The sequence below is a fragment of the Hippoglossus stenolepis genome, chromosome 3, assembly GCF_022539355.2.
Source record: "Hippoglossus stenolepis isolate QCI-W04-F060 chromosome 3, HSTE1.2, whole genome shotgun sequence".
Classification (NCBI taxonomy): domain Eukaryota; kingdom Metazoa; phylum Chordata; class Actinopteri; order Pleuronectiformes; family Pleuronectidae; genus Hippoglossus; species Hippoglossus stenolepis.
In genome coordinates, this window is record NC_061485.1 from 12075065 (window position 1) to 12199815 (window position 124751).

A 124751-nucleotide genomic window follows, 5' to 3' on the forward strand; every position below is an offset into this window, starting at 1 on the left:
AGAGCTGCAGCGACTCGGTTTGTTGATTTCCCGCCGAAATCCGAGTGCTCTTCCCATGCACTCGCCTCAATGTTATGAAAATGTCCCTGTTGTTGTGAACGAGTCATTCACGCACAATTTCCTGCTGCGTCCTACATGAAAGACAAACTCTGAACGACCGACCACATTTTTCACATCTTGATTCTGTGGCCACCAAAACCACCAAAAATATTAGGAGGAGGAAGTTGCTCAGTGGATGAAAACCAATCATTTATAAAAAAAAAAGAAATACTGATGGTTTAAAATCCCTTTTTAAATCATCAGATCACGTCCACTGCCAGGCTCAAGGCTTGTGAGACAGTTTCTGTGATGCCGCAACAAACTGCTTCAACGATGACAAAGTGCACGTCCGCCACCGCCTTGTTAACTTGTTGAGACATTCTCACATCTGCTCGGCATTATCCAAATGTGTAATCACTTCCTCATGGGAATTATTTTATCACGATAGAGAGAGAGTCTTAGGAGGAGACTGGCTTATTTTGTGTTGTACCTTTAATTAAAGAAAGCTGATTTGAGTTACTCATCTCATTATGTGTGGCACAGGGAGAAGCTCTGAACAGGCATGTCGGGTCTGACAAGGTGATGTTTGGTTAATGGGGAGAGCAAAGGCCCAGGAATTCCTCACAGTCATTTGGAACAAGTTAGCCTAGGTGTGAACCTTGCCTGAACTCACACTGCTCCCTCTCCTCCGAGGTGGCTCGATACACTACATATATAGGAAACACAGAATTATGACGAGATAAAGTCGGACAAAGGCAAGGCTGGTAAGGTTTGGAAAAATTCAATGAATTCTCAAAAGGACAAGTCAATTTACATAACCATAAAGACTCTAGAGTGTGTAAAACCATTTCGGCTTCCAGGGTTGGAGACTCTTTCCAGAGGGCTTGTGTGTTAGAATGCAAATGTCCGAGTAAATTAATCCAGAAATATTCAGAGTGAGCCCATGTGAGAAAACTGCAGGAGAAGGTCCCGAAAATTAACTGTGAGCAAAAAAACGGACACAAAACCAAAGATTACCAATCTCTCAGAATGAAAAAGAGGTGCTGTGAACGCCGGAGACCCCAACAAAGTGACCACTTGGAAAGACAACGAAATTGGCAGCAGGAGGCAACGCTGGTGTCGATGAAACACTGGATTTCTACGTGTGAGTTATGTCCTGGCTCCTGCATACCCAGACACCACCCCTTGCATTATGTTCCAGAAATGTTTCTGTTGTTGTGAATGTGTCTGACATGAAAAATCTCCTGCTGCGTTCATCATATGTGAAAGGCAAACTACAGAAAATGTGCGGATCCCATTTTACTCCCATTTTCATGTGTGCAAACAGCTTCAGAGGAGCAACGGTCCTGAAACCATATGTACGGGGTTTGAGAGTTGAAAAAAACCTGGAACCAAAATCATTTTCTTGTTTCATCACAAGATTTCCGACAACAACGTTACTCTGTCCTGCATCATCTCTTTACAGACTCAATGTGTGGCAGAGGAGCGGGGAAAGCAACATATGTTATGTTGACAACTGAGTCTGGTGTGTTGAGTTATGAGTCATGGTGACATCTATAACTCAGCCAGTGATCAAACACAGCCACAGGCTACAGAGAGAGAGAGGAGCAGCGCTGTGGATTTTTCCAAAGAGATCAGAGATCAGTGTGAGGTCAAACTTGGACAAGCACACATGAAAAACAAAAGATGGTAAAACTGTGGGGTGTTAAATGAGGAGGCAAGTCGAGCGGCTTGGAGCAGGGAGATGTTGCCTCCTTGTTGCACCACCATCAGCAGGACCGATCGGTTCTGCAAAGATTGTTGGGAGGGTGCAGGTGACATCACACAAACAGGCAGACTCAGCTGCATGGGTGCAGGTGGGTGCAGGGGCAGGCGGGTGGGGGTTGATCTGTGGCAGAGCGGGTGACATCCTGTCACTGCTCATTATAGTGTGAATTCCGTGTAACACCTTCACTTGGCACGAGCAGCACAAAACTAGTGATGTGACACTGGAGAGAGAGGTCTGGGGAGGAAGGGAGGGAGAGAGCGCAAATCCAGTTTGATCCCTGAGGAACAGGTGGAAGATAATGGAGACGGAGGACAATGTGCTGCACAAACACGGACAATCTGAGGTCTGAAAATGAGAGCGATCTCACGCTTCGCAGCCGGGAAGCAACAGGGAACAAACAAGTAGAAAATACAAGGCACATGACAAAGCATTGCTGATGGCTGTTGTCCTCCTCAGCGTCTCGGGATGTTCAACAGTGCTCCTTTATCCCCCGTTAAACAACACAATAAGAAACCTGTTGTCCCTGTATCCCAAGGCTCTTATCACCGCACAGCAGAGCTCACCTGTCCTCCTCTGTTTAACGCAAAAGGGAAACCAATAAAGCACCTCTCTCTGTGTTACTGTCACATGAGATCACACTTCCACTCCGAGCGCATTTTGTTAAACGTTTGTTTTTGTTGGGACGGCGCTGGAGAGTTTAACGCGATTCCCGCTACTCTGACTTGTGCGTAAACAAGGTACCATGTCGTAGCCAGCCGCTGATCTTGTGTCTTTGATGATTTCGCCGCAGACTGGCACGACCGCATTGAGAAATAGCAACATTTTAAATGGTGTATAACCTGTCATGGCCGCCTACGATGTCCCCAAGATAAGGTTGCTCTTGGTTTAGTGTCAGTTTCCTAAAAAAAAATAAAAATAAAATGGGGCATCACAACAGTTAAATACGGAGACATTTTGAAGTTGCTACTGGGTGTTCAATAAACAGATTCCACCAACACCCAAATGTGAAAGATCACAGATGAGCAAATTTCCCTGAAGCGTGCACAAAAGCTTCTGAGACTAAATCAGTGAACCAGCAAATTAAGAAGAAAATCAAAGGTTAAACTAAAATAACCAGAAGCTTTTTTCTATTGATCAGAATTCTGTTTAGTGGGGAAACTGGTAAAACTTTATTTATGCTTTAACATTTGTCAAATTTAAACTTCTTTGTACTTGAAAATGGGAATAATAAAGCACGGCTGCCTTAGTATCACCTCATCTGCAGTCAGAGGACGAAACATGCAGATTATTTACAACACATTTGAAACTCCTTCTGTTGGCTGTAAGGACAACACTGGACACTGTGAGTGCACTGAACCCTTCAGCGGGTTTGGCTGTAAAGGAATACTGTGGGGTTGCTGCTATCATTTCATTACAGTGGCCAGTGTTGCAATCCATTTTACGCAACCAAGAATGCTCTGTGTGTGTGTTGTACTGTGTGTGAGTGTGAGTGTGTGTGGCATGTGATAGAACCAAAATGCCTGGGTATCACGCTCTGATGTGCATGCCAAATCCACTTGTCCTCTCACACAACCTACGAGTGTGGTTCCGCCGCTTCGGCTCCGCCAGCAGAGGTCTGTGGAGAGCAGCGGCACAGGAAGCAGGTCACGACCCCTTATAGCACAAATCACACTGTGATGTGCTGACTGAGTTTGACCAATTCTATATTAATCTCTGCCAGCTACACTCACTATGTCTGCTTCCACCGACCTTTATTGTATTTATATATCATTTTGGTAAGTTATTTTATCATCTGATATGTGTTTGATGTCAAATTCAGCCGTCTCTGTTCAATATTTAATATTTAAATTACTATTGCACTTACTATCTTTCTTTGTTCAGGAAGAAAAATGTGAAAGAGAAATGTTGTATTCTGATTATTCTGGGTGTGTGAAATTCTTTTTGCGTCTTTGCGTGAGTTGGAAAGTGGAAGAAGTATTCAGCTCTCTACAAGTATAAGTATTGTATTAAAAAGGAAACTGATGTAACGTAAGTTATATCAGCAAAATGTACTTCAATTAAAAGTTTTTATTATGTAGTGCAACCCTCCTTGTAAGGCTTTTATTATTACATATATTATATTATAATATTATATTAATGGATGATTATCAATGATACATGAACATATAAGTTGTAGCTGGTTGGGACAGAGTATTTATTTACTGTTGGATATAACAATTGTTCACATCTTATTTTTTGTATAAAGAGTCTAATTCATACAGTAAATGTACTTGTATAACTGGACCATGGCATTTCCCAAGTTGCACAAATAAGTTTTCTCTATTTCTGTCTTTGATTCAGATGTTGTTTTCTTCAACAGAATTCCGAATAAAATGTGATTTTCCATCTTACATAATCCTGAATATCATGATTTCACTGATGTCTGCAATATCTCCAATCATCTAGGTCTTCAAAAGGTAACCTTCAGAAATGACGAACCCATTGAAGTGTGTTTAAGACCCAAATAATACACCATACAGGGTGACCTAAGAGCTGAATGGTTAGAGCAGCGAGTCCCCAGTTCAACTCCCATCGAACAAACTACTGCATCTCATCACTCTCTCTCCTTCGTGTCACTCTTCACTCTTTTCAGATGTATGAAGAAGGAGTCACATAAACAATTTGTAATCAATAAATGTGGTAAAATGTGATATTTAAATAACAATATAAATGAAACTCAAAACTGAATGTTGGGACTTAAGCTCAATGACAACTGAGATAGTTGTGTATCAGCCACAACCTTTACTACTTTGTTGCCAGAGGCAAGCGACCACATGTCTTTCAATTCCTAAGAAGACAGAACATTTCTGCTTTAATCAGTGGCTGCAAAAGTAGACAAATCTTAGAAAAAAAAGTAAGAGAAAAAGAAGAAGTCTCTTTGTTAATGAAGATAAAAGTAATGCCTCCATTTTGCATGCTATCACAATTAGTCTCACCACAACCATCTGCAAGATCTTTCCGGAGAAGGGAGATCACTTGACCCCCCATCTGTGACCAAGCCCTGTCTTTCCATTAGGTGCTCTCCGCAACCATAACGTCTATCTCCGCTCGGGCTGGACACAGATGCTTAAAAAAGCAGTGGGCATCACAAAGACCTCACAGACTAGAAGTCACACGGTGCCTGTGACTGAAAAGGTCCATTATCCCGACTAACCGAACTGAAGAATATTATGCATATACTCTTTCTTTCAACAACAAAACAAACAGTTGAAACAACAACTGCCGTGCGGATGAAGTATGTACGAATGTAAAAAAAGAAACATTCTTAATGCAAATTCACATGCGAGCACAATTCACAATCCAACTGCACGTCAATACAGCAGCATAAATTAAGGTGGGTTTATATGAACACCTGCAATAAAGCATTAAATACAGATATCAGAGAATGATCTAATGAGCAATGCTCAGAGGAACTAAAGCATTTAGTTTCTTTTATGACTTGAGAAATTCTCACATCCCTTAATATAAATTAAACCGTTAAAAAACATTAACATTTTAATTCAAACACTCCTATGTTGTGTTTAATTAAAATATATAAACATGAATATTTTAAACAGCATTGTAGTGTAGTTGTAAACAGGTCTGTCTTGATATAGTTGTCAAGAGCATTAATCCCTGATGAATATGTATGTAAAGAAATCATACATGATTATATATAACATTATCATATATCACAGCTACCACAACGTTAGACCGAGGTTGAAGTAATGAAACGATCCATGAGAAGAGAGGTTGCTTGTCATTCAGTCTGAACGGGCACTTTGACTGGTTGTTTTCCCGATAATTGACCTTAGAAAATATATTATTTGGTGCAGAAATGGTGGTTAGAAGTAATTAGCATTAAATACTTTAAGCTGTTGAAGAGATTGGGGTGATACAGCGATTCAGTGGTTGACACGAAGATCCAGGATTGATCTCTGGTGATTTTCTGTGTGGTATTCTAATGTTTCCCTGACTAAAAACATGAAAAATTACATTTTTGTGTGTCTTTCACCTCTTGATCAGGACAGAGAATCTTTCTTGTTGTGATTTATTACATTATCTGGATGATTCCGTGCCTCATTCTGAGTGTAGTGCATGTTTTCACGCCTTCCCAGTGTTTCTTGTGGGTTTCTAATGTGCACTCAAATGGCTTCATCCCACATTTCAAGGGCCATCGACAGACCTGAAGATCCAACATTGTTCAAACTGTATTAATAAATGTAAATGGTAGATGGTCTGTATTTATACAGAGCTTTTATATTCTTGATGAACACTGAGAGTGCTTTACAATACAGTGCATCTATGTGCAGCACTTTCTCTATGAGAAGGGACAATTTTGTGGTTCAGTATCTTGCCCAAGGACACTTCGGCAAGCGGAATGGGGAAGACTGGGATCGTATATAGTAATTTTGTGTTCCTCTCCAAAATGCCTTGTTACCTTACATGTACGAGCTTCAACTGGCTCCATTTTGAAAATAAGCAGGTGGGAAAAGGAGAACAGATGCTTTTTACTGCTGCAAAGGAGGTTATGTTTTCACCCTTGTCTGTTTGTTGGTTAGTTTGTTTGTTTGTGAGCAAGATAACACAAAAACAACTGAATGGATTTCCACGGAACTTGGTGGTAGGATGCAGCATGGGTCAGGGAAGAAACCATTCAATTTCCGTGCAGATTTGGATCAGGGGGAGGATCTGGGATTTATTTGACCTTTCTTTAACGTTTTTCCACATTTTCACTGTTTTACAACGGAGTAATTAATGGATTTTGAAGGGAACTGTTGGGCCTTGGCAGAAGTATGAGTTCTAGTGAGAGCCATTGTAGTTTGAATATCAAATTTACATATTACATTTTCAAATTTCAAATTTGACAATAAACCCAAAGAAATACAGGGTTTAAAAATGATTACATGTTTATAATAGTTTCACCACCAATACAGATCATCTCTCAGTCTTGAAGAACCTACGATAGGCCTACATGTAAATATCTTTCTCGATTGTACGCGATCTATATAATCGATGATACAGATTGTTCTAAAAAACATTCTCCTGTAGAGAGTGGCTGACTTCCACGTGATTGCTTCATGCTTTCTAGCAACGCAAACTTCTGTTTTTAAAACCATTCACTTTAGATATGCTCCGAATTTCCTTAATAAGCCAAACTAAGGTCTCTATCCAATGTAAGATTGAAACAACAATTGACATGGCCTTTTGGGAAACATGCTTTTCTGTTTTGAGGAGTCAGATGAGAAGGCCGATACCATTGTGGCTGTTGGTTAGCTAAGCTTAACATAAAGACTGGAAACAGGAGTTTACAGGTCGTTTGGCTGCAGTGGTGATGCCAGAAAGTACCTTTACTAAAACTTTACTATACAACCTGTTCAGTCCCACGTCAGTTCTGCTTCTTTGCTATTATGTGAGCAAATATTTTTTTTAAATATCATTATGTTTCTGATGTGTTACATGTATCTGCTTGTAAAAGCATCAAAACAATATTTTTGACTCTAAAACAGGAGAAAGAAAGGAAGATCTATTCCATTTGTAATACATGCAGAGAAAAACAAGACAATCAAATACCAGAAATTTTAAACTTAACCCCATAAATCGACAATAAAAACTCTGAAAGAAAATACAAAGAAGCGAGGCACTAAAAAATAAACTTGTGAATTATCTGAAATCCTGTTTTAATTTAGCTTACAGAGATGGTGAGAGGTGTTTGTAAGTTCACAATGTAAGAGCAAGCTCAGTGTTTAGAAGATATTAGCGGCATCTTCCACATAATTAAATTAAATTCTTCGTTTAAAGCAGACTCCTCTTTCTCTTTTTTTTTTCCAAGTAAAATATCTGGTCATCTGAGCGTCTCTAACTGAACTGTCACAGACGATTAGAGGAGGAACAACTCGTCTTGGTATCCCAAAGAGCATGGGGTCCTCACGAGAGACTTATCCACAACTAGAATCAATGTCATCGTTCAGATAATCACGCATTGCTGATTCACCATGTAAGATGCATTTTGTTTGCTCCCTAACTGTGTAAAGCCTCTATTCATTTTCAGATTTTTACGCAGAAAAAACGTGGTCAGCTCAATAATGACGCTTTCCTATTAAAGATTTCAGCCCTGGCTCGCTGAGGAAAAAGTGTTTTGTGTTGCTTTATTTGTCTGGTCGCTGAGATTACTTCTGTGACAAACCATACTGTCAAAATTTTCAAATCTTTTTGAACTAATACGCTTATAATCTTGTTATTCTTTTCAATGACAGACGAGTTTGAGTGTTTGGATAGGGTGATGCATTTTGTCAATTGGATTGGTTTTACATACAGTATACCATTCAGTGCTCTTCATCCTGGTGATTTAAAGCAGTGTTTCATTTGTTTCCCATGTTTTCCCATAATTTGCCAAAACATCACGACTACAGTGCTGTACTGGTGGTTTAGAATTAGTTGGACTATGTGACAGATGAAGTTGTGAAGTATGAAGTAGTAGCCTTGATGTTTTCCTTTACTGAGAGTATTTGTTTTTTCAATTGATCGAATAATCAATGCGAGTAAACAGACGTATTTCGTAAATATTCTTAGGTAACGTGTCTTTTATCAGTTTTTTCATCAGTCACAGCCTTATGTATGAAGAGTCATGGAGGGACAGTGGGATATTTTCAGAATTTACAAACAAGGGCCCGTCTCTTTTGTGTGTCTCCAGTGACCTCTTCTCACAGAGAAACCATGTGTTTGTCACACACACATGCACACACACACACACACACTTAAGGGAGAGAGAGAGAAAGAGAAAAACAAGCTTTACACAACAGGAGTGTGAAATCACCATGTTCCAAGACTGTAGGAAAGGATGGGGGAGTGGAGATGGGGGGGTGTTAAGCAGTGACCCCTGAATTCATTCAGAAGAGCCAGTGCCTCATCTCCTCTGGGGTCACCGGTGGAAATGGATATTTGAAACTGTGCGTGTGCTGATGTAAGATACATGATACACGTCGAATAGAAAGTACACACACAACAATGTGAAGGATTGAACGACCACAGAGAGTCTCACACTGAGCAGTAGATCGTAACATTAATCTTAATTATAAATCAGTTTCTGTAGCATCTTCATTTCAGCCCCATTACTTTCATTAACAATAGAAAGCGTTGCTGTACAAACAGTAGGTAAATGTGAGCACATTTACACGTTCATGCATTTCAGGCATTTAGCCGCATTCGTAGCTAATGTACTTATCCACAGAGGCATTCACTGAGAGCAGTAGTAGAATAAATGCAGCCACTGCACATTAATAAGGCTCTAAAATTACAGTGGAACAAAATACAGCGTAAGTTCTCAACGATAGTTAAGTGAAATAGTTTTACATTATTTGAGTATTTCCAATGTATATACTTGATTCCTCTACTGCACTACTCCTGGGTAATATCATAGGTTATTGTATAGATGTTGTACATTTAACCTCACTAAATTGGATTTACAGATGTAGTGACTAGTTTAAGATTTGACTAACAGAATATACCGTGAGATCTTTATAATGTATGATCTCAGCATGATATAAATACAACTACAGCAAATGGTACATACAGTAACTAAGATTAGCCCCATTTCAACCAGTTAAAATATAAAATGCTGCACACATGTTAATGTACATTAGTAATACTAATACAGTAGTATAATATAGCAGCCGCAGTATAAGATATATATATATATATATATATATATATATAATGTATAAAGATCCTCTAATTCTCTGAGAAATCAACGAAAACACTTATAAAGGCGTAATTCTGTATGATGACATCTCTGTGCTTGCAGAGCATTTGCAGTATGTTATATTCCACCTGAATATGTAATTTAAAAGAAAATAGAAATATTTCTAATTTACCTTTTTTTTGGCTATTTTGTCTTTGTATATATATATTAATGGAAGTTGTATTTTTTGGTAAAATAACCAGGTTCTGTTATCCTGTGTGGGATGGGCCGGACGAGAATGTCCAGTTAATTCTCCCATTTATCTTCACAGGCAGGTATCGTTTTCCTTCGCCTGCGGAAGGGTCTGTGACCAAAACACAACAAATAAATACGTTTATGGGAGCATTAACTTGCATGTGGACATTTTCATCTTTAGATTTTTGTCAATTCTGTCCAGCAACCAGTGTTGTTGGACGTGTTAGCGTCAGCTAAATGAAATGTAACGTAATGTTATTTGTATACTTTCCAATAGTCCAAATGTTTGGCAAGTCACAGAAAATAGGGTTAGGGTTAGTTAGGATCTGAGTTCTACTGCCACCTCTGACCAAAAGTGATGATACATACTAAAGACCTACTTCAGAAACAAAATCAGAAACAGCATTAAAAATCTGAATTAGAATTAAAATTACAATCAGAATTAAAATTTTAAATCAGAATCAGAATTACAATCAGAATCAGATCAGAAATAAAATCACAATCAGAATTAAAATCAGGATTAAAATCAAAATCTGAATTTAAAATTAGAAGTAAAATCTGAATCAGAATTTAAATTTTAATCACAATCAGAATTAAAATCTGAATTAGAATCAGAATCTGGGTTTTTTTGCCAAGCAGGTATACACATACAAGGAATTTGCTGTGGCATGTTTATCTAAGCATAAATGTAAAAAATGTATAAACTATAAAAACAGAATATAATAAACACAAGACACTAGAAAAACTGGCCTCATAAGAACTTTAGTGTAATGTTGCTATCTTATTTAAAGGAACTTTTTTAAAGAACATTTTAGGACTGTTTACTAATTATTTCATATTGACTCAACAACGTGTTGTTTTTGGATTTGGACTCTTCCACGTTCACGTCGCAAGCAGCGGCGCAACACCGCCATCTAGCGACGCAGAGACGCCGAGGCAGCCCTGCACGTCACTTCCGCCTTCAAAACATGGCAGCCCCCTGACAAATGTCACACTACTGCTCGTGTGGAAAACAAATAGTGAAGAACATCTGTTCCCTGAACTGTTCAGAGCTCTAAGAAAGAAGCGACAGCCGCGGGAGGATTTGACTTCATGTCCTTCAACGTCCTCTGAGGTATTTGAGCGAATTTAACGTAGCGCACAAACAGATGCTACAGTTAGCCGCTAGCATCCCTCTGAGCTGCACTGTGAACGTTGAATGACATTGTTGTGAGGTTTACAGGCTCTGAACTCAGTACACGTGTGTTCTAATGTGTGACAGTGTATATAAAGTGCATATAAAGTTATATAGCTATAGACAAGCAGCTGTAAAAGTGTGTTTTGTGTGTTACAGGAGAACCCAGTGAACACGATGGTCCATTTATGTGAGTATTCATCGTGAACACGCACACCCTGACATCTTCCGTTATTCTGTCTGGTGTCAGCAGAGACTGGAGAGTGGTTCGACACAATAAAGAAGTCAATATTAGGCAACCCTATGTAATGAGAGGGAGAGCCCAGGCACACCCAACACTGCAGATCACATACCTTATCTTTACTGTCAGGTTCAAAGCAAGTGTTGGCATCTCTCATTAAACTTTTATTGTAACATGTAGAAGGTTGAGCAACAAATACAAAAAGAACTCCAGCTCGAGCTGGGAAAAAGAAACTGTGTGTATGGTTTGATGGTGAAAAAATTGTTTATTAATAAGAGATGTTCTGATACTATTTTTAACTTCCCAATTCTGATGCCAGGTACCGCTTCCATACCAGTGTATTTAAAACGAGAACGGCATGCCAGCATCCCTCCGCCCGACAGTCCCCTTATGAAACCACATTTAAATTCACTAGATATGTAATTTTTATTTGCATCTGAAATTGCACAGACTCATAAGTAATAGTCTGCTAATCATACCAGATTTTTTTTGTCATAAAGTTCCTCTGATTCTCTGAGAAATCAATGAAAATGTTCAAACACACCAACATTTAATGAAGTTAATCCGTCCAGTAGGTTTGTGTTATCCCTCTAACAAGCAGACAAACAACTACAGACGAAAACAACCTACTTGGCGAAGGTAGTAATACTAAGCTATATAGAGTATTTTAACAGCTGTATGCTACCTACCCTGTATGGAGGTGATGACTGCTATCATTATTGTACAGCCTGGCTCAGGTTAAACTCATTGAATTCTAAATACATACAGAGAATAAATGCCAGAGAACTTATTTTAGTGTCTAGCTTGAAACTGAAAAAGAACACAAGTAAATAAATCTACGAATACACAACAATTACTTCATTTAAATAGCTTCATTTGAATTGCATAAAGTACATGTCGCTGTTTTACTTGTGGGACATTCCAGCATGAATATTGCCAAATTACTGACATTTTAGCAAGCTCTTGCTCACGCCAGAGTACTGAAGATCACTTCTTCTTTGGCGCCTTCTAAAAACATTACTTGTCAGTGGCAGCACAACGCAACTGCTGATTTGGACTGGCAATGAAGAAGGGATTTCCGGGAAAAGAAAATTGCAGTTTTATCTTGGTGAAACTAAAAATGTGATATCAGATCGGTACATTGATTCTCGTACTCGCCGTTGCCTGACCCAGCATTTTCGGCAATGTCTCAGGACTTTGACTTTTGACTTTGATGCTGGTATCAGACCGTCTCTATTTATGACTTTGTGATTATGATCACACTAGTTACATTGTTCTTTTACAGAAGGCAATAAATTTGCATAAGGAAACACAAACTAATATGGAGGAGAGTGAAAAGGACACAGAACAGGATAAATTCGACCAGCTAATGTAATATCTATTGTGGACCAGAACACCGTACTTTGCAAATTATGCTGCAGACTGGTCCCCACAACAGACTCAAAACATCACTAACCTATTATATGACCAAAGCAAGAATCATGTCAAACAGTATGGACAGTCTACAAATGAGCTATGAAATAAAAATGATATAAACATAACTTTTATTTATATAGCACATTTGAAAATACAGTTAAATGTGCTTTACAAGTGAAAAATTAGGGATCGAGGACAAACAATAGACAATGATTGAATGCATTTTGATGATCACACAGCATTAGACAATATTACAGCAGAAATACAAGAATAAAAATGTTACAGATGAGAAAAGAGTAAAAACTAAATAAAACCAAACATTATAAAATGATTCAAACAGTTGGTAACACCAGTGCTAGATTAAAAGTAAATAGATTAATAAGAATAAAAAGTTAAAGGTGAATTCAGACTCAAGTCCTGAGAAAACAAACCTATTAAAAAATGTCTTTAAGAGAGATTTTAAAGGGGATGAAAAGTACACAACAACGACAAACTCAAATTTATCAAGAGGCTTTTGCCCACAGAACCCCACATGGCAAATAATCACGTAGATGTAATGCTGCTGTGGCACAGTCCTTATCATGATGCTCCGTCGTAATATTGAGTAATGTGTCTTTATCTAGATAGATATAAAATGACCATAGTCCAATATCTTGCTCTTTCCATTTTCTATTTCTTTTTATTGGGCACTCCTAAGTTGTCATGATCACTGAGAAGCAAATAGCCATATTAATCATTGATTTTAATCATAAATTCCATTGTTTACTCAGTAAGAACAAGGTATGAATGTTAAAACATATGTGGCTGTTCTCCCCTATCTACCCTTTACACAGTAAGACAAAATTTACATTTCCCCAAAATTCAGAGATATTTTAGTGGTGGCCAACAGTCCAAAACACAAAGATAAGAAAGTAAAATCAAACCTTAGTTTGTATATAAATACACCCAATTCACAATTTATAAGGTACACGACAATAAAATGAATGCAAAACTAGTTGCATATTGTTTGGTTATGATTTGTATAGCTTTAATACTAATAAAAGTGTTGTTATATTTTGTCCACCCCTCTTATATCAATGAGGGAAAAACTAAATGTCACAAAAGGACCACAAGCTACAGCCTCCGAAAGGATCATTAGATTTAATCCACACCTCACTGTGGCTTCTAAAAACTGAATATAATAAAAATGGGATTTTAGACTAGCTAGGTGTGTGAAAGACACTGAGCAAAAGCAAGTAATGAACATTTTACCACTGCGCCTCCTCGCACTCCTCTTCCCTTCAGCTCGTTCAAGAAAGTCAATTTTAATTATGCGGTGTGTATTCAGAGAAATGGAAAACTACAGCAGGCTTGAAAATGACTTGCACTCTGACTGTTGTACTGAGGTGTTTAAGGGTTACAAAATACTGCCCTTTCTCTCTTTGATAATGCTTACTGTGCTCATCTCTCTCTGCAGCATCACTCCTCCTGAAGAAGTACCACGGGGGTTATGTTGTCATCCGACTGGCTCTTGCAGGCCACAAACAAGCCAACAGACCCTTTTACCGCATCGTAGCTGCGTACAATAAAAGGGCGAGAGATGGCAAATACATTGAGCAGCTGGGTTCCTATGACCCCCTCCCTAACATCTACAACGAGAAACTTGTCAGCCTCAACTTCGACCGAATCAAGTACTGGATCGGCTGCGGTGCACACCCTACAAATCCTGTGTCCAAACTTCTAGGTGTGTATTTACAGTACAAGCATTCTTTTAAGTCGAACCAACATTGCACAATATTATTGTCAGCTTGTCAAGGGGAATTATGCGACTCATATTGATATGTTTATTGAAGGAGGTCCATCCATAACTATTATGAGCACATACACCTTTTAGTAGTCTGTATTATCTGCCACCATACATCATGAATCCCATCTATTGCTATTACTGTATTCACTGTGGCCTCAGATTACATTTGCCTACATGGTTGTAAAAGCATCTAATATATCACAGTTGTTTTTGCTAATTGACAAGTTGGTAAGATAACATGCTAATAATTAAATATAATATGGATGGATAAAGGGAAAAGGTCATCTCAAAGGGATAGTTCACCCAGAAGTGAAAATTCAGTCATCATCTACTCACCACTATGCTGATGGAGGGATGGATGAAGTGCTTGAGTCCACAAAACACTTCAGGAGTATCAGGGGTAAACTTCATTGCAGCAGAATCCAATACAATTGAAGTCAATGGTGAGCTGTTCTTCAAATGTAATAAAACAGAAAAGAACATAACATTCCTCCATACTGCTTGTTTGGTGTCACCCAAGTCTCCGCAAGCCCCGACATTCATATACGACTCGAAACGGCGTCATTAACATGGTGTTTTAAGGAAGTGGCTAAGCTAGCGGACGTTAGCATTTCCTGAATGCACCTCGTCGGAAGATATCAGTGGACATTTAGGTTTAAAACTTGTTGTAATGACGCCATTTCTGCCCTGACATTAGTATTTGACTCGAAACAAGGTAATTTACATCAATTTTAACATTTTTGGGTGAACTATCCCTTTAAAGTGATGATCCATCAGCTCCTTGAGTCCGTTCAACATTTTTGGCAACCCTGGGCTCTGCTAAAGTCTTCTTTTCTCCCTCCTCTCTTTCGGCAGGGTTGGCGGGATTCTTCCCTCTGCACCCCATGACGATCACGGAGGCAGAGCGTCTCAGAGCCCGAACAGAGCAGACTGTAACAGGAACAGAGGAGGGTCTGGAGGTGGGACAGCAGCAGGCTGAAGTGTGAGAACCAAAGCTGGGGACTGTGTGTGACTGCCGAGTCCAAAAGGATGTCACAGTTCTTTTGGAAGAGAACAGATGGATTTGTTTCCTGACCTGTTGGCTGTACAGCTCATTGCAACATCACATATAGCACGTTGTAGTCCTGATTGATTCAGTGGTCTCCATGTACAAACTTTTTCCATTACAACTGATGCTTCATTGAATTTATTTGTACTTACTATTTCATGTGACCTAATTAAAGTATTTGTTATCATTGAACTAGTTTGGAGTTAAGTTTCAGTTTTTTCATTATGCTGTGCAACCTTTAAGATCTATCACCACCAATATTTATTTTCTATTGAGAATGATGTGAACTTTGCATCCATCCCTCCCTCTTTTGTTGAATGTCAGCAACGTCAGACTCGAAGAAAGAAACATAAGTGGGTGGGTTGGTTGGTTGATTAGATTATCATCAATGGTTATAGCCCATAATGCATTTTTGGATCAATAGCAAAATCTCCACCCAGAAACTGTACTGTGTGCTATGGAAACCTTTTGTAAACTGGAAATGTATCACTCACTTAGATAGGTCACTTATGTCAGATGATATTGGGCAATGTGTTGTGAATCATCAGTTTTCTATTTTTAACACAAACATTTTATTCTACTTCAAGCTCTAACTGTGACCACAAAAATCCACAATAAATGACGTTTGCATCTGGAAAAAATGTAGTTTTATCATATTGATCTCAAAGAGATAATCGCATCACTATCGTCTTCATCAACGAGTCATATCGTTAAAAAAGGGCTCAGAGGCATCTCCACACCCCAGAGTCACGCAGAGAACATAAACACAGTCATTTTTTAACAGGTTCACTGACATCACCAGTAACACAGCAATCAAACTCTATAATAAATATTTAGGTAAATGTTTTACAGGTGTCTTGTCTTGCCTGTGAGCTGGTCATTAATAGGGTCATATTCCAAACCACAAGGTCAGTTTGCGTCATTCATCTAGTTATAAAAGGATTATTTTGAGCAAAGGCACACCTGACAACACCCATGGGTTCACATCAAAGTCCAGCTCTTGATATTTCTTCATTTCCTTGAAGATTGTGGAATCCCAAAGAACTGTAATTACCAAGCAGCAGGGTGTTGGTCAGCAGTTCAACTCATTGCTGTTTCCTATACCGGTGATCGTTTGTACAACATATCAGGAAAAATTGTAAAATAATCATTTCTAATATGAAATTATTGCAATCCATAATATATTGAGCAGGAAATACCCAGATTGTTGATGTGACTTTAGAAATTATTTAGCAATGAGCAAACAGAGGTGTGGAGGACCATACCACTTGTGCCCTCAAGATCGGGCGCAATATTTGTGCTTAATCTCGTCACAGCTCATTTATTGTTGGAGCCATTGAGACCACCTATTAACCTGGCTGGGATCGTGTTTAACAATCTATTTATAGCATGCCTATTCAATTCAGTGGATATCAATCAACATGTTGCTCAGTATATAAATATTTGACTGAAATAGTGTAACATGTGTCAACAATAGAACAAAGAAAATACTATTTGCCAGGGGGAATACAACTAATACAGTGTTTTTTGAATGTATCACTTGTGTTTTCCTTGGAACAGACCCACCCACCTCACACACTCATACCTTAGTCCTTGACCACTTCACTTTTACTGTGATCAGGACGATTATAAACACACACGCACTGGGTGTGCATGTACACTCAGGAAACTTTACAGTGCCGTATCACAATAAGAGGTTTGCTTAGGGAGGGTAGTCAGTCTCAACCTCAGTTACCAGTTGATCATTGATGACACACAGGAGAGACTTGATACCGATAGACAAATGTTTATACAACTGCCAGCAGGATCAAACTTAACTGCCAGTTCATTGACGATTATTAGGGGAGATCATTGGACATTTACTGCAAGACAGAGAATTACAGAAAAGTCTACATTTTTCTGCTTCAGTGGAATTGATAGGTATTCATGGAATGAAGAACATTGCAGCAGTTGAAATACTTCGTCTTTACATCGTTTGGATGATTACCTAAAAGACTTGGAAAATGAAGACGTGGATTTATTTGGGATCCAGTAACTGGAGGAGGATTTCCAACATTTTCATAACTCTTACTTTTGTGGTCATCATACTAATTTCAGTCAATGTGTTCTTTGTACAAAAAAGGGGTAAGTCTATGATTTCTATAATTCTTATTGCATAAACAAGTGATAGAGAATTAACTCATTTTAATTAAGAATGATAATTTGCATGCAATCTTAACATTGATATAATTTGGCAGTATATTTATAGCGATACAATTTTGATATAATTAATTTTAGTCCCAGTTTTAGTCGTCAATGATATACATACATACATACAAGTAGAATTACTGCTCTTCATTCTTAATATGCACATTACTCCTCACACAATATTTAATGGTTAATTGTACTCAACATACGCATATATATTTTAAGCAATGTTCAAAGAAATGTGACGATTATTGGTTGTTAATAATTTATTTTAACTTATGTCATCTGAGGTAGTATTATCTGCATTTAGGAAAGCATATTTGACAAACCTTTGTAATCATTACAAATCATCACTTTTATTACTCATAATCTACCTGATTCATATTATTAACATTTATAGTTGAATAACTTTCTTCATAACAATAAGTTATTGCAGCTTTAGGTTTTCAACAGATAGTCACCTCAGCACTCATCTGTATTTCATGATGGCATAAAGCTAAATTCCATTGAGGCAATAGAGTTCACATAACAGGGGAATTAGTGATACTGACTGTAAATGCTAAATGGTGTGCCACTGAACCATTACAGAAACTGGATGATAGATTTGTCATCTGGACATAAGTAGAATAGCCAGTTGCACAGAACTGAAGGAAGTGCATTTGAATTTAGTGACCTTAGTTAATATTGAACTGAGTCTGGAATTCGACCAATACTTGAGATATAACAATTTGGTGATACTTCCAATAAGGCAAATTGAAAACATTGACATGACAATGGAACGTTTTGTGATGTGTTATCTTCCATGTGAAACCGAAAATGTGATGCAAGTCGCTCTTAGATGCACAAACAAATTGATGCATCTTGCACAAATATTGTTTCTACAGGAAATCAAAATGCAAAACAAGATCAACCTGAGAACCAGTGGAAGAAAGCAGAGATACCACCCGACCCTGAGGGGAAATATCAATCAAAACTAAACGTGACAGGAAATGAACAGTCAAAGGTTTTGGAAATTGAACCTGTATTGGATGTGAAACAAAGTAATACTGAAAGTAGTACAACAACTCTGCAAAGTAATTCCCAATCTATGGCCGAATTTACTTCATCCATGCAGACTTCAGCTAAATCCACAACAAGTGAATCTATGACGCCCACAACATCTACCACAGCTACCAGTTCAATACCAGCATCAACCACCCAGACTACTGAAACCACAAAAACAACCCTGCAAAGTGCTTCACCATCAACAACCATATTTATTACATCCATGCAGACTTCGGCTGAGTCCACAACAAGTGCATCTATGACGCCAACAACTTCCTCAAAACATACCAGTTCTATACCAGCATCAACTACCCAGACTACTGAAACAACAAAAACAACCCTGAAAAGTGCTTCCCCATCAACAACCATTTTTACTTCATCCATGCAGACGTCAGCTGAATCCACAACAAGTGAATCTATGACGCCCACAACATCTACCACACCTACCAGTTCAATACCAGCATCGACCACCCAGACTACTGAAACTACAAAAACAACCCTGCAAAGTGCTTCCCCATCAACAACCATATTTACTACATCCATGCAGACTTCGGCTGAATCCACAACAAGTGAATCCATGCCGCCTACAACATCTTCCACACCTACCAGTTCAATACCAGCATCAACCACCCAGAATACTGAAACTACAAAAACAACTCTGCAAAGTGCTCCGGTATCCGTCACCATACTTACCTCATCAACGCAGACTTCGGCTGAATCCACAACAAGTGAATCTATGATGCCCACAACATCTACCACACCTACCAGTTCAATCCCAGCATCGACCACCCAGACTACTGAAACTACAAAAACAACCCTACAAAGTGCTTCCCCATCAACAACCATTTTTACTTCATCCATGCAGACTTCGGCTGAATCCACAACAAGTGAATCTATGACGCCCACAACTTCTACCACACCTAACAGTTCACTACCAGCATCAACTACCCAGACTATTGAAACCACAAAAACAACCCTGCAAAGTGCTTCCCCATCAACAACCATTTTTACTTCATCCATGCAGACTTCGGCTGAATCCACAACAAGTGAATCTATGACGCCTACAACATCTTCCACAGCTACCAGTTCAATACCAGCATCAACTACCCAGACTATTGAAACTACAAAAACAACCCTGCAAAGTGCTCCGGTATCCGTCCCCATACTTACCTCATCAACGCAGACTTCGGCTGAATCCACAACAAGTGAATCTATGACGCCCACAACATCTACCACACCTACCAGTTCAATACCAGCATCGACCACCCAGACTATTGAAACTACAAAAACAACCCTGCAAAGTGCTCCGGTATCCGTCCCCATACTTACCTCATCAACGCAGACGTCAGCTGAATCCACAACAAGTGAATCCATGATGCCCACAACATTTACCACACCTACGGTTCAATACCAGCATCAACCACCCAGACTACTGAAACTACAAAACAACCCTGCAAAGTGCTCCTCCGTCCCCATACTTACTTCATCCATGCAGACTTGGCTGAATCCACAACAAGTGAATCAATGACGCCTACAACATCTTCCACACCTACCAGTTCAATACCAGCATCAACCACCCAGACTACTGAAACTACAAAAACAACCCTGCAAAGTGCTTCCCCATCAACAACCATTTTTACTTCATCCATGCAGACGTCAGCTGAATCCACAACAAGTGAATCTATGACGCCTACAACATCTTCCACAGCTACCAGTTCAATACCAGCATCAACCACCCAGACTACTGAAACTACAAAAACAACCCTGCAAAGTGCTTCCCCATCAACAACCATTTTTACTTCATCCATGCAGACGTCAGCTGAATCCACAACAAGTGAATCTATGACGCCCATAACATCTACCACACCTACCAGTTCAATACCAGCATCAACTACCCAGACTATTGAAACTACAAAAACAACCCTGCAAAGTGCTTCCCCATCAACAACCATTTTTACTTACATCCATGCAGACTTCGGCTGAGTCCACAACAAGTGAATCTATGACACCAACAACTTCCTCCAAACCTACCAGTTCAATACCAGCATCAACCACCCAGACTACTGAAACTACAAAAACAACCCTGCAAAGTGCTTCCCCATCAACAACCATTTTTACTACATCCATGCAGACTTCGGCTGAGTCCACAACAAGTGAATCCATGACGCCTACAACTTCTACCACACCTACCAGTTCAATACCAGCATCAACTACCCAGACTATTGAAACTACAAAAACAACCCTGCAAAGTGCTCCGGTATCCGTCCCCATACTTACCTCATCAACGCAGACTTCGGCTGAATCCACAACAAGTGAATCCATGACGCCCACAACTTCTACCACACCTACCGGTTCAATACCAGCATCGACCACCCAGACTATTGAAACTACAAAAACAACCCTGCAAAGTGCTTCACCATCAACAACCATATTTACTACATCCATGCAGACTTCGGCTGAGTCCACAACAAGTGAATCTATGACGCCAACAACTTCCTCCAAACCTACCAGTTCAATACCAGCATCAACCACCCAGACTTGAAACCACAAAAACAACCCTGCAAAGTGCTACCATCAACAACCATATTTACTTCATCCATGCAGACTTCAGCTGAATCCACAACAAGTGAATCTATGAGCCACAACATCTTCCACAGCTACCAGTTCAATACCAGCATCAACTACCCAGACTATTGAAACTACAAAACAACTGCAAAGTGCTTCCCGTCAACATTACTTCATCCATGCAAACATCACTGAATCACAACAAGTGAATCTATGACGCCAACAACAACTTCACAGCTACCAGTTCAATACCAGCATCAACCACCCAGACTACTGAAACTACAAAACAACCCTGCAAACTGCCCCCATCAACAACCATTTTACTTCATCCATGCAGACTTCCGATCCACAACAAGTGAATCCATGCCTACAACATCTTCCACACCTACCAGTTCAATACCAGCATCAACCACCCAGACTTCTGAAACTACAAAAACAACCCTGCAAAGTGCTTCCCCATCAACAACCATATATACTACATCCATACAGACTTCGGCTGAGTCCACAACAAGTGAATCTATGACGCCAACAACTTCCTCCAAACATACCAGTTCAATACCAGCATCAACCACCCAGACTACTGAAACCACAAAAACAACCCTGCAAAGTGCTTCACCATCAACAACCATATTTACTACATCCATGCAGACTTCGGCTGAATCCACAACAAGTGAATCCATGACACCTACAACATCTTCCACACCTACCAGTTCAATACCAGCATCAACCACCCAGACTACTGAAACTACAAAAACAACCCTGCAAAGTGCTTCCCCATCAAAAACCATATTTACTACATCCATGCAGACTTCGGCTGAATCCACAACAAGTGAATCCATGACACCTACAACATCTTCCACACCTACCAGTTCAATACCAGCATCAACCACCCAGACTACTGAACCACAAAAACAACCCTGCAAAGTGCTACCCCATCAACAACCATATTTACTACATCCATGCAGACTTGGCTGAATCCACAACAAGTGAATCCATGACACCTACAACATCTTCCACACCTACCAGTTCAATACCAGCATCAACCACCCAGACTACTGAAACTACAAAAACAACCCTGCAAAGTGCTTCCCCATCAAACACCATATTACTACATCCATGCAGACTTGGCTGAGTCCACAACAAGTGAATCCATGACACCTACAACTTCCTCCACAGCTACCAGTTCAATACCAGCATCAACTACCCAGACTATTGAAACTACAAAAACAACTCTGCAAAGTGCTCCAGTATCCGTCCCCATACTTACCTCTTCAACGCAGACTTCGGCTGAAACCACAACAAGTGAATCTATGACGCCCACAACATCTACCACACCTACCAGTTCAATACCAGCATCGACCACCCAGACTACTGAAACTACAAAAACAACCCTGCAAAGTGCTTCCCCATCAACAACCATATTTACTACATCCATGCAGACTTCAGCTGAATCCACAACAAGTGAATCTATGACGCCTACAACATCTTCCACAGCTACCAGTTCAATACCAGCATCAACTACCCAGACTATTGAAACTACAAAAACAACCCTGCAAAGTGCTTCACCATCAACAACCATATTTAGTACATCCATGCAGACTTCGGCTGAATCCACAACAAGTGAATCCATGCCACCTACAACATCTTCCACACCTACCAGTTCAATACCAGCATCAACCACCCAGACTTCTGAAACTACAAAAACAACCCTGCAAAGTGCTTCCCCATCAACAACCATATATACTACATCCATACAGACTTCGGCTGAGTCCACAACAAGTGAATCTATGACACCAACAACTTCCTCCAAACCTACCAGTTCAATACCAGCATCAACCACCCAGACTTCTGAAACCACAAAAACAACCCTGCAAAGTGCTTCACCATCAACAACCATATTTACTACATCCATGCAGACGTCAGCTGAATCCACAACAAGTGAATCCATGACACCTACAACTTCCTCCACAGCTACCAGTTCAATACCAGCATCAACTACCCAGACAATTGAAAGTACAAAAACAACACTGCAAAGTGCTTCCCCAGCAACAACCATGATTACTTCATCCATGCAGACGTCAGCTGAATCCACAACAAGTGAATCTATGAGGCCTACAACATCTTCCACAGCTACCAGTTCAATACCAGCATCAACTACCCAGACTATTGAAACTACAAAAACAACCCTGCAAAGTGCCCCGGTATCCGTCCCCATACATACCTCATCAACGCAGACTTCAGCTGAATCCACAACAAGTGAATCAATGACGCCTACAACATCTTCCACAGCTACCAGTTCAATACCAGCATCGACCACCCAGACTACTGAAACTACAAAAACAACCCTGCAAAGTGCTTCCCATCAACAACCATTTTTACTTCATCCATGAAGACGTCAGCTGAATCCACAACAAGTGAATCTATGACGCCTACAACATCTACCACACCTACCAGTTCAATACCAGCATCAACTACCCAGACTATTGAAACTACAAAAACAACCCTGCAAAGTGCTTCCCCATCAACAACCATATTTACTACATCCATGCAGACTTCGGCTGAATCCACATCAAGTGAATCTAGGACGCCAACAACTTCCTCCACACCTACCAGTTCAATACCAGCATCAACTACCCAGACTACTGAAACCACAAAAACAACCCTGCAAAGTGCTTCACTATCAACAACCATATTTACTACATCCATGCAGACGTCAGCTGAATCCACAACAAGTGAATCCATGACACCTACAACTTCCTCCACAGCTACCAGTTCAATACCAGCATCAACTACCCAGACTATTGAAACTACAAAAACAACTCTGCAAAGTGCTCCAGTATCCGTCCCCATACTTACCTCATCAACGCAGACTTCAGCTGAAACCACAACAAGTGAATCTATGACGCCCACAACATCTACCACACCTACCAGTTCAATACCAGCAACCACCCAGACAATTGAAACTACAAAAACAACCCTGCAAAGTGCTTCCCCAGCAACAACCATAATTACTTCATCCATGCAGACTTCAGCTGAATCCACAACAGTGAATCCATGACGCCAACAACTTCCTCCAAACCTACCAGTTCAATACCAGCATCAACCACCCAGACTACTGAAACTACAAAAACAACCCTGCAAAGTGCTTCCCCATCAACAACCATATTTACTACATCCATGCAGACTTCAGCTGAATCCACAACAAGTGAATCTATGACGCCTACAACATCCTCCACAGCTACCAGTTCAATACCAGCATCAACTACCCAGACTATTGAAACTACAAAAACAACCCTGCAAAGTGCTTCACCATCAACAACCATATTTAGTACATCCATGCAGACTTCGGCTGAATCCACAACAAGTGAATCCATGACACCTACAACATCTTCCACACCTACCAGTTCAATACCAGCATCAACCACCCAGACTACTGAAACTACAAAACAACCCTGCAAAGTGCTTCCCATCAACAACCATTTTTATTACATCCATGCAGACTTCGGCTGAGTCCACAACAAGTGAATCCATGACGCCACAACTTCCTCCAAACCTACCAGTTCAATACCAGCATCAACCACCCAGACTTCTGAAACCACAAAAACAACCTTGCAAAGTGCTTCACCATCAACAACCATATTTACTACATCCATGCAGATGTCAGCTGAATCCACAACAAGTGAATCTATGACGCCAACAACTTCCTCCAAACCTACCAGTTCAATACCAGCATCAACCACCCAGACTCTGAAACTACAAAAACAACCCTGCAAAGTGCTTCACCATCAACAACCATATTTACTACATCCATGCAGACTTCGGCTGAGTCCACAACAAGTGAATCTATGACGCCAACAATTTCCTCCACACCTACCAGTTCAATACCAGCATCAACCACCCAGACAACTGAAACTACAAAAACAACACTGCAAAGTGCTTCCCATCAACAACCATAATTACTTCATCCATGCAGACTTCGGCTGAATCCACAACAAGTGAATCCATGCCACCTACAACATCTTCCACGGCTACCAGTTCAATACCAGCATCGACCACCCAGACTACTGAAACTACAAAAACAACCCTGCAAAGTGCTTCCCCATCAACAACCATATTTACTACATCCATGCAGACTTCAGCTGAATCCACAACAAGTGAATCTATGACGCCTACAACATCTTCCACAGCTACCAGTTCAATACCAGCATCAACTACCCAGACTATTGAAACTACAAAAACAACCCTGCAAAGTGCTTCACCATCAACAACCATATTTACTACATCCATACAGACTTCGGCTGAGTCCACAACAAGTGAATCTATGACGCCAACAACTTCCTCCAAACATACCAGTTCAATACCAGCATCAACCACCCAGACTACTGAAACCACAAAAACAACCCTGCAAAGTGCTTCACCATCAACAACCATATTTACTACATCCATGCAGACTTCGGCTGAATCCACAACAAGTGAATCCACGACACCTACAACATCTTTCACACCTACCAGTTCAATACCAGCATCAACCACCCAGACTATTGAAACTACAAAAACAACCCTGCAAAGTGCTTCACCATCAACAACCATATTTACTACATCCATGCAGACTTCGGCTGAGTCCACAACAAGTGAATCTATGACGCCAACAACTTCCTCCAAACCTACCAGTTCAATACCAGCATCAACCACCCAGACTACTGAAACCACAAAAACAACCCTGCAAAGTGCTTCACCATCAACAACCATATTTACTACATCCATGCAGACGTCAGCTGAATCCACAACAAGTGAATCCATGACACCTACAACTTCCTCCACAGCTACCAGTTCAATACCAGCATCAACTACCCAGACTATTGAAACTACAAAAACAACTCTGCAAAGTGCTCCAGTATCCGTCCCCATACTTACCTCATCAACGCAGACTTCGGCTGAAACCACAACAAGTGAATCTATGACGCCCACAACATCTACCAAACCTACCAGTTCAATACCAGCATCAACCACCCAGACTACTGAAACTACAAAAACAACCCTGCAAAGTGCTTCCCCATCAACAACCATTTTTACTTCATCCATGCAGACGTCAGCTGAATCCACCACAAGTGAATCTATGAGGCCTACAACATCTTCCACGGCTACCAGTTCAATACCAGCATCGACCACCCAGACTACTGAAACTACAAAAACAACCCTGCAAAGTGCTTCCCCATCAACAACCATATTTACTACATCCATGCAGACGTCAGCTGAATCCACAACAAGTGAATCTATGACGCCCACAACATCTACCACACCTACCAGTTCAATACCAGCATCAACTACCCAGACTATTGAAACTACAAAAACAACCCTGCAAAGTGCTTCCCCATCAACAACCATATTTAGTACATCCATGCAGACTTCGGCTGAATCCACAACAAGTGAATCCATGCCACCTACAACATCTTCCACAGCTACCAGTTCAATACCAGCATCAACCACCCAGACTACTGAAACTACAAAAACAACCCTGCAAAGTGCTTCCCCATCAACAACCATATTTACTACATCCATGCAGACTTCAGCTGAATCCACAACAAGTGAATCTATGACGCCTACAACATCTTCCACAGCTACCAGTTCAATACCAGCATCAACTACCCAGACTATTGAAACTACAAAAACAACCCTGCAAAGTGCTTCACCATCAACAACCATATTTAGTACATCCATGCAGACTTCGGCTGAATCCACAACAAGTGAATCTATGACGCCAACAACGTCCTCCACACCTACCAGTTCAATACCAGCATCAACCACCCAGACTTCTGAAACCACAAAAACAACCCTGCAAAGTGCTTCACCATCAACAACCATATTTACTACATCCATGCAGACGTCAGCTGAATCCACAACAAGTGAATCCATGACACCTACAACTTCCTCCACAGCTACCAGTTCAATACCAGCATCAACTACCCAGACTATTGAAACTACAAAACAACTCTGCAAAGTGCTCAGTATCACCCCATACTTACCTCATCAACGCAGACTTCGGCTGAAACCACAACAAGTGAATCTATGACGCCCACAACATCTACAAACCTACCAGTTCAATACCAGCATCAACCACAGACTACTGAAACTACAAAACAACCCTGCAAAGTGCTTCCCCATCAACAACCATTTTTACTTCATCCATGCAGACGTCAGCTGAATCCACAACAAGTGAATCTCTGACGCACACAACATCTACCACACCTACTAGTTCAATACCAGCATCAACTACCCAGACTATTGAAACTACAAAAACAACCCTGCAAAGTCCCCATCAACAACCATATTTACTACATCCATGCAGACTTCGGCTGAATCCACAACAAGTGAATCCATGCCACCTACAACATCTTCCACAGCTACCAGTTCAATACCAGCATCGACCACCCAGACTACTGAAACTACAAAACAACCCTGCAAAGTGCTTCCCATCAACAACCATATTTACTACATCCATGCAGACTTCAGCTGAATCCACAACAAGTGAATCCATGACACCTACAACATCTACCACACCTACCAGTTCAATACCAGCATCAACCACCCAGACTATTGAAACTACAAAAACAACCCTGCAAAGTGCTTCACCATCAACAACCATATTTACTTCATCCATGCAGACTTCGGCTGAGTCCACAACAAGTGAATCTATGACGCCAACAACTTCCTCCAAACCTACCAGTTCAATACCAGCATCAACCACCCAGACTTCTGAAACCACAAAAACAACCCTGCAAAGTGCTTCACCATCAACAACCATATTTACTACATCCATGCAGACGTCAGCTGAATCCACAACAAGTGAATCCATGACACCTACAACTTCCTCCACAGCTACCAGTTCAATACCAGCATCAATTACCCAGACTATTGAAACCACAAAAACAACCCTGCAAAGTGCTTCACCATCAACAACCATATTTACTACATCCATGCAGACTTCGGCTGAATCCACAACAAGTGAATCCATGACACCTACAACATCTACCACACCTACCAGTTCAATACCAGCATCGACCACCCAGACTATTGAAACTACAAAAACAACCCTGCAAAGTGCTTCACCATCAACAACCATATTTACTACATCCATGCAGACTTCGGCTGAGTCCACAACAAGTGAATCTATGACGCCAACAACTTCCTCCAAACCTACCAGTTCAATACCAGCATCAACCACCCAGACTTCTGAAACCACAAAAACAACCCTGCAAAGTGCTTCACCATCAACAACCATATTTACTACATCCATGCAGACGTCAGCTGAATCCACAACAAGTGAATCCATGACACCTACAACTTCCTCCACAGCTACCAGTTCAATACCAGCATCAATTACCCAGACTATTGAAACCACAAAAACAACCCTGCAAAGTGCTTCACCATCAACAACCATATTTACTACATCCATGCAGACGTCAGCTGAATCCACAACAAGTGAATCCATGACACCTACAACTTCCTCCACAGCTACCAGTTCAATACCAGCATCAACTACCCAGACTATTGAAACTACAAAAACAACTCTGCAAAGTGCTCCAGCATCCCTCCCCATACTTACCTCATCGCAGACTTCAGCTGAATCCACAACAAGTGAATCTATGACGCCCACAACATCTACCACACCTACCAGTTCAATACCAGCATCAACCACCCAGACTACTGAAACTACAAAAACAACCCTGCAAAGTGCTTCCCATCAACAACCATTTTTACTTCATCCATGCAGACGTCACTGAATCCACAACAAGTGAATCTATGAGGCTACAACATCTTCCACAGCTACCAGTTCAATACCAGCATCAACCACCCAGACTACTGAAACTACAAAACAACCCTGCAAAGTGCTTCCCCATCAACAACCATTTTTACTTCATCCATGCAGACGTCAGCTGAATCCACAACAAGTGAATCTCTGACGCACACAACATCTATGCACCTACCAGTTCAATACCAGCATCAACCACCCAGACTATTGAAACTACAAAAACAACCCTGCAAAGTGCTTCCCCATCAACAACCATATTTAGTACATCCATGCAGACTTCGGCTGAATCCACAACAAGTGAATCCATGCTACCTACAACATCTTCCACAGCTACCAGTTCAATACCAGCATCGACCACCCAGACTACTGAAACCACAAAAACAACCCTGCAAAGTGCTTCACCATCAACAACCATATTTAGTACATCCATGCAGACGTCAGCTGAATCCACAACAAGTGAATCTGTGACGCCTACAACATCTTCCACAGCTACCAGTTCAATACCAGCATCAACCACCCAGACTACTGAAAACACAAAAACAACCCTGCAAAGTTCTTCCCCATCAACAACCATATTTACTTCATCCATGCAGACGTCAGCTGAATCCACAACAAGTGAATCCTTGACGCCTACAACATCTTCCACAGTTACCAGTTCAATACCAGCATCAACCACCCAGACTACTGAAACTACAAAAACAACCCTGCAAAGTGCTTCCCCATCAACAACCATATTTACTTCATCCATGCAGACGTCAGCTGAATCCACAACAAGTGAATCCATGACGGCTACAACATCTACCACACCTACCAGTTCAATACCAGCATCAACCACCCAGACCACTGAAACTACAAATACAACCCTGCAAAGTGCTTCCCCATCAACAACCATTTTTACTTCATCCATGCAGACGTCAGCTGAATCCACAACAAGTGAATCCATGACGCCTACAACATCTTCCACAGTTACCAGTTCAATACCAGCATCAACCACCCAGACTACTGAAACTACAAAAACAACCCTGCAAAGTGCTTCCCCATCAACAACCATATTTACTTCATCCATGCAGACGTCAGCTGAATCCACAACAAGTGAATCTATGACGCCCACAACATCTACCACACCTACCAGTTCAATACCAGCATCAACCACCCAGACTACTGAAACTACAAAAACAACCCTGCAAAGTGCTTCCCCATCAACAACCATATTTACTTCATCCATGCAGACGTCAGCTGAATCCACAACAAGTGAATCCATGACGCCTACAACATCTTCCACAGCTACCAGTTCAATACCAGCATCAACCACCCAGACTACTGAAACTACAAAAACAACCCTGCAAAGTGCTTCCCCATCAACAACCATATTTACTTCATCCATGCAGACGTCAGCTGAATCCACAACAAGTGAATCCATGACGCCTACAACATCTTCCACAGCTACCAGTTCAATACCAGCATCGACCACCCAGACTACTGAAACTACAAAAACAACCCTGCAAAGTGCTTCCCCATCAACAACCATATTTACTTCATCCATGCAGACGTCAGCTGAATCCACAACAAGTGAATCTATGACGCCCACAACATCTTCCAAACCTACCAGTTCAATACCAGCATCAACCACCCAGACCACTGAAACTACAAATACAACCCTGCAAAGTGCTTCCCCATCAACAACCATTTTTACTACATCCATGCAGACGTCAGCTGAATCCACAACAAGTGAATCTATGACGCCCACAACATCTTCCACAGTTACCAGTTCAATACCAGCATCAACCACCCAGACTACTGAAACTACAAAAACAACCCTGCAAAGTGCTTCCCCATCAACAAACATTTTTACTTCATCCATGCAGACGTCAGCTCAATCCACAACAAGTGAATCCTTGACGCCTACAACATCTTCCACAGCTACCAGTTCAATACCAGCATCAACCACCCAGACTACTGAAACTACAAAAACAACCTTCAAAGTGCTTCCCATCAACAACCATATTTACTTCATCCATGCAGACGTCAGCTGAATCCACAACAAGTGAATCCATGACGGCTACAACATCTACCACACCTACCAGTTCAATACCAGCATCAACCACCCAGACTACTGAAACTACAAAACAACCCTGCAAAGTGCTTCCCCATCAACAACCATATTTACTTCATCCAGGCAGACATCAGCTGAATCCACAACAAGTGAATCCTTGACGCCTACAACATCTTCCACAGTTACCAGTTCAATACCAGCATCAACCACCCAGACCACTGAAACTACAAATACAACCCTGCAAAGTGCTTCCCCATCAACAACCATTTTTACTTCATCCATGCAGACGTCAGCTGAATCCACAACAAGTGAATCCATGACGGCTACAACATCTACCACACCTACCAGTTCAATACCAGCATCAACCACCCAGACCACTGAAACTACAAAAACAACCCTGCAAAGTGCTTCCCCATCAACAACCATTTTTACTTCATCCATGCAGACGTCAGCTGAATCCACAACAAGTGAATCCATGACGCCCACAACATCTACCACACCTACCAGTTCAATACCAGCATCAACCACCCAGACTACTGAAACTACAAATACAACCCTGCAAAGTGCTTCCCCATCAACAACCATTTTTACTTCATCCATGCAGACGTCAGCTGAATCCACAACAAGTGAATCCATGACGCCCACAACATCTACCACACCTACCAGTTCAATACCAGCATCAACCACCCAGACTACTGAAACTACAAAAACAACCCTGCAAAGTGCTTCCCCATCAACAACCATTTTTACTTCATCCATGCAGACGTCAGCTGAATCCACAACAAGTGAATCTATGACGCCCACAACATCTTCCACAGTTACCAGTTCAATACCAGCATCAACCACCCAGACTACTGAAACTACAAATACAACCCTGCAAAGTGCTTCCCATCAACAACCATATTTACTTCATCCATGCAGACGTCAGCTGAATCCACAACAAGTGAATCCATGACGCCCACAACATCTACCACACCTACCAGTTCAATACCAGCATCAACCACCCAGACTACTGAAACTACAAAAACAACCCTGCAAAGTGCTTCCCCATCAACAACCATATTTACTTCATCCATGCAGACGTCAGCTGAATCCACAACAAGTGAATCCTTGACGCCTACAACATCTTCCACAGCTACCAGTTCAATACCAGCATCAACCACCCAGACTACTGAAACTACAAAAACAACCCTGCAAAGTGCTTCCCCATCAACAACCATATTTACTTCATCCATGCAGACGTCAGCTGAATCCACAACAAGTGAATCCATGACGCTACAACATCTTCCACACCTACCAGTTCAATACCAGCATCAACCACCCAGACCACTGAAACTACAAAAACAACCCTGCAAAGTGCTTCCCCATCAACAACCATTTTTACTTCATCCATGCAGACTCAGCTGAATCCACAAGTGAATCTTTGACGCAAAACATCTTCCACACTTACCAGTTCAATACCAGCATCAACCACCCAGACTACTGAAACTACAAATACAACCCTGCAAAGTGCTTCCCCATCAACAACCATATTTACTTCATCCATGCAGACGTCAGCTGAATCCACAACAAGTGAACCTATGACACCTACAACTTCCTCCACACCTACCAGTTCAATACCAGCATCAACCACCCAGACCACTGAAACTACAAAACAACCCTGCAAAGTGCTTCCCATCAACAACCATTTTTACTTCATCCATGCAGACGTCAGCTGAATCCACAACAAGTGAAGCTATGACGCCCACAACATCTTCCAAACCTACCAGTTCAATACCAGCATCAACCACCCAGACCACTGAAACTACAAATACAACCCTGCAAAGTGCTTCCCCATCAACAACCATTTTTACTTCATCCATGCAGACGTCAGCTGAATCCACAACAAGTGAATCCTTGACGCCTACAACATCTTCCACAGTTACCAGTTCAATACCAGCATCAACCACCCAGACTACTGAAACTACAAAAACAACCCTGCAAAGTGCTTCCCCATCAACAACCATATTTACTTCATCCATGCAGACGTCAGCTGAATCCACAACAAGTGAATCCATGACGCCTACAACATCTTCCACAGCTACCAGTTCAATACCAGCATCAACCACCCAGACTATTGAAACTACAAAAACAACCCTGCAAAGTGCTTCCCCATCAACAACCATATTTACTTCATCCATGCAGACGTCAGCTGAATCCACAACAAGTGAATCCATGACACCTACAACATCTTCCACAGCTACCAGTTCAATACCAGCATCAACCACCCAGACTACTGAAACTACAAAAACAACCCTGCAAAGTGCTTCCCCATCAACAACCATATTTACTTCATCCATGCAGACGTCAGCTGAATCCACAACAAGTGAATCCATGACGCTACAACATCTACCACACCTACCAGTTCAATACCAGCATCAACCACCCAGACTACTGAAACTACAAAACAACCCTGCAAAGTGCTTCCCCATCAACAACCATATTTACTTCATCCATGCAGATAGCTGAATCCACAACAAGTGAATCCATGACACAACATCTACCACACCTACCAGTTCAATACCAGCATCAACCACCCAGACTACTGAAACTACAAATACAACCCTGCAAAGTGCTTCCCATCAACAACCATTTTTACTTCATCCATGCAGACATCAGCTGAATCCACAAGTGAATCCATGACGCCTACAACATCTTCCACAGTTACCAGTTCAATACCAGCATCAACCACCCAGACTACTGAAACTACAAATACAACCCTGCAAAGTGCTTCCCATCAACAACCATTTTTACTTCATCCATGCAGACGTCAGCTGAATCCACAACAAGTGAATCCATGACGCCTACAACATCTTCCACACCTACCAGTTCAATACCAGCATCAACCACCCAGACCACTGAAACTACAAAACAACCCTGCAAAGTGCTTCCCATCAACAACCATTTTTACTTCATCCATGCAGACGTCAGCTGAATCCACAACAAGTGAATCCATGACGCCCTTCTACCACACCTACCAGTTCAATACCAGCATCAACCACCCAGACTACTGAAGCTACAAATACAACCCTGCAAAGTGCTTCCCCATTAACAACCATATTTACTTCATCGATGCAGACGTCAGCTGAATCCACAACAAGTGAATCCTTGACGCCAACAACATCTTCCGCACTTACCAGTTCAATACCAGCATCAACCACCCAGACAAGTGAAACTACAAATACAACCCTGCAAAGTGCTTCTCCATCAACAACCATTTTTACTTCATCCATGCAGACGTCAGCTGAATCCACAACAAGTGAATCTATGACGCCCTACAACATCTTCCACAGTTACCAGTTCAATACCAGCATCAACCACCCAGACTACTGAAACTACAAAAACAACCCTGCAAAGTGCTTCCCATCAACAACCATATTTACTTCATCCATGCAGACGTCAGCTGAATCCACAACAAGTGAATCCTTGACACCTACAACATCTTCCACATCTACCAGTTCAATACCAGCATCAACCACCCAGACTACTGAAACTACAAAAACAACCCTGCAAAGTGCTTCCCCATCAACAACCATATTTACTTCATCCATGCAGACGTCAGCTGAATCCACAACAAGTGAATCCATGACGGCTACAACATCTACCACACCTACCAGTTCAATACCAGCATCAACCACCCAGACCACTGAAACTACAAATACAACCCTGCAAAGTGCTTCCCCATCAACAAACATTTTTACTTCATCCATGCAGACTTCGGCTGAATCCACAAGTGAATCTATGACGCCCAAAACATCTACCACACCTACCAGTTCAATACCAGCATCAACCACCCAGACTACTGAAACTACAAATACAACCCTGCAAAGTGCTTCCCCATCAACAACCATTTTTACTTCATCCATTCAGACGTCAGCTGAATCCACAACAATTGAACCTATGACACCTACAACTTCCTCCACACCTACCAGTTCAATACCAGCATCAACCACCCAGACCACTGAAACTACAAATACAACCCTGCAAAGTGCTTCCCCATCAACAAACATTTTTACTTCATCCATGCTGACCTCGGCTGAATCCACAACAAGTGAAGCTATGACGCCCACAACATCTTCCAAACCTACCAGTTCAATACCAGCATCAACCACCCAGACCACTGAAACTACAAATACAACCCTGCAAAGTGCTTCCCCATCAACAACCATTTTTACTTCATCCGTGCAGACGTCAGCTCAATCCACAACAAGTGAATCCTTGACGCCTACAACATCTTCCACAGTTACCAGTTCAATACCAGCATCGACCACCCAGACTACTGAAACTACAAAAACAACCCTGCAAAGTTCTTCCCCAACAACAACCATATTTACTTCATCCATGCAGACGTCAGCTGAATCCACAACAAGTGAATCCATGACGCCTACAACATCTTCGACAGTTACCAGTTCAATACCAGCATCAACCACCCAGACTATTGAAACTACAAAAACAACCCTGCAAAGTGCTTCCCATCAACAACCATATTTACTTCATCCATGCAGACGTCAGCTGAATCCACAACAAGTGAATCCTTGACACCTACAACATCTTCCACACCTACCAGTTCAATACCAGCATCAACCACCCAGACTACTGAAACTACAAAAACAACCCTGCAAAGTGCTTCCCCATCAACAACCATATTTACTTCATCCATGCAGACGTCAGCTGAATCCACAACAAGTGAATCCATGACGGCTACAACATCTACCACACCTACCAGTTCAATACCAGCATCAACCACCCAGACCACTGAAACTACAAAAACAACCCTGCAAAGTGCTTCCCCATCAACAACCATTTTTACTTCATCCATGCAGACGTCAGCTGAATCCACAACAAGTGAATCCTTGACGCCTACAACATCTTCCACAGCTACCAGTTCAATACCAGCATCAACCACCCAGACCACTGAAACTACAAATACAACCCTGCAAAGTGCTTCCCCATCAACAAACATTTTTACTTCATCCATGCAGACGTCAGATCCACAAGTGAATCTATGACGCCTACAACATCTACCACACCTACCAGTTCAATACCAGCATCAACCACCCAGACTACTGAAACTACAAATACAACCCTGCAAAGTGCTTCCCCATCAACAACCATTTTTACTTCATCCATTCAGACGTCAGCTGAATCCACAACAATTGAACCTATGACACCTACAACTTCCTCCACACCTACCAGTTCAATACCAGCATCAACCACCCAGACCACTGAAATACAAAACAACCCTGCAAAGTGCTTCCCATCAACAACCATTTTTACTTCATCCATGCTGACCTCGGCTGAATCCACAACAAGTGAAGCTATGACGCCCACAACATCTTCCAAACCTACCAGTTCAATACCAGCATCAACCACCCAGACCACTGAAACTACAAATACAACCCTGCAAAGTGCTTCCCCATCAACAACCATATTTACTTCATCCATGCAGACGTCAGCTGAATCCACAACAAGTGAATCCTTGACGCCTACAACATCTTCCACAGTTACCAGTTCAATACCAGCATCAACCACCCAGACTACTGAAACTACAAAAACAACCCTGCAAAGTGCTTCACCATCAACAACCATATTTACTTCATCCATGCAGACGTCAGCTGAATCCACAACAAGTGAAGCTATGACGCCCACAACATCTTCCAAACCTACCAGTTCAATACCAGCATCAACCACCCAGACCACTGAAACTACAAAAACAACCCTGCAAAGTGCTTCCCCATCAACAACCATATTTACTTCATCCATGCAGACGTCAGCTGAATCCACAACAAGTGAATCCTTGACGCCTACAATATCTTCCACAGTTACCAGTTCAATACCAGCATCAACCACCCAGACTACTGAAAACACAAAATCAACCCTGCAAAGTTCTTCCCCATCAACAACCATATTTACTTCATCCATGCAGACGTCAGCTGAATCCACAACAAGTGAATCTATGACGCCCACAACATCTTCCACAGTTACCAGTTCAATACCAGCATCAACCACCCAGATTACTGAAACTACAAATACAACCCTGCAAAGTGCTTCCCCATCAACAACCATTTTTACTTCATCCATGCAGACGTCAGCTGAATCCACAACAAGTGAATCCTTGACGCCCACAACATCTACCACACCTACCAGTTCAATACCAGCATCAACCACCCAGACTACTGAAGCTACAAATACAACCCTGCAAAGTGCTTCCCCATTAACAACCATATTTACTTCATCGATGCAGACATCAGCTGAATCCACAACAAGTGAATCCTTGACGCCAACAACTTCCTCCACACCTGCCAGTTCAATACCAGCATCAACCACCCAGACAAGTGAAACTACAAAAACAACCCTGCAAAGTGCTTCCCCATCAACAACCATTTTTACTTCATCCATGCAGACGTCAGCTGAATCCACAACAAGTGAATCCATGACGCCCACAACATCTACCACACCTACCAGTTCAATACCAGCATCAACCACCCAGACTACTGAAACTACAAAAACAACACTGCAAAGTGCTCCGGTATCCGTCCCCATACTTACCTCATCAACGCAGACTTCGGCTGAATCCACAACAAGTGAATCCATGACGCCTACAACATCTTCCGCAGTTACCAGTTCAATACCAGCATCAACAACCCAGACTATTGAAACTACAAATACAACCCTGCAAAGTGCTTCCCCATCAACAACCATTTTTACTTCATCCATGCAGACTTCGGCTGAATCCACAAGTGAAGCTATGACACCCACAACATCTTCCAAACCTACCAGTTCAATACCAGCATCAACCACCCTGACAACTGAAACTACAAATACAACCCTGCAAAGTTCTTCCCCATCAACAACCATATTTACTTCATCCATGCAGACGTCAGCTGAATCCACAACAAGTGAATCCATGACGGCTACAACATCTACCACACCTACCAGTTCAATACCAGCATCAACCACCCAGACCACTGAAACTGCAAATACAACCCTGCAAAGTGCTTCCCCATCAACAACCATATTTACTTCATCCATGCAGACGTCAGCTGAATCCACAACAAGTGAATCCTTGACGCCTACAATATCTTCCACAGTTACCAGTTCAATACCAGCATCAACCACCCAGACTACTGAAAACACAAAAACAACCCTGCAAAGTTCTTCCCCATCAACAACCATATTTACTTCATCCATGCAGACGTCAGCTGAATCCACAACAAGTGAATCTATGACGCCCACAACATCTTCAACACCTACCAGTTCAATACCAGCATCAACCACCCAGACTTCTGAAACTACAAAAACAACCCTGCAAAGTGCTTCCCATCAACAACCATATTTACTTCATCCATGCAGACGTCAGCTGAATCCACAACAAGTGAATCCTTGACGCCTACAATATCTTCCACAGTTACCAGTTCAATACCAGCATCAACCACCCAGACTACTGAAAACACAAAAACAACCCTGCAAAGTTCTTCCCCATCAACAACCATATTTACTTCATCCATGCAGACGTCAGCTGAATCCACAACAAGTGAATCCTTGACGCCTACAACATCTTCCACAGTTACCAGTTCAATACCAGCATCAACCACCCAGACTACTGAAACTACAAATACAACCCTGCAAAGTGCTTCCCCATCAACAACCATATTTACTTCATCCATGCAGACGTCAGCTGAATCCACAACAAGTGAATCTATGACGCCCACAACATCTTCCACACCTACCAGTTCAATACCAGCATCAACCACCCAGACTACTGAAACTACAAAAACAACCCTGCAAAGTGCTTCCCATCAACAACCATATTTACTTCATCCATGCAGACGTCAGCTGAATCCACAACAAGTGAATCTATGACGCCCACAACATCTTCAAACCTACCAGTTCAATACCAGCATCAACCACCCAGACTACACTGAAACTACAAATACAACCCTGCAAAGTGCTTCCCCATCAACAAACATTTTTACTTCATCCATGCAGACGTCAGCTGAATCCACAACAAGTGAATCTATGACGCCTACAACATCTTCCACAGCTACCAGTTCAATACCAGCATCAACCACCCAGACTACTGAAACTACAAAACAACCCTGCAAAGTGCTTCCCCATCAACAACCATTTTTACTTCATCCATGCAGACGTCAGCTGAATCCACAACAAGTGAATCCTTGACGCCTACAACATCTTCCACAGCTACCAGTTCAATACCAGCATCAACCACCCAGACTACTGAAACTACAAAAACAACCCTGCAAAGTGCTTCCCCATCAACAACCATATTTACTTCATCCATGCAGACGTCAGCTGAATCCACAACAAGTGAATCCATGACGGCTACAACATCTACCACACCTACCAGTTCAATACCAGCATCAACCACCCAGACCACTGAAACTACAAATACAACCCTGCAAAGTGCTTCCCCATCAACAACCATTTTTACTTCATCCATGCAGACGTCAGCTCAATCCACAACAAGTGAATCCATGACGCCTACAACATCTACCACACCTACCAGTTCAATACCAGCATCAACCACCCAGACTACTGAAACTACAAATACAACCCTGCAAAGTGCTTCCCCATCAACAACCATTTTTACTTCATCCATGCAGACGTCAGCTGAATCCACAACAAGTGAATCTATGACGCCCACAACATCTTCCACAGTTACCAGTTCAATACCAGCATCAACCACCCAGACAAGTGAAACTACAAAAACAACCCTGCAAAGTGCTTCCCCATCAACAACCATTTTTACTTCATCCATGCAGACGTCAGCTGAATCCACAACAAGTGAATCCATGACGGCTACAACATCTACCACACCTACCAGTTCAATACCAGCATCAACCACCCAGACCACTGAAACTACAAAAACAACCCTGCAAAGTGCTTCCCCATCAACAACCATTTTTACTTCATCCATGCAGACGTCAGCTGAATCCCCAACAAGTGAATCTATGACGCCCACAACATCTACCACACCTACCAGTTCAATACCAGCATCAACCACCCAGACACTGAAATACAAAAACCAAACCGTCCCCATACAACCTCATCAACACTGCTGAATCACAACAAGTGAATCCATGACGCCTACAACATCTTCCGCAGTTACCAGTTCAATACCAGCATCAACAACCCAGACTATTGAAACTACAAATACAACCCTGCAAAGTGCTTCCCCATCAACAACCATTTTTACTTCATCCATGCAGACTTCGGCTGAATCCACAAGTGAAGCTATGACACCCACAACATCTTCCAAACCTACCAGTTCAATACCAGCATCAACCACCCTGACCACTGAAACTACAAATACAACCCTGCAAAGTGCTTCCCCATCAACAACCATTTACTTCATCCATGCAGATCAGCTGAATCCACAACAAGTGAATCATGGCGCCTACAATATCTTCCACAGTTACCAGTTCAATACCAGCATCAACCACCCAGACTACTGAAAACACAAAAACAACCCTGCAAAGTTCTTCCCCATCAACAACCATATTTACTTCATCCATGCAGACGTCAGCTGAATCACAACAAGTGAATCCTTGGCGCCTACAACATCTTCCACAGTTACCAGTTCAATACCAGCATCAACCACCCAGACTACTGAAACTACAAAACCACCTGCAAAGTGCTTCCCCATCAACAACCATATTTACTTCATCCATGCAGACGTCAGCTGAATCCACAACAAGTGAATCTATGACGCCCACAACATCTTCCAAACCTACCAGTTCAATACCAGCATCAACCACCCAGACTACTGAAACTACAAAACAACCCTGCAAAGTGCTTCCCCATCAACAACCATATTTACTTCATCCATGCACGTCAGCTCAATCACAACAAGTGAATCTTGGCCAACATCTTCCACAGCTACCAGTTCAATACCAGCATCAACCACCCAGACTACTGAAACTAAAACAACCTTCAAAGTGCTTCCATCAACAACCATTTTTACTTCATCCATGCAGACGTCAGCTGAATCCCAACAAGTGAATCTATGGCCTAAACATCTTCCAAGTTACCAGTTCAATACCGCATCAACCACCCAGACAAGTGAAACTACAAAAACAACCCTGCAAAGTGCTTCCCATCAACAACCATTTTACTTCATCCATGCAGGCGTCAGCTGAATCCACAACAAGTGAATCCATGACGCCCACAACATCTACCACACACCAGTTCAATACCAGCATCAACCACCCAGACTACTGAAACTACAAAAACAACACTGCAAAGTGCTCTATCAACCATACTTACCTCATCAACGCAGACTTAGCTGAATCCACAACAAGTGAATCCATGGCGCCTACAACATCTTCCACAGTTACCAGTTCAATACCAGCATCAACAACCCAGACTATTGAAACTACAAATACCCCTGCAAAGTGCTTCCCATCAACAACCATTTTACTTCATCCATGCAGACGTCAGCTGAATCCCAACAAGTGAATCTCTGACGCCACAACATCTTCGCAGTTACCAGTTCAATACCAGCATCAACCACCCAGACCACTGAAACTACAAAACAACCTGCAAAGTGCTTCTCCATCAACAACCATATTTACTTCATCCATGCAGACTCAGCTGAATCCACAACAAGTGAATCCATGCCTACAACATCTACCACACCTACCAGTTCAATACCAGCATCAACCACCCAGACCACTGAAACTACAAAAACAACCCTGCAAAGTGCTTCCCCATCAACAACCATTTTTACTTCATCCATGCAGACGTCAGCTCAATCCACAACAAGTGAATCCATGACGGCTACAACATCTACCACACCTACCAGTTCAATACCAGCATCAACCACCCAGACCACTGAAACTCAAAACAACCCTGCAAAGTGCTTCCCCATCAACAACCATTTTTACTTCATCCATGCAGAGCGTCAGCTGAATCCACAACAAGTGAATCTATGACGCACAACATCTTCCACAGTTACCAGTTCAATACCAGCATCAACCACCCAGACTACTGAAACTACAAAAACAACCCTGCAAAGTGCTTCCCATCAACAACCATTTTGCTTCATCCATGCAGACGTCAGCTGAATCACAACAAGTGAATCTATGCGCCTACAACATCTCCACAGTTACCAGTTCAATACCAGCATCAACCACCCAGACTATTAAACTACAAAACAACCCTGCAAAGTGCTTCCATCAACAACCATATTTACTTCATCCATGCAGACTTCAGCTGAATCCACAACAAGTGAATCCATGACGCCTACAACATCTTCCACACCTACCAGTTCAATACCAGCATCAACCACCCAGACTACTGAAACTACAAAAACAACCCTGCAAAGTGCTTCCCATCAACAACCATATTTACTACATCCATGACGTCAGCTGAATCCACAACAAGTGAATCCAGCCACAACATCTACCACTTCAACTTAACAGACACCTACAACATCTACCACACCTACCAGTTCAATACCAGCATCAACCACCCAGACCACTGAAACTACAAATACAACCCTGCAAAGTGCTTCCCCATCAACAACCATTTTTACTTCATCCATGCAGACGTCGGCTGAATCCACACAAGTGAATCTGACGCCCAAACATCTACCACACCTACCAGTTCAATACCAGCATCAACCACCCAGACTACTGAAACTACAAATACAACCCTGCAAAGTGCTTCCCCATCAACAACCATTTTTACTTCATCCATGCAGACGTCAGCTGAATCCACAACAAGTGAATCCTTGACGCCTACAACATCTTCCACAGTTACCAGTTCAATACCAGCATCAACCACCCAGACTATTGAAACTACAAATACAACCCTGCAAAGTGCTTCCCCATCAACAACCATATTTACTTCATCCATGCAGACGTCAGCTGAATCCACAACAAGTGAAGCTATGACGCCCACAACATCTTCCAAACCTACCAGTTCAATACCAGCATCAACCACCCAGACCACTGAAACTACAAATACAACCCTGCAAAGTGCTTCCCCATCAACAACCATTTTTACTACATCCATGCAGACGTCAGCTGAATCCACAACAAGTGAATCTATGACGCCCACAACATCTTCTACAGTTACCAGTTCAATACCAGCATCAACCACCCAGACCACTGAAACTACAAAAACAACCCTGCAAAGTGCTTCCCCATCAACAACCATTTTTCTTCATCCATTCAGACGTCACTGCTAAAACAAGTGAACCCATGACCCTACAACTCCCACACCTACCAGTTCAATACCAGCATCAACCACCCAGACCACTGAAACTACAAATACAACCCTGCAAAGTGCTTCCCCATCAACAACCATATTTACTTCATCCATGCAGACGTCAGCTGAATCCACAACAAGTGAATCCATGACGTACAACATCTACCACACCTACCAGTTCAATACCAGCATCAACCACCCAGACAAGTGAAACTACAAAAACAACCCTGCAAAGTGCTTCCCCATCAACAACCATTTTTACTTCATCCATGCAGACGTCAGCTGAATCCACAACAAGTGAATCCATGACGCCAACAACATCTTCCACAGTTACCAGTTCAATACCAGCATCAACCACCCAGACTACTGAAAACACAAAAACAACCCTGCAAAGTTCTTCATCCAACCATATTTATTCGCAGGCGTCAGTGAATCCACAACAAGTGAAGCAACATCTACCACACCTACCAGTTCAATACCAGCATCAACCACCCAGACCACTGAAACTACAAAAACAACCCTGCAAAGTGCTTCCCCATCAACAACCATTTTTACTTCATCCATGCAGACGTCAGCTCAATCCACAACAAGTGAATCCATGGCGCTACAACATCTACCACACCTACCAGTTCAATACCAGCATCAACCACCCAGACCACTGAAACTACAAAAACAACCCTGCAAAGTGCTTCCCCATCAACAACCATTTTTACTTCATCCATGCAGATCAGCTGAATCCACAACAAGTGAATCCATGACGCCTACAACATTTACCACACCTACCAGTTCAATACCAGGATCAACCACCCAGTCTACTGAAACTACAAATACAACCCTGCAAAGTGCTTCCCCATCAACAACCATTTTACTTCATCCATGCAGACGTCAGCTGAATCCACAACAAGTGAATCCATGACGCCCACAACTTCCTACCACCTACCAGTTCAATACCAGCATCAACCACCCAGACTACTGAAACTACAATACAACCCTGCAAAGTGCTTCCCATCAACAACCATATTTACTTCATCCATGCAGACGTCAGCTGAATCCACAACAAGTGAATCCCACACACAACTCTATCACAGCTACCAGTTCAATACCAGCATCAACTACCCAGACTACTGAAACTACAAAAACAACCCTGCAAAGTGCTTCACCATCAACAACCATATACTACATCCATGCAGACTTGAGCTGAGTCCACAACAAGTGAATCTATGGCGCAACAACTTCCTCCACATACCAGTTCAATACCAGCATCAACCACCCAGACTACTGAAACTACAAAACAACCCTGCAAGTGCTTATCCGTCCCCATACTTACCTCATCAATGCAGACGTCAGCTGAATCACAACAAGTGAATCTTACGCCCACAACATCTACCACACCTACCAGTTCAATACCAGCATCAACCACCCAGACTATTGAAACTACAAAAACAACCCTGCAAAGTGCTTCCCATCAACAACCATATTTACTTCATCCATGCAGACTTCAGCTGAATCCACAACAAGTGAATCCATGACGCCTACAACATCTCACAGCTACCAGTTCAATACCAGCATCAACCACCCAGACTATTGAAACTACAAAACAACCCTGCAAAGTGCTTCCCCATCAACAACCATATTTACTTCATCCATGCAGACGTCAGCTGAATCCACAACAAGTGAATCCATGACGCCTACAACTTCCTCCACAGCTACCAGTTCAATACCAGCATCAACCACCCAGACTACTGAAACTACAAAAACAACCCTGCAAAGTGCTTATCCGTCCCCATACTTACTTCATACGCAGACTTGACTGAATCCACAACAAGTGAATCCATGACGCCTACAACTTCTCCACCTACCAGTTCAATACCAGCATCAACCACCCAGACAATTGAAACTACAAAACAACCAAAGTGCTTCCCCATCAACAACCATACTTACTTCATCCATGCAGACGTCAGCTGAATCCACAACAAGTGAATCTATGACGCCCACAACATCTACCACACCTACCAGTTCAATACCAGCATCAACCACCCAGACAATTGAAACTACAAAACAACCCTGCAAAGTGCTTCCCCATCAACAACCATATTTACTTCATCATGCAGACGTCAGCTGAATCCAACTGAATCCATGACACCAACATCTACCACTACCAGTTCATACCAGCCCCCCAGCTGAAAAAACAAAGGCTTCATCAACAACCATTTTACTCATCCATGCAGACTCGCTGAATCCACAACAAGTGAATCCATCCTACAACATCTACCACACCTACCAGTTCAATACCAGCATCAACCACCCAGACTACTGAAACTACAAAACAACCCTGCAAAGTGCTTCCTCAACAACCATTTTACTTCATCCATGCAGACATCAGCTGAATCACAACAAGTGAATCTATGGCGCCAACAACATCTTCCACACCTACCAGTTCAATACCAGCATCGACCACCCAGACTACAGAAACTACAAATACAACCCTACAAAGTGCTTCCCCATCAACAACCATTTTTACTTCATCCATGCAGACTTCGGCTGAATCCACAACAAGTGAATCTCTGACGCCCACAACTTCTACCACACCTACCAGTTCAATACCAGCATCAACCACCCAGACTATTGAAACTACAAAAACAACCCTGCAAAGTGCTTCCCCATCAACAACCATATTTACTTCATCCATGCAGACGTCAGCTGAATCCACAACAAGTGAATCTATGACGCCCACAACATCTACCACACCTACCAGTTCAATACCAGCATCAACCACCCAGACTATTGAAACTCAAAACAACCCTGCAAAGTGCTTCCCATCAACAACCATATTTACTTCATCCATGCACGTCAGCTGAATCCACAACAAGTGAATCCATGACGCCTACAACATCTTCCACAGCTACCAGTTCAATACCAGCATCAACCACCCAGACTACTGAAACTACAAATACAACCCTGCAAAGTGCTTCCCCATCAACAACCATATTTAGTTCATCCATGCAGACGTCAGCTGAATCCACAAGTGAATCTATGGCTACAACATCTAACACACCTACCAGTTCAATACCAGCATCAACCACCCAGACTACTGAAACTACAAAAACAACCCTGCAAAGTGCTTCCCCATCAACAACCATTTTTACTTCATCCATGCAGACGTCAGCTGAATCCACAACAAGTGAATCTATGACGCCCACAACTTCCTCCACACCTACCAGTTCAATACCAGCATCAACCACCCAGACAACTGAAACTACAAAAACAACCCTGCAAAGTGCTTCCCATCAACAACCATTTCTACTTCATCCATGCAGACGTCAGCTGAATCCCCAACAAGTGAATCTCTGACGCCCACAACATCTACCACACCTACCAGTTCAATACCAGCATCAACCACCCAGACTATTGAAACTACAAAAACAACCCTGCAAAGTGCTTCCGCATCAACAGCCATATTTACTTCATCCACAGGTCAGCTGAATCCACAACAAGTGAATCTATGAGGCCCACAACATTTACCACACCTACCAGTTCAATACCAGCATCAACCACCCAGACCACTGAAACTACAAAACAACCCAAAGTGCTTCCCCATCAACAACCATTTTTACTTCATCCATGCAGACGTCAGCTGAATCCACAACAAGTGAATCTATGATGCCCACAACATTTACCACACCTACCAGTTCAATACCAGGACCAACCACCCAGACTATTGAAACTACAAATACAACCCTGCAAAGTGCTTCCCCATCAACAACCATATTTACTTCATCCATGCAGACGTCAGCTGAATCCACAACAAGTGAATCAATGACGCCGACAACATTTACCACAGCTACCAGTTCAATACCAGCATCAACCACCCAGACTACTGAAACTACAAAAACAACTCTGCAAAGTGCTCCGGTATCCGTCCCAATACTTACGTCATCAACGCAGACTTCGGCTGAATCGACAACAACTAAATCCATGACGCCTACAACTTCCTCCAGACCTACCAGTTCAACACCAGCCTCAACCACCCAGACTACTGAAACTACAAAAACAACCCTGCAAAGTGCTTTCACTTCTACAACTTTATCTGCAACCACTATAATTGAATCTACAACTCCTGAGTGTAGAGATGAGGACTGTCAGTGTGCCAGCGGTATCTGTAAATACAATTCAACACTTGGACGCTGTCAATGCCAATGTCAAGATTTTGTCTTCGGTGATATCTGCTCTTTCGGAGACAATGACACCTCTGCCCATATTGGTGAGATTTTTTTATTCCATAATGCAATACTTCAAAAATATTTCATTAATTGAGAGCCATGAAAAGCTGAAAGTATAAGCTTTGAGCAATTAATTTAATTTACATTTTTTGTGTTTTGGCTTTTTGTTTTTACCCAATGTCCTATTTAAAAAACAATGTTACAATATACTGTGCATTTAATGGTATTTTAACGTCAATGTCCCCTGTCTCATGTTTTTTTGCAGATACCGGAGCAATACCAACTCGAAAAACAAATTTTACCTTGTCAATCCAGATGGATTTTCAGCTTGCTTTTAATGATTTAAACTCAACTCAATCACAAGAATTCATCAACACATTAGTCCTTCAGGTAAATATTATTTTTTCATTGTTACACAACGTAATCATCATGACCTCTGCCAAGGAGGTTTTATTTTCTTTACTTATCGATGTCTGTCAGCAGGTTTACACAGAACCTACACAACTTAATTTATTGAAAAGATAAAACAATCCTCTGATATTTGATCTCTTTGTGTAACTTGAAGGATGCATCCATCAAGGCTAATGCCATATCTTGCCATGAGATAGAGAGAAAAAAATATTTCTGCATCTGCCCCCTTATTCTAATCTTATTAAAAGGTTAATGGCTTCTTCCCTGGTTCATACCCCAACCTAATGAAGTTTCAGTAAAACAGGTTTAGTAGTTCTTTCGTAATTGTGATAATAGTCAGACAAAACAGCGATGAAAATAATTTCCTTGGTGGAGGTAAAAAATAATTACAGATATTTGTTTTATAGTGACTTTCGCTATAAAGTATTCAAAAACAAGTATTTACTGCCATAAGTTTGTGTAACTTTAATACTGTTTGTTTTATGTTCCAGCTTCAAGCCCTATGCAAAGAAGCGGACCCACAAAGCTTTGAAAAAGTACAAATCATCAAGTTATCGTAAGTTTATTTGAACTTAAAGCAATTTAACTGACTTTTTAATTCAATGCAGTCTGAGTTTTTGGGTTAATATCTATCTATTTTGCTCCTGTAGAAACGGAAGTGTTGTTGCAGCGAGTGTGGCAGAATACAGCTATCTAAATAATGAAACACAAATCCAGTTTGTCAACACTGAGCTTGAGAGGGTGTTGACTGATATCTTGAACAAGACAAGTAACCTAAATAAGATTTCTCAGGCCTTTGGTAACAGCAGTGTGAAGTTAAATGAAATCACCTTCCTACCACCTGAAATTAACAGTAAGTGTGTTACTACCTTTGACATATTGCAGCTTTTTAGTTTTTTCATTGAATATGTTTCATTTGTTTATATTTGCATTATGGTACTAAAAGTGTTGAAAAAAATAAACACACCACTTTTTTGTATTTTTAGATATTACAGAACTGCAGCCTTATGTTAACTGCACTGGGTTTGCTAATTACACTGCTGAGATAAGTAATGGTCAATGGCAGTGTGTTGGACATTGTAAAACCGATCCTAATTACTGCAATCAGCATGGACAGTGCCTCAATGAAATTCACAAAGGGCCTATATGTCGGTAAGACAAAACATTTACTTCCATTAAATATACTTGAATGCTCGTAACATACACTTTTTATCAATGCAATTCACCCTTGTTTCTTCTCATCCCAGGTGCTTTGAGTCAAGCCTGCTGCAGTTTTATGGTCCACAGTGTGAATTCTCCCGCCGGGGTCCAGGTTTCTATGGAGCCCTGTTTGGATCATTGGCAGGAGTACTCCTGCTCTTGATTGTCATTGTCATTGCTGTCTTTGCCAAAAGGAAATATACAGGAATTTGGTGAGCTATGATGCCTGAAAGGAATAGTTCACCCTGAAATGAAAATTCACTTATTATCTACTCACCCCTATGGCATGGAAGGGTGGGTGAAGTGTTTGAGTCCACAAAACACTTTGAGTATCAGGGGTAAACAGTGTAGCTGATTAGTGACTTATCTTCAGATGTAATAATACAGAAAAAAACACAACATGCCTCCATACTGCTCGTGTGGTGTCAACCAAGTGTCCGGAAGCCCCGACATTCATATTCGACTCGAAACGTTTTAAAGCCTACAAAGTTTACCCCTGAGACTCCAGAAGTGTTTTGAGGACTCAAACCCCCCCCCCATCGGCGTAGGGATGAGTAGACAATGAGTGAATTTTCATTTTTGGATGAGCTATCCCTTTAAATGCATCTACCAGTACAGTTATGTCGATGGTCAAAGTTGCAAACACCGACATGTAAAACTAATCATAATGTCTCTATTTTAGTAAAAGGAGCTACACCTTTAACAGAAGACTGTCTGTTTTGGAGGATGATTTCTTTGACTTCTCTGATTCAGGTGTGTTCTGGCTTTCTTCTATTCGTTTACATATTTTAGAATTTCCCCAGCAAGGACTTGAAATTTGCAAGGTTTAACGTGATCATATTCTTTTTACAGCGTACTATAACTTGGGAATGAAAGACCCTTACTTATCAGAGGCCTATAGACCCCATCTAGGAAAAGTGCCGGTATTCATTTTTTTTTATCATTATTCTCGTATTACGCTTCTCAGCTATAACTAAATGTAAGCTCATCGTAAACATATTGATATTAATATGGGATCCTTCTTGTTTCTTCAGGTCACAACAAACGATCCAGAGGTGTGGGACATCAACCCCTAATGAAGGCTTTGGTCTGGACAATTATAGTTTGATTCGAATATTTCCTTGAGTTGTCAACTGTATATAACACATGAAGGGACTTATTAGTATTTATGATGATTTTATTTAAGCTTTATCAATTTTAATCAACTGTAGCATCTTGTGTCCTATAAAACTGAGCATTCAAATTCAGACTCCAGTGTTTTATTAATACTATTTTATTAATGTTTGTCAATGTTTGCATTTACTTTAAATGTCAGCAACTAGCAGTGAGAAACAGAAGGTTAAAAAAAAGACACAACCAAGTCAAGTTTTAGGGAGCAGGTGGACCCAAAAATGCAGAGACAAAAATATAACCAAAAGTGTCCTTTAATTACGGCAAGGTTCTTACAAAAAAAGGCAAAATCCAAAAACAGAAAGAGGCTAAACAGAAAAAACAGATAAAGAGACTAGGAAACACTAGAGCTTACAAGAGAGGGATGATGGAGGAGACATGACGACAGGGTGGTGAGACGGCCATGTAAGATGACAAACTGACAAAGGGAAGCACAGACTTATACACACAGGGGAGGCAGGATGATTGGACACAGGTAAAACACATGAGTAACAGGTGCAGACAATCACAGGGGCCCCAGAAACAGGACAAAGACTGGAAGTAAAGTAGGGAAACACACAAGGAGCAAAACTTCAAAATAAAACAGGAAACTGAAAACTCAAGGAGAACACAAATCCAAACACAAGGAAAACCAGGTACAGGCTAAACAAAAAAATCCCTCCACAATCAAAACAAAAACAATCCTCATTCAGGAGGCAAAGTCCACAGTCATGACAATTCGTTCTGTCTCTTTCTCAAACTCTTGTCCTGGAGTTGTTTCAGCAACGTTGTCTTCACACAGGAACATGCTGACATGTTATCGTAAAATTCTTGGTCTGGTGGTTTTTACCTCAAGTCTACATCTTCTCAGAGTGCACAGAATAATTTCTAGAATTAGATGCATTGGGAAACCACACAGGCAACTTGTGGTAGCTTGTAACTGTTAAAAACTGAGACTGGAAATGTTGTTGATTTTCATGCAGTCTAATCCATGTGACCCAGTGCAAATTTACCAAGTTGAAATTTAAGATCTTATATCCGAGTAGCTCTGATTTGTAGCATTCTGATACATTGGGTCAACACAATAGCCATGCAATATATCAACTGTGTCAGAGAGATTTAGGGGATTTGTATTTGGATCCATTACAAATTAGCTTGGTTATCCCCAATAAGAGGGTGATGGTTGCTTATGGACGTCCCGCTGAGTCATTACTATCCCCTGTCACTAGATGGCATACATGCATTAACTTTTATAGCTGTTTTGCCTTTGTAATAAGTTAGGCGGGAGGAATATTGAAAGGCAGAGGGATCAAGTGAGTTTCATTCAATTTGTAATGATTTGATAGGAGTGATCTGAAAATTCTTCATGCTTTAAATAACCTTAACAGTGGTAATTTGCACTGACAGCAAACCAGGTACCCCGGCTCAACGACAGTCCAATATTATTCCTAGTGACCACTTAAATTGCGTCTGTAAATCTCTTTTGCTGATCCACAACAGAAATAAAGAGTTCTCGTTGTCTTTTCATCTGAAAGGGTAAATGGCTATTTGTCTCCAACTAGTGGCTAAAGACAGATTTGTGACCAGTTTCTTTACGTTCACAGATGGACTACATATTCAAAACAAGTGCTTTGAACTGGGTAAAATTTTACCTGCAGCACTTCAGCCTGAGTTAAATATTCACAACTATGTCCACCCTTCACAGCAAATGAAAAGTTACACCCAAATAAAAAGAAAAACTGGTCATTGCAACCAATGTAAGCAATTTGCATATTTTCCAATCAAGGTGCATAAGTGGGATGGAGATCAGAAGACCCAGAAAAATCCCATCCAAAAGCAACAGAACATTTAAACTCCAGTTTTTCCCCCTTTGAACATATGACAGGTTAGGATATAGCAGAAAGTATCTGTCGTGTACATAACAGATACAAGCGTACACGTTTGACAAGATATATAAATAAAAGTGAATCTGGGTCAGAGGCAGAAATTACTTAGTTTTTTGTTGTGTGTATATTGTGTTTGAATCTTCTTATTTGAATTCAATTTGCTTTCAGAGTGAGATCCTTCAGTATAACAATAATCTGTGCATAAACTCTTTATTTATTATCTTTATTATTACTAAAGATAGCGTTTTGTTCTTCCTATGTATCAGAATTCAGAAATCAATTTCTCATCACTGAGTTTTTCAGTGCAGATATAGAACCATCTCTATCACTCCATTTTGTCCATTTTACATATTTACTATATGAGTTTTATTATATTGGTGTTTTAGTTATCACTTCTCATTGTCACACATTATTAGGTTGTTATTGTAACAGTATTCCCTCTACCAGTGAATCTTTCTGCAGATCTATGCAGCACTGCAGACTTGTGTTATGAGCCGGAAACACCAAAGAGAAAGGTTCTCTTCCTGCAGACTACTCTCCAGAGCCTATGGAGCAATTAATGAGAAATGCAGTAATCATAATTACTGTAATAATCATTGTCATTAAAATGAGTTTAATCCATCAACAGTGCCAGCCAAGGACTTCTCTGTAATTAACTGAGGGAAACAAATATATTTGATGTCGTCAACTGGAAGTTAAATCTCTTGTCCTCGATGCCTGAGATGAACACAAGTCAGCGCCAAAACCCAGTTAAGATTCAAGTTGTGTTGACAGAGATGAAAGGCTCAGTCAGGAGGGTTTTTGCTTACCTGTGGCTTTTGAAAAGACAAAGAAAGAACAGACAACAGCCACATATTTCAGATGGTGTAGAAAATGTCTCACTTTAACACAGAATCATAATGATCCCTTGTGCCTTTCTGGTCAGAGTCTGAGAAAACATTTCTCACATCAGAAGTCATGAAGATAGTGAAATTGAAGTCCAAGCGAGTTCTTCCCTCTGCATCACAACACCTTTTAGTGTTACATGGGTGCAACAATGTGTGTTGCTTTTCTATTAATTTAGAAAACCACACACCTTGTTAATTCATCTGGCACTTGATCTTTCTTGCCTCCAGCTGACTATATTTAAAATGAGCAACCTGTCTTTCTTTGAGTTGCTATAGTCACCACCCATGCTGTCACCTAGCAGCTCGCTGAAGAAGGAAACAAGTAAAAGGGTTTGCAGCCAGGTGGCCTAGATAGTTCCGTCTGCTGCCTCTTGTTTTCATTGGGAGAATAATGCAAAATCAAATGCTATACCCGCACAGCGAACCTACAGAAATGGTCACTGCCTTGCTGCGAGGTTACGGTGGAAGCTGTAAGCGCAGCTGAATTGCTGTGTATTCAGTAATTAATTGGCCTCGGATGTCATGTGTCGTTTGCTGTGGTTTCGGCTCCATGCCTAACCACATGGACTCAAGTCAGGATTAAAATGTTTGCAACATTGTTAAGAGCTTCAAAAACTTGTGGGTGCAAAACTGGCTGCCACAGAGCATCTAATCAGTCATGCAGGAGGAGACTGCAATAACCAGGAAGAGGAAGGCAATATACTGTACACCTGTCAGTCGACCATTGTAAGTCACTCTCCTTTCTCTGGATAGAGGCCAGTCACAATAAGGCACAGCATGAGGGTGTGTGTGGGTGATAAAACAGGCCAGACAGCTGAGTTGACACTTCACTCTTGACAGATTCAAGAAACAGAACGAAGCAGGCTCATAAATAAGTCATTTTATTTTGCTTTCTTTTTTTAAAGACTATATACTTATCGACCATAATAACAAATGGAATAGTTAAATACTGTACACAGCATACTTTACTCTCCCAGTGCATGTCTTCACCACAGCAGAGAAGTTATGTCTCAATAAACTTCATTCAGTTTCATCATTTCTAATAAGACATGTGAATACCTTAAGATTAAATAGTATCAGTGTGTGATGTAAACTTTTTTTTTCCTCAAAAAAACGTTTAAGTCAAAAGCAAGATTGTGTTGGCAAGGGTCTGTGAGCAGGAGGGAGGGAAGAAGTATACTTCAATGACCGTTTGACCTTAGCAGTTATGTTTCCCAATTTGAACACCAAGGGTTACTTCAATACATATGCTACATTTACAATATCATCCTGATGCCTCTTGAATAATCTACAACAATAAAAGTTCATATATTTTCTAGGCTGCCAGCAGCCAAAGTCTCTCAGACCACACCCACTGCAATCATGTAAGGCAGGAATGCATGAGCAGAACAGGAAAGTCTGTGTCAGGTAGGTAAACCCTGCACTGTCTTTGTAATGTGTCTGTATTAACAGGTTAGCCTCACATCTCTGAGATCTGCCTGATCTAAAAACTCTTGGTTTAAGGATATTCGGTTATACTTGACTTTGTAGCTTCGTATTTAAGCTTCATCCCGGGTCACGTATGGAGCCGTTTACCGCATGTTTTGTAGATCACGATGTCATGATTTCGCCTTAGGACACAATTTAAAATGGGGAGTATATGAAGTATAGGATTTAATATCCAAGGGAGGTAGTATTTGAGGCAAATTCATTCCAAGCGATGACTCACAGCTTGACCAAAACAAGAAAAAAAAAGAAAAGAAAAAGCTCCACCAACTGTTTGACGGAATTTCAGTAAGAAGAGCATACATTCATTCATTTATGTTCAACAGGTCGATTTCTGTGCGAGAGAACGGACCTGGCGACTGAAACAAAGCAAACAAATGTGTGCACTTTGAGGAGGGCTGAGCTCAACAAGCAGAGCACAGTAACAAATATGGTTGACAATTCTCTACTTCACCGTAGAAAGTCACTCTTTTACAAATCACCGCAACACTTTTCCGACCGTTGTTCACGTGCACGTATGCACAAACACGTCCACGCACATATAATATACACAAACACACTCATCAACAGACAACTACACCATGTAAGCTGCACTAGACATTCCATTGGAAACATGCATAGCTACCAGTAATGTACCCCTCTCTCAGGACAAAATGTACCATGACAATGTGCCATGTGGGAAACACAAATTTACACAGACATAGTATAGGCCGGAATAAGACTGAATCTTCATCAAGGCAGGAGAAGCCATCAGTGTCGATATATAATAGCAAACAGAATTGATAATTGCGTGCTAACATCCTTCACTTTGTTAGAAAGTAATTGGGCTTGTGTTTAGACTTCATAGATTAAGCGATCTGTGGTGACATTACTGACCTTCTGTCCCCAGTGAGATACGAAAGCAGCATCAAACAGCCTCAACCTTAGACACAAAATACTGAGCACACGAGGGCCAAGGCCCGCTTGTCCCTTTCTGACTGAACCACAACATCAGCAAAAACAGCACATTATTGAATGTCATAAAATAAAATAAAAATCATATCAAAAATAAGCTCTACAGTGTTGAATTTTGCCCACAGCCTAATCAGAGATACGATTTGTATGTAAGGTATCTCGATTGTGACGGCTACTCCAACATTACCAGTAACTGAATACAGTGCGCACATACCCTGTGTGATCAGAATACATAAGGGGTTCATAAAAATAAAAAAAAAAGTAAAAGCAGCAATTTGAGGGTTGTTAGTGTCCAGTTTCACCATTTTGTCAAGTGGTTTTTGCTCATGTACAGTAAAGTCCTCTGCTACTTCCACCAAAACTTCAAATCAGAGTAAATCCTCTGGTGTTGCAGTCGCGAGCTGCAGAGCTGTCCATGTTCCGAAGAAAATGTCTCTACACGAGGTGAGTCTCCTGAGACAGGATGTAGTAATGTGTGTTGCTGACCTTCTCACCGTTTTCCATAACAGGACGTATGCAGGGGGAGCCCTCACTGTTCTGTCTCTGTAAACCTCGAAAGCTCACGTATTTAGGATCTGGTGCAAAGCTTTGGGTAGGAGGCATCACTCCATTAGTGTATGTTGGGAGGCTCTTGGGGCTGGGGGTACGAGAGCTGCCTCTGGAAAAAGGTTCCCTTGGGGGCAACTTAGGTGGTTTGTCTTCGTCACTATAAGCCCCAGATGAGACCTCTGCTGACCAGCGGCGGTAGTCTGCTGTCTTTGTTCGAGGAGGGATAGGGGGTGGCACCTCAGGTTTATCCATACTGTTGGTGTAGCGTTTGTGGCAAGCGAGGCGCAGCGAGGGTTTGTTAAAGGATCCAGCCGGGCCTGAGTGAGAGCGCCGTAGCCTCCTCTGAGCCTTGTCCTGCTGTCTCTGACAGACCACCGGCTGAGGGGTTTCCTGACGCTGCTGCTGCTGCTGCTGCTGCTGCTGCTGCTCATACTGTTCCCGTACTTCCTGTGGAGGATGCATCTGATGGTGCTGTTGGGGCTGTCTCTGGCTTTGTGGTCTTAATGGGCCATCGTAGTAAGAGTAAGCATAGTTTATCTGCCCGCAGTCCCTGAAGCTCCGTCGGCCAAGGACTCCATATCGAAAAGGAAACGATTTGGGACCCTGATCGGACACCAGACACAAGCTGTCGTCCGTACTCGTGAAAAATTCTACCTCATTGTCTATGGCCTGCTCATGGGAGAAGTCTGTTTGTGGAGGGATGGGGGGCAGAGGCTTGGAGCATCTGCCCGGTGTCTGTGGTGGGCTGCTGCACTCGTACACCGAGAGCCTCTGGAATGAGGGGACCACCTGGTCATCGTCGGCAGGACTTGGGGTGGAGGGTTCAGCAGTGCAGGACAGGGAGAGATGGGAGGGCCGGCATTTCTTTGGAGGTAATCTCTGTGTGTTGGGACTGTGTTTATGTCCTGTCAGAGGAAAATAAAAAAGGACGTTGAGGGCGATTGCTTAACAACAATTGTTACTACTACAACTTCAAGCGATCTTGTAAACTTTCTCTCCATTTCTGGAAAAATGTCATGTCATATTTGTATTTATTTCAGAGGACCTTTTAATATAAAGGTGATAGATCATGCACTTACTGTCATAACTTAGAGACGGTGGAGGCAGCCCCTTTTGTTGAGTTGGAGAGCTGTGTTCTGTGTGTGCGCTCTCCATACTGAAGTAGAAGCTGTTAAAGAGGAAAAAAAATGATCTTCTTAGATACTTTTTTCCAGCCTAATAAAGTTTCATTGTAATGTACAAATAATCTCAGACTCAGACCATACAATTTAAGCATGTCATGCAGATTAGAATTAAAGAAAAAAATTTTCCTTTCTGACAATTTCCCCCTAATGGATAACTCCTAGTCCTAACCTCTCAACACTCACTTGTTTGGCTCTGGGCGGTAGCTCCAGGAGGATTTGGATCCAGCCATGCTGTGACAGTAGCTGCCCCGCAGGAAGGGGTTTTCTATGGGAAAAGAGATCTCCTGGGCAGTCAGGCCCACTGTGGACATGCTCCAGGTACACTCGGGTCGCATCAAAGCCAGGAAACACTCAGATCGCCCGGCTGGCTGCCCCTGCCTCTGGTGGAACTGTAACACAGCAAAGACACAACCGAGAATGACTGTTAAAGGAGGTTGGAAGTAAACGCAGATGGACAGACACAGATGATGTGGCAGCATGAAATAACATCCTGTAGTGAAGCCAGGAAGAACCAAAATACTGATATTGCACAAACAAAACAAGGCACAGAAATCCCCCCCCGCTCTGCTGCCCACCATAGTGGCAAATGTTTAGTTATGGCCTTGTCTGTTTTGTATGAGAAGCGAGGACACAAATCTCATATAACAGAGGGAGGACAGAAGATTGGTTTCAAAGGACTTTTAGACACTTGTGTCCGAATGCGCCCTGAGGACAGAACACAGTTGTTTATAATGTTCCGAGTGAGAATTAAAGTACTACTCTTGATCAACAGCGAAAATAAGTCCCCAACAAAGTAAAAAGGTTGCTAGGATCTGTTGCACTTTAAGAGAAAAGTGTCATCGGGTGTAAATGAGGAGAGCACGAAGTGCTTAAATTTTAACTGATGTGATATTTCAATCGAAAGGTGTTGGTGTATATTGAGTAAATAAATTATTTCTATACTCACTTACAAACCTCACTTTCAAGGTGTGAAATCAGCTTTACCAGCTTTCAGATTTGCATTTCTACACACTGTAACGTCGAATCCCAACAGGTTTACGGTTTATTTTAAAACGTGAATGTGCTGTGCTCTGCTGCTGCAATCTAACTTGTCCTGAACAGCAGAGGATGGGACTCTCCTGTTACCACAGATATACCTGATGTTGCAAGAACTCCTCATGTCAAATCACCTGAATGTCTGTGTCACGTCAAGTATGCGTCGGAGTTGAGTAAACAATGTATACAATATTCACAGAGGAGGAAAATCTGCAGCACGGTGACATTTGTGGGTTCAGCAATAGACAGGATACATTTTTTTGGGAATATCCAATTCATGATGTCCCAGGAAAGTCAGAAAATGTAATGTTCAAGTCCACAGTGTAATAATATCATTGGTAACTTTAGGTGTCTTTGTCATACACCTTGTCTGAATTCAGTGTGACACCAGCCGTGCATTGCTGAAGCAAATCTCATGACTTGAGTGGACCAGCAGTCGTCTTAACAGCATTAATCCTGTTTTACAGAATGCAGGGAAACAGGTGCCTCCATAACCCCGGTGCATGGTTATCTCGGCTGGAGACCACAAATGAGGTGTGTGCACACACACGGAGACACGCTGTCTTCCTTATAATGTGGGAGTGATGACTGAGCAGAACACGGCCCCCCTCGCTCCTGGTCCCCTATGAGCCATATTTATGTGCTGCCCTGACAGCTGGCGAGAAACAAAGCTCTAAAACAACAAGAAGGCTTGGGGCATCAGCCCGAGCCAAACTGCCCAACAAGGCACGCCACCCCCCGTCGCCCAGGGCCGTCGATTCGGTTCGGCTGGGGGACGGGAAGCAACATGATCCTCGATAATGAATCCCCAGGGGCCCGTGCTTCCTCTTGCAACAGGTGCAAAGACAGTTCATCCTGGCAGTTAACCATAGGAGCATTTACAGGCAACAGGATTAAACAAATGATGTGAAGTCATGCAGAGCATTGACCCTCTTAAGGGAGGATTGTGTAAGTCACCAATTCTGACCATTTGAACACAGAATGAGCCTCTATTTCTTTTATAATCACTATTATTAGCCTCTGGCCTTTCTGGCTCTTTTGGTGGACTGGCTCCATCTGTGTGTGCAGATGACACATGGCTGCTGGGGAGTGAGGAGGTCTGCTGGGGTGAGCAGTGATGTCAAACACCAGCAGATAGCAGCGTGGTAGTGGAATCACACACAGGCCTTGAGAGCAGCAGTTCACACCCCGCTCATGTCACCCCTGCAGCGGTTTCCGAGCAACCATACCCGCTCTACCTGTGCGGCAAGCGAAAAGCGCGCACACCCCCTCACTTTACCGGATTGAGATAATGTAATGGTTAAAAAGCCCTCCAGCAGGCAGGTGACTCACACCACAACACATAAGTCAGCTATCTGGCAAGGCCACCTGATGATGATACACAATGAATGAGCATTTCCTTTTACATTAGGCGGAAAGGACACGCTGAGATATAACCCAAACAGAAAATGACTCCAGTTTATAATTTGCGAACGCCTAAAAGAAATATAAAAAAATATATCCCCAGTTTTTGTTTATTTATTTAAAGGCGGTCTAAATCTGCTCCTTCTTCTTTATTCTCTAACATATTTTTTTCAAATCCTAAAAATCTCAAACTCAAAAGGCAAATTCATCATCCATGCTTCTGGCTCTGTGCGTAAAAAAAATGAAACAGCAAGATCTTAAACGTGGAAATAATATATATATATTTTTTAAAAGGAGCCTGAAGTTGCATCAATGTGTGGAGCTGGCACCAACATACAAAACAACAGGCAGGATCCACACACACAGCAGCAGCAGCAGCAGCAGCCTCCACCAGGACATTTCAGATCACTGTGTGGACTCACCTAAATAACTTTCCAGCTTCCCTCCGCCGGCTGAGCCCCTACACTCCTCCGTGGTAAATACAGATCCTCGCTCCTGCCTTCCTCTGTCTGTGGAGACGGGTTGGAGGGGGAGAATTCACTGGGAGTCTCTAATCTTCCGACTCCTATTGCATCAGGATCGGGGCGCCAGCGGATTGTTGACGCTCCGGCTGCACTGTGACACTTTTTCAGACAAGTCGAGCATTGTAGTGAACGGAGCCTTTTAAAGCCTCCGCTCGCTGGAGACGCGCTGGAGACACGCTGTGGCTCCGCCTTTGCGCACTTGCCCTTAAAGGCGCAGGCTGCATTTGGCGCCAGTGTCTCTTTAACCGCTCACGCTGGAGTTCAGATGGACGGGCACAGAGTCACTCGTGTAATTGACGTGAACATATTATTGGTCATGCGTAAAATGCCACAAACGCTACTACTTTAAAGCGAATGTGTAGTTCTGTGAAATAGTAAAATTATCTGTATTTGTGTAGCGCTTTTCCAGTTTTGATTACTACTCAAAACACTTGACAGCACAGTTTTGCCATTCACCCATTCACTCACACCGTGCGTCTACGTGAAGCACTTTCTATATCATACATAACTCATAACTCACAGCCATCAAGGGCAATTTAGGGTTCAGTATTTTGCCCGAGGACTATTTGGCAAGCAAAACCTCTGGTTAGTGGACGACCCACTCTTTCTCCTGAGCCACAGCCACCCCAACTGCATGTGGAGTGAAGCTGGCATTTTTAATTAGTCATTAAAACAAATTAAAGCAAAAATAATGAGTATAGTGACAGTTTGAACTTATTGAGTTATATTTACATTATGGTCAACCAATCAGACCTCTGCCCTTTCCCTCAGCTAGAATGACGAAAAAGTACAAAAACGATTTTTAAAAGGGTTGGCAATCTGTATTTATGTTATGTTATTTTTATGAAAGTTGTAAGTAATATAGGATTTTTCTTCTTCCGGTTGCTTGTTCACTAATGGAATGCCTACAGGTGTATAAGTGTATTGTTTTGTTGAGCAAAATTGCTTTTGAATTACACGGAAATGAACGAAATAAACTACACATATACACGCAGGGCTAATTTAAGCATGAGTCGACTTGATGTGTTCAAAGTCTGCAGAGCTTCATTTATCACCGGCTTTAACCCCGCAGTCAGAGGAAGTGTGAACACAAGGATACACGCTCAGCTGACAAACTGTTCCAGTGGGATCAGCAGAGCAGACACATAAACAGTAGCTGCTCTGTGATTTAATTAAAGTACATTGCAAGGAGGCTGTTAAATTCTAGGCACGCTCCGGGATCATTCTCGAAAAAGAACAGGTTGATGTTTTACAGCTGCTCCTTGAAGGAGAAAGCAACATCCTGCAAAGTTTAGCCTTTCAAATATAACCAGTGTTATATTTTAAATGTGTGGCTTTGTAAATAACAAGCATGCACGCTGCAGTCAGAAGTGAACTGCATAAGGCGAGATGTGCAGGGAGACAGAGGCGGTAATGGGGATGGCTCCAGGGGAGATAAGGCAGACAGCAGGCAAAGACTCACGGCCAGAAAGTCTCTTATCTGCACAGCATTCTGCCTTCAACTGAATGGAGCCCAGATTGCTCAGCTTTCTTCTTATCAGATCACTCTGGGCCTTTTTTCTTTTTGCTGGACATGATGTTTACCTGACACAATGTAAAACATCAAGGTTTGAGACATCAAGGTTTGTTTCCCCGCAGATTAAAATAAGAAAGATCTGGGACGTGCAATCCCTCACTCCCTCCATTTCCAGTCACTTAGCCAACTTAGACCCTAACTGGTGTTGCATTAACTATGTCTACTGAGCTGAACAAACCCAGCACTGACATGCACACTAACCAAACACCCCAATACAATAACTACAAACAACTCGTATGTTGAATCAATGGTGGCAGAGAGCGGAGCAGAGTGTGGAGTGAGGAGAGAGAACAGAGCGCTGTTGTGCCAGAGTTCGTAAATCCTTTACAGCTTGAACACAGGGGCCCCCCAAACCCAAAGGGCTTATCATTACATATTTGGCCCCTGCATGGACCGGGCTCTCGCTAATCCCACTTTATAATTTCACAGGCACATTTTTGGGATTCCGCCTGACCATGTGAGCAGCAGAGCAATGGGTGGATATTTTCCCCAGTGAAATTTACAGTAGTCATCACAAACATTATTTTCAACTGACAAGCTCAAGTTTCAGGTCACGACTGGTGCAGGACACACTCATCTATAATCTCTGCAGGTGTTGCACAGCATTGTTGTCGGTTTCGTTTGTCTCTCATTGATTCTTATTGTTTTTGTAACATGCAAACTTGTGTTGTGTTGCTTTGTGTGTTTGTTATATTGTATTCTGCTTTTATTGTTGAGAATTGTGATTATTTTATCCTAATTTTGGGTCACCACCTCAAAGGGATAGTTCACCCCAAAATTTGAATTCACTCATTATCTACTCCCCATGGGGATGGAGGGGTGAAGTGTTTGAGTCCACGAAACACTTTTGGGAGTTTCAGGGGTAAACAGTGTTGCAGGCAAATCCAATACAATTGAAGTAAATGGCAACCACTTCTTCAAACGTAAAAACAAAAGACTCAAAACAGCGTTATTTACACCATGTTTATTGCCTAAATGTCCTCTGTCCTCTTCCTAGTTACTGCAGCAGTAACTGCAACTATCACGAGTTCTTGCATGTAATTGTATTGGATTTGGGTGCAGCGCTGTTTACAACCTGAAACTCCAAAAGTGTTTTATGACCTCAAACACTTCACTGGAAATCGTTTTTTTAAGTTTAAACAAACAAATAAACCAGCAAACAAGCACGAGGCAAAACATGACCTCCTGAGCAGAAGAAACAACAAAGCAAACATTTAAAAAGGGGAAAAAAATGTATAAATCCAGTTCAATATTAAATGTGTTTGTGCATATTCCTGCTCACACTCACATTCAGGAGCATAAACGGGCTTCATGTCCAAACCGTCTCTCCTCCTACTTCAGCCCCCCTCCCCTCGCTGCCTGTGAGCTGCATTGTGATGTCATCACTCACAGGAAGCGCCTTATAAAGTTCGTCAGGAGGGAAGAAAAAAAAGGTCAGGGAGGGAGATAAGCACCCTCAGCCAGAGGCAGCTCTGATGAGAGTTTGAGATGGCAGATGAAAGAAAGAGGATATCCTTTCCTGGAAAAATTACTTACTACTTGCTAGATTTCTTTTCTTTGGTTTCATGACTCACATTGACATTTCTCCACCACATCCAGCCACACCTCCCTAACCTAAAAAGTGACACCTTTCGCTCCTTCTCCTTTTCCGCCGAGCCATGAGCTGAAAGGAATTTCCCTCTGCGGCTCACGCTCACTCACAGCACAATGGTAGAGTTATGATGTGACGCCACAGTCTCTCAGCTGATTACTATGACTCCCTCACCAACAGGAAGGGTGGAGTTAAGTCGGAAACAAGGTTTAAAAAACAAAACAAAAAAGCACTGTATCATCAGTGTAAATGATTTATTCACTGTGGAGGTCACAGCATTGATTGCCCCTGCCTGCCCAGGTAATTAAATTACAAGTATATGCGTCCTGCATCCAAAGTTCACCACTGATATAAACAGAGCAGCGAAAGGTTCAGTGTTGTGAGGTGACGTCAAGCCTGTTGGCCTTTGGAAGACTGCAGTGGATGGTGTTACACTTTGTATTTGCTCTGTTTACATTTGTTATATTCAACAAACAACTGGTTTAAAGTAAGGTTTGCTAGTTTTAAGAAAATAAATGGTGGTCATGTGTTTTGTGACCAGAAAATTCTTGACACCTTGTTTTATAAAGGTACATTTTGGGGGTGGGGGGGGTGTTAGGGTTATGTGTTGGATTATCTCATGGCCGTGCACAGTGATTTCATGAAGTCACTGTTTGTTGGTTTATTTGTATGTTTGGTTATTTGTTTGTCAGTAAGACTACACAAAAACAGCTGAGAGGATTTCAACAGAACTTGGTAGAAGGATGGGTCAGGAAAGAAACCATTAATCATTGGTGTGGATCCGGATCAGGGGCCTCAGTGTCATTCTAGTTTTTACATGTTTCTGCACAGATTAATCAAATACTGAGTGATAGATTTGCAGAGATGACAATGGTGGAGAACTCTTTTCTTGTTCTGTTGTTTATTCTGTACTGATTCTCTTCCTTTTTATGTGGGTTGTGGCAGAAATTATGCGTGTGAAGTTAGAACAATTTACACAGTTGAGGATTTCAGAATATATAGGTCCTGATAATTGGGGTAAATCGATTTGGATTTACATGCTTAATGTTGTAAGAATGAAGATTGCAAAACATTGCCACACTTTATGTGTTTGTGTCCTTCCCTCACAGTCCACACTGAACTCCAGTGCTGCGTCCAGGCCGTGCAGCTGTGAGCACCACAGCCAAAGCTTGGGCTGACACATCGCGGCGTATTACTGCTGGATCGTGGTTTCGTCTGGCAGACACACACACTTGGCTACTGCCGTGGAAACACAACACAAATCCCCAGGCAACGGGCTGTCATCTCTCACTACAATGTAAATATGACCAAATTAAAGCGCTTCTACTTGTTAACCATACCAAACTCCTGAGAGTCCCCCCTGGCTGCCTCAGTTATTAATCACATCCTGTGCTCGTTCAAAGACTTCTGGGAAATGGAGGTATTTGTCGGGCAAATTGCCTCACACGCAGGTATTTTCTGTTTTGGAGCGCGTTATAATCAAAAGCAGCAACAGCGAGTCATCGTTGCATCACTCCTCAACATTGTTATTTCGAGTGGTTCAAGTGCAGCCACAGCCTGCTGTTAGTAATGGGTGGAGCGAGCCAGTCCGCCTCCTTGATGATGACAGGGTGTGTTTACTCTCTGTGACCTGAGGATCACTGCAGACACAGACCGGGGGAGTTATTGGTACGTTAATCCAATGACTGAGTCTGAATCAAAGTCACGTTAGTAATCATCACCACAGTTTACATAGTGTTACGTTGTGAAACAGTAAAAAAAGAATGGGAACATTCTGTAGATTACATTCACAGTCGCACATAAACACCCACACAAACACTCATTTGTGTCTGATGTTAGGGGGAGAAGCTGTGAAAACGACAGCTGTGGTGTGATGGAGAACGTCACGCTGGTTCGACTCTCTCCAGCCGCTGGTTCAGAGCCAACTCTGCTCATAGGCTGCACTGCTGGAGCTCTATACGGGATTGACTGACACAGATGGAAACACGCTCCTAATATGCCTTGTTTCCGGGCCTCGTAACTTTTATCTAGTGCAGGGGAACATCAGTTATCTTCCTGCCTACATTTAGATTTTTTTTGTTTTGGCTGCGTTATTGAAACATAAAATGTCTCGAGAAGGAACACATAATGAATTTCCCGCAATGTAATGCCTGTATTGTATTTCAAACAGCCAAAACAGGAGTCTCTGGCGTTTGGCCGATGAGTATCCCAGGTTTCCGGTGTTCCTGATGTCAGTCTGCGAGGGAGAGGGTTAAGGCTTCGCTTAATGTAGCAATCTATTCATCTTAAGTAACAAGTGATTGCTGTGGGAGTTTGTCTTTCCCCTGATTTCCTGGTCCAGCCTCCATCTGGAGGGATATTAGAAACACAGGACGCAGTGGGACCCCAGGCCCCCAGCTTCTCTGATAAAGATTTCAGATGTTCTCCACCAAGGAGATCTGCAGGAATGCCATCAAAGGGGGCACTCAGATATAAATCAGTAGCCACCGGGTTAAGAAAGCATTGCTCTCTAGGCAGACGAGGAGGACAGGAAAACACATGTGCAATGAAGGTTGCAGTCCACAGATGAGCTGAAGTCAGTGAGCTGAACAAGTTCTGTTTTCCTATTTGTGGGTGTGAGAGCATGTGAACGTGTGCATGTGGCAGAGCTCGATGACATGGACTGAGTCATTCAGGGCAGAGTATGTGCTTTGTCAGAGCACCTTTTGTTCCATTCACACATGGATTTAGGGCCCCTGATGAAGTCACCCAGACTACCTGATCTGGTGCTGAGCCGCAGCCGCATTAATTCCTAACAACAGAGAGGCTCTGGACCATTTCTCACACAGGCTTCTTAATGAGCGAGCTTATGGGCTCAGGAGAATGTAGATGAGGTCCGGCTCCCATTTTTCCATCCCTGACAAGCAGGTGGGCTGTGCAGACGCATACATTTGGTGCAAAATGTGGCGCTCCGGGGAGGGAATTGTGCGTGGGTGGACATGCAGAGTTGAGTCGTGTCACAAACTCAATAGCAATTGGGTAAAGACTATAACAGCCTTGAGGGTACATGGTGAAAACTAAGCCAGATGAATAACTAAACATTTCCATCACACCATTTGTTTCTTTTCTCAAGAGTTAATGCAACGGAGAATTCTGAAGAGGCAATGAATACAGCTTCATCAGAGGGTTTATTTACAGACACCTTGAGTCTTTAGTTCATATAAATACATTTGTTCTCATAAACTTACTGTTTACTGTCATAAAGTACAAGCAAAAACCTACTTTAATTCAGTGATTAAAAAAATGTATATGTTATGCCCACAAAAAATATGTAGAAGAAAGCAAATGCCACACTCTTAAGGCTATGCTAAAATAATTGTGTGCAATGATTAATGATAATCATAGATATCTGTTATCAGTTATCACATAGGTGGGTTGTACAATTTCTCAGTGAATAAAAACTAAAAAACTGAACGTATGTCACCATTGTAAATCAAAATGTGCAATTTTGATCATGTTTGGATGCTAGTATAAAAATGTTAAGCGAGATAAATGAGGACAAATTCTTCTGTTCAGGGCAGGAGGGCTCAGACAAAGAGTATGGACATGATGTGAAATTATTTTTGCGTAATCCTAACAAACATACGTATAGATGAAAACATAACCTCCTTGGCAGATGTAATAAGGGAAGATTGTTTTGAATAATGGTGTCAGTCCCTCAAGTACAGTTCAAAGGCTCTTGTGATGGCTCAACCACACACTTACACGCTTTGTTGGTTATTCTTTTGATGTGTTGCCCCTCTACATGTTTATATCTTATATCTTCATATTTGATCATATTTGTTTCTATTTTCTCCTTAAAAAGTATTTTTTCCCACTCTATAGTCCCAAGATGAAGACAAACAGGAAGTAAAGTAGACGTTTCACTGGAGCCACCTTTAAATGGTTTATAAATTTAACTCAGAGTGGAAAAGAACATTCAATGTCACGTCTAACTAAGGGCTGTAATTATCCTGGAGCAGCAGATTATTCTCAGCTCTGCAGACAAATAATGGGTTGTAGCCGCTCTTCACCCTATTTTTAAATTGTGTTACAAGTGAAGGCACAGTCTAATTCTGATTTAGCATGTAAAACATAGGTCAAGCTTGCGTTCATTAATCTAACAATAGGTTCTTGTATGGCTTCAGTTTAAAGAAGTGATGAAATGTAGAATTAATGTTTGTTAGGTCTTGTAAAATAAATTAAAAAATCGGAGTTTATCTTAGTCGTCTTTCCACCTTCTGGTAAACCCTGCAGACGCTGTCCTCGGCGCTCTGCTGTGGTCCCCGGCAGGAAGTAAATCAGCCGGTGACCCACCCCAGACCAAACACTGGAAGTGCCTCTGGAGCCTGAAGGAGTGTGGGAGGTGTGCGCCGCACTCACGGGGCACAGTATAGCTTGTTACTTCCTCAACAAGTAAAAAAACAGACTTTGCTGTACAAACAGACGTGCACATAAACTCATATTGACTCATGAAAAACGTGTGCACACGCTGACGCCAGCACATACTCGAGTTTACAGTTAGGCAAGGCAGATGTGCACAGGCTCCAGTCAAACATTACAATTTTTTGTCCACTTCAAACAACACTGTGAGAGTAATAGTCTATACTTAACACTGGCTACCCGCAAATCTTCCTCTAAAACTGTGTTTACTGTACAGTCCCCCCAACATAATTACTCATATCCACCGCACAGGAAGAGAATATCAATTTAAACTTTTCCAGTAGATAACGCAATCACATACGTGTTCCTCTGACCTCAGACTGCCTTTGTTGAAGGACTTGCTTTAAATAGGGCCGCACATTGAAGTGGGTAAGACTCACCATGACACTCTGCTTGTGTTAAAGAGCTGTGTATGTTATCTGCCGTGACCTGAACCAGGCCCTGGATGTGTCTGACTGCAGAGGACATTTTCAAAGGAATTAAGATATGAATAATTTCTGCACTTTCACAAAAGGAACATGATTTTTAGCAATAGCTTCATGTCAGAACTCAGGGTAAGTAGCTGCAAACATCATTATGCTTTCAAGGGAGATGAAACATATTAGACATCAGACGATGGCCCTGAAGCATGTCTCTCCCCGACTCACTCTGGGCCTGATAATTAGCCCTCCTTAATTAAAATGCTGACATAATACCCTGGAATAACTCAGAATACACTTGAGCACCAAGCTTCAGATTAAAGCATATTCCCTATGAGCGTGTGTGCCCGTGACATCTCTGTCCTTCATTTGTGGGCGACAGTTTCCAGCCATCCATTTACCAATCACATGGGAGTGTTCCATGGTTCACCCACTCTGGTGTGAAATATCTGTAACATTGGGGCAAGATTCAGCTCCACGATTTTTGCCTCCTCTGCAACAGAACAATGACACAGACTACAACACAGCTGCAGGACTTGTATTACAAAACTGCCACATGTCAATTAATGGCTAGTGTCCAGTTTTATTTTGTTTTATTTGATGTTAATGTTGGGTCATCATCTAAATGATCTGTACTCTTTCTGCTTTGTGGTACGCTGCACTGTTTTGTTGCACAAAAAATAATTAGAATCACAAAAAAAAGGATGAGCTTGGCTGTTTCTGATTCCCAGTGATAGTCTAGTCCCTTCTGCTCCTTAGCTCATTATCTAATTCTCTCCATTTCTGGATGAGGAGGAAGGAGGAAGAGCAGCAGCAATGTTGAGATTAACACACACACACACACACACACACACACACACACACACACACACACACACACACACACACACACACACACAGCTTCATTTCCCCATAGATTGAGCCTCTCAGGCCACCATTGTGCTATTAATGAGAGAAAAGGACACTCGGATCTCCAAATGTTTGCTCAGATTAGAGTTCAAACCGAAAGTAATCATCTTAAAATGCTGTAGAAGGCAAAAGGAGAACAAGATGGAAGACAGTTTAAGCGAAAAGTATAGCTTACATAAAGAGCGTTAAGTTTATATAAAGAGATATTTGGCACATGAACGTAAAGAAGTGTCATAGAAAATTGTTGTTTATATAAAACAATGCCGCTGCACATTGAGTGTGTGCTTTGATCTTATCCTGCAATCCTTTTATGATGTGTTCCCACTAGAATGTGTCTTAATCAAGCCAATTAAAATGCTGAAAGTAGCTCCTCTGAAAATCTCTCTGGAACGCTGCACACACCAAACAAATCCATAAATCCAACAGTCAGCAGTCAAAGTCAGTGTCTGTCTTCTGTGTGCTGAGAAATTCAAGATATAAAGATGGTTTTACATGCAAGTCTAGTGAAATACATGCTACGATATTTGCAGCTCTGTTAATTGTGTAATACTGTGTTTCTAATGAGTAGGGGGGGCAGGGAGTCTCTAACACACTCTCCCAAACTCTGCCCAGCACTAACTAGTGATGCATACCAAACTCAGCCCAGATAAGATTGTAAGTCATTGAAAGGGGTCCAGCACACCCAGCTCTTCCCTCCCCTGTTCCAGCAGCTCCTTTCAGGGATATCTCTTCTTGGCCCTGTCCCAGGACAGGAAGCACCCGGCCAAGAGAGACAACAACAGCTCTGCTTCCTCTGGCCTTTCAACCATCCTGGGAAATAGAGAGTAGATAAAGCTTCTTCCAAGCTGAAATGTGTTGAGTTCGTTTTCATGAGCTTTCACGTACAGTAATGTCCAAATGCACAAGTGCAAGTGAGGCAAAAGACATCAGCACAGGATGAAGAGCAGAACTCAGGACGCCGGCGGCACTTCGTGGGAGTATGTCAGCATGTTGTTGGCACTCTATGTGAGAAGAAGCAGACATGACACTGGATGCGTTCTGCTAGTCCCTGGTTGCCTCTTACTGAGACGAACAGCAGACACATGGCGGAGGAATGAGTTTTGTAATGGGAAAGACTCGGACTGGACGTCCTGCCCACAGCGAACACCTTACTTGTACACCACTCCTTACTTTCTACCGGCCTGTTGTGTTTGCATAGGCGCATGTTCATGTGACGTAATGCAGGTCTCTCATATGACATGGCTGTATAGCTGGCAAACAGAACCGTGTCATGCTGTTCCAACGCCGGTGTAGTATTCAGTCAAATCACGGTGGAGAAGTCAAGAGGAATTTCTCAGGCTGAACCTACATTCACTGTATTGACTCGATGATTCGCACAGAAACAGGGAGTTAGAGCAGAATAGTGTGTGAGGGAGTTTGTGGAAGATGGGTCAGGGAGTAGTCACAGGAGGGAAGACACCCACACTCACCACCAAGCCTTGACTCATGCAGTGTGCTTGGCACATGGCTGCGGCACGGGATGATTAAACGGGGTCTCCTTTCCAGGATGTGGTGCCTGGCGCCGAGCCGGAGCGGCAGAGCAGAGAGGAGCGTCACCGGCAACAGCTTTCACGACCGGAGCCACAGACGGTTGCATACGACCCTGCAAAGAGAAGACTCATAGTCATGCATAACACATGTCATGAGGGTCACTCCTACAACAGTGAGGATTTGTAGCATGCCTCAGCAATGAATAACTGCAGGACTTTGTCATTCTCTTCATATAATCATTTCCCTTCCCACATCTTCAATGTAAAAAAAAAGAAGATGAGTTATTCCAATTACAGAGACATTTAGGAATGACGAATGATGTGTTCTCTTCTTTGGACAGTAGTTATACTCACTCTTTATGACCCACCATTTGTCACATTGTGTGCTTGTTATTCCCTTATCCACTGTATCCATGTTGCATAACATTCATTTCTGTGCGATGGTCAAAATAAAAAGAGACAAACTTTCTTCCTGAAAGAGATGTTACTTTCCTTCACATGCCAAAGTGAGACATCTGAGAGACCAGTGAGCTGTGATCGTCATTCATCCTGAGAATATTTACAGTTCTTGTTCGAGACAGCTAACAGCAGGAGCGGTTGCGATTATGTGTAACACCTGATGTTTTTGTTTGTTTTAGCAGCGGGCCTTTCTTTCCTGTTTTCATCTGGCTGGTCACTCGGTGTACACTCTGTTTCTCTTCAGCTTGTGTAGCCAAGCTGATAAAAACCCTCCCTCCTATGGACATTGAGATAAGCCAGTGATTACGACAGGTGCAACAGCTGGTGTGCACTCTAACCTGTGCACAACACACATGTGGTGTGTATAAATCTATTCTTACCAGCTCTCTCGCGGGTGTTTTACTGATTGGATGTGTCGATACCTTCTCCTTCGCCTACAGAGGCCACACTGTGACACAATCTAAAATCTTTCCTCGAGTGTGTGCTGTGTTTGACACAGTTTCTCAACAGCCCGGGGGCCAAGTTGTGTTTGTCACCAGTATTTTGAACTAGAATGGGACTCAGTAGAGCGCATACCTCCCCCAAGGCCCAACGGTCCCCATAAATTCAAACATGCTGGATGGAACCACATTTAAATCTGCCTGATTCAAATTTTACTTTATGTCCGCACCAGATTTCACACACTTGTAGATATCAGTCCTCGAAACAGGCCTGATTTTTTTCCGTCAAGATTCATGAATAATTCCCTGGGGAATAGTTGGAAATGTTAAAGAAAGTGATCATGGATCCGCCCTTTTGTCTGGATCCACACCAACATTTAATGAGTTCTTCCTGGTCACCAAGAGCTTTCGTGGAATCCCATTCAGTAGTTTTTGCATAATCCAGCTAACAAACCAACCACCTGTGCCGGATCTTTTTATCAAGATTCATGAATTATTCTCTGGGAAATCTAGTACAAGTCAGCGAGACCAGATGCAGCAAACCAATGACAGATTGACCACCATCCAACAGTGGAGCTTTAGATGTTTAATATATTTTTGAATTTAAACACCCGGGCAAAACATTTCAGTCTGGACTTTTCATCCCAAAGTTATTATGACCCTTCACTGTTCCGTTGCACAATGTTACCAAAAAAGCCTGGGAAAAGATAAACATTTGGGAGTCTGCTCATCCCGGCGTCAAGTCAGCTCCTCAATGGAAAGACTTTAGTGAGCCTCGCATCCAATCGCAATCCAGCTTGCTGGAATAATGTTGTATTGAACCCGCATGTTTACAGAGCTTCCCATTGTGGTGAACATGGATTTTAAAAAGTCTGACAGTTTTTAAACTCCCACCACCCACTCTGTCTCGTAAAGGCAGGACGTGGTTGAAAATACAGCTTGAACCATGGGTGCAGGCCTCCTTCTGCTCCCGCTAACTGCATTTTGTGTGGCTGGCTGATTTGAGTCTAGTGTTTCATACACATACAAAACCCACACATTGTTTGTTTTACTTGTTGCCCTGGTGATAGTGGCATCTCTCAATAGTTGACCTGAATAGATGCAGAATGGAGGGAGTGCAGGGCACAGCTTACATAGGTTTGCTTCTGTTAACTTAAGAGAATAGGAACGGATCAGACATCTGTCCCGGTAAATAAACTATTCTGGGTTTGTTTACATTGTCTTCTTTGTTAGGGTTTAGTGTCGGCAGCACAGATATACACTTACAGTGCTGCTGACCACAAAGCTTTGTCTTAAATAAGACCTTTCCAGCAGTTAGGGTCAAAATTAGATAGTCTCACTCTCAGTGCTGAGTGTTTGATTGGTAACTCGACCCTGTGTGAAGGGAGGCTCAAGTGTCTGTATGTGGCAGGGGAGTCTGTTTCTGGAGTGACAGTGATGGAGAGTGACCAAAACAGATCATCTTGGGCCAGATGAGGAGGGGGCGGGGGCCAAAGTGCTGTTTGTTTCGGGATCAACAGGCTGCTCCTTTTCCTGCTCCGTTAGCTATTTGATAGGCAGAGGGATATATTACCGCTGTCTGATTGCTTTACAACCCATTGGCACCAGGCCGTCTGCCTCAGGTAGGATCTGCACCTGTGTGCACAGCTGATAGCACAGAAACACAAACCACATACAGCTCTGAAGTGTTTCCTTGGTCACAGGAGCTACGAGCAATTATAGTGTGGAGAATAAATTAACCTATACAACAGCGGCACACCTCTGAAACAACATGGCCTCTGTTCTTATAATATTAATATTCTTAATCAATATTATAGTACAGAGATTAATATTCATTCCTCAAAATATGTTGCAAGGAGTTCTAGCAAGGAATCTCCTGGGCCGGCCAAAGAAATGTACAAAAAATAAAGAAGGAAATTCCCCCAAAGTGTTTTAGTTGCACTATTAAGAAATCACTTGGTTTCAAAGAACGACTTTTGCAGAGGGCTCAAGTGTTTGTCTGATAATCGTGGGGCAACACCGAAGGTTTGTCATCTGTGACTGGTTGGACCTGATCTGTCACATGTATCTCTGTCCTCTCACTGAGCAAAGAGGGTGGGGTTTACCCCTGGCCTGTCTGTGCTGAAGAGTTTTAAAAAATTGAGAGATTTACAGTGAACGTCTCCATGTCCATATAGTTAAGCACTTTCTTGCATATTCTCATTTTCCGGCAAGAAAGCAGTTGAAAATAAAATATATTTTCTGATAAAACTAATTAGGATTAGAAGTTGAACTGGCAGGTTCTATAAATAGTAAAAACATGTTGGTAAAACTACAATGTGCCCACATACTTTTTATATCTACAGATTTCTGAGAAAGCCTGACTGTGAGTGAGAGGCACTGACAATACACTTGTCGGTATGTAGTTTATAAAAAGTGTCACATTTATGTCCAGCAGCTGTGGTACACTTAATCTTCACCTTCTTTGATGCATGACTTGAATCCCCACTGCATACACTCACTGGAGGAAAAATAAAACAGGTCAGCATATTGTGCAATCATTCATCACTGGGATCATTGTGTGTGTGTCTCAGATCACGTAAGTAAATGTGTGCAGGGGAATATGCAAAAACTGCATTTTGCAATCTGAGCGTGCACACAAGTGGATCATGATTCCATGTCCGTGTACATGCAAGGTTTTATTTCTCTGGTTGGACTATTTTAACACTGGTTTGAAAGAGACAGATTTTGCAGACTGAAGTACAACTGGATGAGTCAAGCTTGGGCTCGCTCTGTGCTGTGCATGTATTTGAAGTAAAAGAAAAAAAAAACTTTGAAACGTCAAACAGGAAAGTCAGGATTCATGAAAGCAGAAAAATGTGTGGCTGCAAGGTTAACTCGGTGTTGTACAGGAGAAAACGTACGTACTGATCTGAAACTGAGCGACCCCCTTTCATCTTTGCCCACGTCCTAACCTCTGGACATGAGTACATGTGTTTCCATCACCTGTGGGTCTGTGCATATACATGTGCACTGCAGACTCTGTGTGTGTGTGTTATATGACCACGGTTTACAAACACAGTCTGTCTCCCGTTACCGGACACCAGAGCTATTCTGGCCTCCTCTTCCGATGCACACCATCCTAGTGTCCGGTCTCCATGTGGAAGTCAGCAAGCCAAGGTCACCGGGTCAAATTCCTCCAGCTCTTTGGCATTCTGCCCCAGGGTTCAAGTAGTGTGGAAGCGTGTGTGTCTGTGAGTGTGTGGGTTTGTGTGTGCGTGTGTGGGCATGTGTGTGTGTGTTTTTGTGGCGTGTGTGCATGAGCTGTTTGTCTTCCATGCCACATACTGCATTCTGTTTGAGGAAAGGCATTGCAAGAGAGTTCTGTGCTGGTGAAAGATAGAGGCGCACACACACACACACACACACACACACACACACACACACACACACACACACACACACACACACACACACACACACACACACACACACACACACACACACACACACACACACACACACACACACACACAGGGGTTGCATTTGAAATAGAGCTTTAAAAGGACATGTTATACAGGAGTGTGATTAATGTGGCTGTCTCCACACATACTTGCAGCAGTCCTGGTTGGCTGGAAGGTGAGTGCTATGAGAAACTGCTGTTTGCTCGAGGGTAGACACTGATCCTTAAGGATCAATCGCGGAAAGACATATTTTAAGTCTATCTGGTTGACTTAAACTCTGTGTACTTGACACTTGAGCACACGAGCGGATGTGAAGAGAGTCGGAACAGCACTGCAGTGTGAGAAATTCAGTTTAGCGGCTAAAAAAATCCAGTGGTAACACTCGAGCAGAGGCAGAAAAATCTGTGTCTTTTTTAAATAGAGTGTGGGACCAATGGGAAATCTGCCAGTTTCACAAATTGTGTTTTTTCAAAAATTCTTTAGAATGTAAATAAAAGTAATAATACCAAATATTCAAATCAAAATACAAACGTTCTGACTATAAAATCAAAAGATGTGCTCATAAAGCAGTGGAATCTAGCATTTATATTTTTAACCCTTATATCACTGGATGCAATAGATAAGAATATACATATGATTGTTTACTACTGTTCTATTACCATGTAATATTTAAATGGTCTGTATTGTCTACAAGTCTTGATGACAACTCAAAGTGCTTTCCAGTAAAGTTTTGTAATTCACCCGTTCACACACACACTCATACAGTGCATCTATGTGCAGCATCTTCTCTATCACACATCCCTCACACAGTGCCTGCAGAGCCGTCAGGGGCCATTTGGGGTTGAGTGTCTTGCCCAAGGATTCTTCCGCACATGGAATGAGGGAGACTGTGATTAAACTGCCGACCTTTAGTGGACGACCTGCTCTCCCGCCAACCGTAGACAGTTAGAATGCTGTCAGTAAGTGCAGGTGAAGATTCATGTATAAACTGATCATTCTAGATGTAGGTCAGACTGCGTCTTAATCTGCAAATAGTAATTATAGGTGTTGCATAAATGTGGTGGAGCACAAAGTGCAGTATTTATACAGCAGAAATGTAAATAGGGAAGAGCTGTCTGATAACGCCACAGACAAATACATGCACACACACACACACACACACACACACACACCATGTATCTCTCTGTGGAGAGGGTGGGACGAGGGGCGTGGAGGCCGAGACAAAGCTGTTTCTTCTGCAACAGCTGTGATTACATGACAAAACCAGTCAATTACTAACATTAGACATGTCTGATTGTTGCAGACAGACTGTGTGCCACCAGCACTGTCAGGGTTCTTGTTGGATGACCCCCTCAGCGGTTTAAAATGTGCCAATTTTCAAGTCATGAGTTTTAAATCTCACTATGAAGCTGTGAGCTTCATTTCCACCAGAATATATTCTGGTGGAAATCTCTCAATTATACTTAATTGAAACACTTAAAAAAGACTTTGAAACTATAAAAGCAGCGCCTCAAGTCAAGGTAACGATTATAACACAGAGAGAAAACTAAATCATTGGATAAATGAAAAGAGATAAATATGTGTGATTAAATGTTTACTTTTATATTTCTGAAAAATGTAATATGTGAATTTAAATTGTTGCCAGAGAAAAGGCCTACATTGTGCATTATGGGATGTCTCAGACTTGGTTTCTATTCATCTATCACAAGATCTATTCTTAGACTAATTCTGTGCATTGAGAAAACATTAGCATGTTAAACATTGGTATTTAAGCGTATTTGAATTTTAGCCCATATTAAATGCTAAATTGTACATAGCATGTTTGCATTACATACATCCAATGCCTTCCATGTTGGCATGCGTGAAATACTAACTTTAAGCATGTTAGTAGGCTAAACAGTATAACGTAGGTACACATGTGGATATGCTGCTGCTGACACACTATCTTGGTTCTGAGACTGCCTGCTCTTCCACTGTGAAGACTGTTGAACCAAGAAGGTGTGTCAGGTCAGGAGCGCAACCTAGAGCAAGTCTGCACAACCCCTGACATTTCCGGGGTTGTGCACTGGGTTCTTTGGCATCTGATGAAGGACATTTGGCACAAACAACCTGACTGCGGGTAGTTCCATTGTGAAGGTTTGCTGTATGATCTCTAAGTCGCAGCCGTTGTCCAAACTCTAGTCCCCAGTGATGGTGCTCCACATGAGGTTTCTCACAGAATTTGATGTTTGGTCTCCACTCAAGTGTGAGGTCCATGGTGAAATCGCAAATGTACATCTGCAAGTGATCACAAAGATGTGTTGATCGCATGGCGTAACCCGGAATAAAGACTTACAAGAGTTACTGCTTGCACCTGCTGCGTGCGCGTTGTCGTGACGCAAAGTTCGCGTGCTCGAGGAACAGTCTCGTAACTTTTTGAAAACACCTCGTAAAGATATATTGTGCAAACAAGCTCCCACAAAAAAAGCGGAGGAAATTCTAGATTGTCGCTTTGTATCGGAACATCTCACAGGGATGGAGGCACAAGACAAACGCCAACATACATACACACATTGTCTACAGAGACAGACCATAGAAGCTCTGATTAAAACACATACACAGGACATATCTAAAACCAACAACAGCTTGCTATGACGTTACATGATATCATAGATAATCAGTCTCAAATCAAAATGACTGATAAGAAAATAGCTTTTTGTTTTTTTTACCATTAATTCCAATCATATACATTTCACCTATAGGGTTCAACTTTGGTTTAGAACTGTTTACCCCATGGTTAAATAAAATAAAACTACTAAAAATGTATTAAAATTATAGCCAATAAGTTTGAAAGTTTGAATTGAAGGAGCCTAATACTCTCATACCAGTTTTATTTACAACATTACAGTGAAAACAGAATCCACACGAGGACATTTTCCAGAACTTCCTGGAGTTCTGTTCCCTGGAATTCCAAGAGTCCTGCCGGAAATCCAACATGAGGCAACAGGCCGCCCCCTGAAAGGGTCGCAGAGTGTGAATAAGTCCACAGAGCGAACATGGCCGTGGCCAACAGACGGACTGAGTCAGCGTCACATTCCAGTGGAGTCAACCATCCACTTTACCCTCAGAGCGCACACGCACACACGCACACACGCACAATCACACACACACACACACACACACACCTCTCTGCCCCTTTTTTTTTTCTCTTGAACATGTTACAGGTGTGCCAGGTTTATATCATCCACTTTATCCTGACAGAATAATTCCTCTTCTCAGTGATCCAGACCACAATCACTCAGTCTGTCTTAGTCATCTGCACATGTACACTGCTCTTCCCTCCTTTTGTTCACCCTCAGTCTTAATGCTACCATCCAAATGTAAACATTTGATGATTTAGGATATTTTACACATGAAGAGCAGGTTCTCTCTTATTATTTTTTACCTTGGAGCCCCCTGGTTTGTCTCTACTCTCTCTCCACTCAGCTACCAAATGACAAATTAGCTGAATGGTGATTGTTGGTGAATAGCTGGTAGTCCACACTGCCCACTACTGACAGGAAAAGTTCTGGGAAATGTCTGGAGTAACTGACATTTGCGTTCTCATTAACAGCCCCTACGGGAAATTCCCAGAGTTCCGTGAATGACTGAAAGAAGCTTCACGTACAAACAAACAAACTCATACACGCTGTCCAATCAGCCATACAGCAGTAAGAGACAGGCTGACTGTTCGTCTCTACCATCGACCCTGAACAAACACATCTCTCTGTGGACATGACAGTCAGTACAGTATATCCCATACAGCTGCTCTGATGGTTGAATAGCATGTGAATATACCCCCACACCTTTAAAACGTCCGATTACGGGCTGTGTCCGTGACCGACAAGCCGACATCATGCTGTGATGGACCGGCTGTGTGGAGGTGAGAAAGGAGACCGTTGAACTTTTCTCTGGAGCTCCTTTTTTTCCATTCGTCACACAACTATTTTCATGTGAACAACACTATGACTGCGCTTAAGGAGAGATCATCTGAAAATGTGTCTTGTTATCCCTGTATTTAAACCATATCCCGTCCCCTACCTCTGAAAGAAGGTCAGGTTTTCACTGGTTCTGTTTGATCATGACCTGAACCCAATCCTCAAACCATCAATCCTCAAAGTCATACTTCACAGGAATTTGTATGCAGCCGGTTTTGCCAAATGCAATAACTCATAGTGTCTGTGCAGTTTTGTCAATCTGGTGTTATTTTAAAATGTAAATCAAAGACACAGTACACGGCAAAAAGTATGTGGACACTGGCTGTTTTGCATCTATGTGGCCCAGTCAGGTTGCTCAATTCCAAATAAAACCAATTTCTTTCAAGTATCTCTTAAACAAAATACTCTAATGCCTAACTGTTCCCTGAAAACATTTTTCACTTAAATTGTGTTTTTCTGTCCATATTGGCCACAAAGAGGTCGTTTCATAAAACTATTTCAAAGTAAGTGATGGACATGTGAGAGTTTGAGCATCAAGCTTGACTTGTGAAGTGAAAATGCCCTTTAAACACAAGGCCATTGTCGTGCCAGAGAGAAGGGATTTCCACAAAGTGTTGGAATAGAGTAGAACACCTATGTATAAATAACAAATATATAAGAAAAAAGGCATTTTAAAAGTAAACATATTTTTAATTGTAATTACATCAGTAATTTTGATATTATTAAAAAACCAGCAAAGATTCCTGAGAAAATGTTTGTATGGTGTGTGAAATAGTAATAATAAGCAAGGCATGGTGAGTTTAATTGTGTAGAACCTTTCAACATGGAGGCGGTTCATCACTGTCATTAATAATGCAGGATAATTAAATGAACGCTATTTATAAATTGTTATTATTATTATGTAATTTATAAATCTAGGTCTAATATAGATCAAACAGATCAGCCCGTGTCTGAACCCATTGTTCTCTGTGACTTTCCTCTCCTCCCTCAGTGTGGAACAGCGCTGCGCTGTCCTGCTTTCCTGTAACGGCGTGTGATTAACTCTGTGTGAGTCAGGTAAAGGCGTTTTGCAACGGAAGGGAGGCATCTAACACCACCCCCTTCCTCAGGTTTTTTAGGTTTAAAGCTGTGACACATCTTTTCACGCAAGCTTACTGTCAGTCAGGTGCACTGGTTGTCATTCATCACACTAGAGGCAGTTGTAGGGTCTGCAGCTGGGAAGGCTGCGTTCACATTCTGACATATTTAGACCGGACGTAGATATATGACAGATCTCTTTAGGGGAAATTTGATGGGTTTGTAGTTGTATGGTCAAGGATAAAAGCTATAAAGCAAACAGAGGTAAATGTGGATCAGGTATAAGATAAACTCTCTGTGGACTCGAACAGGATATCTTTGGAACAGAGTATTGGGTCTTCAGTCTAATCCACAGCCCGACCCTGTATCACAGTGCTAAGTTGTCATCATGAGGGCTATAACCAATGCATGATAATAGTGATGACTGGTATTGTCACTTGCCTGGAGTAATGCAATGTGGATTTTCCTGTAAGGTCACCAGAGTGACGCAAAACCCAGTTCTCAAGAGCACAAACTGAGTCATCTATCCAAATAAAATACAATATACCTTGTGCGAGTGGCATGATTTCAAATGTCTTTTACTGCGTTGTGCCAAACTTGGTGCACAGTAAACATAATGAGCAGCAGCTCTCTTTTCCAGGTGTTCAGCATGTGCAGATGTCCCGTTTTGAGTAATACGTTTTTCCATTTCTGGAAAACGTTACTTTATGTTACTATAGTTACCTACAGCAAGAAGGTCCAACGCAGTCTGATATTTCTGTCTGACGTTTGCATTACCTTCCCATATGGGTTTCCAATTTTATTCCCACAGGCCAGATTAACTGATACTGATCTGTATCGCATATATATGCTGAGTTTATATAGGACAGAGGACATCTTAAAGAATAGGATCACATTTTTGTGTATCTTGAAACAATATTAACATGTCCATATGAGTGGATGATACTGTATGTATTAAAAAGTTAATGGTCTGTCCATATATTGGACAGATGTTCTTCGATGATTCCCCCAGCTAAAGCTGAGCAAACTGTCGGTAAATGTTGTATTCAATAGACTCAAGAGACTCATTTGGTTTTGCAAACTCAGACTGTTGCAACCTCATATTAGCTCAAGCTGAAGGAGTGTGAACTTTGGCCCCATTTCAAAGATGTTCAGGGCCAACTTTTTCGATTGTACTTATGGAGCAGAGAGTATTGTTTTAGGACAGAAGTATAAAAACAAGTGAACCTATCATTAAAAGTGGTCATAACCAATTTTAACGCCGCACCAAACTTGTTCTGAATATTACTGGAGGGTATCCCCAGATTTATCTTTTGGAGCTGATCGTTCGAAGGTCAAGATCAACAAGAATATGATGTGAAAAACACATTATCCAAGATATCTCTTTGAATAATCAAGAAAGAATCTAAAGCTTTTATTGATCAGAAAAATATTCATCATTGTATGATGCTATATGACGTCATGGAAAAGTCACAAAGAAGTCCGAAAATTATGTCATGCTTCAATAATGCATTGTTGGAGTTATCTCTACATCATGTGCAGGGTATGCATCACCCGTCCAATGCTTTTATTTTTATAACTGCATAAGTTTATAACATTGGGCTAAGCCGCCGATCTGACTTTTTTAATATAAAAAAAAGCCCTAAAAAAACCCACCTTACGACGTGAAAAGGCTGGGACCTTTTTTTTTTTTTATTCAGCCATACTGCTTACTTAGTAATTAAAGCCGGCTTATAGTGACTAGCTGGCAAACATACTGAGACATTTACCAGCGTAAAAAAGCCAGACATTATTCTCAAAGCTGGTGGAGACCAAAACAGAGATAAAAGGAGAATTAGAATTAGTATCTATGGACAGAAACACACCTCATAATGAATCATAATGTTTCTAGATTTATAGATAGGTCAGTAGTTAGCCAAACAGAGAAATGGCTAAAAATAGTATTTTTCCTTGTTTTGTATTTTGCATATTTCCTTTATCTTTCCATCTCGTTGCTTCCTCTGATACAAACGTCTGTCCTTGTGCTGCCGGCACTAAAAATACTTGAAATAGTGATACACTGTCAAGCAGTCTTAATGAGCAGCTGGAAACTGCAGAGGTAGTGCCTTCATCTGCAACTCATCAGTGATCGCTGGAAAATTTGAGCCAGTGATGCAGCGATAACAGTGATGTGACGGCTGCTCTGGTTAAATTATGTTCAGGCTTAGCTGCTGTGCTTACTAATGAGGAGGTAACTAGCAGCCCCGGTTTCCATTCATGGTGCCAAAAGATGCTGTTTCCATGTTCCAACTTTATCTAAAGACGAGGACAACAAATACTCAATACTAACACATCAACCTTTGTAAGAATTTCATCGAGCAAAATATGGCTTTTCTACTGTTTTGTTGTGACTTTATGATTTTTTCTGGCCTAAAACAATAGGAATGGATTCATTTAAGAAGAAAATACAACTGAAAGCACGAGCCCCATCTCAGTCACTTCACGTCTTTATGTTTGTGGTGTGAAGCATGAAAAGGACTATGACTGGAGTCAGAGTCAGGTTTCCTGAAATGACTGGGCATGTGGCTGCATGGGGGCAGCTCCTAACCTGTGCTGAGTAGGACAGACACCCCCAGGGTAAGACCGTGGCAGCTGGTATGTTTCTAAAAACAGGCAAACCTCTCCCCCTCCTTCTCCACCTCCTCACCCCTTCGTCCTGCTACCCTGTGCTTTGTAGCAGATGCTGATCTCTGTCTGTCTTCAGAAGGAAGCAATTATTGAGTCAGAGGGAAAGACGCACCTCCTTTTAATAAACCCACATCAAATCATCTGATGACTGACAGCCCCGGAGCGGTGACTCACGCACGAGCCGGAAACTGAGAGAAAAATTTCAACAGTGACAGAGAGGAAACTGAATGAGGAGTCTGAAAGGAGGCAGAGTCATGCAGACAGGACAGAGCTCCAGAGCACCAGACACACCACACTTTCATTCCCCTCACTTCCCTCCTCATAAACATCATTTCCCTCCTCCACTCGGACAGGATAACCTGGTCACAGTGCCTCTCTCTCCCTCTCTCTCCCTCTCTCTCTCTCCCTCTCTCTCTCTGTCTGTCTGGCTGTATGACTCTGATCCTCGGACCTATGGCAGCTCAGCCTCTTACATAAGGTCGACCTGGTAAAATTCCACAGTGCTCACTTGCTCCCTGCTCCTCTGACTTCCAGTCGTTTCAACAACAATTTCTCACTGTTCGAATCCTGCCGCCCACTCGTAGGATGTTTTTCCAGCTGCTCACAAACAGGCTACCTCACTTCAAATGAGGCTTCGAAAAGAGAGAGGCTTTACCTATCAGAGATTTCCTCATCTGAGAACACTGCGTGTCATTGTTGTGACGGGTCTCGCCTTCCGTTCTGGAGCGTCTCCTGAAGATACACTCGGGGGGGGGGGGAGAATTGGCTGACACTGATCTGAAGGACAATAAACAGTGGCTTTTAGTTTTATTTTAAATTATTCTTGAAAAAATGTGCACACATTGAATATACAGCACTTATAATTATTTGATTACTTATTACTTAATTTAGTTTGCATTGTTTAGGGTGTGCAGCTTTAAACATTAATAATATTTGAGGGTAAATTAAATCTGCAATGAGTTTTTTGCCACTCGGAGGCTGTGTAAACAGATCATCTGCCAAATCATCACCTTGCAACCGTTTTCATTTACACATTCAGCAGTCGAACCAAAAGCATTAATTTGAAGTCGTGTGTGTGGCCAACCGATGAATGCATCATTCACTCTCTTTGAACTCTGTTTTTGGTCTCCACCAACTCCTGAAGTAAGTATCTGACTATTCAGCTGCTGAATGCTCCAAAATGTTTAGCATCTAGTCGCTAACTGCATCTCTCTGCTGTTTGGTGCAGAGTAGGTTGTGTACAGGAAGGAAGAAAAGTCACTATAAAGCTCCATAAAGCTGAGGGGTCTGCACATTCAGGTATTACTTCTTCGTAAATTCATCACTAAAACTAACACCTTTCACATTCTCATTGGTATCCTTCTCAGTCCCATATAGTCAAACTACAATGTCGTTTAAGTATTAAATTGCTGTTCACACTTTGTCTAAGTTTACGTGTTGAACATCACCAGTTCCAGTAGGAAAAAACCGCAGCAGGAGATGAGACAGAGATCATAGATAACTCGTCTGATGAGTCACAGACCGGAGGATGACAGATTAGACCTATCAGTTAGCTTTGGGATGTAACACAACACCACCGCACAGGCACGAGTGCGCGCACACACACACACACACACACACACACACACACACACACACACACACACACACACACACACACACACACACACACACACACACACACACACACACACACACACACAGCAAACATAAAGTCAGATATGGAGTGCTACTTGTTGCAGTACCCATGTTAATTTGAAATCCATTAAATTGAAATGGATCAGTTACATACTTCCTGGATAATGCAATTTAAAACACACTCTGTTGTCTGGAGATACTGAGAGAAATGTAGAAGAAAAGGAAACGTCTCTAAATCTTTTTTTTCTGGGCACCTACAGGTCAAACATTATCAGATGACCAACTAACTCATTTTGATTCTGTACATGTTGCATGTCCTATGCATCACGTACAGTGCAGTAGTTACATATATTCAACTGTAGCTTTGGTTAAACAGCCCTTATCTAATTCATTTGTCCATAATTTCACCAGAGTATACACAGCTGTGACATCCTGGTTTTTCCAAAGACGCTGCTTATGCACAAACTGAAAGATCAGTTGTTACTACTATGTCAGATTTCACGGCCTGTGGTCATCCTCCTCTTCCTCAGTCCCACATGGCTTTTTGCATGACCTGCTTTTCTGACAGTCTCTTTTCAGTTCATTTCATAACACAGAACAAGATTCCAGCACAAGGTAAAACACTTTCTTTCTCAGATTATATTCCACATGGTCATAAAGTTTCTATACTGGTTCACCCCTAATGGGCAGCTGTGAGTCAGTCATCCGCCACTGTGTGGGGAACAGAGCAGACTGGCAGATGTGAAGCCAAACACTCTTGTCCCTGATTTGAACTGTAAATGGTTTTCAGACCTGAACACCAGCGAAGAGTTATTTACCCCCCCGACCTGCAGGTTAGTTAATCCAGTGTGCAAACATCACTGTTCCAGTCCTTGGGCAGTGCTAACACAGTTCTAAGAATCAGGTTAATTAGTAGGTACTATTTGTTTTCTCACTGCCATGTACAGTAGTATGGATGATATCTTGTAAAATACATTTGATACAATGTAAAAGCAAAGCAATGCACAATAACATATTCCATTGTTTATGTCTCTGCACATGTGGATGTGTGCAGAAATACAAGTTGCAACACACTTGTGAGTCACACACACACACACACACACACACACACACACACACACACACACACACACACACACACACACACACAGCAAACATAAAGTCAGATATGGAGTGCTACTTGTTGCAGTACCCATGTTAATTTGAAATCCATTAAATTGAAATGGATCAGTTACATACTTCCTGGATAATGCAATTTAAAACACACTCTGTTGTCTGGAGATACTGAGAGAAATGTAGAAGAAAAGGAAACATCTCTAAATCTTTTTTTTCTGGGCACCTACAGGTCAAACATTATCAGATGACCAACTAACTCATTTTGATTCTGTACATGTTGCATGTCCTATGCATCACGTACAGTGCAGTAGTTACATATATTCAACTGTAGCTTTGGTTAAACAGCCCTTATCTAATTCATTTGTCCATAATTTCACCAGAGTATACACAGCTGTGACATCCTGGTTTTTCCAAAGACGCTGCTTATGCACAAACTGAAAGATCAGTTGTTACTACTATGTCAGATTTCACGGCCTGTGGTCATCCTCCTCTTCCTCAGTCCCACATGGCTTTTTGCATGACCTGCTTTTCTGACAGTCTCTTTTCAGTTCATTTCATAACACAGAACAAGATTCCAGCACAAGGTAAAACACTTTCTTTCTCAGATTATATTCCACATGGCTCATCATAAAGTTTCTATACTGGTTCACCCTAATGGGCAGCTGTGAGTCAGTCATCCGCCACTGTGTGGGAACAGAGCAGACTGGCAGATGTGAAGCCAAACACTCTTGTCCCTGATTTGAACTGTAAATGGTTTTCAGACCTGAACACCAGCGAAAGGTTATTTACCCCCGCCTGCAGGTTAGTTAATCCAGTGTGCAAACATCACTGTTCCAGTCCTTGGGCAGTGCTAACACAGTTCTAAGAATCAGGTTAATTAGTAGGTACTATTTGTTTTCTCACTGCCATGTACAGTAGTATGGATGATATCTTGTAAAATACATTTGATACAATGTAAAAGCAAAGCAATGCACAATAACATATTCCATTGTTTATGTCTCTGCACATGTGGATGTGTGCAGAAATACAAGTTGCAACACACTTGTGAGTCACACACACACACACACACACACACACACACACACACACACACACACACACACACACACACACAGACAGTCTGAAGACACGAAGAAGAACAAGTTTTACTGCTGGAAGGAGGGAGGATCAATCCTTTATTTAACCCTTCGATGTGAGGCACCAACACCTGCATAATACGCATGTGTTCAGGCTGAGATAACATGCACAAGCTTCGCTGCATGCTGCTGTAAACTGAGTCATGTTACACCACCACAGCTGGTTCAACCCTGACCAGCCGCCCCGCTGTCGCACAACAGGATCTCGTCGTTCCCACATTTCCCTCCAGCATCATCGCCACGGAGCTGATCAAGACAGATGGTCCCATGTCCAGCAGCACAGTTTAGTGTTTTGCTGCCTCGCTGGCTGGCTGTCCTCACTCTGCACAGAGAGAGGCTGGCTAATAATTTGTCAGCCCCTGTGGGGTATGAGGTCAGCATGTCAACAACGGGCCCAGTGTTTCGCAGGCCAGCGATGGAGATTAGAGAGCGAGGCTGATCCCGGCCACTCTGCAGCCAAGGGGGAGGGAAGGAGGGCGAAAGGAAGCAAGGGAGAGTGGGTGGTATTCCTGGGTCTTTCTCTCAGGGAGGCGCAAACCATGTTTTTCAACAATCAAACCCGTTTTGGACATGAAAAAGGGCTATGGTGGCATGATTATGTTTGCCAGCTACAGTGCATAAACACTGGCACAAAGGCACTAAAGCGCCCTGACGTGCAAGAGTATTTCTTCACGCCAGGATGTGTGTGTGCGTGTGTGTGTGTGTGTGTGTGTGTGTGTGTGTGGTGTTCCCTTGATGCAAAGAGCGTCTTATGTTTTGTCAATCTGAGAGGTGTTGTGCAACAATGTTCCCTCCTCTGCAGGTCATAAGGCTAATCCTTGGAAATCTACAGACAAAATATGGTTCCAGACTCGTAGAACAAACCGAGTTTGGTCAGATTCTGCGGGGAACCAAAACACAGAGACCAAGAAAATCCTTTCAACATTTACACAGGTTGACTCGCCTCTGTTATCAGTTGTTCAAACAGCACTTTGCTACAGAATGTGCCTGCTGCCCACACAGCGGCAGGAGGCTTCAATTCACTCCATCACCAGCAACACGATACTTTTTCTCACCTCAGTCTTCCCACTGTTCATGATATATAAATATTCCACTTTCTCTATAAAGTGACAGATGTCAACAGTCAACAAGCAAGAGAGACTGCATGAGTCCTATAGATGAAGTCTAAAAAATACACACCGCCGACACCTACTGGCTGAGCTACGTAAATGTCTACACTCATGAGGTGGTGAATACTGTAAAATAAATAAATGTGTATTGAATAGAGTATCGAGGTCACATCTAGAGTTGTGGGACTGTTTAGATCAATCTGCTTTCAAATGATCACCATCATCATGCAGATGTTTATTTTTAATTTGCCTCCTCTTCACATGTTTTCAAAAGGTATCATTTCATCAGTGGGAAGTTTCACTGAAAACAGTTGGTGTAGATGTTGAACAGACATAATGAAGACTAAAGACACTGCACAGGGCTTCTGCAGGACTCACCAAATAAATTTAAGACTTTTAATTTTAAAGTTTGATCATACTGGTCAAAGTTTGAAAACATGATGGAAAACTAGAAGGGATAATATGGCTTGTAAATAGTATAATTATATCACCATATATTCTTTTATCAGAACTTCCCAACAGTACATAACAAGTCCTAATAACTTACTCAATAACAGTGGTGTGACCGATATGACTGATCTGTGGATAAAGTTATAAAAAAGGGTATTAAATAATTTAAGTTAATTAATATTTTTGCTAAAAGAAAAAATACAACAGCATTTGTTCATAATGAAATAAGGAGCTTCCTACAGCTACTATGGCTTCCTGTCGTAAAACTGTGACAGAAACAAATTAAACCAAAAATGTATCTAGGTGGATTTTTTTATAGCAATTCTTTAATCTGAGGTTCATGAAGCAAAAAAGTGATGGCACTACATCCACACCAGCTCTTAACTACAACATTATACAAGTTATTACTACAGGGTTTCCACTTGGTCTTGTCTAAAAATAAATAACCTAAATTTTAGGCATTAGAAATGATGTTAAAATATTACGCACGGGGTTGTAAATCAGGTATACTGTAGGTTTAGTTATGTCAACGATGATTTAATGCTGCTTCTGTTGCTTAAATTTCCTTAACTATGGCTTAATGAACCCTTCCATGTCAGTGCCAGACCATTGAGACACACACCAGGAAACAAGACAGAAAATGGGTTTGCATGTGTTTGATGGTGGCACAGATCCTTAATGAAGGTTTTCTGAAGCTACAACAAACAACAGGTCAAAAGGTCTGTTCCCGCTCGAGAACGAAAGCTGCTCAAACATAAACAAGATGTTAATCTGAATCCACGAGATCCAGCCAGCGACTAGAGATTTGAAATGGTTCTGCAAAATAGAGTGTTCCTGACTCTTCACGGGGAAGATAGTCTTGAATGCAGGTGCGTGATAAAAGATTGAAGTGTAGGTGTAACGAGCGGACAAGACTTTCATCACCGCTCTTCTTACGTCAAGATGACTAAGATAGGCAACAGAACTCCTCCTTCATGTCCCTGAACAAACCCTTCCTGTAACTGATACATCTTCAGATCAGGCCTGTTCACATCAAGTGTACTTGGGAGAAACGTAGAAAAGTAATTTTCGTATATATGTTATTACGTGTACTGTATGTACAGGAACATGCAGCCCTGCATACTAAAGATTTGTGGTTGTAACAGAGCATAGAGGGTAAAGGAGAATGAGGAATACTACTATTTGAGGAATATATATTGTTCTGTATGAGATATAATGCAAAATCATAAATAACAATGCTTTTGAAATGTCAGACTTTTATCATTGCTGAATAACATAAAAATGTGAAACTCATGTTGAAAGATAAAAGATATGCACAGTAACAGCTTCCTCTGCCGACCAAGTCAAGCAACTAATTCTCGATGTGTTAATCACAAAAACTACCTTGTGATTCAGAAGAATACCTCTGGCCGTGTTGGGCACTCCCTCCTTTGAAAGTGAATATGCAGACATCAAAAAGACATGCTCAGGAACTGAACCGGTAAAACCAAAACACTTTTTATTGAGCTTTGAATAAGTTTCCCTTTTGTTTCCCTTTAAAGTGTCTTCCTCTTGTTAATCTACACTGCAGCTGAGTATTCCCCTGAATGATTCTGTAACATTACTAAGCTGTATTCTCCAACCTGACAACACCAGTGTATTCAAAACTGAGAATGTTATGAAGTAAAACGTTAGTGCTTTGATTTTAAAGACCATTTAAAAGTGCATATGTGAAACAGGTGGTTTATTCAAATATTGTGGCAGGAAATATGTCAATTTGCTAGTTGGGATGAAAAACTATGTTTGCAAATGAAAATGCAAAACAACACTGAGGTGAATGCAAAACATGACGACCCAGAACAATAAGCTATAGATCATCTTCATGATGGAATCTCACTGTCTGCTACACCCATCATACATTACTGAGTACTCATCACTACAATATAACACAAGTACTCAGTAGTCATCATACTACATGAGCACTCATCACTACACAAGTACTCAGTAGTCATCATACTACAATGAGTGCTCAGTACTCATGACTTCAACAGTACATGACTACTCATCACATTATTACACGAGTACTAAGTACTCGTGACTTCAATACTACAAAAGTACTCGGTATTAATCAGTACAACACTACATGAGCACTCAGTACTCATCACTTCAATAATACATGAGTATTATTACTCCATTACTACAACATTACACAAGTACTCAGTACTCATCACTGCATTATCACAAGAGTACTCAGTAGTTATCATTTGAATAATACATGAGTACTCAATAGGCATTACTACAATATTACAGAACTCTGTACTCATCACTAAATCATCACAAGAGTCGCATGATAAGAAACACACACAAACTGATATTTCTGAAGAACAAGTGCTGTCGTAATAACACAGTTAAAGTGAATTTACAGTATGTGCTCATCTTCCTACAGATAGTTACACCAAAGAGCATCAAAGTACAAACCACAAGCAAATGTCAGGAAAATGGTCCGGAATGAAGAACACCACCTGCACCACAGACACACACCAGTCGCACTCAAGGGAATCTTTCTTTTTTACAAGCAAAAAACCTACAGAACATAAAAAACGGTTATACCGTCAAATACGATGCCACCTTTTAAAACTTGTTCAATGTTCTGTCAATTTAGACAAAATGGTGCAATGAATATTATAAATGTTGTTTTCTATATTAATAAGAATACAGATATCTCTCTATAAAATTACAATAGTGAGGGGTTCATTTCATACCACAAATGTAAATGTGGGTCAGTATTATAAGGACCATTTAACATCATTTGCAGTTACTTAATTTTATTTCTTCAGGTGGTCAGGGAAGGGAGGGGCCAATCCCAGCGACTGACTGCGGAGCTTGGTGTTGAATTTGCATACAACAATATTCTAATGACACATATACACACACTGTTCACCTCACACTAACTCCAGTCTACGGCTTATCTGCATCATGGCCTCACCGTTCATTCTGCTGGTCCTGTGCTGGCAGTTTAGACCGAGCGACAGTGTGAACGCTTCACCCAAGTGGTACCACAACATTTCCACCAGTCTCTTCAGTCTGCCTGGCGACATTATGCTTGGAGGCCTTTTCCACATTAACCAGCTCTCCAGCAACCTCAGCCAGAGGAGGGAGCCCAACAACATCAGCTGTGAAAGGTAATGTGTTGTGAAAAATGACCCTATTATCTGAGATTCTGCACCAACCTGTCTAATGAGGCTTCTCCTTTGGGATCCCACAGGTTAAATGTAAATGGACTGGGCCTCTCTCTGGTGATGAAATATGCAGTGGATGAAATCAACGCAAACCAAATTCTGCTCCCTGGTGTCAAGTTGGGTTATGAGATCTATGACACGTGCAGACAATCAGCCGTCATCGTGAAGCCTACCATATCCTTCCTCGCAGCAAAATCCACCAAAGCGCTGTCTGTGGAGTGTAATTACACCAACTACGAGACCAGCATATCAGCCGTGATTGGTCCTTTTAGCTCAGAAATGGTGTCCATCATTGGGAAAGTCCTGGGGTTCTTTCTCCTGCCACAGGTTTGATTACAAATATGTATTTCTACACTTTTTTCTTTCAAAAACTAAACAACATTTCAATTTGGTCATTCATTAGATGTTCACTTGTTTTGTTTAAAATACTCAGAAAACGACTGTCTACTTGCAATGCAAATTGTACCTCAACTTCAGTAAAGGGACAGGGTGTCAACAAGAATGGCAGTTAAAGAGCACATACCTCCCCAACAGCACCAAATTGCTAATACTCATATATCAGTCCACTAAACATGCCCGATTTTTTAAAGATCAAAATCCATGAATTATTCTCTGAGAAATCAACAAAAATATTGAAAAACAACCTATCTCAAAATCAGTGTAGTAAAATACTTGATACTCAAAACCATTGTATGACTCCTCTCATTCCAGATAAGCTTCGGGGCAACCAGCGACAAATTCAGTGACAAGCTTCTCTACCCATCCTTCTTCCGCACCGTGCCTAGTGACAAGTGGCAGGTGGACGCTATCGCTCTTCTACTGAGAGAGTTTAACTGGAACTGGGTGGCCGTGGTGGGCAGTGAAGAAGAGTACGGACAACAAGGCGTGCAGCAATTCTCCAAAATAGCAGAGAAGATGGCGGTATGCGTGGCCTATCAGGGGCTGATTCCAGTTTACACTGACCCCATACCAGCTGTCAGAACCATCATCAACAACATCCTGGCTACAAATGTCAGAGTGGTGGTGGTCTTCTCTCTTGCAGAGCCAGCTGAGATCTTTTTCAAAGAGGTGAGACAATGTGGTACAACACGTTAAATAACTGTAACACTGACTGACAGTGGTGGAGAATGTACACGCAAACATTTTACTAAAGTAAAAATACGAATAAATAGACAAAAATGTGCTTAAGTGAATATAGAAGTACAGCATTAACTTTTTCTTCTTGAGTAAAGGTAAGTGCGTTGCTTTTCAAGGCCCCATATTGTGATGTATGACGTAACAACAAATTAGGCCCCTTAGGTACTTTAGGTATTTTGGTACCACAATGTAACGACTTTGGCAACAGTGAAGATTATTGGATAATCTACCTTGTGTGTCTCCCTGCAGCACATTCTCTCTTTCTGTTGGCACCATGGCACAATTACCACAGCTTCACCTGTAGAGGAAAAAGCGACATTAGTAGTGAAATAACAGCGTTTAAACTTACTGTCATGTCTACGTTTACGACAACAAAAGGAAAACACTAATTACGTAACAACACGATTATACACATAATGAAACACAATGTATATTTTCAACCTTATAAAGCAACTGGCATCATATCAAATACAGTGTTTTGTAACTAAGCGTTTGGTTACATGAGCTGAGCTTTTAAACCGAGCATGATTAGAAACTGAATAAAACGTCCCTGCAGGCAGCAGGACCTCAACACCTGACTGTGGTCAAACCAGCCGCCTCTCGCGTTTGGATGGTCAAATTTAGCGGCCTGTCGTTTTTCGAGTGCGCAAGTGATAACGCGTTTACGGTTATCTGCTGCCACAAGTACTATGAAGTAAACATATGAAGAAAGCAGAGGAGGCTCATTCTAGTTCTCTGGAGGGGACTTTGACAGAGGACTGCTCATAAAGTACTTCATAATATTTGTTGCAGTAGTAAACTGAGCTTTTTTAAATAAAGTTTTGAGGAGAAAAATAAACTCATCTAAACCTCAGAGCCGCGTCACAACAATTACCGTATACACGCAATCAATTGCGCACTTGGAAAAACGGCCGGCGGCTGGTTGGACGACAGTGTAACTCCCCGTTCTGAAACATCCTGTCGTCACCGGCCGTGAGTGGGGGGTTGGTCTTCTGAAGCTGTGGCTCAAACATAATAACTTTACTCTCAGCTGGAGTCGCCGCCATTTGTGTTTACCGGCGACTTCCCCCATGCTCCAACAGGAGACCGGTGATTGGCCTGTTCGCGTGTCACTCAAAGTGCAGTCAGCCAATCAGAGGAGACCGAAAACGGCCTGTTCAGTCTGGAGCTCCACAGAGAAGCGGAAGAGGAAATACACATTGCAGTAGTTTTTTCGACTTTAAACCACTGATATATCATTTTACGGGTATCAATACCTCAAATTCAATCCCGGAATAGTGTAAAATATGGGGCCTTAAAATAAAGTATTAAAAGTAAAAGTATTTTCAGAGTGTAGCCTAATTTCCTCATGCATCAGTCTACCACATCTTCATGGTTTAGTCTCTGAATCCACTTCAGGTGTTTCTTCACCCATAATCCTGCTGCTGCAGGAGGCGGGGTCTAATGTTATCCGTCCACTTTGATTAGCTCAGTGGACCAATCCCCCTTGCATTATTGATTACTGTTAAAAAAAATTTTTTAAAAACTAGGTGAACATGTATCACAATGCTTTGTAAAAAATGTAGTGTAGTAGAAATTACAGATATTTGCGGATATATGTAGTGGAGTAAAAGTGAAAAGTACACCTAAAGACAAATGTAATCAAGTACAGATACTTGAAAAATTTACGAAAAGGTTTGGTGTGTACGATTTAGTGACATCTAAAGGTGTAATTGCATGTTGCAGCTGAATACCCCGCATCCCCCCAACCTTCAGTTGTCTTAAAAACCCAAAAGGTGTCCAGTTTGGACTACTGTAAAAAACATGGCGGCCTCCGTACAGAGGACCCGCTCCCGATGTAAATATTAAGTAATTTAATATAAAGGGCCCATTCTAGGGTAAAGAAAAACAACAATTTGTACAATTTAGATGATCACACACTAGTGAAAACATCACTGGATTTATATAAAATGTTTTCACCTAAATCTTACACACTGAACCTTTAAGTACAGTAACGAAGTAAATGTACTTTGTTCCATCACACCACTGCTGACAGACTAAACTCAGTTCACTACCAATCATCCTGTCTGATCCCTTCCAGGTCATCAGGAGGAATGTAACAGGAGTGTGGATTGGCAGCACAGCCTGGTCCCTCCACAACAGACTGACTTCTCTCCCCAACATCCAGAGAGTGGGAACAATCCTGGGCTTCACTGACATGACACAGACCCTGGATCAGCTCATTCCCTACATACAGGAGCTCCTCATCAAACTGAGCAAGGAGAAGTCAGACATGTCACGTCCAGCAACAAAGTCATACAACAATCCCTGCCCAGAGTGTTGGGACTTATCACCTGCTAACATCAGTTTGGTGAAAGACGCAGCAGTGCAGCGCGCGGCTTTCAGTGTGTATGCGGCCATCTACAGCGTGGCAGAGGCACTGCATAAACTGCTGGAGTGTAATTCAACTGCCTGTATGTGGGGATCAGAAACTAAAATCTATCCCTGGAAGGTGATGTTTGTTTTTCGTCTGCTGTTATAGCTGATTGCACACAGTTGGAAATTAAAAGGTTTTTTAAGCAAAAATAAAATCTAACAATGACTAAAATCTTCTTTTGCAGCTGTTGGAGGTTTTAAGGAACACGTCAGTAAACATAAGTGGCACAGAGTTAAAGTTTGACAGTAATGGCAACCCAAACCTGGGATATGATTTGGTCGAGTGGAGCTGGGAGGCCTCAGGGTTAAAATTTATAAATGTTGGAAGCTTTTATGAAGAACTGACTATCAACAAGTCCCTCTTCAAATGGCACACTGCAAACTCAGAGGTAATTTCAGCCACGCATCAGAAAATAGATACAAACCTCTAAACATACAGTATATGCACTTTAAAAGATTTGTTATTACATTCCATCCTAAACACTGATTTTGTTCTTTTGTACCATAACAGTCCTAACTATGATGCATTAACCTTCGCAGGTTCCTCTGTCCACCTGTTCAGCAGCATGTGAGACAGGACAGGTCCGCAGAGTCAAAGGCTTCCACTCCTGCTGTTTTGATTGTATTGACTGTTTGCCAGGATCGTACCAGGCAAATCAGGGTAATGTGGTTGTACATCTCACCCACCTGTTCTGTTCAAAGGTCAACAAAATCTGTTTACCAGCACCTCTAAAGGCCATTTACTAAAACACTTTATCTTTGTTTTTACCTATACAATAACTGAGTTGTGGAATTTACAATTTGATGTTTTGTTCTCACTGTGACGTTGCAAGAAAACCATCAATGATTTGGCCAATACATAATCCTGCACATAGAATCTCACCTGATGTTTTCACACTTCAGTTTGAATGGATTAAATCAACAAGTTATCACATGTAAATTTTGCATCCTTAGAGGAGCTCAGAGGTGGGTTTTGTTACCTCTGGATCAATCCAGACTAACTGTTTCCAGTGAGGTGGCACACATTCATGGTTTGATTTGATTCCTCAGAGGTGTGCCTGTTCATCACACTAACTTCCTGCTGTCCTCTCTGACTCACAGACGACATCCAGTGTACTAAGTGCCCTCAGGGTCAATGGTCCCTGATCCGCAGCACCAGGTGCATCGAACCCACCTTTGACATTTTGTCCTGGGACACACCTGAAGCTCTGCAAATGATCATGGCCGGGTTGCTGTTGCTGCTGTGTCAGGGGTCAGTTGGTGTCGTGTTCCTGAAACACTGGGGGACCCCGTTGGTGAAGGCCTCAGGGGGGGCCCTGAGTTTTGTGGCTCTTTTCAGCCTGATGGGAGTGTGTCTCAGTCTGCTGCTCTTCCTGGGACAGCCGGGAAACGTTGTGTGTCGTCTGCAGCTGCCACTTACCTCCATTTTCCAAACAGTCGCCCTCTCCATTATCACATTCCTCTCACTGCAGGTGAGGAATGACAGATACAATACATTATTGTCATGTAGAATGATATAAAAAGAACACGTTGTTAACAGGCGGAAACCACATTTGTTTTCAAACAGATATTCTTTGTGACTGAGTTCCCAGAGACAGCCGCCTCTCACCTGCACATCCTTCGAGGTCCTTGGATCTGGCTGTTCGTGCTGGTCTGCTGTGCAGTTCAGGCTGCTCTCTGTGGCTGGCTTGTCCAGGAATGGCCCTGGTTATCTGACCATGTGGCAAACATGAAAATCAACTTTGTGAGGGCCTTCCTGTCATGTCCATTGTCACCTTTGACTGGATTTGCCTTAATGCAAGGTTTCAACTGTTTAATGGCCCTTATCTCATTCATGTGCACCTTCATGGCGGTGAAGCCTCTTCATCAGTACAACCTTGCCAGGGACATCACCTTTTCCTCCCTGGTCTACTGTGTGATTTGGGTGTACTTTATTCCAATCTACATAGGCTTGAATGACAAGAATAGGACCATTGTCCATGTTTCTTTCATCCTGGCAAGTAACTTTGGACTGGGGGCCGCCTACTACTTTCCAAAATGCTACTTGATGTTGAGGAAACCCGACCTCAACACAGCAGAACAATTCTGTACCTTTTTAGAGGGCGTTCCCCCAACAGCGGCTGGGGAGACACAGACACAGACAGACCAATAAACTGGTCTTTAGCCACCACAGTGCAGTTTTATCATATGAATAAAAACTCTGATAAACAATATTCAAGAATCAAGTATTTCGTAAAATTTACATTTGTATAATTTGTAGAGCTTAGGCTTCAAGCCTATGAAACATACTGTTACATTTTGTTATTGTAGGTTTTTACTTATATCACTGATAAACTGTTCATATACAAAGTATAGATACAGAACACTGTACAATTTCAATATATATATATATTCATGATAATAAATACTCTACAATATGGTCCATTTATGAAGTTTGATTCTTTATTGTCTCACTCAATTATTTTTCATTCCTATGCAGTTGTAAACTGAATTAGCAGTATTACATATCTTGGTGCATAAAACCAGAGAGCAAAGAGCCGCTGCACACGCACATGCTGCCATCTCTACAGTCTTGAAAAAAAAGGTTGTAGATGGAAGAAAAAGTGGTTCTCCTCTGTGATGCCATAGGGGAACCTTTTTAGGTTCTGCAAAGAACCTGTTACTTATTTTTTACTTATTATTCCCCAGAGCACTCAAAGGTGCTCCAGAGCACTTGTGAAGAACCAGTTTTTCTTAGAGTTTACAAAATATTATCAAGTGTTTCCTGAAGAAATAGATCTTTAATATTTTGTGGAAATGAAGTGACAAGAACAAATAGTGCAGGCAGCAGTGATCGTGTGGTGAGAGAGAGAGAGAGAGAGAGAGAGCGCTCTGAAAACTGAGGATGTGCTTTTACAACCAGGAACATTGGCCTGGTTCTCCCACTTAGAATGATCCCCTTTGCGCCTCCCAGCCAAGGTCCTGAAAGACACCAAGCAGAACAAGTTCCACGGCCAATACACACATCCTGTGTTTTTAGATTACTGTGTCAGAGGTGCGACTTACAGGAAGTCAGTAAACACTGAGAGGGGGAGGGAGAGAGTGTGTGTGTTAGACACACAGAGAGGGGGATAGTGTGTGTGAGCGTGTGATAGAGAGGGGGGAGGGGGGTGAGCAGTGGACCAAACCACTGTGAGACGGAGAGGGAGGGAGGAAGCAATATGTCAAAGATATTTTGCGTCTGTAGTTGACGAACAAGCGTCCAGTGCATATTGTATAACTACTGTTTTAATGTATTACTACTGTGTTTCCAATGATATTGGGGGACAACTCTCTGGATAAGGGAGTCAGGAACAACATCCCCCTCCCTAACCTGGGGAGGGGGGGAATGTTGAAACACACAGTCCTCTCAGAAGGGGGTGGATCTCTCGGGCTCTCGCCTGCAGCCAACCAATCAAGCTGCCGTGGCGAAGGGCTCATTTGCATATTTTCCCATCAGCCTTGTGAGCTCGCGAATAACGCAGAGGTTAATAGATAAAATATGGTTCATAGAGTGGCTCCCAAAGAGAAAGTGAGTGTTCCGGTGCGTGTCTGCTTCTGTCTGAGCTCCACGTGAAGTCTCGAAGTTACAGCACCGGGACAAAGGAGTGTGCCTAACTCGACGGTTTTTATAAGCTGGTCACAAACGGAGTGATATTGTGAAGCTTCGGCTTCACATATACTAAAATTGGAACGATACAGAGAAGATTAGCATGGCCCCTGCGCAAGGATGACACGCAAATTCGTGAAGCGTTCCTCATTTTGTCTTGATTTTGTCTTGATTTTGTCTTGATTTGTCCTGATTTTGTCCTAAATTTCATTTTTGTCACACAGGAGAAGGGAACTGCAGGTGACGGGCTCCCTCTTGTGGTGGACCAACAGCATCACAGCCACCGAACTGGCCCGAAGCAGACGCTGGGTGGCGTAATGGCTCCGTCTCTAGGATAAATAACTACAAGAGGAACATGTAGGAAGCTGTTCATCAAGATTACAAACATTGAAGAATAGAATTATGATTCAAACAATAGGAAGTTTATAATAATAACTCATGAAGCTGAGTAAAGAGACACAATCAAACAACAGTTGTAAAGTAATTATTATCTCAATTACAAATATGATGTGATCATAATATTGAGAACAGACATTCATAACTGTAACCTTTTTTTACAAATACAGGACTACACATTTAAAATGATAATCAATCATATATCATTCACACACACACGCACACGCACACAGTCACGAGGTGCTTCAATGTGCAGGACCAGAAGTAAGTCAATACTGAATCTGCCAATCAAGTTTGTTTCATTTGCTCCGTCAGAATTTCCTGATTTCTGAATGTCTACTTGGACATAGGTCTGAGTTTTAGTATTTTAGCGAGCGACCTCACACACTAAGTTCCGTTTTTGGTGCTGCCTCCAAGTTCACCGGCAGAATGAACAAGCTCCCCGCCCCACACACTCGCTCGGCAGCCAGCCAATCAGAGAGCAGTGGTCCTAACATCCCGGCCAATCGAACGTTGCGAGAATTCGGTCATCTCCCAACAACTGTATTTCATATCCAAGCTAAATTGGTATTGTAGACTGACATATCCACAACTGAATCGATATGGAATACATTCTCAGAGAACTGAAGTTGTAAACTGTACAAGGAAAGCTCTAACTTGGTGTATTATGTCCTCGAGTCCTTCAAGCCCCACCTCTCCCTGTCCTTAGTTTTTGGGAGATGACCGAATTCTCGCAACGTTCGATTGGCCGGGATGTTAGGACCACTGCTCTCTGATTGGCTGGCTGCCGAGCTCGAGTGTGTGGGGCGGGGAGCTTGTTCATTCTGCCGGTGAACTTGGAGGCAGCACCAAAAACGGAACTTAGTGTGTGAGGTCGCTCGCTAAAATACTAAAACTCAGACCTATGTCCAAGTAGACATTCAGAAATCAGGAAATTCTGACGGAGCAAATGAAACAAACTTGATTGGCAGATTCAGTATTGACTTACTTCTGGTCCTGCACATTGAAGCACCTCGTGACTGTGTGCGTGAGCGTGTGTGTGTGAATGATATATGATTGATTATCATTTTAAATGTGTAGTCCTGTATTTGTAAAAAGGTTACAGTTATGAATGTCTGTTCTCAATATTATGATCACATCATATTTGTAATTGAGATAATAATTACTTTACAACTGTTGTTTGATTGTGTCTCTTACTCAGCTTCATGAGTTATTATTATAAACTTCCTATTGTTTGAATCATAATTCTATTCTTCAATGTTTGTAATCTTGATGAACAGCTTCTACATGTTCCTCTTGTAGTTATTTATCCTAGAGACGGAGCCATTCGCCACCCAGCGTCTGCTTCGGGCCAGTTCGGTGGCTGTGATGCTGTTGGTCCACCACAGAGGAGCCCGTCACCTGCAGTTCCCTTCTCCTGTGTGACAAATGAAATTTAGGACAAAATCAGGACAAATCAAGACAAATCAGACAAAATCAAGACAAATGAGAACGCTTCACGAATTTGCGTCATCCTTGCGCCCAGCGGTCGGGATTTACTCTGCTTCGAGTCCTAGAGTCCTTCAAGCCCCACCTCCTCGTGTCCTTAATTTTCGGAGATGGCCAATTCTCGCAACGTTTCATTGGCCGGAATGTTAGAACCGCTGCTCTCGGATTGGCTGGCTGCCGCCTCCAGAGTGTGGGGCGGAGTCCCTGTCATTCTGCCGGTGAACTTCCTACGAGACACACCTAACGGGAGAATAAAGTGAAACAACCAAGCGAGACGTGAGTAGCGATCCATGTGCATGTTTAATGTTCTTTTTGCCTGTTTCTGTCGTGCGTCACGGTTCAATGAGGCATGGACAGTAAGGTCATGGTCATGTCACCGCCGTGCCTGCCCCCCGAAAAGGCTGTGTTTCACGGGTGTACATTGTGACTTCACAACGCTGCTATCGGCTCCGTCGCCATGTACTTTTCCGCCGGGACAAGGTAGTTTTCACGGTGAATAATGTCCGTCGCGTAAGCTAACTTCACCACGCTGCGTCGTCGGGGGTAGATGTCTTTGTCCGCGGGAAAAGGTTGTTTTCCACGGCGAGTAATGTTGGTAAAGTGCGCTGATGGCGTCGCGGGTGGATGTACTTTTCCTGCGGGAAAATGTCGTTTTGCACGGCGAATAGTGTCCGTATAGTACGGTGATGTGCTCGTGGCGCGACGTTCTTTCCCGCCGGGAAAGGGCTGTGTTGCCGGGCAGAATGTGCCTTCACACCGCTGATGTGTCGCGGACTCAAACGGCCATTTTCCGCCGGGAAAGTGCCTCTTCCCCGGGATGTTATCCGTGTACAGTGTGCCGTTTAACCCAGCGCCATGTAACATCCTGCTACTGTACTGTTTCATCATCATCATCATCATCATCATGATGCATGTACTGTAGAATAAGGACTGGTTGTTTTCCTATGCTTTGTGTTTGACTGTTTTGTGTGCTGCTACTGTCTTTTGTGCCTGTCTGACGTTGCTGCCTGTCTGCTTAATGTCTTTTCAGAATGGAATACCGTCCCACTTTCCGTGTCTTGCCTTCCAGCAACACGCTGACCTCAAGGCCTCAGCTGCTGCGCTGGCGGTCTCCACAGCCAACCGCAGGGCCACCGTGGCATGTGCTGTCAAGAGACCAGAGTTGGTGAGGAGGAGGCCAAGGCCCGCATCCTCCAGGCCGGAGGAGACCCGAGTGCTGGCAGCTGGTGTACAGCGAGAGCCAGCTCCAGTTTGGCCAGTACCGGGGTCAAACGTTCAAGTGGCTCCTCAGCCACGACGGGCTACGCCTGTGGGATCCTGGTGTCCCACATGCAGGAGAGGGAAGCCGGGACACCTCCCAGTCGCCTCGCGCATAAGGACGCCCTGGCCTCTACGCTAAACTGTTCCCGGAGATGGGGCAGTTGATCCAGTGGCGTCGGATGCGTGAGGGTCTGTGTCCGTGCGGGCCACGGACCAGGCGTTGGTGGGGTTCGAGCGCACGCCCACATGTCGCTCCGAGCCATGTACGAGGCCACCAGCACCGACTGTCAAACGTAAGTATTGCGTCCGCAGGTGCAGTTGACGATTGGATGTGACAGGTGTTGACATGCGACTTTGTTCCTTTTCCTGTCTGCAGCTACGTGCAGTGGCTACGCACAAGGAGGTGAACGTGGGGTCGCTGATGCACACTGCAAAGGTCTACATACTGGGCCGGGACAAAGAGGCGAGCAGCAGGGCCATCGGCTGCTGCTTCAGCTCAGCAGAGATCATCACGGCTCCGTAAGGCTGCCGCCTGCCTGACCGACCGCCTGCCTGCCTGCCTGCCTGCCTGCCTGCCTGCCAGCCTGCCTGCCTGGCCCTGCCTGCCTGCGGCCTGCCTGCCTGCTGACAGCCTCTGGTCAGCCTGTCTGTCTGTCTGTCTGTCTGTCGCCTGCCTGCCTGCATGCATGCCTGCCCGCCTGCCTGCCTGCCTGTATGTCTGTCAATTTGTCTGTAGCTAATGCGTAGTGTGTTCACATATCAAGAGGCACATGCATTTTTCTCCTCTGCACAAACGCAGGTGCGGCATCTGCGGCCCCTACGTCAGAGTTGTCTGACGACGTGGTCTTCGCCGCTGCCATGGAGGTTGACACTCTGCGTGAGTGTTTTTGACTGTAAACATCGTTGTTACTATATATATATATCTATCTATGTATGTCAGTGTGACAACTTGAGTGTGTATTTTACAGTTTCCGGCAGGACCCACCGGCTGGACCCTCCCGGCTGGACCCACCCTGGCTGGACCCACCAGGGCTGGACCCACCAGGGCTGGACCCTCCTGGCTGGCCCTCCCGGCCTGGACCCTCCCTGCCTGGACCCTCCCGGGCTGTACCCTGGTGCCTCGGTCCACCGCCCTGTGGCCGCTGCACCGGATGAGCGTCATCCCCGCTGCTGGTCACCAGCGCACAGGTAAACGCGCGACACGTGTGCAGACTAGTGCGTGTTTGTCAACATCGTCTGCGGCTTGACTTTAATCTGGATATGTCTCTATATTGTCTGTGCAGCTTCTGCCCAAGGGCTGAGGCAGACGCTGCCGCTGGAACAGCACAACTGGGTGGGCCAGGCTCTGTTCACCAGCGGCCCGGGCAAGCAGCCCGTCCTCACCAGCAAGCTGCGCCTCGTGGGGCCCCTCCAGGAGCCCGGCTCCTGTACACGCAGATCCCCTCTGCCCAGGCCTTCTTCCACTGCCGCTTCTTCCTGTGGGCGCTACAAGATGTGGGCCTACAAGCTGGCGTGCCCCAACTGCGGGCGGCAACTGACCGGTGCGGGCCTCTACAGGACCGTCCGTCGCGTGCTGGACATCGACGGATGGTACTACATGGGCACAGAGTACCTGGAATGTGGCGGTTCCTGTAGCGAAGTACGCTGCCTGGGCCCAAGACATCGTTGGTCAGCTGGACCTGGCTCACCAGGCTCTGTTCCCAGCTGTCCTGACATACAAGTAAGCTGCACTGTTAAAGCCTGTGTGTGTGTGTGTGTGTTTGTGTTTCTTAGCTGACAGTCGTCCCCTCTTGTGCTTTTGCAGGTTGTCTTGCGACAAGAGGGTGGTGGGGATGATGAAGGCGCGCACTCTGGGCAACAGCGCGTCTCGCCTCCGTGCCGCTCTGGTGGAGCAGCACACCAGGACTGGCTGGTGCGGACCCTGCGCACTTGTCGGTCCACGAGCAGCTCCACGTGCCTGGCGTGCCTCCGCGGCTGGTGACGGTGCCGCCGATGCAGCCAGTCCCCAACGTGCCCTGGCTTATTTCCGTGTACGCGGGAGGCCCTCGTCTGGAGGAGACCAAAGCCAGGGTCACGTCCGTCTTTGGGGACATCCTGAAAATGGACTCCACCAAGAAGGCGAGCTTGTGAATGCAAATACACACAGCATAAATAAGACATGAGCGACTACATGGTATTATAAGTGAGAAAGACACCTGACTCTGGTTCTCCTTTCAGATGACAAAGAAGCTGGCGGGCGAGGCTGCCGGGACGGCCGCCTGGGTGTCAACGTGGGCAACGAGCAGGGCAGGTGCTCATGTCGGTGCTCACCGAGTCCGAGGGGACGGGCTGTTGCCCATGGCGGCGGGGCTGATGCGGCGTTACAGCGCAGCCGGCAAGGCCCTCCTCGGTCCTGTACGTGGACCGGACTGCTGTTCCACAGTCGGACGCTGCAAGGTAAATCACACAGCAACACAAACAACAACAAGGCACGTGACCGATGACTTTCTATTCTTGTCAGACGGCGGCAATGTTCGGCGAGTGGGAGCAGCTGGTGGTGCGCCTGGACGTGTGGCATCTGATGCGTCGCTTCGCCAGGGGCGTGACCACCGACAGCCACCCGCTGTACGGAGTATTCATGTCTCGCCTCTCGTTTGCCATCTTTGAGTGGGACGGCGGCGACGTGACCCGCCTGCAAGAGGCCAAGCAGTCCCGCCTGGATCCCACGTCCAGAGAGCTGGCCCGTCACTGCCGCCGACGCACCAGGGCGGGAGGAGACGGCGCGTCTCATTCAGGAGCTGCTGGACACCATGTGGGAGGCCACCGACAACGTGGGTGTCCCTCTCATCGACCGGCCCAAGATGGAGGACATCTGGAGCACGCAGCGCCATCTCCGCTGCATACAGGACCCGCCGGGAGTGGAGCTGTATGCCAAGAAGGGGCAGTTGACCCGGGCGGCGTGGTGCTCCCCGTCTACCGCTGCGCCCGCGGGTCCACTTCCCTGAGTCATTCCACCTCCACCTGTGCCGTTTCACCCGGTGAGTGTGTTTGTCAGAACGAGCCAGCACCACTGACTGACTGAGTGAGTGACTAACGTCTGTCTCCCTCCCCTCACAGGCACGTCTGCCAACGCCCTCCACTTCCAGGTCTACCTGCTGGAGGGCCTGGTGAGTGGAATGAGGCGCCCGAGCTGCAGTGGCGGGTGAGCCGCGCCCACCGCACGCTGCTACAGCGCCCAGCTGCTGAGCGGTCCGCAGGCTGAGCCAGAAATTCATGGGGAAGACGTTGGTGGAGAATTTCACACAGCCTGGGAGTACACAGGTGTGTACATAACGTAGGCGTAATGCGCTGCGGGGCCCAGAAACCACATTTCTCTTCTTTTCTGTTTAACTCAGGGAGCTCATCGGGGTCGAGTACCTGTACTCCCAGACAGGCGACGGGGCTCTGCGCGAAGCAATGGCCCGTGATCCCGACGTGGCAGACGGGATGGAAGAAGAGTGGGACGAGGAGGACGAGGAGGAGGAGGAGGAGGAGGAGGACGAGGATGAGGGCTTCCAAGAGGAGCTGCCCGGGATACACGCCATATTGCGTGACATGCCTCATCGCCCGGCCGTTGTGGTGGTGGAGGAGGAGGAGGAGGAGGAGGAGGTAAGCCTAGTCAAGTCAGCCGAGGGAGGGGCCATATGCTGCGGCGCGTCTATTAAATGCTTGACCTCTGTCTGTTGCAGGACGTACTTGGCCCAGACGGACACGGTGGCTACCAGCACGCCGTCCATCTGGCCCAGGCGTTGGCGGAGCTGCGCGAGCACCTCTACGTCACGCAGGAGCAGGTTAGGCAGATAGGTGGTCTCTGGCAGAAGCTGTCAGACCGGGACAAGGCCCCTATCTCCTTCCCCCCGCGCCACCAGAAGCGGCTGACCAAGGGCCGTTTCAAGACCCGCAGCTCCAAGACCACCCACACGCCCAGCGTGGACAGCGTGACGCGGTAAATGCGCTTTACATTTCGGTCATATTCTTCTCCTTTGTTATTATGTATGGTGCTAACCCCTCTGCGCGTGCGCGCGCAGTTCGTATCTCGGGCAGGGCGCGGGTGCTGCACAGTTCCCGGATGCCAGCAGGTTGATGGAGGCCATCTTCTTGGAGCTGTGCAGCGTACACCAGGAGGGCCGCACTCGTCCGGGTGAACCGCTGGGGTGCTGTCAGGAGGGACTACTCGCGACTCCGGAAAGCTATTACAGCAGTCGCGAGCTGTCCAGAGCAGCCCCATCCAACTCCTCGAGGTCAACCAACGGACCCTGCTGCTGTGGTGAGCGGGCGGCCTTTCCCTGCAATGTGGAATGCATAATGGCAGGAAGACGCTCGTCATCAATATCATTCTGTTCCCTTCCGTCAGGCACCACAAAAGGAGCAAGCGGACGATGGTGGACACGGTGTGCCAGGGGATGCCGGGGCCAGCGCGCAGCAGACGGCAGCAGAACCGCTTCCTCCAGCCAGGGCTCTGCTGCAGGAGCCTCTGCAGCCTGAGCGGCCTCGCGCTCTCCCTCCCAGAGGACGCGTCTGGCCAGGCTGTCACACGCAGAGGGCCCTGGCACCGCCACTCTTTAACATCCCCGCCTCCGCAGCCCACGCCTCTGCAGCCCGCGCCGTAGCCTCCACGCCGGTGCCCACGGGGCGCCTCCACGCCTGCCGCTCGCCGCGCCCACGTCGCCGCCGCGCGCGCCGCTCCGCCTCGGCCGCCACGCCGCCGCCCACTCGCCACGCCGCCGTCGCCTCCACCTCGGCCGCCCACGCCGCCGTCGCCTCCACCTCAGCTGCCTCTGCTGCCCCCCGCCCCGCCGTGCCCAGATCCACCGCCTGGCAGAGGAAGGTCCGGGAGGAAGAGCAGCGGCGGGCCAGGGAGATGGGCCTTCCTACCAAGACCCGAAAGCGCTGCGAACACTTTACCTGCAAGCGCTGTGGCCAGCCAAAGACACGGGAATACGGCCACAGTCGCTACAGAGCGCTGCACTTCTGCTCCCGTGCCGAGGGCCGCTCGGTCGACGACTGGCTGGCGGAGAAAAGGGCAGAGGAGCAGGCAGAGAAGGAGCGAAAACAGGTCAGTTGGCCTGCTGCCGTGCACGGCGCCTGACACGCTTCCCACCTCATTGTCATTCGTTAACCGTGTTGATCATGTCCTTGTCTGCAGGCTGAAGCTGCCCAGAACCCCTCCAGTCAGCCACCACCGAGCCAGCGGGGAAGGCGGTAGGCGGCGCACTTTGTGAGTATGAAATAGCAATGAAATGATAGAGAGTGTGTGTAACCAATGCGTGTAACCACAGTTGTTCCTATTTCAAAAACACGTGATCACGCCAGAAAGGACAGGCAGGTCGTGACAGTAGGGGACATTCAATCCTTTGTCGCTCAGTAAAGGTCAACCCATTGAAATGGAAATCTCTGTCTTTGTGTATCTCTCTCAGACAGACACACCCGCACGCATGCATGCGCGCACAGCCAGCCAACCACGAGCCTCGGGTCCAACACACCTGGCCCCAGGTGTGAACTGCAGGGGGACATTTCCGGAACGAGCCATCAGACGTCTTTGTGACAATCGGGGGGAGCCAGCCAATCACATCAGAGGAAGCTGCCCGCCACTGCTGCCGCTGCTACAAGGACAGCAGGTCGACGGCAAACAACTGCAGTCGACCACTTGTGCTTGCAACGTGAGTGTCTCTCTCTGTCCGTCCGTCCGTCTCACTGTACTGTTCCTTGACTTTGCTTTTGTTTCACCCTTCCTGTGCAGCATGAAGAAGTCATTGTCGTCCTCGCGCCGTCCCCTCCCCTCTGACCCTCGTGTTCCTCCACCGCGACAGGAAGCGCAAGGGTCCCACTCGGTGCACTCTGTACCGGAGGCAGAAGAGGGCAGAGAAAGACCACAAGATCCTGTCCCAGGCCCGGCGTAGCGAGAACCTGCATCCGCAGCGACACTGCGAAATCTGCGGCGATCTCCGCCCTGGACACGGGCCACGCCTACGGCGGGGACTTTACTGCTCGACCGCGGAAGGCCCGGGCGGGAAGACTCCAGGAGTGGCTGCATACGCGTGCGGACGCCGTGCGTATCCCGCGAACCACCAAGTGGCGGCTGAAAAAGGCACACGAGCGGGAGGAAGAGGAGGGACAGGGAAGCCCGGAAGGTGTCCAAAGTGCGCATCTGCCAGTGCTGTGGCCATCCTGCCGAAAGACTATGGGCACAGCCAGCTGAACCTGCGCACAGGAAAGGTGTCCTACTGTGCCATGCGAGGGCATTAGCCTGGACCTGTGGCAGGCGGGCATCGGCCAGGGAGAAGGAGGTGTGTTTGAGTATTTGCCTTGTTCCTTTCTGTCTGTTCCTCATATCCTGTGTTTCTCCCACTCACTCACTGTCTCTCGTTATTCAGGAGGAAGCACAGGAGGCAAAGAAGGCGCGGAGGAGAGAAGGCTGCAAAGGCAAGGACCTGGAGAAGGAGAAGGAGAAGGAGAAGGAGCAGGAGCAGGAGAGGGAGAAGGAGAGGGAGAGGGAGAGGGAGAAGGAGAAGGAGAGGGAGAGGGAGAATGACGCCGATGACGTGACGACACGACACCAGAGCTTCCGTGTGTGTGTTGTGCGTTCTTGTTTTTATGTTTATTGTTTAGCAATAAAAACACTTATTTCTTTACACTCTTCTCAGACTGCTCATTTGTCATCATACAGCCTCCAGTAAAATGTAGGTGCAAGGGATGTAGTTGCATTACAGCTGTATTAGTTTATGCTACTATACATACATAAATATAAATATATATATATATATATATATATAATCTATAATATCTACAGGTTAATATTGTGCTTTATCTATGCCCATCACAGAGTTGAACATAAGGGCTTAATATATCTCCTCCATGTCTTTATTGGTGCTTTACGTCTGCAGTCGAATAACGGTTTCTCTGCCGTCAGGGATGCTGATGCTGAGGAGGGAGGGAGGGAGGGAGGTGTTAGGGAGAGGCCGCTCTCCCGTGTTGACATCCGGCGTCGGGCCGCGTGGCTCATTTGCGTAGGAGCCCTGTGACCTGCGTGACGCGGTGCCTCTGCGCCGTGTGACGCGTGAGCGGCGCCGGCCCCCTTTGGACGCTTCGTTCCATTCTCCAAAGGTGATATTCGGGAAAAATAGACCGAGATCGACAATGCCCAAAGGGCTCCACAGTGCGTCCCGAAAGTACTCTGCGGCCGCCTGGCCCTCGCCCCGCCCCGGGCGCGGGGCCTCCACCTCGCACATCCGTGCCAGTCTGCAGGCGAGAGCCCGAGAGATCCACCCCCTTCTGAGAGGACTGTGTGTTTCAACATTCCCCCCCTCCCCAGGTTAGGGAGGGGGGGAATGTTGTTCCTGACTCGATGGTGGTTATAAACCGGTCACAAAAAATAAATAAACCGGATATCGAATAGAAACCTTGTTAATCGGAGTCGAATCAATTTGGGAAATCAGTGGACTAGTTGGACAGTATAAGTAGGAAAGCCACTGTTCCCCGTGTTCATTCTGCATGCAGAGCATTTGTACACTAATCATACGTGACATTGGAAGCCTATTAGTATTCTTATTAGTATAATTCTTCTTATTAAAGCTTGTTTTTGTTAAAAAACATGTCATTGTTTATTGAAGTGATGTGTTAAATAGGTATCGTTGCTGGTAGCCATTTTATTTTACTAGATAAAATACTAGCAAGCATAGCTAGCCACATTATTTAGCATTTGACAGTTTGCCAACGCTCACTCAGTATAAAATTAACAGTGCTACACTTAAAGTTGTCATATGCAGTTCATTGACATTAAATGTAAATTCTTAAACATTATCTTATATTATATATACATTACTATACATACAAGTGCCCTTGATATTATTCACAATAATTTGCGCATGAGGAATAGGTTAAGACTTCAGAGAGAGAAGTTGATTTATCTATTATCATAATCCTACTACATATGCTTACATGCCTCAAGTGTTTTTTTAGCCTGTTAAGGAATCACAGTGAATTAGACTCGGTGCAGATGTGTAGTGACAGTTTAGATATGATATTAATCTCCACACACCACTGTTGTGAACAGTTCTCATATTTATTATATATTTATCTGTTTTCACACTGAGAGAAGTCGAGGGACTTGATGTGGACTGTTATCAACAACACTGTGAGAGATTATCACCTTGAATATTACAGATGAGGTAGAAAGACATTTTATATATTTGTACAATGTTTATTTCTTTCACTACATCAGTTCTTGCTGAGATGATCTGTGGTGCTTCCACCTGTGGAACATAGAATAAACTATAAGTACCAGTCTTGGCTGCTTAACACAGCTGATATTACACGTGTCAAAAGGCCCAAAAAGTATTTAGAGACTGTCTCTAATCTGAGGTGTTGCTCCTTTGTTCCATGTTATCCTACAGATGTAACATAGTGATTTCTCATTACATGAAGCACTGCAGCACCCAATGACCTCAGCATCCACTGTGGCAGCAGCAACAAGGTGGAGATCGGCAGCTTCAGGCTGGTCAACATGAGGACGACCTGCACAAGCTTCATCAGTGTCATGGATAATACTGAGTCAATTTCTATATTCATAATGGTTGGTTTTAAAATAAGAACACTGTTATCCCAACAATGTTCATCTTTTACTTTCGGAGTTGATACACTTGAGATAAAAACCCAGTGTCTTATTGTTCTTCTTTGCCATAAGAGGCAGAACACGATCAGCACAGCTGTGTCCTTCAGGCTCATCCGTCCCTAATAAAATGACAGGAAACATAAAAGTATGGCATTAATGCAAAGTAAGTGTTACTTCTACTCAAAGTTTGTGTCCTTATATTCTGTGAATATTCAACTATGTATTTGAATATGGTTGTGGATTAAACAGTGCACTACCAAGACAATGAATGTACAGTATGGAGTTCTTCCACATTAATAGTATTGCATATATAATTTAATGCACTATGTATTATGTGCAATACTTTGCTTTGATTGTTTGTAAGTTATGAAAACAGGTCTGTACCTGGAGTCAGTGTTGAAGTGATGACTCTCAGTGTTCAGCCTTGTTGGATTCCAGTTCTGTCTCATGTTGGACATCCACAGGTGCAGGCTGTCTGAGTCACCTCGAGGAAAACTCAACACAAATACACAGATATGTAAAGTCCTACATGTGCCAGGCTAACTCCTTCACAGACCTTTACATTATATAAATAAAAGTGTATTACTTCAAAGTTCATCAGATCATAATCACTTCACTTCAGCTTAGAAAGTAAGTGGTGGACATCAGCCTCAGGTTCTCTCTATGACGGTCTATTCTAGTCAAGTTTTATGTGACAAACAAATAAGTCATTCTGCATTTTTTATTTTACACATGAATGACGGATTCAGTACGGTCTGCTTAAGATTAACGATGTAAGAAGCTCAAATTATTAAACTGCGGCCGGCCGGATGTGAACACAGGAGTAGCGCACGCCCACTCTCTCTCTCTCTCTCTCTCTGGCTACTGGTGTATATGTTGTGAAACGTGTCACATCTCATCCAAGAGGCTTTTTTCAGTTCAGTTCATCATTCATGGTTTGATTTTATTTCTCAGAGGTGTGCCTGTTCATCACACTAACTTCCTGCTGTCCTCTCTGACTCACAGACGACAACCAGTGTACTAAGTGTCCTGAGGGTCAATGGTCCCTGAAGGGGCCGACCGGATGTAAACACAGGAGGAGCGCACGCCCACTCTCTCTCTCTCCCTGTGTCAGCATTCATTCATGTGATGGATATAACTAGCAATGAAAGACACAAATAAAGCAAGATATTAAACCGTAAGAGGGAGGACCCAGTCTGGTGTAAATATAAAGTATTTAGATATAAAGGGAACAACCCTTTTGTACAATTGAGATGATAACACACTAGTGACAACATCACTAGAATTATTTGATAATCAATTGCTGCCAATACCTTCCTTTCACCTACATCTTACACACTCACTGGAGCCTTGAGGTGCATATGATGACAAATCATAACACATGTGCAACATGTTAAATGAGAAGTCTGAGAAGAGTGTAAAGTGCAAAAAAAGGCTTTTTATTAAAAAAAACGCCACCACCAACAACACAAAAAGAGATCAGTCGTTGTCCTTCTTCTCCCTCTGCTCCTTCTCCTGAATAAAAAGTAAAGCGACTGTCATTCCAGTTCAAGAAACATACAGGATATGAACAAAACACACACAAAGGGTTGGCCAGGTCTTTTTGATCTGATGCAGAGAGGTGTCTGTTTGCGTAGCTTGTGTGTGTGTGTGTGTGTCTGAGAGAGAGACAGACAGACATTTCTAATTTAATCAGTTTTGTTTATATTTCCTGAGTAACTGGGGGTTAAATGTCTCCTCTATGAACTGAATGCATCTTTTGTCAAGACCTGTCATTTCTGTTTGTTCAGTGTTTTTGAAAAGGAAAAAATGCCACCTGTAGTTATACAATAGCAGATTCATTGATGTACACACATTAGCATTTCATTGATATTTTGATACTCCCAAACTTTGACTGTGCTGTTTTTTCCCTGTATTTCTTGTCCTACCTGCTGGCTCTGTGTCTGGCTGGACGGGGTTTGAGAAGCATGGGCAGCTTCAGCCTGCAGACAACAAGATGAACAACATGGTTAATGACAATGATGTGGGAAGCGTGTCAGTCACTGTGCATAACATCAGGTAACTGACCTGTTGTCTCTCCCTCTGTTTGGCCTCTTGGGCCCGTTTCTCTGCCAGCCAGTCCTCCACCGAGCAGCCCTCGGCACGGGAGCAGAAGTGCTCTCTTCTGTAGCGACTGTGACCATATTCTCTGGTCTTTGGCTGGCCACAGCGCTTACAGAGGTAATGTTCGAAGGGTTTTCTGCTCTTCATGGGAATGCCCATCTCCTTGGCCCGCCGCTGCTCTTCCTCACGGACCTTCCTCTGCCAGGCGGTGGATCGGGGCACGGCAGGGGCAGAGGTGGAGGCGGCTGGGGGTGCAGCAGAGGTGGAGGTGGCAGGGGGGGCAGCAGAGGTGGAGGTGGCAGGGGGCAGCAGAGGTGGAGGTGGCAGGGGGCAGCAGAGGTGGAAGCGGCTGGGGGTGCAGCAGAGGTAGAGGTGGCAGGGGGCAGCAGAGGTGGAGGTGGCAGGGGGGGCAGCAGAGGTGGAGGTGGCAGGGGGGGCAGCAGAGGTGGAGGCACGAGGGGTGGTCGGTGTGGAGGAGGAGGCTGCAGTGGTGGTGATGAATTTGTACAGCGCAGGTGCCAGGGCTACACTGTGTGTGACAGCCTGACCAGAGGCGTCCTCAGGGAGAGAGAGTGTGAGAGGCTGGTCAGGCCGCAAAGGCTCCTGCAGCAGAGCCCTGGCTGGAGAACGCAGCTCTGCTGCTGTCTGCTGAGCACTGGGCCCCGGCACCACTGCACGCTCCATGGCCGTCATCATCGCCTTGCTCCTCTTGTTGTGCCTGACGGAAGTGAATTCAATGATATTGATTATTATCATCTTCTGTCCAGTATGAACATTCTTCAAATCACACGCACTCACACAAAAGGCGCTCACCACTGCAGAAGGGTCCGGTTGTTGACCTCTGGGAGTTGGATGGGGGCAGCTGCCAAGAGGTCCCGCCTGTTGTACAGATTGTCTCTGATGACAGAATAGGCCCTCTCGACAGCCCCCCAGCGGTTCATCGGGACCCCGGCGATGGTACAGCCCTCATGGTGTATGTGGCTCAGCTCCAAAAAGATGGCCTCGAGCATCCGGTTGGCATATGGAAACTGTGCCGCTCCCGCGCCCTGCCCGAGATACGAACTGTACACACAGAGAGAGAGGAGGAGAAAGACGTGTCCTGCGTTAAAGACTGGAGTCACTTGGAGCACAATCACATACAAGGAATTTGCTGTGGAGAAAATAAAATATAAAAATAGAACAATATTGAAAAAAGACTATAAGCTGAGTTTGAATTGTACACGCTACACTTACCTTGTCACGCTGTCCACTCCAGGCGTGTGGGCAGTTTTGGAGCAGCGGCGCTGGGGGAAGGAGATAGGCGCCTTGTCTCTGTCTGACAGCTTCTGCCAAAGACTCACTATCTCCCTCACCTGCCGCTGCGTAACGAAGGCATGGTGACGCAGCTCTACGAGGGCATGGGCTAGATGGACGGCATGCTGGTAGCCTCTGTGTCCATCTGGACCCCGTACCTCCTGCAATAGACAGAGGTACTACAGAGGTCAAGTATTCAATACGCACAGCCCCTTCAAGTCCATCGTCAGACTTGACGTTGCTTACCTCCTCCTCCTCCACTGCGGGTGGATGATAAGGCTGTGTGGGAACAGCGGTCTGCACTGGGTGGGGCAGCTGAGCTACGGGGCTGACCCGATGCAGCTCCTCTTCAAAGCCCTCATACTCCACCTCTTCCCAGTCCTCTTCCAGCCCATCCGTGCCATCCAGAGCATCATGATCTCGGCCCACATCCAGCTGCAGAGCAGCGGCGCCTGTCTGGGAGTAGAGGTACTCCAACCCGATGAGCTCCCCTACATAAAAAAAAAAGAAGAAAAAAAAGGAAATGTGGTTTCTACATTTGGCCTGTGAAAGCCTAAGCACATTACACATGTCATATATATGTGTTATACAGTGTATATATATATACATGTGTTATATAATACAGCTGTTTGTATTATACCTGTGTACTCCCCAGGCTGGGTGTAATTCTCTACCAGCGTCATCCCCAAGAACTGTTGGGTGAGCTGGGAGAGGCCTCTCTGCAGCTGGGCGCTGTAGCAACGCAGCGTCGAACGTCGGGCATCGCTCTCCACTGCAACTCTAGCACAGTCCTCGTTCCACCTCACCAGGCCCTCCAGCAGGTACACCTGGAAGTGGAGGGCATTGGCAGACGTGCCTGTGATGGGACAGACAGGGGATGGAGAACATTAGTTACGCACGCACGCACACACACAAATGAACTGGCTCATTCTGAGACACTCACCTGGAACGAACGTGCACAGGTGGTGGTGGAACCACTCGAGGGAACTGGTGCCTCGGGCACAGCGGTAGACGGGGAGCTTGACACCCCCCCTGGTCACCTCCCCTTTCTTCGCATACAGCTCCACTCCCGGCGGGTCCTGAATGCAGCGGAGATGGTGACGCAGCGTGCTCCAAACCTCCTCCATCTTGGCACGTTCGAAGAGCGGGACGCTCATGGTGTCGGTCACCTCAGAGAAGGAGTCTAGCACCTCCTGAACCAGCAGCTCCGTCTCCGCCACACCCCTTGTGTAGCGGCGGCAGTGGCGGGCCAGCTCCCTGGACGTGGGCTCCCTCCCCTCCTTGGACTGCTTAGCCTCTTTCAGGCGGGCCACGTCACAGCCGTCCCACTCAAGCATGGCAAATGAAAGCCGTGACATGAATAGGCCATACTGCTGGTGACTGTCGGCGGTGACAGCCCTCGCGAAGCGTTGCATTAGGTGCCACACGTCTAGCCTCACCAACAGCTGATCCCACTCGCCGAACAGGGCCGCCACCTGAAAAAACCAGCAGAAGAAGACATTTGTTTCAGTTTGAGTCGAGGGATAATAAAGTGGCCTGTGGACATGTTCTTGTTGTTTTTTTACCTTACAGCGTCCGGCGGTGGCACAGCAATCCCGGTTTACGTACAAGACCCGAGGAGGGGCCCTTCCGGCTTCCCTGTAACGCCGCACAAGCCCGGCCGCCATGGGCAACAGTCCGTCCTCCTCAGAGGCAGTGAGGACCGACATGAGCACCTGCCTGTGCTCGTTGCTCACGTTGGTGACCCTTTCGGCCATCCCAGCGGCGTTACCCGCAAGCTTCTTTGTCATCTGAAAATGAGAACGAGACCACGTCACATCCTCAATCATCAAAGTGTGTATTCTCAATCATTCACAAATGATCCAAAGCTTGCCTTTTTGGTGGAGCCCAGCTTCAATATGTCCCCAAATATGGACGTGACCCTGGCTTTCATCTCCTCCAGACGGCCAAGGGCCTCCCTGGCGTAGATGGAAATCAGCCAGGGCACGGTGGGGATCGGGTTCATGGGCGGCACGGACACCTGCCGTGGAGCCACGCCCGGCACCTGAAGCTTACTGAGCACGGAGAGGTAACTCAACGACTGCACCATCCACTCTTTGGTGTGCTGCTCCACCAGAATGGCACGGAGGCGAGACGCACTGTTGCCCAAAGTGCGCTCCTTCATTAGGCCCACCACCCTCTTGTCGCAAGACAACCTGCGGGGCACAAGGTGACTACTGTCAGCTGAGGGCTAAACAACGAATGACACACAGGCTTTCACATCGATGCCTACTTGTACGTGAGAACAGCGGGAAACTTCTCCTGGTGGGCGAGGTCCAGCTGTCTAATGATGTCTTGCGCCCACGCCGAGTACTTCCTCTTGCAAGAACCGCATTCCAGGTACTCCGTGCCCATGAAGTACCAGCCATCGATGTCCAGCACACGACGGACGGTCTTGTAGAGCCCCGCGCCTGTCAGTTGGTTCCCACAGTTGGGACACGTGAGCCTGTAGGCCCACATCCTGTAGGGCGCCCACAGGAAGAACCGGCACTGGTAGAAGTCGTGGGCAGAGGGGGTCTCTGTGTAGAGGAGCCGGGCTCCTGGGGGGTACCACCACAGGCGCAGGTCACCGGTGAGGACAGGCTTCTTGCCCGTGCGGCTGGTGAAAAGAGCCCGGCCCACCCAATCCTGCTGTTCCTCCGGCAGCGTCTGCCTCCAGCCCTTGGGTAGCAGCTGCAGCGACAATCAAATCACATCCAGATTAAACTCAAGCTGACAATATGGACAACTACAAACAATTCTGCGCACATGTCAACACTTTTACCTGTGCGCCGGTGGACAGCGGTGGGGGGCTGGGCTGAACCGGTCCATCGCCCGAGGGTCCAGGCAAGGGGGGTCCAGGCAGGGAGACTGGAAAATACACACTCTCAAGTTGTCACACTGATATACTAACGAGGATGTTATATGATGATGAGTATACTCACGCTGAGTGTCGACCTCCATTGCAGTGGCGAGGAGGACGTCAGACCCTTCCGAAGATGGGGGCGCGGGTGCTGCGCCTGTAGTTGTGCGGAGGAGGACAAATAAATGTGCGTATTAACATATGGAAACACTACTCGTGACCTCTGGTATACAGACAGGCAGACAGACAGATCTTACTCAATGCAGGCCATGAAGCTCGCCGCTGAGGCTCCCTACTAAAGGCTTGACGGAAATCCATTCTGCAAAGACATTTAGCAGACAAGAAGCAATATTAGTATTGTTTAGGCAGGTTAACATTTAGGCAGGCCTCTGGTAGCAGCACACAAAACAGTCAAACAGAAGAGCATATGAATAATACCAGTCCAGAATAAGTACACTGCAGAGAGATGAAACCACCACCTGAACTACTAGTACAATGCTGTCACTACTTATGGAGATGTTGACAACAGTGTTGTGTTAAAGTGTTCAAAGTTCAGTTCATCCAGATGAAAATGAACTAGTTCACGTTCATAGTAATTTTTTTTAAATCTTGAACTAAGTTCACGTTTTCAAAAATGAACTAGTTCACGTTTATTTGTTACATTTTTATTGGGATGATTTAGATGACAAACTTAAGATCATGTGTTTAGTTATTAATCGATGGTGTCGGATCATGTCTGAGTGTTGCTCTGGTCATTTAAACACTGAGTCCTGACTGTGCGTCACGTCTCGTGTTGTACTGAGCACAAAACGTTGATGAGTCATTTTTCATGATGTTTAAATGCAGCCTCATAAACTCTGGACCCAATCAAACAAACGCTAAGTTACTTCATGTACTGATCAGGTCCTGATAACTAGTGATGAGTGTCTATTAGTTAAAGTGAGAGCAGGTGAGAGTGGAGGAGGAAACTGAAACGCTAAATGCTAGCTTCATGGACTTAGCTATTTTGCTGACTAAAATGCTGACTAAAAAGACTGAATAAAAAGACTAAATAACTATGCAATACTTATAGCCTAGCCTATATTATAGTAAACCTCATCACTTACCAATAGGGGACGAGCCCTGAATCATGGAAATAACTTCAGCGGCAAGGTCGATTTTCGTTCTTCTTGAAAAGCTTCTAAAATTGTCTAAGTCACATTGTCTTTTGACTTTTATTCTACAGGGGTAGAATCGCATGATCTGTTCAACTGAGGATGTAGGCGATTTTACCAGAGGTGGCCAGCATCATGAGGAGATGATTTAGGCAGGTGAGAGTGGAGGAGGAAACTGAAACTCCAGCTGGGTACAAACCAACTGCAGCTTCTGCTCTGATCACTGAGCAGCTGTGACCAGAGGAACTCGGTGTTTCACTGTTTTTCAACAAAGTCACTGACCTCCTGCTTCACCTGAAAGAGCTCTGATCTCACTGAGTGTGTGTGGGAGCACGCACGCACACTTTCTCTCGCTTCTGGTATTTCAGAATCAGAATCAGAATCAGAATCAGAAAGTATTTATTGCCAAGTAGGTTTACACCTACCTGGAATTTGCCTTGGTATATAGGTGCATACAATGAACATAAAACATAAAAACACAATAAGTACTACACATAAGAAAAAAACAATATATAAAATAAAAATATATAAAAGACATAAAAAGTAAAGTAAAAAGTAAAATGCGAAATGCAAAACAGGAGTGCAATGTGAATGTGCAATATGCAATATGCAATATGCAATATGCAATATGCAATGTGCAATGTAATGTAATTTAACATGATGGCCTGATACGATGATGATTTAAAAAATGAACGTTAACGTCCATCATATGAAAACTGATTCGTTCAGTTCAGCGTTCATGAAAAATATGAACGTTTGAAAGATCAATAACTGGAAGCTATAACTTGGCTACAAGCTACTTTGGGCATTGCACTTAGCCTGTCAAATTAGACAGTACATAAAGTGTATTCCATGAAAATTCCAGGTATTTTATGATAATAAAACACATACACCACTAACGGCATTCCAGTCGTCATCAAAAATCTGTGATTTTACGTGAGGCCAGTGTTTTTTCAACGGCACACTGTCATCGCATCATTTCACCGTGAAAGGCGGCTTTTTTAACGCGGAAAAAAGGGGAGACGGCGGCAGCATCACCGTAATGAACACGCCAACGGTCAACACGGCTTTTTTCCGGAGGAAAAAAACTTAAAGACAGCGCCGACTTGAACGGCACACTTGACCGTAATGCACACAGGTTATTTCACCATCAAACACGACAGAAACACGTGAAAGAAACACGTAGAAACCTTTCCGTCGTTTTGCGGTCGGGAAAAGTTGAGGCCGCCACTAAAAAAAGAACATTAAACCTGCACATTAAACTTGAGTTACTCACATCTCCTTCTCGTGCGGTTCTCCAGAATCGACTGTCAGGATGGAAGATCGACTGCTGAATGAACTGCACTTGCGAGATCGACGCAGCAGTGGTTGAAAAATAAGTCGATCGCCATCTATCGGTCGATCCCAGTAACTCTCTGCACTCACTGGCTGCGGAGATGCTGGTTTTAATCTCCTGCATTTCCTTCAATACAAGTCGGATTATAGTTCTTTTACTTTGAAACGGATTCGGGAAGTGTTGGAAATACGTACATTTGTGACAGACAGATAAACATTGTGGTTCACAGCAGAATAAACAAAGACAATTATATTTCACCTGAGTTTTAATATGTATCTGTTGAACACAGCGTGTTGTGTTTTACAATCTTTCCGCTCCGCCTCTGTCACACAGCAATTGTGAAATTGCTTTATTGTGAAATATTTGCAGGAGCGGCTTCATATTGTATAGTACTGGTATTTATTTGAATACACAGGACTACATACAATTTTATAGACAGTGTAATGAGACCGATGCTTTAGTTTCAGTTTGTCTGTCTGTGCACACTTTGCTCCTCCTCCCCCCTCTTGTGTTCTGATGTCTTACCGTCACGTGACTCAGCGGCGCCAGCCAGGCAAACGAGCAAGCGGAGCCGGCACACTTTGCGCCCCCCTCCCCCTCCCCCCGGCCAGCAGCACAGAGACGGAGCAGAAGAATCTCATCGGCAAAGTGTATTACAACCGAAAAATGTGAACATGATACTGTTCCTGAACAAAAACCTCTAACCAAAACCTCTGTTCTGCACAGGGGGCCAGGGCAGTAGCAGCACACAAAACAGTCAAACACAAGAACAAATAAAAATCATTTAATTGTTTGTTGCAGTGATGTTATAAATAGTTATGGTTGCTGTTAGTCAATTTATTTTACTAGATAAATAGCTAGCAAGCACAGCTAGCCACATTATTTAGCATTTGACAGTTTGCCAGAGCTCACTCAGTATAAAGTTAAGGTACCTGGGGTCTCATTTATAAAACAGTGCAAGGGATTCATATTAAACGTGTACGTGCGCACACCTGAAGGCAATGTTCACTTTATAAATCACAGTCCACCTGGAAACGGTCATGTAAGGCATACGTCAAATAATATACAACAACATCGTCTTTGCTAAATAACAGAGGATGTCAATTGTAAATTGTATTGAAGTAAATGTGATTTATCTTGGCTGATGTACATTGATTTTGTACTACACAAGTGTCAGTATTATTTATTTCACATATGTGAAGTGAGTGTGTGTGTTTGTGATTGAGAAGAAGTAAGGGAGAGTAAGAGAGGGCTGATGAATTGTCAGCTGTGAGGGATGATGTAAGTCATTAATAAAAGAATAGATCATGTTGTTATGATTAGTGACACACACACACACACACACAGAGAGAGAGAGACACATATACAGTCAGAGCAGCGGTGGCAGTGTGTTTCCGTTACTTCCTTCAGGTTTTTGCGTCATAAAGACTTTCATAGTTTTATTATATAATTATTTGTTCGTATTGATGAATTTGGTCACAAAGTTTTGACAGTTGATTTTATGCAGGGGAGGCGGGGCCGGGTTTGACGGAGTTGGTCGTTCTGTTAAATCTCTGTTGTTAATAGTCTGTCTTCTTTGTTCTTGGTCTTATTCGCTTCTCATGATCAATGATTATGTGGTAGAGCCCCGTCGATGGTCTGAGTGTCTTCCTTGTATCATCTAGGGCTGCAGGGTTCCATTTGATCGGGCAAATATGTTGACATGCAGAGGGTGAATGCGAGGCGCATATATTTCTGTTATCTAGTTTTTGCTGTGTGACAGAGGCGGAGTGGAAAGATTTTAAGTGAACATTTAATGTTTTGTGACTCAGGGAATGTAAAACCATTGGATTGGAAATGAATGTCTTTGTGTAATTGTGTCAGATACACATACAGCCACACGAGTGACGCAATCAGACCTGCCGGCATCACGTGCAGAGCACTTGGCCTGGGCGTGGTGTGAATTGCAGGGGTCCGTTTCAGAATTGAGCTATCGCCGCAAACAGACACCTCTTGGTGTGAACTGCAGGGGGCGTGTTCAGAGAGCCCCTTTTGAAATGCAAACAGCCCGTGTTTCTGTGAAGTGTGTGGGACCTTTCTCTCGCCAATCAGATTAAAGTTGAAAGTAGTTGATTGCTGTTGAGTCGTTGGTATTGGATCAAAGTATTGTTGGAGGTGTCAGCTAGAAAACGTTGGCTGTTGCTGGTGACCTTCTTCTAATCCCCTGATCGAACCTTGTCCCTATTGCCGTATGTGTGTGAGGCTTGAATGTGCGTGCATGTGGCCGCCCTCTGCTATGGCATGCGTTACGTGTTTTCGCTGAGATATTAGGCAAAAACACAATGAAGTGTGCAGCATAACACAGGGAGTTAGCTGTGGGTTGCTGTGATCACTAGTCAGCTTTTAATGTGATGCGCCGACAACATTCGACTACGTATACGCATATAACTTATCTTTGTAGGATTGAGAGGCCATTAATTGTTGGTTAGCATATGATTCAGGTTTGGTCAATCACTACACAATAATGTTTTGCACAGTGAATAATACACATTTCAATGTGAGTTGAAAATGTTGTTATCAATATTATTGGTGAGGAATGTCATCTAAATGCTACCACCTAGTGACATTAGAAAAACATGACAGGCGTTATCATCACCAACTTTGTCATTATTAAATCAAGTGGGATTGTAGTTATAGTCGTTTGTTGTTTTTGGAATATCAAAGTGTAATAATCACAGTAATGAGATAAAGTCAAATGCGAGGATATAGTACATTTCTAACAAGAGGTACTTCATATATTGGACTGTTTTTGGAATAAAGCAGTTCATATATTAATAGTATCATTGGTTTAAATGGTGATCAATTGTCACAGTGAGAAAGTGTCAATACCTAGTGTGTTTAGTCATATTTAATATGTCTGTGGTTTCCTCCTAAGAAATCCACATAGACTAAATGTGAATTTGAGATAAGGTTTCAGGTCAATAAAATAAAAACTGTAAACACATGTACTAATAGACAGCAGTCTGGACTCTTAAGTGAAGAACATTGTACTAATAACATTGCATCATGTAGAGAAGTGCAGTTTAATGTTGTGCATTGTTGAACAAAATTCTACATCAGGAAGAAATGTATATTTATACATGTAGTGTACAACCTGTCTTTCATCCTTGTAACAAGGATATTACATTATTCAAATGAAATGTACACACAGCAAAATAACATAACATTGTACTGACTAGAAAACCAAGAACCAATGAAGCTGTACAGATTTATTTACATTATAAAGAAAATATAATTTAAACAGCCACACTATACGTTTGTCTTTCTCTGTCTCTGCAGGTTTAGATACATATCTACAGTTTTTGAAAGCAGTCATTTAACTACAAAATTATGCTTCTGGTTTGCTGGTTGTCTCCTCAGCTGCGATGTGTTGTTCCTCTGTTTGTGTTGAGGTTTCCATCATATCTGAAGGAATGAAAAGTTGTATTATTCAGTGTGAATTTTATATAATATGCAATGTAGGTGAGTGATTTTCTGTTCAAAAGTAAGCATTCATTAAATGTTGTCAGTGTCCTATAATAATACTGTCAATGTAGCATGTTGTTGAAAAGGTTTTGTGAAAACTTTAATAGTGAGCTGGAAATGTATATACTGGATATTTCTTGTATTGGATTGGAAATAGCCTGGAACCTGTTATAAAGCATTGTAAACAAAGCACACATAGCAAATGCAGTACGTAGAGATAATACAGAATGCAATGTTATTCTATTTGGATTCAAACAAATCAAGAAACTTACCATCATTACAAAATGCTGCACAGGATTGCAGCACCTCTACTTCTTGCAGGGCATCCTTTAACTTGCCCTGTGCAGTATTCAGCTGCTGCTGAAGAGATGCAGCTTGTTGGTGCGCAGCCCTCTTCAGCCTGACAAGCTTCACCATAACTTGTGTGCATTTGTTGTGTGCCTCATTTGTTATGACAAGTCAAAGCCCATGTAATAATCATTGTGTTGCAGTGTTGACATGAAGCTAAATATCGTGCACTGAACCGATGCTGTAAATATGAATTGATAGTAATGTGAATATTATTCATTGAATAGATAGGTTGCGTAACTGTCTTTCTTTGTGTAATTTATGCTCGTACATTCAGCCGTAAACAGAAATAGTGAAAATAATAAATATGAATGTCGTAAGTGGGTTTGTTGGAAAATATCAGGGTGGTAGATGTCGGGTTATGTTTGTAATTAAATAATGTTCTTGGGCTCGAAAAGGGTGGAGACAACTGGTGTAGAGCATGCATGCTGGGCAGGAGATAGGTTGGAGCTATCAGGAAGAAGATAGTCAGCTTGTAAGCTCTAAGAGGTGTGTGTGTGTGTGTGTGTGGGGGGTCGTCGTTCGCCTCCTCATTTGAATTTCAGGTGTCTGTGTATAGTCCTCAGCTTCCCCTGTTGTCACCTCTGAATGCCTTGTTCTTCTGATGGACCATTTTGTTGTCCTTTGTTAGCCGTGGCTTGTTATTTTGGTAACAGCAGATAGTCTTTGTTGGGACAGTGTAGGCCACAAAGAGGTTTATATAATTTGTGATACACACTATTAATCCATGAATGTCCTGTTTGTGCGGCTCGCAGAGTGCAATGCAAATAGTCACATTAACACAGGCCTGCAGTGCCGCATTAGTTTCTTTAACCATCTCCTTATTGACTTTGTGATCATATAGGCTGGTGGTGAGATGCACTAAGTTATGATAAAATGCTGATTTTACATGTATTACAGATCAATGCAATTATTTATGAATATAATGTTGGTTTCTGATATGTAGTAAATAAATTCAGTTGTTGTCACAATCCTAGTTCCAGATTTTTTTTTATTCATCTAAATTGTAGAGCAGTCATTCCCAAAGTGTGGGCTGTGGCCCCCTGGTGGGCCGTGAAGCCACTGCAGGTGGGCCGTGAGAGGTCATCAGAAAATAAATAGATAAAAAAGTTTCAGATTTGTAAGTAAGCGTTGATTACCACAAAAAATGTATGATTGATTTAAAAAAAAAAAAAGGAATCATCACAGGTAATGAAACAAAGACATGAGATTTAAATTCCACGTTGTTCTTATTTTATCTGACCTATATAGCAGGTGTCATTGTTTTTGCTGACCGTCACATTAACACATGAACGCATCATTAGCGGGGGAATCATAGGTGAGGGAGAACTTTGTTGTGAGCCTTAAGTAAATTCGGTTACGCCTCAAATGTGTTTTTCTTCTCCCTGATATTCTTGTCGTGCTCTGTTATACAAACAGCAAGAATATATTTTAACAATCCACTCTTTGCACTTCATGTTTGTTTTACATTGGTTGCTTTGCAAATTGTTACGCTTAATGTTATTGGATTTGCACTGCATATGCCTACGTTCATATACAATTATTTTTGCAATATAATGAATAATATTGTAGCTGAGCGTTTTGTTCTCTTATACAGTCGGGCATCAGTCCCGATGGTTATTGAATCGGGACAACACACCCGAATATTTCCCTTCACTCTTCCAAAACTTCTCTCCCCGACAGAACCCACTTCTGTTAGAACCCCTTCAAAACAAGAGTCCCAACCAACACCCTGCTTA

The 124751-nt window shown here is 43.4% G+C and overlaps 5 protein-coding genes and 1 non-coding gene across 7 annotated transcripts; 4 read left to right on the forward strand and 2 right to left on the reverse strand.

Annotated features, from left to right (window-relative positions):
• The first annotated feature begins 10689 nt into the window (after positions 1–10689).
• Positions 10690–15621, forward strand: mrps16 (mitochondrial ribosomal protein S16). The gene is made up of 4 exons (XM_035153155.2): positions 10690–10875; positions 11095–11125; positions 14049–14315; positions 15234–15621. Exons 2-4 carry the CDS (start codon positions 11113–11115, stop codon positions 15362–15364), a joined length of 411 nt encoding a protein of 136 aa, XP_035009046.1. The 5' UTR covers positions 10690–10875; positions 11095–11112; the 3' UTR covers positions 15365–15621.
• A 31048-nt stretch (positions 15622–46669) lies between these two features.
• Positions 46670–50265, forward strand: LOC118104651 (mucin-3B). Its single transcript, XM_047339308.1, has 10 exons — positions 46670–46677; positions 47423–47619; positions 47844–47968; positions 48481–48545; positions 48640–48842; positions 48976–49141; positions 49237–49401; positions 49878–49942; positions 50042–50112; positions 50224–50265. Exons 1-10 carry the CDS (start codon positions 46670–46672, stop codon positions 50263–50265), a joined length of 1107 nt encoding a protein of 368 aa, XP_047195264.1.
• A 3711-nt stretch (positions 50266–53976) lies between these two features.
• Positions 53977–92876, reverse strand: errfi1a (ERBB receptor feedback inhibitor 1a). 2 transcript variants are annotated; one of them, XM_035152398.2, is made up of 5 exons: positions 92808–92876; positions 70672–70844; positions 57467–57672; positions 57179–57267; positions 53977–57004 (listed from the first exon to the last, which is right to left on the reverse strand). In XM_035152398.2, the coding sequence occupies exons 2-5, from the start codon at positions 70705–70707 to the stop codon at positions 55986–55988; spliced, it is 1350 nt and encodes a 449-aa protein (XP_035008289.1). In that variant the 5' UTR covers positions 70708–70844; positions 92808–92876; the 3' UTR covers positions 53977–55985. The 2 variants fall into 2 exon arrangements, with proteins under 2 accessions (XP_035008289.1, XP_035008290.1); XM_035152399.2 differs by lacking the exons at positions 70672–70844; positions 92808–92876 and adding an exon at positions 60145–60254.
• On the forward strand, positions 91178–97144 carry LOC118105027 (taste receptor type 1 member 3). Its single transcript, XM_035152397.1, has 8 exons — positions 91178–91383; positions 91467–91767; positions 92152–92508; positions 94658–95068; positions 95178–95381; positions 95533–95653; positions 96094–96464; positions 96560–97144. Exons 1-8 carry the CDS (start codon positions 91178–91180, stop codon positions 97142–97144), a joined length of 2556 nt encoding a protein of 851 aa, XP_035008288.1.
• A 1525-nt stretch (positions 97145–98669) lies between these two features.
• Positions 98670–98775, forward strand: LOC118105533. The gene has a single exon (XR_004695130.1). It is a non-coding gene; the product is annotated as a U6 spliceosomal RNA (small nuclear RNA).
• A 13075-nt stretch (positions 98776–111850) lies between these two features.
• Positions 111851–114040, reverse strand: LOC118104652 (myc-associated zinc finger protein). Its single transcript, XM_047339309.1, has 5 exons — positions 113730–114040; positions 113310–113558; positions 112461–113214; positions 112322–112375; positions 111851–111908 (listed from the first exon to the last, which is right to left on the reverse strand). Exons 2-5 carry the CDS (start codon positions 113504–113506, stop codon positions 111873–111875), a joined length of 1041 nt encoding a protein of 346 aa, XP_047195265.1. The 5' UTR covers positions 113507–113558; positions 113730–114040; the 3' UTR covers positions 111851–111872.
• Between the last annotated feature and the right edge of the window lie 10711 nt (positions 114041–124751).

Coding starts and splice junctions, on each gene's coding strand:
- mrps16 (XM_035153155.2), top strand. Junction 14,316..15,233: donor TCCTGTGTCCAAACTTCTAG/GTGTGTATTTAC, acceptor CTCTTTCGGCAG/GGTTGGCGGGATTCTTCCCT.
- LOC118104651 (XM_047339308.1), top strand. Junction 48,843..48,975: donor CCTACCACCTGAAATTAACA/GTAAGTGTGTTA, acceptor TTGTATTTTTAG/ATATTACAGAACTGCAGCCT. Junction 50,113..50,223: donor CCCATCTAGGAAAAGTGCCG/GTATTCATTTTT, acceptor TTGTTTCTTCAG/GTCACAACAAACGATCCAGA.
- errfi1a (XM_035152398.2), bottom strand. CDS start 70,707: ATGTGCCAAGCACACTGCATGAGTCAAGGCTTGGTG. Junction 57,268..57,466: donor TACCGCCCAGAGCCAAACAA/GTGAGTGTTGAG, acceptor CCTCTTTAACAG/CTTCTACTTCAGTATGGAGA. Junction 57,005..57,178: donor ACCGTCTCTAAGTTATGACA/GTAAGTGCATGA, acceptor TTCCTCTGACAG/GACATAAACACAGTCCCAAC.
- LOC118105027 (XM_035152397.1), top strand. CDS start 91,178: ATGGCCTCACCGTTCATTCTGCTGGTCCTGTGCTGGCAGTTTAGACCG. Junction 91,384..91,466: donor AACAACATCAGCTGTGAAAG/GTAATGTGTTGT, acceptor GGGATCCCACAG/GTTAAATGTAAATGGACTGG. Junction 96,465..96,559: donor TCACATTCCTCTCACTGCAG/GTGAGGAATGAC, acceptor GTTTTCAAACAG/ATATTCTTTGTGACTGAGTT.
- LOC118104652 (XM_047339309.1), bottom strand. CDS start 113,506: ATGCTCGAGGCCATCTTTTTGGAGCTGAGCCACATACACCATGAGGGC. Junction 113,215..113,309: donor AACCGGACCCTTCTGCAGTG/GTGAGCGCCTTT, acceptor CACTTCCGTCAG/GCACAACAAGAGGAGCAAGG. Junction 111,909..112,321: donor GCCAGACACAGAGCCAGCAG/GTAGGACAAGAA, acceptor CTTTTTATTCAG/GAGAAGGAGCAGAGGGAGAA.